The 134,353-nt window shown below is 44.0% G+C and overlaps 4 protein-coding genes across 5 annotated transcripts; 2 read left to right on the plus strand and 2 right to left on the minus strand.

Moving 5' to 3' along the window:
• Window positions 1-9,603: 9,603 nt before the first annotated feature.
• On the minus strand, window positions 9,604-50,449 carry LOC119647417 (E3 ubiquitin-protein ligase Su(dx)). Of its 2 annotated transcripts, none has more exons than XM_038048305.1 (10): window positions 50,219-50,449; window positions 34,582-34,757; window positions 24,835-24,977; window positions 23,891-24,774; window positions 23,521-23,752; window positions 17,846-18,007; window positions 17,668-17,791; window positions 16,893-17,610; window positions 11,150-11,348; window positions 9,604-11,057 (listed from the first exon to the last, which is right to left on the minus strand). In XM_038048305.1, exons 2-10 carry the CDS (start codon window positions 34,652-34,654, stop codon window positions 10,788-10,790), a joined length of 2,805 nt encoding a protein of 934 aa, XP_037904233.1. In that variant the 5' UTR covers window positions 34,655-34,757; window positions 50,219-50,449; the 3' UTR covers window positions 9,604-10,787. The 2 variants fall into 2 exon arrangements, with proteins under 2 accessions (XP_037904233.1, XP_037904243.1); XM_038048315.1 differs by having other exon boundaries at window positions 50,115-50,449.
• A 175-nt stretch (window positions 50,450-50,624) lies between these two features.
• LOC119647058 (condensin-2 complex subunit D3) lies at window positions 50,625-73,230 on the plus strand. Its single transcript, XM_038047814.1, has 10 exons — window positions 50,625-51,485; window positions 62,266-62,552; window positions 62,612-63,247; window positions 63,310-63,486; window positions 63,553-63,713; window positions 63,768-63,918; window positions 71,172-72,092; window positions 72,149-72,314; window positions 72,401-72,657; window positions 72,723-73,230. Exons 1-10 carry the CDS (start codon window positions 50,684-50,686, stop codon window positions 73,074-73,076), a joined length of 3,912 nt encoding a protein of 1,303 aa, XP_037903742.1. The 5' UTR covers window positions 50,625-50,683; the 3' UTR covers window positions 73,077-73,230.
• Window positions 73,231-80,024: 6,794 nt separating this feature from the next.
• LOC119657346 (ATP-dependent RNA helicase WM6) lies at window positions 80,025-89,837 on the minus strand. The gene is made up of 9 exons (XM_038064223.1): window positions 89,681-89,837; window positions 89,207-89,425; window positions 82,561-82,781; window positions 82,306-82,489; window positions 81,993-82,111; window positions 80,987-81,118; window positions 80,716-80,862; window positions 80,336-80,591; window positions 80,025-80,268 (listed from the first exon to the last, which is right to left on the minus strand). The coding sequence occupies exons 2-9, from the start codon at window positions 89,403-89,405 to the stop codon at window positions 80,255-80,257; spliced, it is 1,272 nt and encodes a 423-aa protein (XP_037920151.1). The 5' UTR covers window positions 89,406-89,425; window positions 89,681-89,837; the 3' UTR covers window positions 80,025-80,254.
• Window positions 89,838-97,377: 7,540 nt separating this feature from the next.
• Window positions 97,378-121,310, plus strand: LOC119654533 (manganese-transporting ATPase 13A1). Its single transcript, XM_038059980.1, has 9 exons — window positions 97,378-97,764; window positions 98,287-99,909; window positions 99,980-100,789; window positions 100,852-100,951; window positions 112,183-112,379; window positions 112,493-112,635; window positions 118,317-118,449; window positions 120,830-120,973; window positions 121,079-121,310. The coding sequence occupies exons 1-9, from the start codon at window positions 97,492-97,494 to the stop codon at window positions 121,196-121,198; spliced, it is 3,543 nt and encodes a 1,180-aa protein (XP_037915908.1). The 5' UTR covers window positions 97,378-97,491; the 3' UTR covers window positions 121,199-121,310.
• Window positions 121,311-134,353: the final 13,043 nt, after the last annotated feature.

Here is a 134,353-nt window from a genome sequence, read left to right on the forward strand (position 1 = left end):
TATGTACGCGGACATCCTTATTGTGCAGGTTGAGTGGATGTGGACAAGACGCCTACCCTTGGATAAAAATTTGCTATGGGAAGAATACTCAGAAATAGAACCAAATATAGAAGAGGAGAAAATGCAATTGTTTAAAGTGAAAGTATCCGGAAACCCAGTAGCGGCGGTTTTTGAAAGTGAACGAGTGGGCTCCCGGTCATGATAAACAGCAACCATAGTGCCCCAGTAGTAGAGAATTTGACTATTATAACATCGAATGCAACAAGATTTAGAAATGGAATGGATCTACATTGCATCCTTTTAGGAAGAGCTCCAAACTTAGCTAGTTGTTTTAGGTACACAGTACAAGAGTAAAAGGAAGGAAACTGGACAGCGTTTTTTCACTTAATAATAATAATCGTTGGCGCAACAATCCATGTTGGATCAGGGCCTTGAAGTGTGTTAGAGCACTTCATTCAAGACCGTAACGGTACACTAGGAGGCAATGTGGTCAGCATTGCGCTCGTTTTTTTCACTTGGGGGATGTAAAAGAAGAGGCGAAATATCCACCAAACATCCGCTCTTTGATAAGAACTATTAAATTGTTTCGTATTAACACGCTGGGAAAGAAACAACAAAGAACTAACGACAAAGTAGGCGAGAAATCGATCAGATTAAGCAGGAGCGGTGCTAGTGAGCCATCGTGATCCGAGAAACTACGAAAAAGAAAAAAAGCTTTTCGCTGAACAAATCTGAACCTTTGAAAATATCAGGGATAGTGGATAGTTTCTTGACTGCAACCTTAGTGTCAAAGATACCAACACTCGGCAGCCCGAAAAATATATAGCTGGGAGCAGCAGAAGATGAAAAGGGGAGGATGGCGCCCGGAAGCAACAATTGTTTCCAAGAAGGAAGATATGCCCATGCATATATCCTTTGAAATGTTAAGGTATATCCGGAACGAGGACTTGGGTGACATCGATCAAACATAGAAATGGGATCTAATGCTGGAATTGAATAGATCCAGTGAGAAGTTTGTGGATAGTTTTGTTTAGTGTTAGAAGAACAAGCTGAGCTAGAAAACAAGACATAACTATCGAATTGAAGGACCAAAAAAGTTGACTTCACGGGAAGCTATCTGCATTGCGTTCAAAGAGGAGCCGGATTTTATCCACACCCAGACCGTCGTGGTATCGCTTATAGATTACAGACAGTTGTTTCGATATTAATACGAACCCGTTGGACTCTGCGACGTGCTCGCGATTCTTGTTAAAAATGTTTACAATTGTTGTTAAGCATCAAATGGGCCTTTTCCAACGGTCCTAGGACGTCTCTTGATCTCTGAATTTGCTGAAGAGGAACTGCAGAGGATCCGCAGAGACATTGGAGATAAGAAACTCTTGAGATTGGATATGATTGGGAGATGATCCCCTTGAATGTTCTAACGAATAAGGTGGACTATATTAACCAGAGGAGAAGGTTGAATTCTTCAGAGATGGCTGCAGACTTCCAATGCAGGAGGCGAGGCTTTAGCCGTTTCCTGTCGACTTCAATAATCAGACCAATCTTGATAAGTAAATTCTCATTAGCGTGAATTACATGACCATACCATCGAAGAAAACCACTCGAAATTGTTCCACAATCCGTGCAACCTCCTGTGGATATCCTCATTTCAAATGTGGTCGAGGGGTATTAAGCGGGCAGCATCAGGCGAAACACTGTGTGTTGTTGGGGATGATCCCCTTGGATCTTCTAACAAACGAGGCATACAATATCTACTTGAGAAGATAGATGATGATTTCCGAAGAGCCACTAGGAAGAAACTGTTCAGCAAGAATAGCTGGACCCATACACTGATACTGTGTATTGGAAAATGAGTCGAGCGAACAAAGGAGGGATTACGGGACGCAATGGTTATAGAAAGTATTTGCATTTGGATTGCACGAGTCTCCCGACTGTCATGAATACACAACTAAACCCGAGAAACCGGAGTAGGTTCATGGAGGAGAGAAGAAGGTTGAGGAGAGCATTCTCCTCTATATATACAAATTGATCAACACTTTCAATGCTTTGTCCATTAATAGGGAGAGTGTGATTACCTGTCAGACTGAGAATTTTGGTGGTTTTCTTGGTGTTTATCTTCAATCAGGATTTCAGACGAATACATCCATGTTGTCTGTTATGTTGCAGGTAAGCGAAAAATTGAGGAGAAAAGATTGTCCTCCTAGGCTAACTATATAATAGAAAAATAAAGGCTCCTTATCAACTCGAGGAGAAGATCGATCTGCTAACAATGAGGAAACCACAGGCGGCTTGGAAAAGCATCCCTACTCATCATGGGCTCAATAAAAAATATACTGACTGTCTGCAGAGGTTAGAGAACTAATTGTAGAGAAACATAGAGTTCGCAAACTATAATGGGAAAATGGATGCCGCAATAACCGCAACTAACAGATGTTCTGGAGATGAAGCAACAAAAAATGATCTTCACAATCTCCTGAAGAACGTTATCATTGATACGACCACAAACATACTTGGCCCCAACCGGAAAAAAAAATCTAAATGGCTGGTTCGACGATGAATGCCGCATACCGGTAGTAGTAGAGAGAGTAATGTTGCATTCTCAAAAAACGCGGGCACGAGCGGAAACTTATCATGAACTCCGTTAAGTGGAGAAGCGACTTCACAGACGGAAAAAGGAAGCCTATGAGAAGCAAAAGATCCATGAACCAGGCGTGAAAGTTTTACCAAGTAGTCAGCAGGATGAAGCCTTATACAACTCGATGTTCATCTTGCCGAGACAAAGAGGAAAATCTAATTTCCGACAGAATGAGCATATTGAAGCGATCAACAATCAAACTGTCGACGAGTTGGACGCCCCGAAAACTGAAGACGACGGACAAATGCTGCTACCACAAAGCATTGGAAAAACATTCCCTGCAATTCGTCGGTTGAAAACTATAAATTTCCTGCTGTAATTAAATTTCCAGGAGCCGATGGAATTACAGCCGAATTGGTTGAATATGGAGGCAACTAACTACACCAAGCAGTTCATCAACCGATGCTTAAAGTGTGAGACAGCGAATCAATGCCAACAGAGCCTATTTCAGCTTATAAAAGCAGGTCAACTAATGTCTTCCTCGGAGACTTGGGTCCTTAGCAAGAAAAATTTCGGACTCTTGGCGGCGTTTGAGAGAAGAATCCTCTGAAGAATTTTTGACCCCCACATGAGGACGGACGATTCCGAAGTCTACATAACGACGAAATTTATGAGCGATACCATGGCTATCTGGTTGTGGATAAAATCCGGCTCAACAGGTTTTGGTGAGCGGGTGACCTAATCCGTATGGATGAGGATGATTCAGCCTGGAAAGGCTATAAAAACAATATCTATAGAAGAAAAAGAAGACGAGGCACACTCTGTCTGAAAGGGTAGCTAGGGTAGGTCAGGACGTCAGACAGCTTTTATATATATCAAATTGGTGGAATTCGGCGCAAAACCGAGGTGTCTGGAGTTCCTTACTAAGGCAGGTCTAGACCGGATATCGGTTGTTGCGCCGTTGATGATTAATGATGATCCTCTCAAGGTACACATCGGATCACACAGCCTGAAATCCAAGACGAACTGAATCGAAGTAAACAACGCACTAGCCACAATCAAAGAAAAAAGTCCAAGCACCACAACAAACCCGAAAAGCGCATCAGACGCAAGGCAGAGAGTATGCAGACTCTTCGTGGAAGAAGGAAAGATTTTCGTGCGAGATTTGAGGGAACCTGACCACTGCATATGAAGTAGAGGTCCGTTTGTCTTCTGCCCCGCATTGATTGCAGATAGCTGCACCTAACAATCCGATTTCCTCCAGGCAAATCTTGCGAGAGGGGGTGGAAAAGGAGGATTTTTCCCGCGCCCGAAGTTTTTTTGGGACCCCGGCATGGAAATTCTGATGAAAAAAAAAAAATAACAAGGGAGGCCAAACAATTTTCACTCCGGTCCCAGTTTTTCTCTGCATAATTTTGACCCCGAGTTGAGATTTGCTCTCTGCCTTCAAGTGATAGTTTCAAAAATTTACGAACCCTTCTTAACATGCATTTGGCAGCTTGAATCCCTATTGATTCGCCCTTTAGAATAGGTTTGACAATAGCAGACTAAAAGCCAACTCCATTCCCATCATTGCAGGTCACGGCTGAATTGGAGTTTCCTGACATTCACATGAGAAACTGTTCATTTAGTCGTTCGATTTTAAGTAGAATTCGGTGGCAGATACCAAACCGACGACTTTGGTGTGACGTTGCCATTTGGTGCTGAAAACGTGAATTGACTGCTGGAAGGAATTCGAATGAGGTATACCCGCCAGTTTTCCTGCAGATATTCTTCCAATCTGGGACTGAGATATACAGGGTGTGGCAGCATAACTTCCTTTTTTAAAATGCGCGCCACTCAGTTAGTTGATGTCATAGCGGAGCGCTAGTGGTCTCGTTCAAGAGGGGATACTGTAAAGTTTTGTCCCGACACGGTTCAGTCGCCATTATGCGTTGGAATAGTGAGGAGCGTGCCTTTGCCGTTGAGGTTTACTTTTCAAGCGGATGTTCGGTTATTGCAACACAGCGTGCATTTCAGAATCGCTTTAATTTAGCCCCGTTGGCTCCCGTCCCAGACCGCAAATCAATTGTTACATGGGTCACTACATTCAGACAAACTGCAAGTGCGACAAAAGGAAGAACTGGAGTCCCTCGGTCCGTTAGATCACCTGAGAACATTGAAGCAGTGAGAGCGTCAATGTTGCGATCGCCACGGCGTTCTGCGCGCAAACACGCATCTGCCCTTGGACTATCCGATCGTTCTGTGAGAAAAATTCTTCGTGATGATCTTCATGATGATTTTCATCCCTATAAGATGGCGATAGTGCAGGAACTTTCAGAACGTGACTTCAATTCTCGGATGAACGCGTGTGAGCTTCTTCTTGATGTCGTTCCCGAGGGTGCTATTGTTTTTTTTTAGCGATGAAGCCCATTTTCATTTGTGTGGGTCGGCTAACAAACAAAACATGCGCTATTGGGCTGACATCAACCCTCGAGAATTGCATCAAAAGCCTTTGTATTCACCCAAAGTCACAGTGTGGTGTGCAATTTCCTCAGCTGGAATTATTGGTCCCTGGTTTTTTGAGGAAAATGAGGTTACAGTGACAATGAATTCGGACCGGTATGTAAACATGCTACAGAATTTTTTTTCCCACGGCTAGAAAATTTGGATTTGGGGGACACTTGGTTCCAACAAGACGGTGCAACAGCACACACTTCAAGAGCATCGATGGCTATTTTGAGGGAACACTTTCCAGAGCGCCTTATCTCAATTAGAAGCGATTTGGAATGGCCGGCACGCTCTCCCGATCTGTCCCCTTGTGATTTTTTTCTATGGGGTTTTTTGAAATCCCGTGTTTATGTGAACCGTCCAAGATCCCTACAAGATTTGAAGACCAACATCCAAGAAGAAATTGCCAACATAACACCTGCTATGCTAACAAGAGTCATGATAAACGCCAGAAATCGGTTTGCGCAATGTATGGAGAATGGGGGACGCCACCTAACAGATTTGATCTTCAAAACAATGTAAATAAAAAATTTAGACATGTACCTACATTACAAAAAATAAATAAATATTTTCCGATGCATACAATAGTTTTTATTGAGTTTTGAAAAAAGGAACTTATGCTGCCGCACCCTGTACAAGGCGGGGTGATATGCTGCTCACCTTTCATGGATATTGAGGGACTATTTAAAGGACCGCGTCCTGTTCTATCATACCCGGCGAAAACAGCATAGAATGAGATTCACATTGATTGTGACTCAGAGATCTATTCTGGGTCCGGACCTTTGGAACACCTTATACGATAGTCTGCTATGACTCGATTTGCTTGGTGAATTGCAGCTGGTTGGATACGAGGATGTTGCGACACTGATTGCCCCACACACGGTCGAACAACGGCAGTGTACACTGGGAATTATAGTCAACAGGTGGTTGCCTGTACATGGATTCTCTCTACCTCTGAAGAAAATCGAAGTGATCGTCCTGACAAAGCAGAGTATTCCCACAATTCTCCCCATTCAGGTTGGTGAAACCATAATTTCGTCGAAATTGGCAGTAACGTATTCCGTCATCAAGATGGACACGAAGATGAGGTTCTTCGAGCACATTCCGAATGAGTTAATGGTCGGAGGCCTTTTATCCAGTAGGACAGTCCCGTCTCGGAGCCAGCAGTACTGGTGGTAGAAGGAGTTTTTTCGATCGCTCTTCATACTGCAGGGAGAAAGGAAGGGGGAAATAGGGAAGCCTTCGCTTGTGAAGAGAAAGCTTGCATTTTCAGCGCATGGCAGCAATCCTGGAAAAGAGGATCGAGGGGTGGATGGACCGTGTACGTCACCAAATACTTGCGACCTTGGTTCAGTTGAAAGCACGGTGACGCTGCCTATTACCTGTTCTAGCTGCACAGCGGGCACCGGTATTTCCAGTTCTATCTGCACACAATCGCTTTTTCTGCATGGATTTCGTGGATGATGCTTGCCACACCTTTTACATCCCCTATTGGCGGAAGGGTGCCAAGTGTCTCCGGACACATTAATTGAGGCCATGCTACAGGGCGAGGGCACAGTGAGCAGAGTAGCATGAAAAAGTGGCAGATAGATAGAAGGGAAGGCAGAGTACCTGAGTCTCCCTGAACCACGGGGTTTGTGCTTCTACACTGAATAGCCCTGACCTGAGACAATGTGTTAGTAAGTTCCGTGTTAGTGTCTTCGATGTTAAAAAAGGAAGTTATGCTGCCGCACCCTGAAGAATCCGGTGGCAGACACCAAACCGACGACTTTGATGTGATATTACCATTTGGTGCTGAAAACGTGGATTGACTGTTGAAACGAATTGGAATGGGGCATCACCGCCAGTTTTCCTGCAGATATTCTTCCATCTGGGCCTGGGATATGTTTATTTATTTATTTATTTAATGAGGACAATACACAGAAAGCAAATTTCTTATTACATATTGTCCTCAGAGGGAGGAGCAAGTAAATGGCATATTTTGCGCTTAAAGCTAGAGAGGGACATAGAGTCAAATGAACCAAGCTGTAGGGCATTGTACGACCGGCAAAACCTCGGGATCGGAGAGTGAAAGTAAATCTCGAGCTCGACGAAGGGCACATCAAAAATGTCCGCATTACGTGTGTCATGAGACGAGGCGATACGGAGAGTAATATCCGAGTTGGCGGAGCAGTCCATCAGACCATTGCAGAGTTTGAAAAGAGTACACATATCAAGGAAAATACGGCGTTGCTGTAGGCAGGGGAGATTGAGGGTGCAGAGTCGTGACGGATAATCAACCCGTGGAAGGTTCTTTTTGTAAAAGAGGGTCCGGGTGAATTTGCGTTGTACAGCTTCAAGAGCGCGGCCGTCACGGATGCGGTAGGGAGACCAGACTACAGAGCAGTATTCAAGGATGTTTTTGACAAGGGAATTGAAGAGTGTTAAGGAGGGCTGGATTGAGGTAAAGTCGGACGAGGAACGTAGGATAAAACCAGACATTTTGGAAGCTCTATTGATGATGTCAACGAAGTGGGAATTGAAACGAAGTTTATCGTCGAACATTACACCCAGGTCTTTGAAGGAGGTCAGTAGTGAAAGGGGTTGACCACTGAGAGAATAGGAAAAGGATGATGGGGAGGGTTTCAGGGAATAGCGCATTCAGTAGCACTTGTTGACATTCAGTGTTAGCTTGTTGACCGAACACCAACGGGCTAAATTATCAAGGTTGGATTGTAAGAGAGCACAGTCCAATGGAGAGGAAACAGAGGCAAACAATTTAAGGTCGTCTGCGTAAAGCAAATACGGACAGGTGAGGATGGTGGCGAGGTCATTGATAAAAAACAGGAAGAGTAGCGGGCCAAGTATAGAGCCTTGGGGAACACCAGAGGAAGGAGAGAAGGAACGAGATGAGTGACCATGAAAAGAAAGTTTGCAGGAACGGTATGAGAGATAGGAGGAAAGCCAGGAGATGACTGAGGGAGGGAACTCTAGCGAAGAAAGTTTAGAGAGGAGAATGTTATGGTCAACGGTGTCAAAGGCTTTGGAGAAATCAGTATAAACAGCATGTACCTCCTGTCGTGAATTCAAGCGTTTAGCAACAAAGTTGGTAAAGACCAGAAGATTTGAAGCCGTTGATCTATGTTTCACGAAACCATGCTGCTCTTTGACAATGAGGTGATCGAAGTGCGCGGTCAACCAGTCGTTGACGTATCTTTCTAGGATTTTGGAGCAAGAGGAGAGAAGGGAAATGGGGCGGTAGTTCACAGCAAGGGAAGGGTCTCCGCTCTTGAGGATAGGAATGATAAGGGCCTCTTTCCAGAGACGGGGAAAGTAGCATTCGTCTAGACTTTTGTTGTAGATTATACACAGGGGGAGGGAAATGTGTTTCCTACAGTTAAGGAGGAAGAGATTAGGAAGCCCATCGGGGCCAGGTCCGACATTGGGGTCAAGGTTACCAATGAGGAACTCAACCAAGGAAGGCGTAAGGAGAGGAATGGCTAGTGATTCGGAGGAGTCTGTGGTTATGAAAGGTGTAGAGGGTGGAGGGCTCGAGGGAGAGAACACTGAAGAGAAGTAGGTGCAGAGAAGGTCGCAGGATTGTTGTGAGGAGTTGGCAGTGGAGTCAGCGAAGCTGATAGAAGAAGGGACAGAATGAGTTGGATTACGAGAGTTGCGAGCGTGAGACCAAAAGAGTTTTAAGTTACCGCGGGCAAGGGCGGCTTCGACGCTCAATAGGTACCTTTTACGCGCCTTTCTGACCATTGACTTCACAGTAGATCGTATAGCTTTAAAGTGAGCAAGGTCGGCGTCATTTTTAGAAGCCCGAAACTTCTTCCTCAGTGTATGTTTCAAGCGCATGTTAATATGAAGTTCCGTTGTGAACCAAGTTGGGTAAGAACGTAGGCAGGGAGGGGAAGAAGGGACATAACAGGAGAGGAGATCGGAGAGGATATTGTAGAAGGTGTTAAGAGCTTGATCACACGATGAATTACTTAATATATGAACCCAGTTGAAAGACGCTAAAGCTGAATTCAGACCGTCAAAATTGGCTTTGCGGAAGTTGAACTTAGTGGGTTTACGCTTGGTTTTGGGTTTTGAACGAGGGAGCTCCGCTTCAAATTCAACCGCGGGATGGTGAGCGTCGGTTTTTACATACGGGGATGTGCCAGGAAATAAAGAGAGGTGGCGCTCGGGGAGGTTGGAAAGGAAGAGATCGAGAGTGCGGCCCAAGGAGTTTTTCGTGGTGTTGAAATTCAGGGCAGAGCAAGTATACATAAAGGAAGAAAGTGGGAGGGAAGAATGGAAGAGATTGTTGGAAGGAATTGGAAGACTAGGATGATTAGGCCAGTTGAGCATGGGGAAGTTGAAATCTCCACAAAGGAAGAAAGGGAGGGAAGGGAATCTGACGGTAAGGAGTTCAGACAAACTGTCAAACAATTCTTCATACAGGTGACCATTCTTTGAGTCCAATCTAAATCCTTTACTGCCCTACCGGTGAAGAATATTTTCTGCAATATCAAAGGGAAAACTCCCTAACAATAAAACTACTAATCCATATTATTTACCAATTTTTATTATCAGTTCATAAAATCTAAAACAACAATAAAATATATATTTTAGTTTTATATATTTACACGTCTAGTTCTTCTGTTTTATATTTAACATGCTTGTTGAACCGTTAAACCTTATCTATTTCTTTATTTTATCATTATATTATTTAATACAGTAATAACAACAGCCTAATATTATAAAAAACTGAATTTCAGTTAATGAAATTACATTAGAATTCCGTGAAATCAAGAGTTGTAAAGCGATTTGTGTCTTTTTTTGTTTATAAACTGAAACTGAAAATAGATCAAGTGTGCTATGGTCCCTTCTGAACTGTGCAAATAGTCTTTAGTCGAGAAAAAATCACGAATTAGTTCCCAAAAACCTTAACCCAGAAGAGTGAATTTCAACGCAATAAGTTTCTTATCTAGAAATTTTGAATGAATTTTCAAAGCACTTTCATATTTTCAGCGGTTAAATCTTAAAACTCGCACCAACAAAGTTGAAACTAAAGCTTTGTGAGGTTTTCACGATATGTATGAAATGAATGTTCGGAATCATAGCAAAATAAGTGAAACTCGTTGAGCTATGTTCGGGGGATGCTCGGAAAAGAAAGAACACACATCCAATGGAATATTTAGTAGAAGTGGACAGAAATTAGCGGTTATTAAAATATGGAGTTAATAAATAAAAGCCAGCATGTATTGTAGTATAAAATAATACAAAATTGCTTAAGATTTACAATAATCAGTGTTAGAAAAATATTGCTAGGTCTTTCCGCATCTTTTTTCGTTCCCTTTCTTTTAAAAATAAACTTTCATCTAATTTACAATTTACACGACAGTTTATTGAATTTCAGATTTGTTTCAATGATTTCTTTTGTCTTTAATTCATTTCATTTGACTTTTGCCTTTTTCTATAATAAAATTCTTGCATATGTATTCATAGTTTCATAAATATTTTTGCTTTGCTTTATTTACAATAATACAAATCACAAATGTGTCTACTATTACAGTAATTGTGTATAAATATAAAGTCATCTAATTATTGTGAAGACCATACGTAATTTCTGCGTAGAACATAAGAAAAAAAAAACACCCAAATTATATAGAACATTAAAAACAAAAACAAAAAAATCTCGGGGGAGGAAATAGTGTCTATTTTTGTTAATTTCTTAAGTTTGCGAAATTTATTCTTGACAAAAGCCTTCAGTCTCTTCGATTGCAAACGTTAATTTCTCGACGAGCTGATCGTAGCTCTTGTACGGTGGTAAGTCGAGACGATTGAAACATGTATGCGATCTGGGCAGCCACGTTTCCTTGCCTACTTTCTCAATACAGAACCTTTGGGGCCCATTCGATCCCATCAATTCAGCAAAACCGCCTACCGGAACACGACATGTTCCCGTGACGAATTGAAGCAGTCGAGCACGTTTCTCGTTATCTGTTTCGCGAACAAACTGGGAAGAGAGTTTATTGGAATTATTACTTGGCTCGCTAGAACTGCGATCACATCTCCATTGACTTAAAGACGAATCGAAACATCGCTTACCTGCCAGAACCAGACAACTTGTTTGCTATTACGATTATAATGCCTATAAATAGTATTTCGTTGCCAATCTTCCACATCCACATCTTGCATGCCGCACAGTATCAATTCCAACTCACGCTCGTCAAAATATTTCAACCATTCCAGAGGCACGACTTCATTAAAACCATCCAAGAAGGTTTTCGTCTGCTGCTCAATTCCTCTGTGCAATAAAAATTCCCCATGAAACAATGTACAGTCTGTTACATAAAAGCGTGGTCACTGTTACACATAGATAAAAAATCAGAGCGTCCTGTTTCTTTTTCTATGACATAGAGAGCACCTCAGTCCTTCATGCTGTAGAAACATGAAAAAGTATGTTTTTAAAGTTCTACCCATTTATTCAACAAGCACCGAGAAGGTCGAGAGAAAGAGTGTCTAAAAGAGTCAGATGGCGTCGAATTTATATCCTTGCCGATCCATATAGTGACGTTACTTTGTTGAGCACATCAGCTGTTGAAAGGCGTTGCCATGTTGGTGCAGTCATGTCATTACCATGTCGCTACACTCCTCCCTCCTTAGTAGTTTTGACGGTTAACGGCTGGAAAACTACGTATCGAATATTACTCGCCTCTCACTCGCTGGTTTCGCTCTTGGTTCTACATACGTTTTGGGAGCCAAACTTATTGGTCGTTGGGCTGCTTCCGTTGGATCAGATGTTACTTCGAAATAGGCAGGTTTTAGTCGCTCGACGCTGATATTTGTTGCTTTACCCTGAATTTCGATTTTAAAAACGTCGAAAAGTCTTTCTAACACCTTATATGGTCCTTCGTACGGCTTCTTCACTCGATCAATCCGCACGAACACGTGTGAGCATGTAGAAAGATCCTTGTGGACGAACACCTTCCTTCTATCATGTCGAGAGATTGGCGTTGCACGAACTTGCGTCATATGGTGACGAAAAAATTCGGATCGGGAGGCATTTCCTCGTCAAGAAAGAACTCTCCAGGAATGCGAATCGTTGTCCCATAGACTAGCTCAGCAGCTGTTGCGCCAATATCCTCCTTAACGCTTGTACGAAGACCGAGCAAAACCGTTGGCAAAACTTCAACCCATTCACGGTTGTTGTGGCACATAATAGCTGCTTTCATCGATCGGTGCCATCGCTCAATCAATCCGTTAGAAGCAGGATGGTATGCAGTGGTTCGAATCTTTTTGCAACCCACTAAGTGTGTCAGCGACTGGAAGATCAAGGATTCGAACCGGGATCCTTGGTCCGATGTTAATATAGTAGGTGCTCCAAATCGTGAAATCCAGTTGGTGTAGAATGCGTCTGCGATAGCATCTGCCGTAATTGATCGTATTGGAACCGCTTCAGGCCATCTCGTAAATCTATCGATCATAGTCAATACATACGAGTGACCTTGTGATTGCGTTAGCGGTCCGACAATATCGATATGTACGTGACTGAATCTCGTGTCCGGCATATCGATGGTTTTGCATGTCGTCCAATCTTACTTCGTTGGCACGCTAGACATGTTCGTGCCCACTCGAGAATGTCCTTGGACATACTAGGCCAGACATATTTTCGGCAAATCAGCTTCTTCGTGACGCGTCCGCTTGGATGAGATAGTCGGTGAGTAATCTCAAATATTCTCCTCCTGAGAAGTATTGGGATATACGGCCGTATTTGGGAAGTTGACACGTCGCAGTACAACATTGTATCCTTGTCGTCAACTCGCAACTTTTTCAAATCCAAGGTCGTTTCAGAATGCAGTAGATGTTGGAGTTCCTCATCGTTTCGTTGCGCTGTAGCTAATTCTTCGGTGGTTATGGCAACCGGCAATGTAACAGCACTAATTCGGGACGAGGCGTCTGCTGTAATGTTTTCCTCGCCAGTGACGTATATGATATTGGTCGAGAATTGGCCGATATAGTCCAGTTGCCTTAATTGCCGTGGACTAGCTTTATCGGCTTTCTGTTGGAAGGCAAACGTTATCGGCTTATGATCGGTTTTGATTAATAGCGGACGACCTTCGACCATGTAGCGAAAAAACTTGACTGCACTGTAGATTGCTTGGAGTTCTCGATCGTAAGTGCTGTTGTGTATCGGAGAACTTCTTCGAAAAGAACCCGAGCGGTTCCCAAACATCGTTGTTCCACTGTTCGAGAACTGCTCCCATAGCCGTGTCCGATGCGTCTGACTTGATAGCCAATGGTGCATTCTCAATGGGATGTCGTAGTAACGCAGCGGTGGCAATTTGCTGTTTGCACTTTTCAAATGAGACATCTGCTCGTGGATTCCATTCGATTTTGCGTTTATCCCGTTTCCTTGCACCCATGAGATACTCGTGGAGAGGTGCTTGAATTTCGGCTGCATTCTGCAACGATTTTCTATAAAAATTAACAGCTCCTAGAAATCGTCGCAGATCGGCAATTGTTGACGGTTTTCCGAAATTCAAAATGGTTTCCACTCGTCCTGGAAGGGGTTTGATGCCATTTTCGCTCACCAAATATCCTAAATATTCGACAGAAGATGTTCCGAAGCTGCATTTATCGACATTGATGGATAATCCGTATTCACGGAGTCGATTAAATATCATCAATAAGTGCTTCCGATGCTCCTCGTTCGATTTAGAAGCGATAAGAATGTCATCGATGTATGCATAGCAGAAGTCCAATCCGCGGAGTGCATGATCAATGTACCGCTGGAAAGTTTGTGCGGCATTACGTAGACCGAACGTCATTACTCTGAACTCAAAAAGCCTAAAAGGAGTAATGACAGCTGTTTTGGGAATGTCCTCGGGTGCTACAGGAATCTGGTGGTATGCTCTCGTCAGATCAATCGTGGAAAATACCTTGCATCCACTCAGTTTGTGCGCAAAGTCACTAATGTGAGCGATGGGGTACTTATCTGGGACGGTGATAGCGTTCAAACGCCGATAATCTCCACATGGTCTCCATTGTCCGTTTTTCTTCCGTACCAAGTGTAACGGGCTCGCCCATGGGCTACTCGATGGTTGGCAAACTCCTTGTTGTAGCATGTAGTCAAATTCGGCCTTTGCTTCGCGCAGTTTTTCGGGCGTTAATCGTCTGGGTCGGTCAAAAACAGGCGGTCCTTTAGTCAGGATATGGTGGTAGATATCATGAGCCATCACTTTCGCTCCGTCAGATGGAATTGTGATGTCGACAAAATCTCTCAGAATGTCAAGATAACTTTCGCTAGACTTCAGCGTTGTCATACCACAAGTTATGGTGTCGGTGAGCTTTGCGATGCAGGATAAGTTGGTCTTTTCGTCGATTATCTTCCTCCTGCGTAGGTCCACTAATAAGCCATAATGGTGCAGCAAATCGACACCGATTATTGGTTGTCGAACATCCGCTAAAACGAACCTCCAGGTAAACGGTCGTCGTAAGCCGAGGTCGAGCGTTATGATGCGATGTCCATATGTTTTGATCGGCGTATTGTTGGCGGCATAAAGCTGAAATTGCATTGGCGTGTGCTGATTTTTGTCTTTAGGCAAAACTGAAATATCAGCACCGGTATCCACCAGTAAATGCATGCCGCTTTTCCGATCGAGTACTAATAATCGGCTGGGTTTACTGTGAGAGGGGTCGTCCTCGACCGCCGAAATTCGGGACGACGAATTTAGTTTTCTGAAGTCGCGGAATTATTTTGCCACTTACATGGCGGTCGGCAATTACGCGCTTGTTTCCCAACCCGTTGATGAAAGAAGCAAAACCCTCGATTCCGTGAACCTGATCTTTGCCTTCTGGTGTTCCGTTGTTTGGATCGGGACCGGTTGCGTGTCGTGATTTCCAGTCGGTCAATTCGGCTCAATATTTGCTCCAAGACATCATTTTCCGTGGATGCCTTCTCAACGGTGGAAATGCAAGGCAGTTGTTGCATCTCGATCATTAAATCCGCCATTTTCGCCAATTTATCGACGCCTGCTTCGTTAGAAATCGCTAACACCATTCGAATATTTTCGGGCAATTGCTCAAGTAGCAACGATCTTAGCATGGCGTCAGTTACCTGCTCTCCGCCAGTGTTTCGCAAGTCCTGCAGGTAATGCGATGGTCTCTTTCCTTCCAAATTCTTCTCTTGGAAAAGTCATCGCAGCTTGGATTCGGCGGATTCTGCAAATGCTGTCAATATCCTCTCCTTCACGGCTTCGTACTTATTTGTTGCCGGAGGATTGCGTGCTATCGAGATTACATGCGGAAGGATTTCCGGCTCGGCAAATTGTATCACGTACTTAAATCTTGTTTCGTCCGACGTGATGTGATTAGTGTGGAACGCAGCCTCTACCTGCTCAAACCAAAATGCCGGGTCGGGTCGATAAAATGACGGAAATTTTTGTATGCGTGCCGCTTCCACGAATACGCCTGCTGGTCGATTAGCTATCGGCGGCAGGAAATCACTCTGAAGGGATGTTTTCGGCGTCTCTGGCGATTTGGATTCGGTGGCGATTTTGAAACTCGCGCTTGGTGTCGATTAAACGTATAGAAATTTAAGATCACTGCACTTTTTATTTTAACTCTAGTCGTCGGGGTCACCAATGTAGAAACATGAAAAAGTATGTTTTTAAAGTTCTACCCATTTATTCAACAAGCACCGAGAAGGTCGAGAGAAAGAGTGTCTAAAAGAGTCAGATGGCGTCGAATTAATATCCTTGCCGATCCATATAGTGACGTTACTTTGTTGAGCATATCAGCTGTTGAAAGGCGTTGCCATGTTGGTGCTGTCATGTCATTACCATGTCGCTACAATGCTTTTTGTAAAAAGTCAGCTCTCTGTCAAATTTAGTGTTCAATTGAGTGGTTTTTAGAAATGAGTGCTGTTTACGCCTCTCGCTTTGAGGCAATTTTTCTATGTTTGCATGAAAAAGAACCCAAATTAACACAAACTGCTGCTGCGAAATATATGGGAAAGTCGAAGCAGTTCGTTAGCAAGTGGATAAATCGCTATAAAAAGGTCGGTAACGTTGATGATTTTCCTGATCGCGGAAGTGCAAGCAGTCTCAAAAAAAAAGACGAAAAAAAGATTCTCGCATTGTTCTCGAAAGATCCAACTTTGACTTTACGTGGAGCTGCTGTGAAATTGAAAGCAAAAGGTGTTGACATATCTTACGGAACGATTCGCAGGCACTTGCTTGCCACTGAACTGAACTAACTGAACTGAAATATCGCAGTACTTTGGAAAAACCAATGTTGAGTGCAAAACACTTTGAAAAACGAGTGGAATGGACGAAGGAAAACTTGGACCGCAATTGAAGCAACGTAATTTTTTCTGATGATTCCTCCTTCTGGGCATTTCCGAGCATCAAACACGCCTGGACAACCTCCACCAGTAGGATGCTTCAACGGACTGTTAAACACCCCGTCAAGGTCCAAACGGAGTTGTCACCTTAGATTGGCCATCTCAGTCATCGGATGCAAATCCCATAGAAAATGTGTGGGCTCTGATGAAAATGCAGCTTCGCAGATGCAAGCCATGTAATTTACATCAACTTTCTCGACAAATTCGGAAAATTTGGAGGTCTTTTCCGGTAGAATATGCAGAAAAACTAGTGGAAAGTATGCCCCGACGGTGCCAGGCCATAATTGACAATGCAGGAGGATTGGACTTGCTACTGAGGTATTTGCATTGAGTATTGACGACCAAGTTATCAATGAATTTGTGAATTTTCGAAAAATCAATTGTTGTTATTATTTAACAGTGACCACGCTAGTATGTTTTTAAAAACCAACCAGCTTCCCTTACCTAGTCATTCTCCATTCTGTCATAAGAGTGATATACTCCTCCTTATTCTCTTCCGTAACACGTATCTTCTCACCGTTCTCCTTAAGTTCATGATGCAGAATTTGACCCAAAACCTCGAAATCAACAGTAAACCAAAGTTCCAATCCGCAATCATCGATGTTATTATCTCGAACCCAAATTAAAGAATTATAAAACTCTGGATCGATTGTTTCGATATCCTTTATCGTCAATTTTTTGTTAAGCATTCGCTTATAGAACGGCATCGTGAAGCCAGAGTAGATAAATCTACCGTGGTACAGTGCCATCGCGATAAATCGACCGATAAACTTGAAATACTGCAGATGGTCAGGGTTAACGTAGCTGGCCGGATTAATTTGTAAACTATAATTATTTTTGTTGGCGTACTCGAACAAGCAATACATGGGATTTAGGACTTCGTGTGATAGTAAAAAGAACCATTCGCGCGAAACACCACCATAGTCTAGACCTTCCTCACCGCGGAATATTATGTACAATCGACGACGTAATTCATACGCCGGTAGCCTCATGATTTGATGATACGATTCTTCGAACAACGTCTGGCGTGTTACAGTGATCTTAATATGCGATGGTAATGCGTTACTTTGGCATAAGTAACGGAACTGGCTAAGTTTCCATCGGAATGATCGCTCATAAGCGCGTGGAACACCGTATACACCCTTTACCCCTTTTGGAGCACCTGTCGCCAAAATATAAATTGATAAACATTATCAGTACTGAATTAATAGAAACTAACCTGGCCGAGGATCCTCAAATGTTGTTCGACGAGTATTGTGATCGACGAAGAAACGTTCACCGGTCGCAGTATATCGAATCTCCCACCCGGGCGGCAAAGGACCTTCATTTATTAAACTAACCTCCTGGAATGAACAGGCTATAGTTGATCCAGAGCGAGAATTGAAATCCTCATTTACCTGTCCTTGAGTTCTAGGATCTTCCCATTGAGTTGTTCGATTTTTGTGGTTCACGAAGTAGACACGATTGTCTGATTGGACCTTTTTCTCCCAGCCGTCAGGCAAGGGACCAAGGTTATCATCCTCTTCTTGAGTAAGAGCTGCAGCTGCCGCAGGATTTTGCTGGAAAGGGTAAAGAATTCAAATATGTGTTCAAAATAGTTTTTATTAGGTTGTTGCAAATGAAATGTCGGATTTTTCAATGAAGTGAAGTTAGTTATGATTTTAATGTTTAAAACTGCCGCAAGGTGACTCTGGTGGTATGGGATAATTGAGTATAAATAGTCGTTCGTTCGATCAAGGAGTCATTTCAGTTTCAATCGTCATTGAAGTTCCAAGTAAAACTCAAAGAAAAAAGCATGAAAGGGAGTCAAAAACGTCTACTTTTTCTATATGAATTTAAACTTGGTCACAACGCAGCGGAGGCAACCAGAAACATTTGCAGAGCATTTGGAGCTGACGCAGCAAACGAACGAACGACACAGCGGTGGTTCGAAAAATTCCGATCAGGCGACATGACCCTCCAAAGTGAACCTCGTGGACACCCAGGACCATCGATCGGCAACGACGAGTTGCGTTTGATAGTGGAATCTGATCCCCGATCATCGATTCGTGACATTGCAGAGAAAATAGGCGTACACTATTCGACAGTATCTCGGCACTTACAACAGCTTGGAAAGATGAAGAAGCTTGATAAGTGGGTTCCGCATGAACTCAACGAGCAAAACATGGCGCTGCGAATGGAAATATCCAGTTCTCTACTCAACCGCAACAGGAACAATCCCTTTTTGCGCAGAATAGTGACATGCGATGAAAAGTGGATATTGTACGACAACCGTCGCAGATCAGCGCAATGGCTAGATGCCGATCAGCCTCCACAACACATGCCAAAACCGAGCCTTCACCCGAAGAAGGTAATGGTAACTGTTTGGTGGTCTGCATCTGGAATTATTCATTATTCGTTTTTGGAGCGTGGTGAAACAATTAATGCAGAGAAATATTGTGCCCAACTTGATGAAATGCACGAGAAATTACGTGTTCAGCGGCCTAGATTGGTCAACAGAGATGGAGTGATACTGCTCCATGATAACGCCCGACCTCATGTTTCCAGAATGACGGTCCAAAAATTAAATGAATTACGATATGAGACTCTTCCTCATCCACCATATTCACCCGACCTCTCGCCAACCGACTACCACTTTTTTAAGCATTTCGATCACTTTTTGGCGGGGAAACAATTCAGCAATGAAGTAGCTGTCAAAAGTGCCTTTGAAGAATTTCTTAGCTCTAGAAACCCAGACTTTTACGAAACTGGAATAAATGCCCTCGTATCTCGTTGGGAGAAGTGCATTGAAGCTGCTGGTTCTTATTTTGACTAATAAAATTAATTTTCATAAAAGTTATAGTTTTTTGAAATTTTACTCAAATATCCGACATTTCATTTGCAACAACCTAATATTCACACAAAAGGTCTGCTCAGAAAAAAAAACGAACAACCCAGGTTAAACCTCAGCAACAATTGTCCTTCAATTGTGCCGCAATACTCCGTCCTTTCTGCAACTCTCTTTTCAATATTTATAGCGGATAGTCTTAAGTCTGCTCCCCTCTGACTTCAATGCTAGGGCACTTGAATGAAGCATTACAGATATCAGAGAGAAACGGATCCTGAAAATTGTGGCGAGAACGGGGTTCGTAATTTTAAGCACCGGATCTTCGACAACATTTCGACGCCCATGGTGCGAAAGAAGTATTTCCAATGTAACCTTCACGTGGGAATCATTGGTGTTGTCGGTGGAAGGATAGCGAGATCTGGAAGACTTCTCCGCGAATGGCCATGATTGCATCTTGGATTATCTGAGAGTACGCTCCCTGCATTATGGGACGCTGGAGGGCCGGAAGAGGATAGAGATGACATGGGGTGGTAGCGCAAGGGTTCATTCTAGGACAATATATTCGGAACGGTTCGTACAATAGTCTGCTAAGATTGGTCGGCTACACAGATGATGTTGCAGAACTTGTTGTGAAAGGTACTCTTGAGCAGAGGCACAACAAACTTTGCATATTGATGCGATAGGTAAGCGGAAGGATGACTGTTCATGGTTTACACCTTGCGCTAGAAAAAACTCAAGTGATCATATTGGCTAAAAAAGTATCCCGACCATGTGTCCTGTGTCGATTGGTGAGCTGATTTTACATCCCAAACTAATGACTAAGTATCGTGAACGCTCTGCACGAAGATTAGCTTTTCCGAGCAAACTAAAGCAGCAGCGGACAAGGGTATAGCCGTAGTGTCGGTCTAAAGTTGTTTAATGACAACCGTTAGGAATCTATCTAAGTCTTGCCAGCGGCTCGACAACGCTCGTACTGCTTTACGGCGCGGACATTGAAGTTAATACTGTTGGAGAAGAAGTATATCGTAAGAACCTTGCACAAGAACAGAAACCAGAAGCTTTGTGGGTGGCGTTTGTCTAACGCGTTGACTCAGAACCGGTTGCGATGATGATCAAGGAGTTATCACCATTACCCTCCTTGCTAATGAACGTAAATCCATCTAGAAGCACAAGAGAGACTCAAAAGTGGTGCCTGCTCATGAGGAATGACAAAATATACTCCTCGCAAAACGAGTCAAGAGACAGATGGACTAGATAGCTCATCGGCAAATTAGCATAGTGCGGCTCCATACTCCGTTTTTCAGTCAGCGCTGATCATATGTTTTTTCCTGTAGAAAGTGCGATGGGATTCACGAGCAATTCTATGTAGACACAAGGGAGCTACTTCCTAACAATATTGTCAAAGAGATGCAGGAGAGCGCTGATAAATGAGCCCTTGTTGTACACTACGTTCGGGTTTCTCTTCTTGTGCAGAAGACTAGGCTCGATCCGCGGAGGGACCGAATCACAGCCGATTCTTCGAACCATCGAACCACTCTTAGCCCAAATAAAAGAAGAGCCGTCTATGCTATGCCTTTCCTAATATCGAGTCTTCCGACATTAAGCCAGCAAAGCTCTATCCTAAAAACTGTTAAGATTGGCTAGAAGGCCACTGATGACTTAGCTGTTTAGTGTAGGAACTAAGACAGCCACTTTCCATATCCTCGAATCGAGTACTCGGTGCGAAGCAGAATGAAAGATTCACTCGCTCTCTACGCTGGCTCTGTTCGGGATAGTACTTTTCTACTGGTACGTGCCAAAGATGTCTGAATTTTTTGGTGTGGACTTTTCAACTCCGCCGTAGCCGGTCCCAAGCCCGGTTGTGAAAGGAGGAGGGATGGATAGCTTCAGTCTGAATGGCTGTACACCACAGCGCAGCGCCTCAGGGGGTAAGTGAGGAAAGTGCAGGAACTTGGCTCCCGTAATGGAAAGCACGGCGTCGAAACCGCTAGTCGCGGGGTGATTCGACGTCTAAGTGCCACGACAAGCAGGAAAATTACTCCGGGTACTGTAGCTGTTTTACCACAATCTGTGGTGACCTATTCAGCAGGTTCGCGTAGGCAACAGATGAAGTGGACTGAAGAAATGAACTTCTTCATAATCCGCTCCTACTACGAAATAACGGCGGGAGCGGGTACAACATCTTATCGCCCCCTGTTTCATCAGAGGTTCGCTGAGCCTTTCCCGCAATTTCCACACATGACCGTGCGGTGAGTCGCAGACCACTACCACTTTACTACTCGCAGCGACACAATCCCCGTCACCATCAGGGAACGTGTTCGACTTGAGGTCATTGCGGAAACTAGTGACCAAGTGTCGATGGGGGCAGAGGCGGCGGCAACAACAACACCACGGCGCACTGCAGGAAAGGATTTCAGTACCCGCCGAAGCACTCTTCTCCACCGTCCAACTGAGGTCTCCGCTGAGGTTTGTGACGAATTCCAAAGAGCGTATATAGAATTCTCAGAAGCGGCTCCTTTGCATAGACCAGCAACTCCGAAAATTCCATCTTAGACCAGTAACGAAATTGCATCTCGGCTGTGTGCTAATATTTCGCTACTGCAACTACAATCACTTATGTATTGTGGTACAGTAACGGCTGTCTGATTGCACGGTTGGAAGATCCGCTTTCGCGTTATTGGATTGAGTGACCGAAGAGATCCACCGTGGAAAATTCGTCTGGAACGTCAGCGAGACTCACTAAGGCAGGACATTGCTAGACTGATTCAAATCAGACTGGCACCGCCAGCAGACGGGTGAGAAATCAAGTGCAGAGGGTTTACAGGAACTATACCATCCCCAGTCAAACATCCGCAGTTGAAATTCTGGATACACTAAAGCAGAAACATTCTGTCATATGCAGTCGATTACGACGGAATAACGAAAGTCACTCCGGACGTAACCAGAACGCAACTTACGAGAGGAACCAGGGAGTTTTTTCAGATGAATCCCAACAGAGCGTCCAGCCAATACAGTTTTCGATGATGCAAGCAGAGAGGAGGAGGATAGCTATCCATTTTTTCATATAAAGCTGATGTACGGGCACATGGTCATGTTTCATCTTCCATCTGCCAATTTCATGCAGCAGCACGGAGAGACTATTGGTATGGGACAGTATCAACTTGATGTTAGTGTTGTTTGCCTCCTTTGCTGACTCCAGAATCGTTTGGCTAAAGTCCAAGACTCGATGAGAAAGCAAGAAGATCGCATGATGACAGAATACAACCATCCTCTCTTCAATTGCCGCATTTAAGAACCATATCCTTTTCCGGAATTTCAATTATCACCCCTCTTCTACTACTCTCTAGGAAATATCTTAGATTCCCAGGATTTAGGAGTAAGTGAAAGTAACAACCCTACAGAAATGAGTGGCATCCGCGCCGTTCACTTACGTTACAACCTCAGCATCGATTCAGGATATTCAATTTTTTGAAAGTCTAAGAGTGGAAGTGGCCTACTGGACTCCCAAGCCACCAAAGGAATTTTTACGTGGGCAATTCCACCGCTAGTCCCAACACCTTAGACGAAAAGATCACTGCAAGGAACAGGTTCGCGAGAGGCCGCTAAGGCCGGCGACTTTACTCCGTTTGAGCACATTGAAGACAAAAAGAGTTTCACTGTTTACCACGTCATTCACGAGAAGTGAAACTTTACTGGATTTTATACGATTGACAATCTTGGTGCACATCATCGTGAACGAAGAGCTTAGCGTTAATATTTCTCGCAGGACTACCGAACGGCTTACGGCTGCAAGATCTTCCTGATGCAGTTTATGATAGCGAAATCATTGTTATTCGCGGCAACTTTGGTTTCCTTTTTCAACTTATGATTAGAATTGCTTTTGTCACGGCATACATAGCGCTTCTCTTATGTTGTCACAGACGCGGAGCTTCGATGAATCACGCTCACCTCAGCTTGCAGTGATTCTCAGAGTTGTCAGTTCCTTATGTTTTTCGACCCCTGTCCACGTTTCTACAATCCGTCCGATCTTGTAACGTCCTTTTGAGTTGCGGTCAACAACTTCACTTGGGGTAGGAAAAGGCACTTCAATGCCCATCAATATTTCCGAGCGGTTTGTCGGGGAGTCTTAAATAAACTATATTTAGGATATTTGATGCTAACTTTTGAGAACTCAAAAGCCGTGGCCATTTTGACTATCTTAGATTAGCCATCCAAGTACTAACATGCAATATAACGAATAATTACCTGCTGATATAAGAATCGTTGATTGCCTTGCGCCACAACATGTGCACGTTGTCCTTGCCAATGTTGAAAATGCATAAGACGTTCACTATTAGGCCGTTGCCATGTTGTCGTTCGTGTATTGTGATCAACGTAGTAAACTCGACCGCGAGGATCTTTACGTATTTCCCAACCGGGGGGCAAAGGAGTCGGTTTCTCCCAATATGTGGAGCGAGTGTTGTGATCAACATAATATCTAGAAATTGAAAGAGAATAAACTATAAGCGATAGAAATGGTAAATTAAACGAGCAGCGAATCATACACGAATGTCCTTAATATTCAGTTCAGCGATTAAAGCTTACTAAAATTTATAGTATTACAATACAAACTCACCTTCTTCCATATTGATCGAAACGTATTTCCCATCCAGCTGGAAGTGGTTCATCATCAGATTGCGTTTGCATCTGTTGATCACTAGCACTTGAAACGGGCACTGGATTTCCAGCCCCATTAGGAACATTTACGGCACCGGAATGTGCTACCGGTGATGGAGACATTCCGTCTGGCAAAGCAGCAGCACCGGCAGCACCTTGGCTCATTTGATCCCCACTAGGACCAGGCGCGACATTTTGAATAATTCTTTGGTTCGTTCCATTCATATTTGGTATGGCGACTCGTTGATGTTGTATTTGTGATTGTTGCTGTTGCGATTCCCACGTATTACCACTGTTTCGCCGTATAGCTCCAGTTGAAGCTGAAATCGGATTGCCCGGATGCAATGCATTTTGACTCATCGCTCCGCCCGATGCGGATGGGGATCCGTTCATGTTGTAATTATTGATAGCTGCATTTATAGCGTTGGTGTTTGGCTGCGGAGAATTTGGAAGTTGCACTGGGTTGCTGCAAAGACGCATGCGGGCCCGAATTCCAGTACGTAAAATGCTACTCTGATTGCCTTGAATCACTGCCGGTGGACCACCATTCGTGCAATCAGATTGCATGTCACCCGATGCTGCTCCGTTTCCATTGGGGATCGGAACTTGTGACATGTCAACATTTAAGCCATTTAATATTGCAACTAATTCCCCATTTTGTATTGGCCATTGTCGAATTTTCTTATTGTTAAGTAAGTCCATACTTAATTCTAGATTTTCACAGCGGCCATTATAGTGACGGAGGATTTCGTTGAGGAAAATTGTCGCGCCACCAATAAAGGCATCTTTGTGAAAGCTTGAATGATCATATACTTTAAATTCAAGCACTGAATTTGGAGTGACCTGAGACAACAAAGAAAAGTCGTTGTATAAAGCATTGAAGGGAGTCACAAAATTACTTACCAATACTGTAAAATCTTCATTCCATTTTGGCAAGTGAGTGTGCTTTATTACATCTGTTTTACGATTGCTTCTATTGTCAACGGATAACTCGACGTAAGGATTCGGTTTTAGAAAGCCATTATTACAAAGCGAAGCATGTTCGACTGGAAAATTTAAAAAAGAAACAAATTGAGACATCAAAAAGTGGCGGTAATTGCTGGAAATGTAATCAAAGTGTTTGGTCCTAAATCAAAGCATTGACACAAAGTGCATACTCAGGAATGATGTATCGTCAGCGAATAGAGTAAAGAAATGTAAACAAAAAAATCTCGACAAAAAAACCATTGAGCTTTTTTTCAAAACAACTCGGCCCAGCTCAACGCAACCACAGCGCCTACGATCGTGAGCTACTTCCGTTTCTCCCTTGAGGGCAGACTGTTCACCGAGTTTACGGATCACAAGCCCCTTACTTTCGCGCCTAGACAAAAGCCCGAGCAAGCTTCCACTAGCCAACTTCGACACTTGAGTTATATCAGCCACTTGTGATATCCAACACGTGTCTGGAAAAGACAATGTTGTTGCAGACTCTTTCCCCCGAATTTCGGAGGTTACAGTCCCCGCTGCGGTCGAAATAACTCTGACTGACATTACGGCGCAATCATGCGAAGAGGCCCTCTGTCGTGAGTGGATTCCGCGGCTTGGTGTACCAGCCGTACTCATCACGAACCAAGGAATGCAATTCGAGTCTACTATTTTCACAGAATTAGGCAAGCTTCTTGGCTTCAAAAGGCATAGTACTACTGTATACCATCCACAGTCCACCTCGGGTCAACGCTATCAGCCAATGGAGAACTGCGTTATGAAATTGCTTCACGCATTAACGCAGCCTGGATGTAGTGGCGTTCCACAACTGATGTCCTTTGTGATCGACGTATCAACGAACGTCTCAAATCTAAAATTTATCGCAATGTCGTCCGTCCAGTCGCTCTCTATGGTTCTGAGTGTTGGCCGACCATAAAAGACAATGAACGGCGTCTTGCGGTAATGTAGACGAAGATGCTACGTTGGACTAGTGGCGTCACACGTTTAGATCACATCCGAAATGAGGATATCCGCGATCGTTATGGGGTTGCACCGATCGTGGAAAAGTTGCGAGAGAGGCGTCTTCGATGGTATGGTCACGCAGTTCGTGCAAACGAGAATTCACTTGCCAAGATTGGTCTGAACATCGAAGTCGAAGGTAAACGACCAAAAGGCAGACCTAAGCAACGGTGGCTTGATACGCTGGATGGGGATTTGAAAGACTCGAGATTGCACCCAGATGAGGCATTCGATAGAGCCAAATGGCGAAGCCGATCACGACGAGCCGACCCCGCTTGTGAACGGGACAAAGGCTGAAGAAAGAGAAGAAGAGTCCAGTGGTATGTTGGAACGTTGGCACTGGACGCTAAACGCCACCTTAATGGTTCGTGACGATCAGTCGTTGTCGCTAGTCCTTACCTTTCATCCTTCTTGGCCACCGCACAGCTCAGCGAGAGAAGTTCACGGCCAGCCCCGCGGAGAATCTGCGCCTCTCTGCTGGAATGCTGCGTCTGTTCAGAGACGCGGTTTCGAAGCTGCGACCGAGTCCACCTTTACGACAGGCGACAACGGAGGAACCACCATACGAGGACCCCTTTAAAGTTTTGGAGCGAGGCACTCGTTCAAGCTCGACGACCGGGGCGGGCTCAAGTGGGTCTCCTTACCGAGGCTGAAATTGTTCGACGAGTCCGAAAGTCGCTTAAAAAAAAAACGCCCGCGAAGCGTCAGATTCGCTCAGTGACCCCATTGGGGGGATCACGTGGTCGGTTTGCTCCACTGAATCCGAGCGGTTTCATCTGGAGTCGGAGTGACAAGAAGGCAAATCGGAGGCGTGAACCTGAATGCCCCCGCGAATTCGCCTCTCACGGCGCATTGAACGGCCGTGGAAACAGCCGACAGCCCAACAGGAGACCGAGGCGAAAAATGTCAAAATAACACACACTCTCGACTAGACCGCCGGCGCGGTGGGAGTCACATATCAAAACTAGCGTATAAGGATAAAAAAAAGGAAAATTGAAATTTTGTGAAGTGTTAACCAAAGAAAAGAATAGATGATATTATTGAAGTTTGATCTATTTTATTTATTAAAGAGAATATTCCCAAATGGTTCCTCTTTGCTTAATGAAAATACTTTGCTCAGCCGTAAAAATCTTTATTTTGTATCGAATCATCGTGGGGCATGCATAGCAAATGAATGCTTCATCTACTAAGGTTACATATGTACAACATCATTACCATTGCGTGCTACAGAACGTGTTAACCATTGTTTCCATTTTCTGGTCTAGCACTCCAGAACTCCCTAACAAGTCGATGCTCCTCCTTAATTGCTCTATGTCACATGTTTCTAGTACGAACTACGCCTTATTCATCATAATCAACGGCGCAACAAGCGGTATCCGGTCTAGGCCTGCCTTAATAAGGAACTCCAGACATCCCGGTTATTCATCCTGGGATAATGCATTCCTCTGCATGGCATAGCCTGCAAAGGAAATTGTCGCCCTTTTTCAATGTGTCTGGCCTATTTGCAGTTCTTCGTTAAAAATTGCTCTTGGCTGTAGCTCACCGATGGCATGACAGAGTAGGTGTTGGCGAAGGATTGGTGTTAAGATATGTGCGCTCCTAGATTTTGAACAAGGCAACGAATGCAGATTTAGAGCTATACAAATAAATAAACTCTTCGACGTCTCCGGCCTTGTCCTTGTTGCAGATAGAACAAACACTGTCCTTCCAGACAATAAGGAGCATTCTCATGGGAAGGTCATTAAGTCCGGCGGCGACAGTGGGCATATCGTGTGTATGCACTGAAATCCGAACTTTTTTCGATGAATATAATGCTTTATTTTAATTAATCAATGAATTTACATTTTATGAAAAATATTGTCCATCTCCTGCGATCACTTTTCCCTACCGCCTCGGAAAAAGACTTCGTCCTTTGAGGCCAAGAAAGAATCAAGCCAATTGTTGATACCTTACGCAGAAGTAAAGCGTGATCCAGTGAGTGGGTTTTGTATCGAACGAAATAAATGGTAGTCAGTTGGCCCCAAGTCTAATGAATACAACGGGTGAGGTAAAACTTCCCAGCCACTATTCTCCAGGTAATTTTTGACCGGTATGGTAATGTGTGGCTGAGCATTACCATGATGGACTCGTGCCTGGTTGCATATTCCGGGCGTTTTTCTGTCAATGCCCGCTTCAAACGAATCAGTTGTTGTCGATGCAGCTGCCCCGTAATGGTTTAACTGATTTCAGGAGCTCGTAGCGGATCCCATCAAATATAGAGCATTACCTTAGGGAACCATGTATATTCGGCTTTGCCATCGATTTTCCTAGTTGGCCGGACTTCACATACGATCCCATGCGCTTCGGATTATCATATTGCATCCATTTTTCGACGCCTGTAATAATTCGATGCAAAAACGACTTTCTTTTGTAGCGTTCAAGGTGCATTTCAGACATACATAATCGCCTTTCGACATCTTTTGGCTTCAGTTCGTGTGGAACCCAATTTTCTACCTTGTGTATGAACTCCCAACGCTTTCAATCGCCTGGAAATGGTTCCCTGTGTCATGCCTAGTTTTTTTGCGAGCTCATCTTGGATTCGGCACGAGTTTTCACTGAGGAGGGTCTTTAATTCTTCGTTTTTAAACTGGTTCTTTTACCCAGAGCGCTGCTTTTCCTTAATGCCGAATTCGTCACTTGCGAAGCGTTTAAACCACCCAAACCCCTGTGTTTTGGATAGCGCATTGTCGTCATAAACATCCTCCAGCAAACGATGACTTCGGCAAAAGTTTCCTTGGCAAAAACGTATCCCAACGATACTTCAAGAAAATGCTAATTTTTTTTAACAGTTGCGCGCACAATGTCAGCAAACTGTCGTTGTCATTTCGTTTCTCCATAATCTCCATCGCTAAGACGGACAATAAAAATTCGTCAACTGGGTTAAGATTCAGAGCCACTTTAATTTCCAGACTAATCAATCACGGCGTTGAATCATTTGCAAGTAGAATATAATAGTATAACATTATCGATATAAACTATTACCAACATTGTCAATACAATCAATCAATACAATGTAAATCAATTCTATCTATTAATCATGACCTGCTTCAATTATTCACTTTAATAAGAATGTTCTGACTCAGTGTAAATGGATCAGACGTAGTCGTAATCCTTTTAAATAGTGATATGATTTGTTGATTGAGTCAATTCCGATAGAATAAGTCAAGTTATTACTTGCACTGCACAGTGCGAATAGGTTCCGCCCTTGACGGTCGCCAGCGGGACTCAAACTATACCCGCCGAAAGACTGCCAAAAGCAGAGCCCCGTTTGGCCAGTCTGTCAGCCTACTCACTCACTCCCTTCTATATTCCTATGACCGGGAACCCAGAGTAGAGTGAACCTGAGCGTGCCGCCGACTGTTCAGCACGTTTCTGCACTGCCCCACCAACCTAGAGGATGTCGTCGCTGAGTACAAGGCTTTAGTGGCCGCTTGGCTGTCGGCCTGAATGGCTACGTTACGCTTGGGGCTCGGATTATGACCCAGCCATCGACAGGCTTCCAATATTCCCAGTACTTCCGCTTGGAACACTGGCGAAATGTGGTAGGCCATCTTTGTTCCGTCGGTGAAGAATACTGTGTCATAGCCTTGCAATACGGCACTGGTCTTCCATTCTGTCTTGGTTGGGAAGTCCACAGCAAAGTTTCTCCTGAAGTTCGAATTGCGTATGGCATAGTCAGATTTCCCGATGTACTTCGTCTAGAATGTTACTATGGTCGTATCCACTATCCAGCATCCGGGCTCACGTAGTCTCACGCACACTGCAGAGCCCCGATAGCATCTGGACGTCCGGTTTATTGAATCCCATTAAGCTTCGTTCTATTGTACTTTTTGCTCAAAGCCTACTATCATATAACAGAGCCGCACGTTAGGATCGGATGCACCACATCTGCATACAGTCAGAGAACTATCTTCGGTCTTATTTGCATAGAAGGAGACTGAGAAAATGAATCTCTTGATCATCCATTCTTACCACGTAATAACAACGGCAGGAGCAGGCACATTTTACCGCCCCCTTGTTACACCAGAGGTTCGTCGAGCGTTTCCAGCAATACGCGCACGTGACTATGGAGCGGGTTGCAGACTACTACCATTTTATTATTACCAGCGACACAATCCTAGCCGTCACCAAGAAGTGTGTTTCGACTTGAGGTCATTGCGGAAACTGAATAAGATCAGAGGCGGTGGGATTAAAAACACCACGTTGCAATGCAGGCAACAGTTTTTACAGTTCTCGCCGAGGCACACCCCTTCATCACCCGGTATCCCCAGGCTCTAAGCATCTTCAGCAACTCCGAGAATTCTATTTCAAATCAATGATGAGATTGCATCTCGACTGTGCGCTGATATGTCACTACTACAACTACAGTCAGTTGGGTATTGTTTTGCCTGTCAGGTTGAACAATCAGAAGATTCACTTTCGTGTCATAGGTTTGAGTGACTGAAGCGATTCACAATGAAAAATTCGTCTGGAACATCGGCTAGGCTGACTCGAATCAGTACTGGCCATGTCAACAGACGGATGAAGAATAAAATTCAGAAGGTTTACCGGAAGTACGCCATCCCTAGTGAGACCTATAGTTGAACTTCTGGACATATTAGAGCAGAAAATTTATAGCGAATGCAGTCGGTTGCAACGGAATTTGGTGTTTAAAATGCAACATACGCGAGAAACTAACGGAGTCTTTTCAGATCACTCAACGAACCCCAACAGAACGTCTAGACAGTGCATTCCGATAACGGAAACTAAAGAATATTGGGGTGGAATTTACCATAGCGGAAGGGTCAAGGCACACTTCGTGACCAACGACATTGTATCCGAAAAAATGAAGATAAGCGAGTGGAATCAAGGAATTGCAAAGAGCAACTCATTATCGACTCGGTAGTTGTAGGTCAGGCAACAAGAAAGCAAAGAGATTTCTTGGCTATATGAATTTACATTGCATACTTTTACATACAATTACATATCTGGTCAATCGATGTCCTACGTCTGTATCGTTTTGATCCCAGGCAAATAAAATGTTTGTGGACAATCACCGAAGGGCGGTATACCATTTTATACCACCAGGGGTGCCAATATCTTAGAGTCCTTCCGTATAGAAAAGGGCATTTTCCAAGAAGTACCCTTTTAGTCTTTTTTGTTTTTGTTTCATGGCTACTGCACGATGCAAATGGGAATGGTTTTGCAATTAAATATGGCTTTCATACTAAGTACGGGTTGACACACTTGATTTACTTAGATGACACCAAGTTGTGCTGATACTGATGACCCTCTTAGAAGCCTGTTGCGGATAGTAGAGCTATGGCGGAGATTGATGGATGATCTGCTGTCGGAACTCCTGCGATGAGTGAAGGTGGTGTTGAAATCGCATCTCCCCAGGAAAGATAAGAATAAGCACACTGAATCCCTTCACTAGTATACGCATTCGGAATATTGCCATGGACGAAGATCGATCTGAAAAACTTCCAGCGGCGGACTACTACGTCCAAACTTCGAATGCATCACCCAAATTCTGCCGTGGAGCGAATGAACTTGACAATGGCAACTCGACTCGCAATGCGCTTATTTCCACAGTAAAGAGCAAGGAAGTCCCTTGCATGCAATTTACGGCGACAACGTTGTAATCAAATGTATGTGTCAGGAGTAGGAAGGCTAAATGTGTTTGTAAAATACGAATTGTTATTGATATTGGAGCAGGAGGACAAATTAATTGTTGCTAAACTATCAGGGAGATCCAACATACACAAGATTAAAATAGAAAGAAGAATCTAATCCTTGGGTTATTTTATAAAATTCGATTCCTGGATTCCCCACGGGTTATACTCAGGAACAAAGAAAACCGTCTAAACAATTCCATTTCACACATGAATAGATAACAAACGGGAGGTTTTTCTTCTTCTTTGGTCACTGAAGGTGAGATGTGGTAAAAATGCAACGAAGGCGGCCAAACAAATTTGTGAAGTTTATGGGTCCGATATTCTAACGATACGCATAGCACAGCGTTGGTTCGATAGACTTCGTTCTGGTGTAGTGGATATCGAAGATACACCTCGTACTGGTAGGCCAATTGTCGTAGAAACCGATAAAATCGTCGCAATCATCCAAATAGACCGGCATGTGAGCATTCGCTCGATTGGCCAGGAACTGGGTAAGGACCATAAAACCGTTTGGAACCATTTGCAGAAGATTGGATTTCAAAAAAAGCTGGATGTTTGGGTGCCACACGATTTCACGGAAAAAAATCTCTTGGACCGAATCCACGCCTGTGATGCACTACTGAAATGGAACGAATTCGACCCATTTTTAAAGTGGATGATGACTGATGATGAAAAGTTATCGTGGTCGAAACCATCGTCAAGCCCGGATTGATGGCTAGGAAGGTTTTGCTGTGTGTTTGATGGGATTGGAAGGGAGTCATCCACTATGAGCTGCTCAACTATGGCCAGACCCCTCAATTCGGTCCTCTGCTGTCAGCAACTCGACCGTTTGAAGCAGGCGATTGACCAGAAGCGGCCAGAATTGGTCAATAGGAATGGTGTTCTGTTCCACCAGGACAATGCTACGGGAGCTCGAATAGGATGTCCTATCGCACCCACCGTATAGTTCGGACCTGGCACCAAGTGATTACCATCTCTTCCGATCCATGCAAAACGCCTTTGGTGCTATTAAATTCGCCTCAAAAGAGGCTTGCGAAAACTGGCTATCTGAGTTTTTTGCAAATAAGGAGGGAGGGTTTTATAAGAGGGGGAAAATGGAATTGCCTTCTAAATGGCAACAAGTTTGCGAACGAAACTGTGCATATTTGACTTAGATCGGATAATTCTAAGTAACAGTTCTTCAAACTCAGGAAATGTGAGGCTCGGTGGAGCTGTATACGAATACTCCGCGTTTTTTTGCCCGCACAAAGCCACTAGCCGCCTGACCCATGCTAAATTGTATGGCTTAACGACCGCACGCCCATATCGCCGCTCCACCAGTCGAATCTGTGACCCTTACACCACCGTCAAGATTTTTGTACGGTTCACTAATGATAGCAATCTCCATCGCGGATTCGTAAGTGGTCTGCGCAAGCAAATCTTATGCGACCCTGCAATGATTAAGGTTGATTTGTATTAACCTCATTTTTTCACTGCAGTTAACGCCTTCCTAAATTCTGGTCCGGATAGCTGAGTGGTTAGAGTACAAGGCTGTCGTACGGAAGGTCGCGGTTCAAATCTCGCTGGTGGCAGAGGGATTTGTATCGTGATTTGACGTCGGATACCAGTCGACTCAGCTGTGAATGAGTACCTGAGTCAAATCAGGGTAATAATCTCGGGCGAGCGCAATGCTGACCACATTGTCTCCTACAGTCTACTGTAGTGTACCGTTACGGTCTTGAATGAAGTGCTATAACACACTTCAAGGCCCTGATCCAATATGGATTGTTGTGCCAACGATTATTATTATTATTAATTCTAAGTATGTTAAATAAAGCGTTAAAATTCGATCACAAATACGACATTACTTTTTCCCCAACCTAATATTTATCATGAAAACACTCGGTCTTACACTTTTGAACTCACTCAGAGAAAAATTGCGAAGTTAGGCAGTCAGCAGTAAGTTCAACCCCCGTAATCCTCTGATCTTGTTCTATCCTATTTTGACGTGTTTCACTTTTTAGACAATCACTTGAGAAAAAGCGAATTACCGCAGAAATTTTTCAAGCACTATCAGAAATTTTGAACAAGTTAGAAACACAGCCTAGAACCACACATTATTCATGATGAAGTGATTACCGAAAACTTCGTCATCACGGATATCCTTTTCTAGAATTTCCCTTCATCGTGTTATCGGCTAACTGGCTAATGGATGAATCGACGAATTTATTTATAACTCGTCGTCATGTCGATTGTCCCACGAAACGTCATATTCTTACCCCATTAAAAATTGAAGTGAAATTATTTATTCAAAGTTTCCATTTCACATAGCATATGTACGGGGTTAAATTCTAAATTGGACTCCCAGTCACTTCTGATAAACAGAAACAATAGAAACGACATTGTTATCTATAAGACCTATCACTTATAGAACATTATGACGCGTACAGCTCAGATAAATATCGTTATCGGTTTCTCAAATAGGAGACAGTAAATTTTGCAAGAATATTCATAAGCTGATATAACGGGGAAAATATGATTCTAGACTTGATTGAATAACACATCTGGGGCCAAGTCAGTGATGTTTCGCGATAAAAGCGACTACAGATGTATTCCCAACTCATTGTTCATCTGTGCGAGAACATATTTATAGTTGCTACGTGGTTTTTAGGTAATTCCATCAGATACGATGCAATTAAAAGATTAAAATAAACTGGAAATGATGAACTTTCAATTATATCTGTTGAATTTGTTACTAATATTTAGCAATGAAAGCGTTTCCTTTCACCTTATGTGAAATATTATAAGCTTTTAACGCCCTGGGGATTTTGAAGATATCAGATTGTTAATCATCATCAAACTCTGGCACCGCATCCCAAAAAAGTCTACAAAAAACATTGTTATGAGTTGAGTGCATTTTTTGATGAGTATAAAAACGGAATAAATGGAATATATGTATAACTTCTTTATAATTTTATTTTTTTTAACTTACTTGTTACGCTCAGTTGATAATAACCCTGACCACTGCGCGTCCCGCCGCCGCCTCCACCACCGCCTTCAGCCATCGTTTTGGTTAGTCACACGAGAGATTTCCAAGTGACAGATAGGCGTTACAGCTTGGTCTATTTGTGAATTTCGTGTAGCATTTTATATTTATGTATTCGCAATCTGAAATTAAAAGTATAACAAGGTAAATTAAACAATGCATACAATAATATTTCAGGGCAATTATGGATTCGTCTTATTCTTTTCATTGGAAAAATTATATATATTTGGGTCATATTGGTGGCAATGCATGAATATCCATTAGAATTTGAGGACAGGAACATATTCTCCTGCTGGTAAGGGAAGGGAGAGAGTCGTTTTTTATTGACTAACAGTTTTTTTAAGAAACACAGAAACAGTATTTCAGGAACCAGTTGTCCCCCTCTTCAATGTGATCTCTTCTAAGAGACCAAAAAGGGGACAGTTGCTTCCCGAAATACTGTATTTTGTGTTTCTTAACAAAAAAACTTTAAGTCAAGAAAGGGACGACTCTCTACAACCTGTTCATGTTTTCATTATTGAATGATCAGTGGTAATACTATTATCCTGTCAAATTATAGCACGCTTGCTGTCAGTATTGAACATCTACTCTACTACCAAATGTAATGTTTCAGCTCCAAAACATAAGTTATCGTACATACTTTCTGCTAATCAAAAACAGTTGCACGTTCTTACTTTCATTAAGTTGCTACTAAATTTGTCAACGCGAAACGTGTGTATGATTATACTAAACCAAATTTTCCGTGCACGAGTATTAATTCATTTCCAAATAAACAGATGAAAATTAACATTGAATTATATAATTTGGTTACGGGAATGAAATAAATGCATAGTCGATTTCGTCCAATTAGAGGCACATATTTCAGATTGCGCTCCTATTTTAAGAATAAAATAACTGGCAAAGAAACGGCACTCTTCTTTGATAAGAAGGATGAAGGTGAAACTGACATTGCTAAAAATCTAAATACTCCTAAAGATTTGATTTTTTCCTTAAAAAGTGGGCAGCATATTTATCTCAATTAAGCAGCTTGTGCATCCGGATGGCTCAAGAGGTTAGAGCGCTGGCCTGTCGGAGCCGACGGTCGCGGTTCAAATCTCACTATTATCCGAGGGATTTGTTATCGTGACTGGATGTCGAATAACATTTAAGACAGGAGGGCCAACAAAAAAACATGTGAGATTCCATCCCTCATCAGTCCCCTTCTTGAATAAGATGAAGAATGTCGCATTTCCTTATATAATTAATAGTAGAAACTATAATTCCTCTGATATACGTAGCTGGTCAATCCCATATTATTTTTGGTTTAACCATATGGACCGAATGATGCTTCATTGAATTACAGTTTATGAAGTGTGTAGATTCTGCCTTGCTGTTTTCCCCTCACCTCTGCAACCAATGTCAAAGCTAATACCAGCTTCGAAAGTATCGAGATCTTTCATTAAATACCCCACATCGCTATTTTCGGTGAAAAAAAATTGCACCCACCTTAGGAGTAACCGTTTCTGTGGCAGACAGACAGAGAGACGGATGTTTGTTTCACACGGAACCTTAAACGCGGGAAAAAATTGAAGGGAAGGGAAGGGAGACTTGGAAAGAAGGAAAACAGGAGAAGATAGAAAAGAAGAGGAAATAGGGAGAGGAATGGAGAAGAAGATGAAAGGAAAGGAGAAGACAGAAGAAAAGAAGAGGAGAGGAGGAAAAAGGATGGGAAGAGAGAAGAGAAAAAGAGGAGAGGAGTTGAGTAAAGAAGAAGGGAGAGGGAAGAGAGGGGAAAATATAAAAGATGGGAAGGCGTAGGAAGGAGGAAAGAGAGAGAAGGGAGGGACGGAAAAGAGGAGAAAACGATAGAAGAAGAGGGGAGATGTAAAAATGATAAAAAGGATAAACCGGGAAGAGAAATTGATTAGATGAGAAAGGAGTGATTTGGAAACATTATAGGAAGTAAAATGATCAGAACACAATAAGGGAAAGGATGGGAAACTGAAGAGAGAGAGGAAGACATAGTGGAAAATATTGGGGTGAACCAAAAAATTTTTCCAATTTCTTATTAAAAATTTCAACAAAATTTTACAACAAACGAAAAAGAATTAAATTTCAAAGTAAAGACCATTTGAATTTATTGTTCGAAATCATCTATCAGTAACTTGTTCAATCCCACTGCAGTACCATTCCTTGTTTTTAGAGGCGAAAAACTCCCGGCATCCGTTTTCGACGTTATCTAGACTATTGAAGTTGCGGCCACGAAGAATGTCCGGAATGGAATAAAAAAGATGATAGTCAGATGGCGCAAGGTTCTAACTATAGGCAGGATGAAGTACAATGTCGTCGAAACTTTTTATTTTTTCTTGGGTTTGTCTGACAGTATGTGGTTTTGCGTTGTCTTGTGCCGAGCGCATCATACATTCTATCAAATCGGGCACAATAGAGGTCTGTGTCGATGGTTAAACCATTTGGAACCAGCTCGAAGTGAATTATACCTTCGAAATTCCACCAAACGCACAAAAGTGTCTTCCTTGAAAATCGATCGCGCTTTGCTAACGATTCCGCCATTTGCCCGGAATCTAACGATTGATTTTGTTTGACTGGATTGTCGAAATAGACCCACATTTCGTCACAAGTAACGATTCTGCGGATAAAACGATCGTCACGTGGATTTTGTAGCAATTTTCGTCGTTGAGCTTGGATTTTCGCCATTTCTTGAGGAACTTCTCGGCAACATCTAATGACTTTTCCAAGAGCGTGAAAATGTTACACGATTGAAGTTTGTGAAATGTCGACTCTAGCGGTCTACGAGCGCTGGTTAGGGGATTTGTTGCTATTTACGATGGCAATTTCCCCAAATTTTTTTCGCACCAATGCATCCACAAAAATTTATTGTACTTTTGGTGCGGTATGTGGCATAATGACATCATCGGCCCTTATTTTTTTCCCAATGAGGAAGGAGATACCATTTGCGTCAACGGGATGTACTACACATGTAACGTGATGTATGCAATATTACAAACGTTATATCACCTTAAAGTATGATATTACGTTAATATCACCGAGCGCAACCCAAACATTACAACATCACCTACCATTACCGCATCACCAAGCATCATCGCATTACTTCGCATCATCGCCTTACTTAGCATCATCGCATTACCTAGCATCATGGGATTCCCTAACATCATCCCATTACCAAGCAGCATCCCATTACCTAGCATCATCCCACTACCAAGTATCACCTATTACAAAACATTATCCCATTACCAAACATCATCTTATTGAAAAAGTGATGTTGTAATATAGCATCACCTAACATTAGCACTCTTCGTAGTATAAGTCGCGGCGGCAGCTATTGATGCCGACGACGAATATCGGGCTGGTTTTAGGCTGACTTTAGGTTGGTTTCGAGCTAATACAAGCGACCGAGGCTACTATCGAGTGTTGATATTGACTACCAGTTACGAATCTGTTTCCTCTGTTTTTATGCGTTTTCACTAACACCACATCACAGAACTGCATTTAGTTTCAGGAAATTTTAATCTAGATTCAACAATGGTTCTGTCGCTAAAATGGTAACGTCCTGCGGTCATTTATTAAGCGCTGATTTTAATCTCAAATCGCCTGTCAGGTTAAAAATAGTCTCCATGGCCAAGCCTGGGAAAGATCACTATTCAAATCGCTGCAATGTCCTGAAAGACTGGTTGTGGAACACAGTCACGAGAAGGCGATAACCAGCATGGAATGTTCTGTCAGTCTGCTCTTCACTCACTGATTTCAAAGATAAAGGATGTCACCCTAAAAGGCGAGTACACGATGAAGCTGTGTGATGCCGGTAAAAAGCATGGTGTCGATGAAACAATTGGATCTATCAGAGTGAAATTATGCGGTGTTTCCAACGATTAATTAATTGAAGTAATAAAAACTTATTGTTTCTTTTTCGTTGGTGTGGGTATTTATTCTTGCAAATACCGATATTTCGGGAACCACTTGTTCCCTTCATCAGTGCTAACAAGTTGCAGCTATTGTCAACAGCTATTTACAAGAACGGAGGCTTTGGTATGACACCGATGACGGACCCCAGGAGTACCTGAGTGAAATTATGCGGTGTTTCCAACGATTAATTATCTGAAATAATAAAAAATTTGTTGTTTCTTTTTCAGTGCTAACAAGTTAGGTAGAACTTGTTAGCACTAATGAAGGGAACAAGTGGTTCCCGAAATATCGGTATTTGCAAGAATAAATACCCACACTAACGAAAAAGAAACAACAAGTTTTTATTACTTCAATTAATTGGATCTATGCTATGCTAACGCAAAGATTGCTGTATGCTGAAGTGGGTATTGATCGCTACCTAACAACAGAAACGATGAAAGGCTAGCCCAAAGGGGGGTGTACTATCATCGCTTCTGTGAAGCGACTCACCGCTATGCGAACTGCAAAGTCTGCCAATATAAGCCCAAGCCTATGCTACTGTGCTAGTTGTTGGTCGAGATCTCAGAGCGATGTATAGAAATATAGAACGTGCCGTTGATTTGCTTGACATTGAACTCCCCAAGCCCATGTTACAGTGCTAGTTGTTAGTCGAGATCACGGATCGATGCATAGAAATATACAACGTGCTGTTGATTTGCTTGGCATTGACCTCCTATAATGAGAAAGCTGATATGCTCCAGAAGCAGTGGGTAGCATCACATCCACTAACGAAAATCCTGCGATATATACACGTTAGATGGGGGAATCGGGTACAATAGACCACTAGGGTCCGAGTGCTCAGGAATTTTGCCTTTTTCCTACCTTACAAACGCACATACGCTTGTGAGAAAATTCTTATCGTCTCGATATCATACACAATTTCATATTCTTTACATTTATGCGACTTTTAAGGATATGCTATTTTTAATCAATCAATTTCTCTGCAAAGGAGGCAGAAATTGAAGAAGAAGAAATTGTTAACAATTTGTTCTGTATTCCTATTCACTCCTTTGTGGAATCTGAGTTTTAAATGGAAATCCGCACAATCTTAGTTTTGGAAATGTGACTCATTTTCCTTATCATCACACTTAGTGCTGTATAGGTGAAAAACCTAAAGCTGCGAAACAACGCAAAGATGAATATAAAGGTCCATGACGAACCAGGATAAAGAGGTCAAGAGGTTGACCATCACACCGTTCCTTATCGCACTTTCATTTGAGTATGACGTGTTCAAAGAGTTATGACTTTCTCATTGCGCCTTAGTTACTCAACCATAATCAATCATTTCGTTACACCAAAACAATGGGTAAACAGTGTGAATTCCCCCCACGAAAATATTATATTTGTCGGAAAACTTGAGTTAAGCTATTGTTTAATTTCTTATCACACACCCAAAGATAACAATAATCATCGTTATGCGATCAACGCCTCCATGTATCGTTTCATATCCAACAAATCAATTTTTGCTTAACCAATAAAGATATCTTTATCGAAATTTCCTCTATTTTCCAAGCTAATTAACAAACTCTTATTCAGAATGTTTTTAAATGGAAAGTACAAATAAACCGATCAGTAATAAAATCATGTTTGAAAATAAATATTGTAAATTTAAACAGGCCATTCAGGTGTTATTAGCATCTATTTCAGGTTTAATTCATTAAGCAATACGGCAAGATTATAAATTTCAACAATTTTAGCGAATAACCTAATTTAAGAATCATGCACGAGTATTCTGAGCAGCGTTTTGAAGGTAGTACACAGAGTCTGAGGTGGAAATTCTTGTGTGCATTAGCAACAATACCAAACAACTGCCGCGAAATTGCCTTTGATGACGTCAGTTGCAGTTCTTATCTCCAGATTAAACTTTTTGCTATGTCACGAGCATGATAAAAAAATACGTAATCTAATTTCAGCACCGCAGAACATATATACACAAATAATATTTACTCGTTCTTTTTTATAGCCGCCGATGCCTGATGTGGAATTCATCCCTATCCGGCTACCTCAGCCTTGTCATTCATGTGACCAATTGACCCATAAAATACTAATGAAAGTTAATTAAACATCACATGTGGCGTTAAAATAATTAGATGCCATACTAAATCGTTATTATCATTATCCGATATATAGACGCTGCCGCCAGTATTTGATTAGAATTCAAATGAGAAATTAAACTCAACCTATTTGTACTGGATGGACAGGTAATCGGTTATTTGGAAGCTCTTTAAACAGATATCAATGAAATCGAATTTCCAACCCCGAATCCTGTTTGATTATAGAATACTATACTGCATTTGCCTTTGTTTTTATCTCCATAAAAGTAGGAGTTCTAATTATAATCAGAGCTGATATAGTTTTCGATAATTTATCACAAAACCGTACCAGTAACCACTTTTTAAAATTCTCTATTGCCCCAAATCCCTCCGTAAATAAAAGGAAAAAAATTCCCCAAGATAAAAACACGGAAATAAGAAGAACCAATGGTTCAATGTCATCCAAAAATTAGGTGCTCCAAAAACTGGTACACAAGGTACACAAATTCTCCGCAATCTTCACAAAGTAAACTCACTACGCACTTGCTAGTGTAATCTAACAGATGCAGTAGAAGAATCAGATAACTTGAAAACCGCTCTGTTGATGAGATATTATGCATATTCCGAAAGAAAAATACAAACAGGCGTGAATGCTGAAATTCGTTATCGATTCCAGATGTCATAGAAGAGGATACAAATGAAGATAATGAATTACTGAAAAGCAAATTTTGTATGCGTGATGTTCATATTTACACATTGGTGAGGAACTTTTCCATGCATTTGCTTTTTCCTCAAAAATATTGGATCAAGTATTTCAACTGTTGCTGTACGTCATTACTTGCACAGTACTAAATTTGGTGATAATGAAATTCAAATAGTCTTGATAACAATGAAATGAGAAATAATAGCATTGCTGGATGAAAAAGAATTTGGCCATCCATCACATCTGTAAGCACTGCCGACTTCGAGCAATCCCACCTGGCTGTGCCACAGAGGTTGAAGTGGCAATCAAACGAATGAAATCGGGCAAAGCAACAGGACCCAACAACATCATAGTCGAACTTTGTAAACCGAAGAGCTGGGACTCAACACTCTGGTTAAATGAATTCCTCAATCGTGCTATTAAGGAGAGTAGAACGTATTGCCAGGAAAGCAGAACCATTTCCATATAGAAAAAGGAAGGCAAGCCCCCGGTTGTTATCCCACAGCGTAAAGATTTTTGAACCCATCCTTGCAAGCCCCATTCACGACATTGTTCAAATAACCGTAAACCAAGCGGAGTTTGTCAAGAAATGCGGAAGCACCGACGCAACGCACGCCGCGTGATCACTCATGGAAAATATCGTGAAAAGCACTTACCTCTGAAAATTACATTTCTATATCTAGAGCAGGCGGGGTTTGATCATATGCCACAAAAACTCATCTGATATCCACTGAGGCAATATTTAGTCCCAGAGTGAAGATTGAAGTTCAAATGTTATCTCACATCTCCTTCGGCGCTCATCAAGGAAACGCCCTCTCGTCACTCTCCTTTGTTCAAGTCATGGGCTGTCACCCGATCTACTTGTCCACAAATGAAACAATAGTCTCATGCACCACGGTCTCCGACTGAGCGACAGTGAGATTCTGAGAATTAAGCGATTAAAACTTGGATGAAATTGCATTTCACAACTGGCGCTCTTTACAGTGTAGATCGTTCTGTGTTCCTCTATGCTTTTGAATGCTGGCCAGCCAACTAAGACAAGAAACACCGCTTCTAGGTAATGGAAGCGAAGATGTTGCTTCAGACCACTGACGTAACACGCTAGGATCTCTTCTGAATGGAGTACATTCTTGACCGATATATCGAGAGAAAATTTCGAAAGAAGTCTTCAGAACAATTAGTTCGATGATAATTGTGATCTAACAACGGAATGGAAGAATGCTGCATAGCTGGCAATGCAATAATCTTAAAGAACCGGGGTACGACCAGAGACTCACCACCAACTCCGTTGAGCGGAGAAGCGATTTTACAGACAGAATAAAAAAGTCTGGAATAACCAACAGGTCTTTGGACTGAAGAAAGACAGTGAGCAACCGAACCAAGGGCAGAAAATTTGCTAACAACTCAGCAAGATGAAGTCATATACACCTCGATGCCCATTCTGCCAAGACAAGGAGAGAAATCTGATTTCCGCCCTGTAGTGTCCGCAGCTTTGCTACATATGTAGTACTTCATTTGCCTTTTCCGGAGACAATCTTAAAAGGGAATGCATTTAATAATATGTAATTTTCTCCCCTTTTCTTCCATTTTAGCACCCCTTCACTTTCCCAATATACTTCCCCCAACTTCCGGGACCGGCTGATCGATAGACAGCGGAATAGCGGAATCGGGCAGATCGTTTTTGTTTTTTCGGGGAAGTAGATGGATGTTTTAGAAGCTGGGTTTTTGGTGGCGGAGGGAATTAAAAAGTGAAATAGTGATTGAACAGAAAAATAATAAGATGTTCGGGGAAACTTTCGGAGTTGATGGTGTAAACATTTTTTTCTTGGACGGGGAGATTAGTGGCGAGTGCTTCTGGGACGATTTTGCCTTTGTAAACAGAGGAAGCGAGAAAAATTGAAATTCCAATATAGAGGGGCACCCTTTCGATAAGAACGTGCAGAATGTGACAGGCTAGAAGGAGGTGTTCGGACAGGGTGCTAGCTGTTGTAGGCAGCGAAAATTGAGAATGCTCTCCTTTTCTTCATGGATGCTGTCATTCCACTGACATCGGTGACATTGGGATCATTTTACCAGGATCGCAGGACATGGCGGAAGCTTCAATGTTCGGGATGGAACCGAATCGGAGGAGTCCAGAGGGTGTTGAGCGGACGACGCAGTGTGATCAGTCGCAATCAGGTTTGTCACAAGTTGGAACTTCGGGGACGACCAACATCCTCGTGAAATTGTAGAGGATATTGATGAAATCATCCAAATGTGGCGTTCACTGCATCAAACACCTCAAATTCAGCACTTATGTCGATCGGTAGGGCTTATGCTGCCGACCGTTACTCTGTTCAGTCCCAGGACGTCCTGATAGCATTCTAACGTTTACGGTATTGCTTGGCTCTGCTGCCTAAACGATTGCTCTGGTTACATGAATCAATGCCCAGAGTTTAATTATATTTTGTTTATTTGTTCTACTGATTAATCTCACTTCAATTTTTTTTATTCGCAGGGAATTTGTTATGAACCAAATTGCAAAAATGGATTCAAAGCATTATCTTTCCCATACATAAAAGACGGGAATATCACACAGTCCATCAATGCTCAGACGATTCTTGATCGGTACCGTTGTGTTCTCTTCTCGATCTTGGATCTGGTTGTAGCTCCCGAAGATATTCCAAAAACAGCAATTTGTACACCTTTTGGACTTCTCCAGTTCACAAGAATGACTTTTAGTCTGTGCAATGCGGTGCAAACCTTCCAGAGATTTATCCACTCTGTACTACGAAACTTGGATTTCTGTATCGTCTATTTCGTTTCGTATCGTATTCCCAGGCAGGTCATTCACCTTATTCACGGATCAAAAACCCTTGATTTTTGCCTTACGACAAAAACCTGACAAAGCGTCCCGTTGTCAACTTCGGCATTTAGCCCATTCAACCAGTTCACATTGGACATTCAACATGTGTCCGGTAAAGACAACTTAGCCACTGACGCTTTGTCCTGGATCTCCGAGATCAATATCCCAGCCGCAGTCTATTTTTCGGCAATTGCTGTGGCCCAGAAGGATAACGCAGTTCTTCCACCAATCGGACTCCAAATACAAGTTCAAGTGGTTCCCTATCTTCGGCTTACGTTTTTCTATCCACTAAGAGATCTTTGATAAGGGACCTAGGTCATATATTCCGGCCGCTTTTCGTAAGAGAGTATTTCGCTCGGTGCACGATCTTGCGTATCCTGATCAGACAACGAATCGGTTAGTCTCCAGAAAGTATTTCTAGCCGTTCATGGATAAGGACATGAATGCATCATTATAGACCAGGGAATGCAATTTGAATCTCTTCTCGGAGCGGAAAGCTCTTGGGATTCAAACGTCAGCGTACAACTGCATACCATCCGCAGTACAATGGGATGCGTTGGCATCGGACGCTGAAGGCAGCCATTATGGCGCGTAACCGTCCTGATCGAAGAGTTTGCTGCCAGTCCTACTGAGCGGATGTAGGAAGAGAACGTTCCAACTCCCTGGCGACCTGGTTCTCGACAAGAGAGACGACCTTGGAGAGACCTGATTGTTGTGCCTACTACGGGACGCCGTTCCTAAAACTAAAGTCGTTTCCGCCATCTCATCACACGCAGCTAGCGGTCCACACCCTGGGGAACTTGAAGTGTGTATCCATGTTTTAATGACAACTGATGTACTCTGGATGCCGCTGTAGCCACCATATGAGGTCCCCTATCAGATCCTCGAGCGTGGGGAGCATTCGTTCAGCGTGGACGTCGATGGCAAGCCCAAGAGTATCTACTTGAAGGCTGAAACCTTTCTTCCAGAAAGCAGGCGGCACTGGAAGGAAGCGAGATCGCCGCGCTCGTTTCGACATCCGCCAGTCGACTGCAGCGGGGTAGCTTCGCCGCGAGTTCTCTCGCCGAAATCCCTAGGTTTCAGCTGGGGGCGAAGTGATACGGGTCGTACTAAAAGCGCACAACCTGCCCGTGTGAAGAAGGACATGCTGGTTCAATTGATATTTTTGAAAAAAAATTTCGTAAAACAATTGAGTTGTGTTCATTCGCGGAGTGGAAAGCTCCTCGGATAGGATTCTTTCAATTTAAGTTTTTTAAAAGAAAAATAAAGTGGTAAATAAATTAATTAAAAATAAAATCTTTTAACTAAAACGATATGTATTACTTCTCAGAACAGAAGTGAATTTGTTCGTGCAGCCTCTGCAGAGTTGCTACTTCCGCCAATTCGTAAATCCTAGAAATCTTATATTTTTCCTAGAGCGTGGAAGACGGTCAGATTCCGAAGAAGACGTGCCTGGCGTGGCCCAGCTCCACACATTCATAAATGTTCGCAATGAATGGAATAAGGATATGATCGTAAAGATTGTGAAAAACGGCTCTCGTCTTGAGTGTTATGTTACAACTGGTAAAATATTTACATGCTTCTTACTGTCGCGAAGATAATATATTGTAAATATTATCCTAGAAAGTACCCAGGAACACCTGCTTGATCGACAGAAAGCAAGCTAACTTCCCTTTATCGAGCATATTAACATCCTTCGAATCAATCTAAACGGAATGCTCTACTTAGGAAGGGCATCCTCAAGAATCTCAGGGCTATTATCAGAGCATCATATGAAGGCGCATAGGAATTTGAAGTCAAAAGCGGAGATAGTCAGAGTTGCATTATGTTATCAGTACTTTTCTTTTCATTCTCATCTCTTGGCTCCTACGTGGAAGTAACAAAATAGGCCATCGTTATTACTCAGAAGCTTGAAACTTTCATTGGGGAATTCTGGCCTAAGACAATAACAAATGAAGATTTTCATCAACCTATGAAGTAGATACCCATGTGTACCCCGTGTGATAATGAGAATATGAAAGTGGCAGTGGATAGGTCACACATTGAGGAAGGATGACAGCTCCATTGCGCGTTATGTCATGTGCTAGAACCTTATTTCCCAGGATGGTAGGCGACTCGACTGTCCCCGAAATACAGGGAAGGGTGCAAGCTTCTCCGGAAATCCAGAAACCGATATAGATAGAGCAAAGGTGTGGTTGGGGTGCTAAGCCCCATATAAAGTTTTATATTTGCAAGATTGTTTAAAATTCTCGAAGAAACTCCGCCATGCTATTAACATAGTATGCTGGTCCCAAGCTCAGGTAAAGGAGGGTTTGAGGCAACGTACTCTGTACTATCCTCAGTAAAACAAAAATAAAATGCTGAGATCAGGGAAAGAGATAAATAGAGTATAGTTGGAGTTATTCCACTATGCTAAATCCTACCTGATCTCTCTTGGTGACAGGTCCCGCGACAGGTCGACCAAGAAAATGCATACAATGTCGTTACAAACATGATGATCGGATTGAGTCACAAGCCTCGGAGAAATGCTAGGGCGTCCACCTCAGTCGACGCGGCAGGACGGGCCCCGGTCCTGTCGAGAAATGGGCAAGGGTTCTTGACGCATGGACGGCGTCAGAACGTAAGCAAGTTAGTCCGCACACAACGAACAAAACAAATACGTGTTTGCACGCTAAATGTTGGAACCCTAACTGGAAAGACGGAGGAACTCGCAAGAGCCCTTCGGAAAAGGTGCATTGACATCTGCGCTCTGCAAGAAACCCGATGGTCTGGTGCCAAAAGCTGCGACATTGACATGGCTACAAACTTCTCTATTTTGGTAACCCACACACTCAATATGGTGTTGGCATTGCCATCTCAGAAGGTTTCCGTGACGCCATTAAAGAAGTCGAACGATTTGATGATCGGCTGATGAAGCTAACCATTATATCAGCTCAACGATGAGACGGTGAGACACCTTCCCACATTTTATAGTGGGAACAATAAAACGCAAATCGATTATATTCTCATAAGACGGCAACATTTTACCACTGTCACTGATTGCAAAGTCGTTCCCTATGAGACCATCGCACCTCAACATCGGCCGTTGATTGCCGTCCTGCGAATTAAGCCACCGATAAAACAGCGTGAGGAACGCACTGGCCCGCCGCGCATTAAATGGTGGCGATTTGGTGAGAAGAAAGAAGAAACGGTCTCACTCATACGATTGCCAACCATTACGAATGTGGAAGAATCATGGAACCAAATGAAAGACACGATCCACAAAGCGGCCTCTGCAACCCTCGGGGTCACCAAGCCGGGTAAGCGGTACATCAACCGAGATACTTGGCTTTGGAATGATGATGTTGAAATGAAGGTCCATGAAAAGAAACGCCTCTACCACAAATTTCTCGACGATAAAACGCCTGCTAATTGGCAAATTTATAAGAATGCCAACCGGGAAGCAAAGAAAGCGGTCGCTGTCATCCGAGCGAACCATTTCAAAAATCTTTACGATAAACTGGACACTCGGGATGGCGAGAGAGATCTGTATCGACTTGCTAAAAGCCGTGATAAACGCACACAGGATATCGAACACTTCTGTTGTGTTAATGACAAGAACGGTACTTTGCTTACCAACCGTCGAGCCGCAACGGATAGATGGCGAGAATACTTCGAGCAGATTTCAACTGAAGAATTTCCTCATCCTCCACTTCCACAATCATTGCCGACATTTGGAGCAGTTCCACCAGTCAGCGCAACTGAAGTCGAGGAGGCAATAAAACAAATGAAATCGGGGAAAGCAACAGGACCTGACGCCATCGCATCTGAGCTCTGGAAAGCGAAGAGCTGGGACCCAACACTGTGGCTCAATGAATTCTTTAACAGGGTTATTCAGGAAGGAAGAACACCATCTGACTGGCAAGAAAGTACCACTGTTCCAATATGGAAAAAGAAAGGTAGCCCAGCAAAATGTTCAAATTACCGCCCGATCTTTTACTTTCCCATACCATGAAGATTTTTGAACGCATTCTTGACAACCGTATTCGCGAAATCGTTGAAATAACCGTGAATCAAGCCGGATTTGTCAAGAGCTGCGGAACTACTGACGCAATACACGCTGCGCGGTTACTCATGGAGAAACACCGTGAGAAGCATCGCCCTCTTTACATTCCCTTTCTGGATCTAGAGAAAGCGTTTGACCGTGTACCACACGAACTCATCTGGTATGCTTTACGACAATACTTCGTGCCAGAAGAACTCGTGCGCTGGATTCAATTGCTCTACCACGATCCGAAAAGTAAAGTTCGAAGTATGGCGGGTGTATCAAAACCGCTTCGTGTCTCTGTTGGAGTTCATCAAGGAAGTGCCCTCTCACCACTCCTCTTTGTCCTTGTTATGGACACCGTCACACGGGATATCCAACGTCCAGCGCCCTACACACTGCTTTATGCAGATGATGTTTTCCTAGCATCTGATAGCAAACATGATCTCGAGCAACTTGTTCAAAAATGGAATGATCGCCTCATGCAACACGGTCTCAGATTGAATTTAAACAAAACTGAATTTTTGACGACCGATCCCCATGAAACAGGCACAATCACTGTCAGCGGCAGTGATTTGCCCAGAACTGAGCGATTTAAATACCTCGGGTCAACGCTATCAGCCAATGGAGAGCTGCGTTATGAAATTGCTTCACGCATTAACACAACCTGGATGAAGTGGCGTTCCACAACTGGTGTCCTTTGTGATCGACGTATCAACGGACGTCTCAAATCTAAAATTTACCGCAATGTCGTCGCTCTCTATGGTTCTGAGTGTTGGCCGACTATAAAAGACAATGAACGGCGTCTTGCGGTAATGGAGACGAAGATGCTACGTTGGACTAGTGGCGTCACACGTTTAGATCACATCCGAAATGAGGATATCCGCGATCGTTATGGGGTTGCACCGATCGTGGAAAAGTTGCGAGAGAGGCGTCTTCGATGGTATGGTCACGCAATTCGTGCTAATGAGAATTCACTTGCAAAGATTGGTCTGAACATCGAAGTCGATGGTAAACGACCAAAAGGCAGACCTAAGCAACGGTGGCTTGATACGCTGGATGGGGATTTGAAAGCCTCGAGATTGCACCCAGATCAGGCATTCGATAGAGCTAAATGGCGAAGCCGATCACGACGAGCCGACCTCGCTTGTGAACGGGACAAAGGGTGAAGAAAAAGAAGAAGAATATTTTTAAGGAGCCTTCTCAGTGAATTTCGTCAATCTACATTCAATTATCCGCACTAGAAAGCAACGTAATCCACATAAACTTGGAAGCAATAATCTAGATACACTTGAAACAACGAAATTTATAAAGCGGTTCAAGTAGGATTGAAGGCATGTTTCCGGAACTTCACAAGTGCCTTGACATGTGTGCCATTGTTCAGATATGTAAACAATTAACTTCAAACAACGCATTCCAAAGCTGTTTTTAACTGGAAATTAGCAGCCCAAGTGAATTATGAATTGCAGATAAACTACACACATTACACAGCAATTTCTTCCACACTCCAAGTCCCGTCGATCCAGCTATCACCATCGACGACCCAAGTCCATTACACCTGCCCAGCCAAATCTAATCTAATCTAATCGCGTCTGTAAAGATATTAATCCTTTGGATTTTGGCTCGGGCGACTAATGGGACCACTAAGCCGAGTCATAAACAAATAAGCATTACTTCACCGTTTCTCATCCGAAATTGTGTGATAAACGATATCACGGGTGCCAGCACGGGACGAACACCTGAAACGCCCGTTGGAGTCCCACAACTCCACGACGGTACCGTGGGAGCTCCCAGCTGTGGCCTCGTCAACGAGTTTCGATAATTGATATTGGAAAATCAATCTAATTAGCGTATTATATCAACGTCACTCGGACGTAACGTGTATTTAACTATCCACCAACGTCAGGTTCTTACTGCGTTCCGGTTGGGCAGATCGGACGGGGACAGACAAGTTTTTCCAGCCAAATGACGAGAGACCGAGACAATGATTTTTGACAGTCCCGATGGAATCCACTTACGTCAAACATCAATGCACATTTCACTACGGCCTCCGGGACGTTTCACAATGATTTCAGCACTTCACTCGATTCGCACGGCTCAATTTGACCGAACAATACTCGAAACTACTTTAAAAACGCAAGGATACGACACTTTTGCAGATTTTCAACTCGGAAACACCTTACACGAACCGTAATGGCTTCATGACTTCGCATTCCCCCCATTCACACTAGACTGCGCAATTGTCGTTGTTACCATTTGACTTCCACTGCTGCCAACATCCGCACACCTGAAACCGGAGGCACTTGAAGTGCTTCTCGACCACCCGCTGATGCTCATTCAAAACAAATTTAGACCAAAGTCGGACCAATTCAAATTGGCAATTGTAGTAACTGTCATATGTGTCAAAACCGTATGTTTACCAACAGAAACGTGCGTCTCTCGTAGATTGGGTCGGCATTTTCGCGTACAATGAATTTCTGGCCATGGCACAAGTTTTGGAATTATTCGAGAATTTGTCGAAATTCTTTTCGAGACATTTGACGCGCGAGCAAGTGGACGAGTGCTTTGAGAACGCCCAGTCCAACCAGGAAAAAGGAAACGCGACTGGCGGAAGTGGTCCCCGCAATGATGCAACCAACGACAGTTCAAGTGATAGTGACGACGACGACGACTCCTCAAGCTCAGGATCCTCCAGTGACGACGCAGCAGATGGTGATATCAATTCCTTCGATGAAATACCCATCGTCAGGCAAGCCATGCAAAACTCCCAAGTCACTTCCATCTTGCTGGAGTTGTGTACAGCAATCCGCGAGCTGCGAGCGTCCAACAATGGTTACGATAACACCTACGATTGCTGGGACCGGGTCATCACGGTATCACCAAGAGATCAGTATTTAACGTTTATTTATACGCTTTTACGGCTCGCGCTGGCTGAACCTACCTCAAAGATTTATCGACAATTAACACTGGCCAGTGCGCGCGCTTATATTCTATCCTTGACGATTCCTGGATCGAAAGGTTTTCATATTTTTGATGATAAAATGATTGAGCAGGCGATCGAAGTGTTCCATTTAGTGGACATGGTAAAGGAGCAGAACGTATCCAGTCGAATATCTGCGTCGGAACTTACAGAGTTGTGGGTGAATTTGGCGAATTTTTGTGATGATCTAAAGATAATGTTTCGTTACGTTCACTTTGAGGATTATAAGGATATCAAGAATGCGATCATATGGGAGCTGAATAAGTTGTTGTATAATAATCACGTGCATGGATATGTGAACACATGTGAGTATGACTAAATCTTAAAATTAAGAAAGACAAGCATAAAATTTGTTTGTAAGCAATGGGAGCGGTTGAACATTATTTTTCTTCTATATCTATTCAACTGAGGATGGACGATTCCGTAGCTTACACAATGACGAAATCTATGAGCGATACCATGACCGTCCGGTTGTGGATAAAATCCGGCTCAATAGGTTACGGTGGGCGGGTCACTTAATCCGTATGGATGAAGATGATCCCACCCGGAAAGTCTATAAGGGCAATATCTATGGTAGGAAAAGAAGAAGCCAGACAGCTTTTAGGGATATCGAATTGGTGGACCTCGGCGCAAAACCGGGATGTCTGGAGTTCCTTATTAAGGCAGGCCTAGACCGGATACCGGTTGTTGCGCCGTTGATGATGATGATGATGATGATCTATTCAACTGAAGTGCATAGGAATCCTATGTAAATTTAATTTCCAATATAAAGAAATCTGGTGACGATATGGTTGATTCTTAAATGAAAGTCTGAATTCTGCACAAGTTGCTCCACCCATTTCAGTATCGCTTTCGACTAAAGTTGTGAAGCACAGCTCGTTGATTAAGCTTCTAAGATCCTCTGTTTCCTTTGAAGCACTTGACAATATATATATATACCCCTCCAAATATCTTCCCAATCTTTGGGGGTAACTATGAGATAGTGTAGCACTCGGGCTCTGTGGCAGGGTTGACTGCTTCCCCAATCCTCAGTGGAACTAATAGGGAATAATAATTTAATTAATTTTAAAAAGGCTCCAACTCCAACACCGTAGGTAGGGTAGGTAGGTAGGTATCAGTGGCCGCTCCGAGGAGCCCAATTAGCGCTTTGGTGCGCCGTTTTGATGCCACAAACTCCTAAGACCGTGACTGTTGTTATAGGAACAGGGAAGCGGAGTCCAGCTGGCTCGGATCTTCAGATCCAGCCCGTAGCATTCACGAAGGAAAGCAGCTTTCCGACCCTGTAACTAGAAATCACACTGAGGTCCCCAAAGAATGGTTTACCTAGTGTCCGCAGCCTGACTCGAGCCAGAGCCGGGCAATCGCAGAGAAAGTGCATGAGGGTTTCCCTTCCTTCTCCGCAGCTTCGGCAATGCGAGTTGTAGGGTAAGCCGAGCCTAGCGGCATGGTCCCCTATGGGCCAGTGCCCCGTGCAGACCGCCGTAATCTTGAATGCATTTGCACGCGTCTGGCACAGGAGCTCTCGTGAATGGGCTATGTTATAAGCGGGCCAAATTCTCCTTGATTTGGCACAGCTTGTAAGCCTTCGCCATCTCAGGCCCGCGGCTGCTAGGTAGTGCGAGTAGACTCGGCCCCCGACAGTCGCCAGCGGAACACCGACTGTGTTCCCCGAGGGACTGCCAAGAGCAGAGCCTTGCCTGGCCAATCCGTCAGCCCGCTCATTCCCTTCTATGTTCCTATGCCCGGGAACCCAGAGGAGAGTGATCTTGAGCGTGCCGCCCAGATGGTTGAGCGTGTCTCTGCACTGCCCCACCAACCGGGAAGATGTCGTCGTTGAGTACAAGGCCTTGATGGCCGCTTGGCTGTCGGTCAGAATGGCTATGTTACGCTTGGGGCTCGAATCACGCTCCAGCCATCGACAGACTTCCAATATCGCCAGTACTTCCGCCTGGAATACACTGGTGAAACCTGGGAGACCATACGACTTGGATTCACCGTGTGTATTCGAGAAAACCCCCGCGCCGACTCCATAGGCCATCTTTGATCCGTCCCCGTGCCGACTCCATAGGCCATCTTTGATCCGTCTGTAAAAAATGCCGTGTCATAGTCTTGCAACACGCCGCCGGTCTTCCACTTTGCCCTGGTTGGAAGGTCCACAGCAAAGTTTCTCGCCAACACGGTAGAGTCGCTCAACAACATCAGAGCGACTGTTCGCCCTTGGGTATCGTAAGGTTTGGACGAACCAACTAAACGAATTTATCGACCGCGCCTCTTACAATGTCACAGGTTTGGAACGGAATCCATCAGGGTACAGACCCCGACTCCATGACGCGATTTGCGGAACTAAGTCATGTTCCGAAGTAAACCGTCGTCAACCAGTACCAGGAGATTGTGAACAACAACCGAGCTGCCCTACCAACTAGGCAACAAATTTACTTGAACTCGGTGTGGAATCATCAACTTAGTGGCCTAGTCAAAGGAGAAACACAAGTACTCCTCCTGTCGACCCAATTTATAATAAAGTTGAGAAGAGAGATTGGCCGGATCACACAAGCACTTTTTGGAAATCCATCACCAAAAGTGCACAAATGCGTTGCCAACATCATTGGAAACTACCATCTGTCCAATGATATGCAGGTAGGTAATTGGAAGGCGCCAGCAGTTGATAAGATTCAGGCCTTGACTTCGTAGCACATTCGTGGTTACTACAGTGTTATGCTTGTACAAAATCAACCAGAATGCCGTTCTTCTCCTGAGAACAGTGGTGAAGAATTGCAACACAAAGTTATCGGTATCCTCACAAGCATCAGGAGAGGTACCAATCAGGCGTAGCATCTTCTCTAAGCCCTCGTGGTTTTGTTTGGCCTTGAATCCGTTATCCCACCTTTTGCATGAAAACAAATACGGGTTCCAAGTCAAGCATGGCATATTGTCGAAATGTACATTAAATCATTTAATGTACATTGACGACATCAAATTGTATGCCAAAGACGAGAACCAACTTCGCTCCTTGCTGGACATCACCATCCAGTTCAGCAGGGATATCGGCATGCAGTTGGGTTTGGAGAAATGTCGCATGAAAGCAATTGTTCGGGGAAAATCACATCGACAATAAAGGATACAGTCATAGTAACATCCGAATTGAGGGTATGGATTCGGACGACGACTACAAATACCTCGGCATATTGCAAGCAACAACACCTGCTACAACAATAATGAAAACTAAGTCGTTTGGGGAAATCGAACGGCGTCTGGAAAAATTGCGAGAGAGGCTTTTTCGATGGTATAGTCACGTGATACGCGCTAACGAATATTCACTGATAAGATTGGTCTGAACATTGAAGTCAATGGCTTTATACGCTGGATGGGGATTTAAAAGCCTCGCGATTGTATCAGATCAGGCCTAGAAGCAAATGGCGACACCGATCCCGACAAGCCGATCCCGGATCACTATAACACATCATCAGGGAAGAAGGAGGTACTTGATTTAAAAACATTGCACTACAATCACTCCCGTGAGTTTTTTTATGAGAAACAATCATCATCATCATCATCAACGGCGCAACAACCGGTATCCGGTCTAGGCCTGCCTTAATAAGGAACTCCAGACATCCCGGTTTTGCGCCGAGGTTCACCAATTCGATATCCCTAAAAGCTGTCTGGCGTCCTGACCCACGCCATCGCTCCATCTTAGGCAGGGTCTGCCTCGTCTTCTTTTTCTACCATAGATATTGCCCTTATAGACTTTCCGGGCTGGATTATCCTCATCCATACGGATTAAGTGACCCGCCCACCGTAACCTATTGAGCCGGATTTTATCCACAACCGGACGGTCATGGTATCACTCATAGATTTCGTCATTGTGTAGGCTACGGAATCGTCCATCCTCATGTAGGGGGCCAAAAATTCTTCGGAAGATTCTTCTCTCGAACGCGGCCGAGAGTTCGCAATTTTTCTTGCTAAGAACCCAAGTTTCCGAGGAATACATGAGGACTGGCAAGATCATTGTCTTGTAGAGTAAGAGCTTTGACCCTATGGTCTTTGTAAGCTGAAATGGGCTCTGTTGGCTGACAACAACCGTGCGCGGATTTCATCATCGTAGCTGTTATCGGTTGTGATTTTCGACCCTAGATAGGTGAAATTGTCAACGGTCTCAAAGTTGTATTCTCGTATCCTTATTCTTCGTGTTTGACCAGTGCGGTTTGATGTTGTTGGTTGATTCGTCTTCGGTGCTGACCATGCCACCATGTATTTTGTCTTGCCTTCATTGATGTGCAGCCCAAGATCTCGCGCCGCCTGCTCGATCTGGATGAAGGCAGTTTGTACATCTCGGGTGGTTTTTCCCATGATGTCGATATCGTCAGCATAGGCCAGTAGTTGGGTGGATTTGCAGAGGATCGTATCTCTTGCATTTACCTCAGCATCACGGATCACTTTCTCGAGGGCCAGGTTAAAGAGGACGCATGATAGCGCATCCCCTTGTCGTATACCGTTGTTGATGTCGAATGGTCTGGAGGGTGATCCTGCTGCTTTTATCTGGCCTCGCACATTGGTCAGGGTCAGCCTAGTCCGTCTTATTAATTTCGTCGGGATACCGAATTCTCTCATGGCCGTGTATAGTTTTACCCTGGCTATGCTATCATAGGCGGCTTTAAAGTCGATGAACAGATGGTGCAACTGTTGTCCATATGAGAGCATATGCTCCAGGAGAATTCCTGGAGGATGTGTTCTCGGCCCGGTTATTTGCGGTTGACCCCCTAGTGGAAGTTTCATGGTGGTTGTGGTTGTCCCTACATCGCGGGCAGAGGTCCTCGGAGCTCAAGCGTGGAGTTGCGCTGTACAACTCGGGTGCCGTACCCCTTAGTTGCGGCAGAGGTGTTAGATAGGCCTCGCATCCACTGGTATGAATGCTGAGCCTGCACTCAGTATAAACCAGAACCGCTGTGCTTGCATGGCATGATTGTGGTCCCAAAATCAATCCGTGTCCGAAGAGGACCATGGGATTATGCCTACACGGCAGGTACTCACGTTAAACCCCCAGAATTTTCATGCCATTTTTGCCTTTTGATTAACACGTTCACGGACATTCGCTCGTACACCGGGGAAGTCCTCCATTTGGTATTGTGTCACTCCAAAATCTCCCGATGGAACGACGCAAGCATGAGTTAGATGTATTTCCAGATATCCAGTTCGATGGCTCATCTGCAGGAACAACGCTTCCTAGGTATTCAAATTTTACTTTGCTCCCGATATACTGCCCATCAATACCAATAGGAAAAGTACGATGACCAGCTAGACTGTTTTTGTTGGTGTTTATCTTCAGTCCGATTCTGCTTGCCTTTTTCAACTACAGAGCCATTTGGCCAAGGCCCATGACTCGATGAGAAAGCAAGCAGATGTCATCAGTCTAGTCGAGGTGTTTGAGAAAAGATGACATCATCACTTCAACAGATCCACGTCCTCCAGTCAAAGCAACATAAGACCGTAACCGCAACCCTGACGGACTCTGGTCTGGACTCCTCGTGCCTCTGAGTTTTTACCTCGATGCAGTACGTGACATTTTCCGCCGTTACATCCGTCATACGTTACGAAGACTAATGCCCGAATTCAAATCTTGAACAAACATTTCCTTATTCCACTCACTGCGAAAGATTTCAGATTCCCACTAACTGACCGGAAGAATAACCTTCAATTGCAATTTTCCAACCGAAAGCATGCACAGTAGTAAGAAATATTTGTTTTCAAAATTCTGCCCTAAAGAGGGCTAACTTAGAATTTATATCTTAGATTCTTTGGAGTTGGTATGTAGTTTCCTCTTCATTTTCGAATACGGTAAGCATGAAATATTGCCTTCTAGAGGACCATTGTTGTAATAATTTATATGGTTGCCTTTCACCACTTGGTAGGGTGCAGCGCGTCAATTACACTTACGAGCCATCATTCACGGTAACCTAAAATGTCCTTCAGCCTCACCTTTGCCGGAGGAGCGTCACAGAAAGTATCGACAGATGGCAATCGCTCCATTTATATATAATCGCAAACACAACATGAGTGCGAATGATATTGAAGTGAAATCCCTTGTTAATTCAGACCTAAACCAGACCAAAGTAAATTTTTTGTTGAGGATGCTAGGAGTCCTGAGTCATCAACCGCATCAACCGGATGACAGACCGGATCACTTGAGAAGCAACTTACTTACTCTCTTGTGGTCCACGGACTCCTCTTTTTTGGGTGAACACCAAAGTTTATCAAAAAGTTGAGAGATTCAACTCATTAGATGCTGCCTCACTGCTCCTTGATCTTAGTGTTGAGATAACTGCATTTCCAGATTTTAGACAAGCCGAAAATGGATCTAGCACTGTTAATGCGTAGGGCAACATCCAATTTCGTACCACTGTCAGCAGAAATCACGCTTCCTAGATATACAAATTATTGACGCCTTTGATGCTCTGCGCATTAATGCAGATAGGGAGAATGGGATGACCCGCCAGACTGAGAATCTTGGTTTTGTTGGTGTTTATCTTCAGTCCAACTGTCCAAGTACAGTTGGACTGAAAATAAACACCAACAAAACCAACTGTCCACGTACAGTTGGACTGAAAATAAACACCAACAAAACCAAAATTGTACAACTGTACTGGACAGTTGGACCTGTCCAGGGTCAACCCTTTCAACGTCGATGTCAGCGCCTCTCTTGCTACACACATCCGGGAAACAACTCCTAAATCTTTTGATGATCGAGAAGCGGTCAATCTGATTGCTCGTATGGCGTCAGTTCGTTGAAAGCCAACTGACCTTATAACAGGCTCTGTGCTCGAACAATGTGCCACCAATGACGAGGTGGTGGAAGTTGCAGAAGTTGCGTTTAATTATAATAATCGTTGGCACAACAATCCATGTTGGATCAGGGCCTTGAAGTGTGTTAGAGCACTTCATTCAAGACCGTAACGGTACAATAGGAGGCAATGTGGTCAGCATTGCGCTCGCCCGACATTATTACCCTGATTTGACTCAGGTACTCATTCACAGCTGAGTCGACTGGTATCTGACGTCAAATCACGATACAAATTCCACTGCCACCAGTGAGATTTAAACCGCGACCTTCCGTACGACAGCCTTGCGCTCTAACCACTCAGCTATCCGGACATGCGTTTAATTGCTCGTTGAAATCATCCTTCTCCATTATATCGGAAATTTCCGTTGGTGTGTAGCATTGTACAATTGTGATGCTCCTTAACCTGGACCGAAATTGCAATTAAAAGCTAGTCAGAAACCGGCGCGCCTTGCAGTAGAAGTCAGAAGCAAACCGATACCGGATTCGCGTCTTCTACCACTTTTCTTTCCAGAGTGCAAAAGCACATTGGCGCAAGAGGGAGAGGAGTATTCTCCAGAGTCCCACCATCTTACTTCGCTTGGCCCCACAATGTCCAGCGTTTGAATTCCTAGTCAAGTTGGAAAGAGCGAGCATTCTGAGTATCCTTGCTACCGTTGTCGAGGTGCTTGCGCGCATTCCAGAAACCAATCACAGTCTGTTTTCGATAGTTAAAGGTTGTTGCCGTGAGGTCAGTCCCTATCCAAGGCGTTGTTGACGTTTCAATAGCAATAAAGTTCCAAACTCTCAAGTTGCCCACAAATTTCTATCCCTTTTAGTCGCTTCTTACGACAAGCAGGAAGGCTTTGAGGGTATTCTTAAGCCCCAACTCACAGGGCAAAGGCTTTAGGTTCTAATACCTTAGAACGGGTCAATATTCCGATTGGCAATTGTTTGACAAGATACGGAACAACTTAACCCATGATAGAAACGGCACGATATCTTTCAGTAACCGCGAACTACCCAGCACTAAACGATTTAAGTGCCTCGGATCGGTGTATTCGGCTAATACAAGCTATGCAGTGAAAATGCTTCGAATGGCAGTATCCATCTGGATGATCGCGTTCCGCAGCTGTCTTCTCCTTTTTCTTCAGCTTTTGTCCCGTTCACAATCGGGGTCGGCTCGTCGTAATCGGTTTCGCCATATTATTTTTTCAAATGCATGATCTGGATGCAATCTCGAGGCTTTTAAATCCCCATCCAGCGTATCAAGCGGTCGTTGTTTCGGCCGGCCTTTTGGTCGTTTACCATCGACTTCGATGTTCAAACCAATCTTGGCAAGTGAATTCTCGTTAGCGTGCATTACGTGATCATACCATCGAAGATGCCTCTCTCGTAGTTTTCCACGATCGGTGCAACCCCATATCGATCGCGGGTATCCACATTTCGGATGTGATTAAAATGTGTCAAACCACTAATCCAACGCAACATCTTCGTTTCCATTACCGCAAGATGCCGTTCATTGTCTTTTATAGTCGGCCAACACTCAGAATCACAGAGAGCGGCAGGACGGACGACATTGCGGTAAATTTTAGATTTGAGACGTTCATTGATACGTCGATCACAAGGAACACTAGTTGTGGAACCCGAGGTACTTAAATCGCTCAGTTCTGGGCAGGTCACTGCCACTGACAGTGATTGTGCCTGTTCCATGGGGATCGGTCGGCAGATTTTCAGTTTTTTTCATATTGAATCTGAGACTGTGTTGCATGAAACCATCATTCCATTTTTGGACAAGTTGCTCGAGATCATTTTTGCTATTAGATGCTACGAAAACATCATCTAGATAAAGCAGCGTATAGGGCGCTGGACGTTGGAAGTCCCGTGTGACGATGTCCATAACAAGAACAAAGAGGAGTGGTGAGATGAACACTAACAGAGACACGAAGCGGTTTTGATACATTCGCTTCACTTCGAATTTTACTTTTCGGATCGTGGTAGAACAATTGAACCCAGCGAACGAGTTTTTTCTGGCACGAAGTGTTGTCGTAAAGCATACCAGATGAGTTCGTATGGTACACGGTCGAACGCTTTCTCTAGATCCAGAGCTCAGATGCGATGTCATCAGGTCCTGTTGCTTTCCCCGATTTCATTCGTTTTATTGCTTCCTCGACTTGAGTTGCGCTAACTGGTGGAACTGCTCCAAATGTCGGCAATGATTGTGGAAGTGGAGGATGAGCAAATTCACCAGTTTAAAATCGGCTCGAAGTTTTCTCGCCATCTATCCGTCGCGGCTCGACGGTTGATAAGCAAAGTACCGTTCTTGTCAGTAACGCAACAGAAGTGTTCGATATCTTGTGTGCGATGATTTCGGGTTTTGGCAAGTCGATACAGATCTCTCTCGCCATCCCGAGTGTCCAGTTTATCGTAAAGATTTTTGTAATGTGTAATGAAATAACTAGATTGGACGATCAGGTCGATCATCCTAAGTGACCGACAACGACCTAGAGGGGCAGAGCTATCCCAGAAACCTAAAAAAAATGGCTACAAATCAACGTGTCTATTCCGATGCGTGGGTCCGCACCAGATTCCAAAATAGACATTAATACCACGTTGGGCGCCATTTGTAATGAAATAAGTAGATTGAAAGATCAGGTCGATCATCCCGCAGAACCTCCATCGTAAGGGACATCCTCAAAAATGATAAACTGGCCTGAGGATGTCGAGGAAGGGTAGGAACCTCACGGGCCGCGCCTCATTCAAAATCTGAGGCAGAAGAGGCAATAATTGGGACTGTGATCCGTCGTGGATCTTCCCTTCCTTGATCGCGGCACTCGGGTCCGGAGACTTACGGCTCCACGCGCGCGGTCGAGCCGTTTTTTTTTTATTTTCCAATTTTAGTTCGTGTTCAGGTTGCTATTCGATAGGCCGTCGCGAAGTCCCTATTAATGTCTATTTTGGAATTCGGTGCGGACCCACGCATCGGAATAGACACGTTGATTCGTAGTAATGAAGCGTGAGGGATCAAAGCGCTCAAAGGGCCCCTCCCCACATTCCCGAGCCTGGCTATCACAGAGGCGTGCAAGAACGTGCCGAGCGAGCACTTTGATGGAGCTTCAATCTTTGCGGGCGGACCTTCACGGTCAACTTAGTCATTTTTTTTTAGGTTTCTGGGATAGCTCTGCCCTCTAGGTCGTTGTCGGCCACTTAGGATGATCGACCTGATCTTTCAATCTACTTATTTCATTACACGCTTGAATGACAGCAATCTCTTTCTTTGCTTCCTGGTTGGCATTCTTATAAATTTGCCAATTGGCCAGCGTTTTATCGTCAAGAAACTTGTGGTAGAGTCGTTTCTTTTCATGGACCTTCATTTCAACATCATCATTCCAAACCCAAGTATCTCGGTTGAAGTACCGCTTACCTGGCTTATTGACCCCGAGATTTGTAAAGCCCGCTTTGTGGATTATGTCTTTAATTTCGTTCCACGATTTTTCCACATTTGTAATGGTTGCTAATTCCGCAAGTGAGATCATTTCTTCTTTCTTTTCACAAAACCGCCACCATTTAATGCCCGTTAGCCTAGTGCGTTCCTCACCCTGTTTTGTGGGCAGCTTAATTCGCAGGACGGCAATCAGCGGCGGATGTTCAGGTGCAATAGTCTCAGAGGGTACGGCTTTGCAATCAATGACTGCTCCACCCACAGGCCGCCTGCAATTGTTATATAGTCGTCAGTGGGTACGTTACAGATCTTTCCTTTGAAAAGTTGGCGGAGGGCACCTTTCTCGGCATCAGGTCGGCCTATCTGCAGTGCATACGCGGTGAAGAAGTGAATAGTGCTATCAGCTAATATAATGATGAGCTTCATCAGTCGGTCATCAAATCGTTCAACTTCTTTAACGGCATCACAGAAATCCTCTGCGATGGCAATGCCAACACCATATATAATGTGTGGCTTACCAAAGTATAGAAGTTTGTATCCATGTTTACCGTAGTTTGGCGCAGATATCAATGCGTCTTTCCTGAAGGGCTCTTGCGAGTTCCTCCGTCTTTTCGAGATTGCCAATATTTAACGTGCAGACACGTATTTGTGTTGTTCTGTTCGGACTAATTTACTTATGTCCTGACGCCGTCCATGCGTCAAGAACCACTGCCTACTTCTTGACAGGATCAGGGCTCGTCCTGCCGCATCGGCTGAGTTGAACTCTTATAGCTCCATAAAATATCAAATCTCTCAAGAGTCATCAATAACTCATTCGTAATTAATATTTCAGACGCAGCTACCTTGCACAGCAAATGTTTTGAAATTTACGAAGAGATCGCAAATGCTCACAACGGCGATCCAGAAGATACTTTAATGAAAATTATGAAAATCACTTGTTGCCTTCATGTATTCCCGCCAAAACCAAAACGACCAAAAATGTTCAGCGCTTCAATTGATTCATCCCAATTCAACGAACACATATCAGATTGGTTCGTGACGATAATCAACAAATCACCACGAATTGTAACAAAAATACTGAAACACTTCATTGAATATGTTGTAACCAATCAGTTGAAGGTAAGAATGATAGTAAGTCCGATGGGACGAAAATGATTAGAAGGTGGTGACATTTCCAGGGTGAAAAAGAGGAAAAATCGCGACTTCTAGACTACGCAGCAAAATATGATGCCGCACTCTACACGAAATGCAATGAATCTAATTTAGATTTTCTTCTACAAGCTTCCAATGCAGACGATCTACATATAAGAACGAACGCTATTGAAATTCTGACCCGAATCATATTGATTGAATCAAAAGTCAACTGGGAGGTGTTTCGTCATGAAATTTCAACGGTCCCACGTGAAGTTCACGCTATCAAAGAACTGTTCAACCGACTATTGGATGTGAATAACACAATTAAACTAAAAGCCATCAACGGATTGCAACAGGCAGTTACCAAAGGTACTCCGGATGCAATGAAAATCATGTCTGAGGGATTGAAGTTTGCTATTTTCGACGACACCGGCGTTATTCTTCCGGAGGAGCCGAGGATTCGATTTCGCGAAATTCGCTACGAACGTCCAAAGCCAGTGGATCCGAATTATACTTTCGATGGACATGAACTTCTCAAAGAAGAATTCGTTAAGCTTCCAAATATTTTGTATTTTTTATTTAAGAATAACGCTGCACATGTGCGAAGAGGAGCATTATTATTGCTTGAAACTGCTGTCCTGAAAAATCCTTTTGTTATATACAGAACAAAGTTTGTACAGGTTTGTGATATGTGTATGGCGAAAACCGTGTAAATTTCTTCAAATATTTCATGTTATTTTAGGAAGCTTCAAAACTAGGTGAAGATAGTTCTCTTGAAGTGCGCAAACAAGCTCTGCAGATGATAGATTCAATATTAAATCATTATCCCAATTGCTACCCAGTGATTTATGTATGGTCTCAAATAATTGTACCTTTATTCAAAGATCCTGATGCAAAGCTTGTTGATCAGGCTTGGGAGGTATTATCTGCTTTGCTTAAAGGAAAATAACTACTTAAGTGTGATCTTTCATTTAATACTTTGCAGTGCTTTCGAAAGCGAGTTTTCGATAACATTCGCGGTATCGACAGTTCAAATCAGGCTGAACATTTTATGCCGTGGGTAATTTTCCGTGTGCTGCTTTCGACACATCAGAGACATTTTTTGCAGTCGTGCATTTTAGAATCGATTAATAAGAAAATTTTAACGTAAGGTCTGCCGAGATTGGTTGGTGTTCTTATTTGCAGTTGTTTTTTTTTCAGTCATAAGGTGTTAACGCTCATTGAATCTCATACGTTAACTTCGAACTCGACGGAAGCATGGATTATGTTAAGTTTTATTGCTGGCAAGATGAAGTGCAAGGATGCTGACTCGCTCATATCATCATTTATTAAATCAACTTTAGAGCAATCGGTAAGTATTTTTATTTGTTTTGAATTTGTAATTCAATGAGGGTGTGGCTTAAGGGGCCAATCAGTCAGATTTCCACAAAAAACCCGACCTACTTGCTCTCGAAAACACAGGTTGGAAACACTCGAAGAGAAAATCAAAACATTGCCAACTTTATTTCGCGCAGATGAGGATCAAGCCGTATGAATTCAGGAGTCAGGATAAGATTTAATGATCGTTCGCATTATCTATTGTCAACCACGAGGACTGAGCTATCAAACGTTCCGAAAATTTGGCGACATTTTTTACCACTCAATTCCTCGAGTACTTAAATACAGTCCTACCGAAATACACATCAATCGTTCGATGTTCTGATAGCCAATTCGGTAAGGTGGGCCGGATTACCTTTGCACTTCAAGTTGTCTCCCATCATTAACAAAAATCTCGTGCCTTAAACGCTTTCGAATTTCCAAAGACATTCAGCGGCCTTGCATCGTATCAAGACAGTGCGAGTGACTACTTAAATGAGGAGTCCAAAAATGACATATTGCGTAGAACTGACTTTTATTTCTACATGTTATAGTCACCCGCGTCGGTACAAACTGGAATGCACCGAATCTTCCCTACACTCATGTCCAACTCATTTTTCTCGTGTTCAGGGTTACGATGCCCTTCTCTGATAAAGAGTTTCGATCAACCTTTGCTTAGTGGTAACCACTTCCTTGAGGATTGCTCGTTTGGTTAGCTTCCATATGCTCTCTATGGGGTTTATGTCGGGTGAATTCCCCGGCCAGCGTAAAACGATAATGATTTTTGTCAAAAAATGCTGTAACATTCTTGGCTTTATGCCCCGGTGCCGAATGGTGTATAGAAATGCATTCTTCATCATCACGAAGCCATTCTTTGAGCTGTGGCACCATCCGAGTCTTAACACTTGCTTATACTAATCGACCCCTCCACGATGTATAGGCGCCTCATGCGTTTGGTTGAAATTAAACCCCACATTGTGGGGGGGGGGGGGGTTTTTTGGGGTAGGGTAGGTGAATGCATTTACGCACACAGTGTTGGACTCCCGATTCGGTACGTCGTGGGACTACCAACTAAACACCTCCCCATCATCAGAGAGCTAGCCTGGAACCGTTTGTCACATTACTTCGGGCCAGCCCCCGAACTCTCCCGTCTTCAGGAGCCTTTAAATCAGAGAATTCCTTTCACCAACGGGAGGGGAGAGGAGGAAGGGAACTGTCAGTTCAGGGAGCCCCCTGCCATCCGGCTCCTCCACCGGTCAAGTTCTATCTTCTTAGCAACGAGAAGGGCCCGAACGTAATGGGTAACACGGTTCCACCTGTCAACAGTCCTCAGCATCTCTTCCACAATGTTGTCTGGAGAGAGATCCCCTGTGTTTAAATAGAGCTGCTGACGAACCCCATCCCACCTTCCACAAGAAAAAAAAGTATGGTGGGCATCGTCCACAACTCCATTGCAAAACACACAATCCGGAGAACGCGCCTTTCCAGTCTTGTGCAGGTAAGACTGAAAACTTCCATGCCCACTTAAAAATTGGGTAAGGAAATAGTCAGTCTCACCATGCTTCCGATTCAGCCACGCACCTAAGTTGCCGATGAGCCGCGCAGTCCATCTGCCTCTAGTTTCATTTTGCCAAGAGAGCTGCCACTCGTCTAGAGTGTGTTGCCGTTCTTCGCGAGCAACCACCTCCCTTGGTTCATCTCCCTTGCGCTTGTATATGGCCTGACGCTCCCTAGCAAGAAGGGCAACGGGAATAACTCCCGCGATGACCATCACGGCCGGTTCAGAGACTGTGCAGTAGGCAGACGCCACCCGTAAAGCTCCCCGTCTCTGTACTTGCGCGAGGCGTCTACGATATACCTCCTTGCTAAGAGCGCCAGCCCATACCTCTGCGCCGTAGAGCATGGCAGACTGCGTTGAGCTCATCAGGAGACGTCGCCTACTAGACGTAGGACCCCCAATGTTTGCCGTTAGCCTACTTAACGCCGAAACTCCAGCCGAAGCCTTGTTCGCTGCTGCTTGGATTTGCTCAGAAAAGCTCATCTTTGAGTCAAGAGTCAACCCGAGGTACTTTACCGCTGATTTTGACTCGATTATCGACTCGCCGAACGATATGGGACGCAGTGTCGGAATTCTTTTTTTAGTCAGGATGACTACTTCGGTTTTTTCCAGTGCAAAGTTGAAACCATGAGTAGTCATCCATCCGCTTACCCGTCGCATCAATATGCCGAGTCTGCTTTGCGCCTGTTCGACAGTGCCTCCAGCAACAAGCGCTGCGACATCATCTGCGTAGCCGACCAGGCGCGACTCTTCTGGCATGTCGAGTTTAAGCAGACTGTCATAGGTAGCGTTCCAGAGGTCCGGCCCTAGGATGGATCCCTGTGCTACCCCCGATGTGACCTCCATCCACCTTTGACCCTCTAGTGTTTCATAGAGCAGGGAGCGGTTCCTCAGATATTGTGACATTAACCGGGTATTAAATCCTCTTACAAGATTATCAGAATGAAATTGTTGAACTTCGATCTTGAACAGTCATACTCCGGCGTTATCTACACCTATTTCAAACCGTCTGTCCGTCTCTCTTCGGTTAATTCCTTCCGAACTGTCCGAATTGAAACATAGATTACCTTATCGTTTAGCATCATAGCCAGACGAGTTACATTTTCAATGCAAACGACATTTTCTGATCCATTTTTCTTCTGATCTAAATTACTACTAACGCTTCCAAGTGACATTTTTTGGTATCATCATGCCAAAGTTTGGACTTTCAACCAGGCCACGTAAGGGAAAGGGATGAGAAAATATGTAGGAGGAAGGGAAAATGTAACTCTTTAACGTTGTTCAAAAATTGCGGTGGTCGGTAGTCAATTATGGCGTTTCAAAGTGGTTATAAAGGCAGGATTTATGATTTCAGTTAGGAAGTAGTGTGTTAGCCAAGGGTTAAATAAGATTAAACTGGTTCTAAACAGTAGTTCCTTTTTTGACTAAAAAGTTTTTGGTAAGAATGACAAATATCGTATTTCCAGAACCAACCTCTTCTTAGCGGTTTTAACTTTGAAACCCATCCTCGGTAGGGGAAACGGGGGTGTGGATACAGGAACGAAAGGTCCTTTTTCTTCAACTCTGTTAAAAAAATTGCTGTCATCCCCGCTTAAGAAGTTATAGTGTTTCCTGTTTAAGAATATACTCAGAGTATTAATTGCTTGTCGTACAAGGCAACAAAAAGGGCTAGATAGGCTAGAAAACTGCAAATTTTGAAACTTTACTGCGCGCTCTTTGACTGACCGATATCACAAGAAGCGCTTTCTGGAAGCACTTTGACTGCAAGATTCCAGTCCAGCAAGAAGACTATACACAGGAGGAGCGACTTCAGCGACAAAGGGGCATGGAATTGCATTGAGTGCGCCTTTCGGGTAGTGACGTGGTTGGTAAGTTTTATTAGTGTGTCGATGTCGCCTAGATGGATTTATTGTGTGTGTTTCTTCATCTTATCCCAGCAGAAAACGGATGGATCCGAAAGATTGATCTTGGATGCATCTACTTATTTCCTCCTCACTGTGTTTGCTTCTATCAAGCTTCCCATAGAGGAATTTGAAGCATTATTCACTCAGTGATTCCATTAAGATCCAAAACCATTGATCGGAAATGAATCTTTTAGGAAACTCTGCCTTTGGTACCTGCTGGTATTGAGGAGCCATAAACAGCTGTGCAATGTCTGTTGTTATGACAGATGCTGCCACGTAGTAGCAGCAACTCCCAACCATGTGAGTGCACTAATCACATACATGGCCCTAAGGTCTACCCTTATGCGCTGAATTTTGCCCGCGAAACTCCCGTCGTGTCCGAAAGTGCGCAAGACTTTTCCGTCTCCCTAAAATTTCAGAAAATATGCTGGGAGTTGAATCTCCTGTGTATAGTCTTTTTGCGTTCCAGGTTAAGGAATATCATAATAAGATTTCCGATATACTTGGGAAAGAGGCCTTTTATGAGCTATTATACGCTGTTCAGAGAGGCTTCCTAGAAGTGACATTGTGATGGTAATGAGTGATCTGAACGCCCAGGTAGACTCTGACAAACCTTAACTAGGATATCTTTTGGAGGAGCACCATCTTGGCGACCGTAATAATGGCGGGGGGCTTATGGATTTCTGTAGCTTCCATCGCCTCGCCATTGGTGGGACACTTTTCGAGCACATTCCCATAAGGTCTGTTGGGTTTTAACTGACCCACACTCTACGTGGTTTAGAAGTTGTCTTTTGGATGTGTGTAACAAGAGAGGCGTTGACATCTTCCTCGAAAGGAATCATCTTCTAATGTTCGCTCACTTTCGCTTGCGATCCCCCCGTACTTAACATCGACCGCTTATATGATCCAGCGGTCGCTCAATGAGTATTTGGTCGCCGATCAAAATGCTCTTTTTTCGGGTATGTGAAAATAGCACTTTATCACGGTTGTTAACCGTATCATATCTGGTGAGGTTCCTATTGTGGATGAAACGTTGTAATCACTTTGGTTTGCCGGCCGTGATTTAGTAGGCGAATGCTCCAAAGGCCTAATTAGGGCGATCAGACCCGAATCTGCACGGGCACTCATCTGAAGTGGCAAATTGGTCACGAAACCTTACCAGGGGTATACTGGTACCATGGGAACCGGGAAAGCCCCTGGACTCACATACTTCGGGTGGACTCCTGTTGTATGTGAGGACAGCTCGGTTATTTGCGGTTGGCCCCCCTAGTGGGAGTTTCATGGTGGTTGTGGTTATGCTCAAGCGAGAAGAGATCTTCAAGCCTCGACGTAGTGTTGCGTATCAACACGGGTGCCGTACTCCATAGTTCGGTAGAGATTTAGGCAATTCCTGCATCCACCAGTATGAATGCTAAGCCATGCACTTGGTATAGACTGGTACCGTTGTTGCTTGTCTCAGCGGGGCTCTGATTGTGGTCACAAAATCAATCCGTGTCTTAAGAAGACCGTAGGATTAAGTCTCACGACAGGTGCCTACGTAAAACACCATGGGCTTCACTGTGGATGAAATGGCTAGTCACCGTGACATACGATACAAACTGTTCTTCCAAGCAGAATAGAAGTTAAATTAAATCGGTGAACTCAACCGGAGTAGAATCGCTGGTCTTGATGGTCTCCACGCAGAGTTATTTATCGCTGCACCTGGAGTTACTGTACATCTGCTACTTTCATGACAATTGGGGGGATATCTCTTCGCAAAGACAATAACTAAAATAATCCTGGAACGCATCAAAGAACATCTCGAAAGGCTGATCGACAGAGAGCAGGCTGGTCGTTGCGGACCCTGCAGGCATTAACCAAATTAACACTCTGTTAATCATTTTAGTAGTTTGGACCTTGGATTCATCTACTTTTCATCGGTTTCGGGAAGGCTTCGAACAGTGAGTGTATCCGGAGTGTTTTACGCAGAAAGGGCATTCATCAGAACGACATATGATTCCGCAAAATTTCAGAAGAGGTTCGTCAAAATTGCCTCTTGTCACCGATATTATCATATTTCTTCTTATTATTGATGACGTTCTTCATGCTGCCTTTTTCGAAAGACCGGGAGAGCTTTAATGGACCATGACATCTTTTCTTATACGATTCATGATGACATCTATTTGCTCTCTCACCGGGTCATAGACCTTGGCCAAATGGGTCCGGATTTAGAAGGAGAAGCAAGTAGATACGGAACGAAGATGAACACCAACAAAACCAAGCTTTGTAATCTGATTGGTCATCTTCTGCTCTGAATTAATGGAGTTATCTCAACAGCAAAGTCAAATTGAAACTCTTCTGTGCTAATGTTTTTTTCTGTATTGCTATATGGGACATAGAAAGTGACCTACACTGTTACTGAAAAGCTTAGACAAATGTCTGGGACATGCCATCCGGGTATGCTGGCCTGATATAATTTCGAACGAAGAACTTCGTCGGTGCACAGTTACCCCATCTGTTGATCAGAAGACAGAAGCAGTAATGAATGATGACACATTAAGCAAGGGCAATAACTTTATCGCTCCTATTAGGAAGTGCCGTCCCGACGTACTCGAGGAAGACAATCAGACCCGTGTTTCCTGTTTACCCCTCGGTGGAGGATTGGGCATCCACAAAGTTTCAGTTTTTAATGAGCCTATGATTCAGTTTTATTATCACCACACTTAAAGCTATGAAAGTGATAAACCTACATCAACGGGGGGACAGCACAAAGACAAATACAAACATCCACGGCGACCGGAATTCAAACTCGGGGCAATGAGATCGAGAGCCTGGCGCCCAATTATCTCTACCATGGTCCCACTCCACGAAAATTCTTGAAATGGAGGGTCGGAAAGCTCTGAATCTTTTCCATCTGGATCTCCCTAGTCCACTTCTGCACCCACTACCAATGGTATTCCTATTCCGTCTATATTAGAGCAACAAGTGAAAGGGGTTACTATTTCTGTTGCGCAACAGATTATTGTAAAGTTTTTAGACGCGACAAGGAGTGAAACTTACAGCAATTTTAATACTTTTATGTCAGCAATTCGGGATTGAAATTCTCTTCAAAACCCGCGTGAAGGACGCAATGTGATGGAAAATCCGAGTCGCGATCGGCGTCCTTGAACTTCCATCACATCCGTGCAGCCAGAGAGCTTTTTGAAGGAACATCGCTGCTTCGTCAGTAGATCTCAGTCACGTGAGCGTACATTCCGGCATCAGGGAGGAACTTGGATTTTCAAAGATCTCAGCACGATCATTCCTCAGCTTCTTTCTCCTGTTCCAAAAAACGCCCGTTTGACAGAGGTTATTGGACCGTTATGCTGAAGAATGAGAGGATTTTCTCAGTCGTAAAGTGGCTTGTGTGACATGGGTTCATGACTATATGCCTGAAATTGTGTGACTACGTTTAGTCCGTTGAAGGAAGCTCTTCGAGATCAAAAGTTCAATCTCAATGAAAAGTTGAACTCTTTATGCGCAATTGGTTAACAACAAAGCCTTCAACTTTTTATGACGACGGAATCAAGAAGTTTCCAAAATTTATTTTAGTACATGTTTTGTAAACGGGACAAAGACTAAGAAAAAGAAGAAATTAAATTTGACTGACCTTCGTACACATCCAAGTTCGAGTCTAAGTTGCGCTCTCTTTCAAGCACCTGTTATCGTCAATGAAGGTCTCAGATTGGGCAGAATGTATCCCTTGACACAGCCCTTTCTTTACTCAAGCATAATCGCCTACATCTTAAATAATCTATTTACTTTCAGTGGAACGCGGGACAAAATCTACAAATCATTCTTGAAGTTCTGACAATTTGGATCAATGAATTCAGTCACAGTGCTCTGAACATGGCATTTAGCTGCATCGTGAACCTCATGAAAAGTGGAACAATACCTCCGAGCATAATATCAAAAGCATTTAACTTTTGCATTGCAATCGCCACAAAATCAGAAGAGAATAAAAACTCTAACAGCAAACCATCATCAGCAACCAAGAGAAAAAGCAAAACACAAATAAAATGGATGAAAGATATCCACAGCACTGCTGAGAAGCATCTACTTGAAAACATCGATCGATTCCATGAAAATCGAGCGCTTATAATGTCCTACTTGTTCTCGTATTCAGAAGTGAATCTTGAACTGTACGTTCGCCCTGATCCGGCCATAGTGCGGCTGATTCATAAATATCTGGAGGAGTACATCGACACAAATGATACTGATCTCTATTCGGAGGATGTAACATTCCTGAATCAAATGATCATTTTGGCAGCGAGATTTTCAATCAGGGATACGGCGGTAGCGAATATAACGTGTCTTCTGTTCCGAATGATTTTGAAGAAAACCGATCGGCCCACAACCGTCAGTAACATAATTGTTTGCATAACAGACCTGTGTAAAAAACATACTCAAATCGTTGAGCTCGCATTGGCGGAAATCATATCGAAATTACGTTCACCCTATCTTGAAATCCGCCTGATAACCTTTAAAAACTTAGCTCAAATGGTGCTGCAAGATCTGGTGAAATTACGAGGAAATTTGCTTCTATCTTTGATGGCCGTCCTGTTGGACGGTGATCGAGAGCTCTCGAATCGCGCCACGGAGTTCTTTTTCACATATTTGGAGAGAAAGAACTCAATACTTTTTCAGACTTGTCTGTTAGAGTGTCCTTTTGTATACAATGGATATTTTGTAAGTATATGGCTTTTTTTACTCAGATGAAACTGACTCATGGCATCCGTTTTTAGGATTTTGAAGGCTTCGAAAGTTTTTCACCGGCTGAAATGCAAATTGAATCACCATTAAAAGGTGACGAGAACGCATCGCTGAGGCAATTGCTTTACAAAGCATTCATGTCAGAGCAGGAAGAGACTGTGCTTTTAATGTTCTTTGAGAATTTAAAATTGGTTCACTGTGAGTACATATTTTGATTTTCATTGATAGTTTTCTACCACTTTATCAAGGACGTGCGCAGAAAGTATATTAATGTCCAATTGCAGCAAAAATTGTAAAAGACCCGTCCATCAATAGCGTAGAAGGACATTCCATGATCAAGGACATGTTATTTATCCTGAAAGAGATTTGCTATCAAACCTTTCCTAAATCTTCCGCACAAGCATCCAGTGAAGAGCCCAACGACATGGATTGCGATGCACAAATGCCGACACAGGGAGCAGCGCCAACTGCAGCAGCGAATGAATCTCAATCAAAAGAAAACTCAAAAAAGAAAAAATCAGTTCCTACCATGAATCAAGCTGTAAGTTCCCTTCAATATTTATCTCGGTTATTTTCAATAAAAAAAAAAACAAATTCAATTTTCAGCTTTCTCTAATCGAAAAAATGATTTGTCTTATTCCAAAAATCGCCGAGCATGTCATGAAATGGGACTCGTCTTTCGAGCAACCAATTCAAGATCTTGCTATTGCGGTTTGTTGTCGATTTGAAAATCTCGCAGAATTCGCGCAACCTCAATCATTTTGGGCACCGCATAAGAAAAAGGCAAAAGCTACTTTGACGCCATCGAAAAAGAGAAAACCACCCCAAGTGGTGAGGGCGGACAGTGAGTCAGATATAGAGGAGGAAGATGATACACAAAAAAAACCACGTTCCAATGAATGTGTTCAGAAATCCAGTGATAAACCAATTTCATTATTGTTTAAACCACTTTTATTGTAAGTAAACATTTGTCATTTTAAGTGGAAAAACACTAGACTAACTGCTAGATTTTAAGGATATTGACCGTGAAGTATATACCGTAAAGTAAAAGAATGTAAGAATGCAACAGTTTTCATGCAACATTTAAACATTTCAATTGTAAATAAAGTCTCGAATTTTGATATGAAGATGAGCGCATTGTTAGTAATGTTCTTTCAATGCACATTTACGCCCAGTCAGAAACATGGAGGGGCCCCACATAATGAGAATTGAAAAAATATACGATTGGTCAAGAACTGGAGCATTACAAACCCGATACAGGTCGTGGGGTTCTTATACGGAGAATCGCAATTCTAGCACTCATGCTTACAATAGAGTCATTGCACTTAACCTGTCCCCTTTCAACAACAGCAAGCATTCATGACCAATCTTCCACCGTGGAGTTACTTAAAACTAACGCTTTCCATCACGTGCTACTAAGTTCGTCTGGTATTTGCCACGACAGAATCTAATGTTACAAGAACTCATCTGTTAGATTGAACTGCTCTACCTTGATCCGCTTTCAACAAGAGAGTGTCCTCTCGGCACTTTCTTTGCACTCATCATGAACGTATGTGCTTCGCATACTGGTCTATGTAGCATCTCAGAACAGAATTGATCTCCAGCAAGTTATCCAATTTTGAAATGATCATCTCCATGGTGAAAACAGAGTTGAGAAGGAGGGCCCCAATGAAAGTGGCACGATCACTGTCAATGATAGTGACTTATTCAGAACTAAACACTTTCAACACTTCGAATCGGTGCTTCTTCAGAATTGCCGTCTCTTATGGTTGAAGCATTAACAAACACGTGAAATCTAATGCCTGATTGAAGAAACAGTTTCGAATAATATTGTAATCGAATACGGTCACCTTCGTCGAGCTTGGGAAAGTGCACTTAAGCTACCTAAGATAACGGCACAACACGACACATGAAACTGTAAAAACTTCTACGCTGATGATGAAAAGGACGACGAGTTCAACAAGCTACTCGAGTTCGTCCTTGATGATAACTAGCCTATTCACGTTTCCAACTCCCTTATCGCACGAAGTCTGTATCCAATGAGATTAAGATAAACTGGTTCACTCTCCTGCCCCCCACCACCGCTTCCGTCGTAGCCATCAATGGTCATTAAGGCCGCAGTCTAGCATCACTCGAAAGTAGGCGGAGGACCAGTATTGAGGACTATCAAAGTCACAGTGCCGATGATGCGACAAATCGGTAATTCTAAGCTCAGAGAAGTCGCCTCGCCAAGATACGAAAGTGAACGTTACAAAGCCTCTTGCGTTTGTAATGTATGGCATTCATAGCATTCAATTTTTTGTGTGAAGCCTTCCATAGGAATTTCACCGTAGACAACGCAGACATGACTGGCATTGACGCTAGTTCTCAGCACTTCCAGGTCTTCTGAAGACTTGGGTTCACGGAAATTCATCGACGTTACGCGGGAACACTGCTTTTCGGCCGAGTTGCTTAACATTAAAGTAAACCATCAGAATCACACGTCCGGCCTTTAAGCCTTCAGGAGCCCTTGAAGAATCGCCGGCTCTTGTCCCACAGTGGCCAAAGAAAAGCTCAGGCGACTGTTGACCCAGATCCCAGCAGTGGTGAAGCAGCTGCACTTCGTCCCAAAGCCAATATAATGCTTGTATAAACCATAATCGCTGCCCTCTTAAGGTTGTCGAGGACCTGCTCCCAGAAGTCAGGTCATAGGCTTGAAGAAAATGGTCTATCAAATTCCCATCACAAGGGAGGATATTCGAAAAACCGCTGTCACGATGCCCTTGGGTATCTGCAAGTTCACAATGTCTTTCGTGGGACAACGTAACGCAGCATAATCTTTCCTGTGAACTATAACTACTTTCTTTGAGACCTCTTCTTTGCCAGAACCTACGTGATGAATTCATCATCGCTTCCAAGGAGTGCGATTAACATCTTCGTCGGCTCTTTGAAGTCCTTCGTGATGTCAAACGCCGAAATAACACCGAGAAGTGAAATACTCTGTTCTTATCGACGGTTTGTGGTCTTCGGCATACAGACCCTGATCCTTACTGGTCCATACACTCCTCCACATCTTCGCCATTACTTGGGACTTTCGGATTTCTATGATGATGATGCTTTCCATACGAAAAGTCTTCTGGTCAAAAAGAAACAAGTACAAATCACCTCGAACCCTAAAATAGGCGTTGCCTTTCGCTGCGATCATATCCCATCTCGGACTTGACGCCCGCTTAGCTCTGTTTCGACACTTTAACCTCTGCACAGCTCTCAAATAATAAGTTCCCCAGGGAGTGTCGGGTTCAATAGCATTCTTCTCCCATAAACTCTTCAACACAAAAAAATACAGTGCTTACAATTTCTAACCATCTACGCGGTAATAAAAAAACTTGCAAAGGATCTGCGAGTTCAGATCATTCACGATTCATAAAGATCATAAGCTCCTCGTTTTCGCAGCAGCCCAAGGCGATAATAAGGGCTCATCTTGGCAGCCGCGCAAGTTTGACGTCATTTAATACCAAGCGGGCTCTTGTAAAGTGACTCACTGGTGCAGTCCTCGGTGTTATCATCATCTTTATGTGTTCGATGTTTGTTTCAAAGTTGCCGCAGTAGCCAAGACCGCCATTCAGGAGCTTGAACACACCTTGGAAATCTCGAGCCTAGTTCTGCAAGAACTTATATCTATCGCTTCTTCATTTTCTGTGATATCTCAAAGGGAGTAATTAGACCCATCGATTCTACTACACACGACTTTCGAAGCCCTTACCCCTGAGTACCAAACAACCACACTTCGTGTCTTTCCGGGATTTAACTGGTCCGGAATGCGCAAGCATCTCAACCGATGGACACGCTGTTTCAAGGTTTCCTAACGTGTTAAGATCCACCAACGAAATTGTTTGGCTTTAGGAAACTCAATCAGAGGGACAGTTCCAGCGTGTAAATATCAACCTTATGAATCCTCCTTTTCAGTTGAAGATATGCCACCAGATGATCAGGAGGAAATCCTCTAGGGATCAATAAGCATTCACCGATGCTTGATTCTTCATTTACGAGACGCCTTTAACTGTTGCGACATACCAGGATGTCCACTTTGAATCCGTCCTCTTCTCCGAATTAGTCTCCAGGACCGACACTAAACCCTACCATCTGCAGTCAATCGGCATTGCAAATTCCCACTGCCTTTGGTTTTGCTCGGCTCACGTGCCAGCTTCAAGGGATATCCAACCGAGATCCTCTACAACACAACATTCAAGGTCCTCGCTGCATTTTTTTGCAGCCATCCAGACGCCTTCTCTTTCACCTTCATGGAGGGCTTTTGCCAACTTATATAGTCCATTAAGCTTGCGCAGTATCCAGGGATATTTCACAGAAAGTAGTGCACTCTTGAAGGACTCGTATAACGATATTCATTTATTCAAGAGCGTCGATTTCACCGAAAATCCTCATAGTCATCCGACGCAATGATGACTAATCATACTTCATAGGTAGAACGTAACTTCGTAACCGAATAGTCAACCCTTTATACAAGAGTTTTTACTTCATCCTCATCGCCGTTTCCGATTCAAGTTCAAAGTGAAAAAGTCAGCATCAACGATTATGGCTCCCATTTTCTGAGACAGTAATGGAATTTTACTAATTGATTACTTGCCTAAAGGAACTACAGTGAACGGTCAGTACTACACTAATTTACTGGCTCCGGTACGTGAGGCACTCGTAAAGAAGGAGCCTGGCAAGTTGACGCGGGGGGTCCGCTCAGTTTGCAAAAGCTGCCCTAAAAACTACTGGATTCACAGAACTTGACCACCCGGTCTTGGTTCCCAGCGATTTTTTTTCTTTCTTCGAGTTTAAAGGAGTTGCGAGGACGGGAATGGAACACCATTTTGAAGAGAAGTCTACTGAATATTTTCTCAGTGGCATAACGGCATTATATTCACGATGTGAAAGGCGTATTTCACTTTAGGGGAATTACATTGAAAAATAAAGAACGTAACATTATCCTTTTCTTTCATTAAATACCTTAGGCCGCGAACTTATCAGCCGGCCCTCGTACTTCGGCTTGGTACTGAGTTCCTTACTAAAAAATGTTATGTATAATGCGATAATCTTGCTGCACATCCTAGAAGAGTTTACGATGGCTTGCTCCTGATGACTTAACCATGCTATTATTGCAAAACGCTCGGAGAATGAAGAGATTTCTGCGACGGAATCAGCGAACTTGCTCTCTAGAAAGAGCCAGGTGGGCCCCGACAAATGAAAAATGAGAGACGATTAAAGTGGAAGTCTGTAGACATACACTCATCTCAAAAGTCGCTAATAATTGTGACCCTATCGACCGTCGAAAAAAGTTAAATTTTCAACCCCTGTTCCGAAGGGGATAAAGAGCTTATAGAATTGGAACCCACATAAAAGCTTGTGACAGCCCCTCGCCCATGAAAGTATGATTTTTTTTATTTCGATCGGAAAAGTTTAGCGATCTTCCCTCCTTAAAAAATGGTTGTGCTTCTAAGTGAGGCTATTTTCAGGTAAGAACGATAGGGTTTAATTTGAAACCCTCCTCTAGACGAGGTAAGTAATGCGTGAAAGGAAATACGAGCTCTTTCTCCAAAAGCTTGTTGAAAAATGGTTGCAATGACCCCCTTAAAAAGTAACGAGACTTCAGAGGATGCGGTGTTTTCATATCATAGTAAAGCTCGACTCATCAACCCCATCCCCGGAGGCAAGCCCCGTTTGTAGGCTCAATAAAAATTCGTAGCGGCCGCCTCTTAGAAAATTTTAATATAGGGGTGAACCAAAAGTTTTTTCCGATTTCTTATGTCCTTTTGTCTTATGGTTTTTTTATTAAACAAAGGAATCTGATATGCATGTGTCATATACTATTGTAAAGGCCTTAAACTGCTCCATCATAGTGGCAGTGACATAGAAAACTAATGAAAAAATCTGCAATTCGAGTCCTTTTACGTCATTACTGGAAGCAAGGCTCCAGTGCAGCGGCAGCAACTAAGAAGATTTGCGAAGTTGAAGGTGAGAACGTGGTCTCGGATCGTATTGCGCGAAACTGGTTCAAAAAATTCAGCAACGGCGACACTGACCTCGAAGCCAAACACGTTCAGGCCCACCTTCAACTGTGAAGCCATTGCAACAAATCCCTCAACCAGCCCTGGTAGATTGTCCGCTAGACTCGACATTCTACGAACTTCAATCGTGCTGCATTTTCACGCTCTTGGAAAAGTCAATAGGCGTTGCCGAGAAGTTCCTCACGAATTGACTGGAATCCAAGCTCAACGACGCGTCGAGACCTGCCAAAAATTGTTACGAATCTCATGTGACGATCGTTTTATCGAATCGTTACTTGTGACGAAAAGTGGGCCTATTTCAACAATCCAGACAAACAAAATCAATGGTTGGACCCCGGGCAAATGGCGGAACCGGTAGCAAAACGGGATCGATTTTCAAGCAAGACACTGTGTCGCGAATACCAGCGGACAGATGACGTCACCGGCGCTCTGCTCAGTTCAAAACTCGCTACAAGAGTGAAGAACAGAGTAGGTGACGAAAAACGTCAGAGAGAAAAAAAATAATAGTTGGTTGGCAGTCACGGAAAAAGAAAAGATTTTCGTGCAGAAAGAAAACAGTTACATACGGAAATCAGTATTATTTCTAATATCTCGGAGTTATAATAAGAGTAATTTCTTGAAATTGTGTATTGAACTTTGCAACATACGAAAAATATGTTAAAAACCTATTTCAAATAACAAAAGAATAAAAGGTTAAATACAAGCTCCTAAATTTGACTGAGAACTCTTATATTGGTGACCCCGAAGCGAACATCGCCGCATTAAAATACGTTTAGAACCAAACTGTCCCAGATTCCACCGAGGAACAAAGCGCAGAATAAATTCTCAAATGGAAAGTCTATCGAAGATGGAGGAAGAAGTGCAGCTTTAAGAGGAAACGGTGCCAGCAAGATCCCGTGAACATGCACCAAAGTGCGTGAGAAGCCACCGCAGCCTCCGCCCTCAAGACCAGCGTCATCGCCGCAGGATTCGAAGCTGCCACCCTCAAGACCAGCGTCATCGCCGCGGGATTCGAAGTCGCCGCCGTCAAGACTAGCGTCAACGCCGTAGCCGCCGCCACAGCCATCAACAACGGCGCGTTATTATTATTTATAATTTTATTAAAATTTTGTTGTTTTAAAAAAGTGGTAACAATAAAAACAAAATCGCCGCAAGAGACGGCGTCGAGGCGTTTGCATCGTCATCTTTTCACTGGCTCTCCGCTCTTTTAGCGAGTTTTTTGCTTTAGGGTGCGTCGTTGGTGTCGTTTTATTTATTTCGCTCGTACGTGCATTTGTGGGTTCGGCCTGCCGTGTCGACTAGATCAGTTTCACCGCGTCTTCGCTTTAACACTCGCGTCGAAAAGAAGTTTTCTTTTTATTAGTCAAGATGTCGATCGACAACAAAGACGCGACAGGCCCATCGGACCCGCAAGTGTGTGTGCTTGGTGGAATTCACTTCGAGCTGGTTTCAAATGGGCGCATTCTCCTGCGGCAAGACAATGCAAAACCACATATCGCCAGACAAATTCAAGAGAAAATAAAAAGTCTCAACGCCATTGAATTTCTGCCGCATCCAGCCTATTGTGCAGACCTTGCGCCATTTGATTATCACCTTTTTCGTTACATGACGCCACTTTCTTCTTGGCCGCAAATTTAACAATCTAAATGACGTCGAAAAGGGATGCCGGGAGTTTTTAGCCTTTAAACACATTGAATGGTACCGCAGTGGGATTGAACAACTTCCAGGCTCAAAAAGACAAGTATCACACAATTCACAGTAAAACACACTTTTTTTTTAACTTATCTAGAAAATATATTTCATTAAACGAAATATTGTCTCATGATATTCGGCAGGTTTTATAATAAAATATCTTCTATTTCATTACATTAGTGGCGTTTTATTTTATGTACTTTCCAAGTCAGAAAACAGGAGCAAATCTACTCAGCAATTACAATAGAAGAATTAATCATATAAAAAGGAATCGAAGGTAAAATCAGGTGTGAATGCACACGAATTCTTAAACCGTAAAAGTAGTGATTTTATAACTAAAGTCTAAACATAAATCCTAGAACTATCATTCAGCCCCAAGTTCCATACGGAGAGCGTTTATCGTCCCTCAACTGAAAAATTGAAAAGAATAAAATTATTAGCATCGGATCAAAGTCGCTCCAATCGCGGTGAACTTACTGTAGGACGACAAATCAATCTCATCTGGAAGTTCTGTAATGTTTACGTCGAATCGATCCTGAACCTCATTCAGAATCTTGGCGTCTGTTTCATCCGAGACGAAGGTGATTGCCAGACCTTTGGTACCGAATCGTCCCGCGCGTGCCACTCGATGCAAGTATGTGTCAGAATCCTCGGGCATGTCGTAGTTAAACACAATGTTGACTCGTTCGATATCCATACCACGTCCGAAAAGATTTGTCGCCACCAGAATACGCTGTAAATCGTGAATATGAGTATTTAGTGGGTTTCAAAGCCTAGGAACTTCCGTGAGGAAATTATGCAATAAATTCGAGACTAAATTTGAGCAAATCGTATCGCGGTCAATGTGGGCTGCTTACCTTTTGGAAATCCTTGAATTGCTGATAGCGGGATAGACGTTCCTCCTGGCTCATGCCCCGGTGGATGCCAATCGCTGGGAAGTTCTGTTCGGTTAACAATTGAGCGAGGGCCATGCAGCGTTGAACTGATTTCACGAAGATTACCACCTGCAATTGAACACATCCGGATGCATTAGACGAATGACTACATTGCAATCTATTCCCGTGAATATCGACTACCACGAAAATTTCGTTGCCTCTATGCACATCCTACGTAACGAATAGTCTTTACCTGGTTGAATTCCAGCACATCAAGCAATTCAAACAATTTCTTATTCTTTTCGTTTTCCTTCAACTTGACGTAGTGTTGCTGGAGACCATGCAATGTCAACTTTGCCTCGTCGTCAACATAAACTTCCATAGGCTGTTGAGGGAATAGATATGAAGGTTTTATTCAACTGCTGAAAATATTCTAAGAACATTAGCGATTTCAAGGTTTGGTAGATTAATTTCACTGAATAGACTGTTCTGCAACTGCCGGTTTCACTATCTCCGCTTTATAACATAGACAACTGTTGTTATGGGGGGGCCCTTGTAGTATCTCGACGACTCTAAGTCGCACCCTGGGTTAACCCTTCTCTTCCACTTCTTCTTAAAAACTACGATTTACTTTTATATACATACGGATCGGCGTCCAGTCCATACTGCCATCTCAGTTGTTGCAAACACAAACGCATCACCAATCCCCGACCAATACAGACAGTTTCAACGATGAGTGGTGTGAATGGGACCAAAGACAATCTAACGTCCAAGAATCATCGTCATCGCCATTTCAACAACTTCCAACTGTGGAAACTGGAGATTGAAGGCATAGAAAACAGCTTAATCTCTGCCTGTCGTCCCCGCGATCCATATTTATCGACACAACAGGCAGCCAAGATGAATGACTTGCTCTACATATGCAGGTTGATTCGACTTGAATGACGGCCAACGAATTATTCGATATGCACGGAAAATCAACCCCCATAGCGTATTATCCCCGCGATTTTATTAAAAAATGGTATTATACGTTTCGATGTCCTTCTGGAGAACTTTGCGAACGGTTTATAGTTTTGATATTTTAGTGGTTTATATGAATGACGATAGCGAAAGTGACGACCCCATAACAAACGTTTAAATGAAGTTTTAAGTTGGATACGGCGCCCGGATAATGGTTGCGAAATTAGTGGCAGAAGTGACAGCGGATTTTTGTATTTAACGAGTAGAGTAGGATTAATTAAGTCGTTGTTGATAATTACATCTTGCATAAATTTCTTGCAGACCGGGCGAATCTCTTTGCTTAGTGTGGCCGAGAACATCATGACTTGTTTTCCGTGTGGTGTGTTACGGAAAATTTCCTGGACATCGCGGCGCATATCTGGAAAGCAGAAGAGGATATTTTCATGAACTAACAATTCTACCAAAGAAATGTCGGTTTAAGGACTTTCGTTTTGTAATCAGCAATGATAATTCTACATAATTGATTGAATCATTCTGTTGTCCCTATCAACAGCTTCATCATATTGAAATTCTATTCACAACAATGGTGCATGCTCAAAAAAACCCACTTACCTAATTGCTCCAACATTTTGTCGCACTCGTCAAGAATAAAATGTTTCAAGTGTTTGAGATTCAGCTTTTTGTTACGTATCAAGGCCAAAATACGTCCTGGAGTTCCGACCACAATATGCGGAGTCATCGACTTCAATGTTTCTTCATCTTTTTGAATAGGTAACCCCCCAAAGAACACCCCAACCTGTAAGTGCACAAAAGAAAACTCGGTAAGAATCACACCTCGATCCCGATCAGGAGCCATTTATTACGTACCTTTATCGATGGCATATATTTCGAAAAGCGTTCGTATTCTTTGCTTATTTGAAACGCAAGCTCCCGAGTGTGACACATGACGAGAACATAGACATGATTTTCGGTTGGCTCCAACTGTTGTAGTGTCGCCAAAACGAAAACGGCTGTCTTACCCATACCGGACTTTGCTTGACATAGAATATCCATGCCGAGCACAGCTTGTGGAATGCATTCGTGCTGGACTGTAAATAGACAAAACGGAGAAGTTTGTTATAAAACGCACATTTTCATTGGTTTGAATAGTTCGAAATGGGAAATAATCAGTTTGAAATAAAGATAGATCGCTCATCATATTCGGCTGTCCCTATCTGTAATTTTCATCATTGTAAATGTCTGAATTTGGTTGAAATTTTGATGGAATGTCATGGGGTATACATCGTACTCATTATGTTGTTCGGCCGCTGCGGCATCTGTCGTTTCCTTAACAAATAATTTGTATTTGGAGATTTCACACTCTTACACCTCTCCCAGGGGAGGGTGCCGCCCCCACGTACTTGAAGAGAGCGATCATATCCGACTTGAAATTCAAGGTGCGCCTGATTTTTTGTACTAAATTATAGATTCTGACCAAGGATCATAGGAACTCGTCCTTATTCAAAAAGTAGGAACATTCCTGCAGGAAATCTCTAATGAGATTCTGACTCTATTTGAAAATCAATGTACTCCTGACTTCCGGACACCAAAACAAATCAGATCGAATCTCAAGAGTTGAAGTATCAAATGGGGAATAAATACTTTCTCATTATATAAATCTTCTGACCCAGACGATATGATACCAGCTATGCTGCAGAAGCGCCATGCTCGATGTATGAACGAACGTCTCAAATCTAAAATTTACCGCAATGTCTTCCGTCCTGTTGCTCTCTATGGTTCTGAGTGTTGGCCGACTATAAAAGACAATGAACGGAGTCTTGCGATAATGGAGACGAAGATGTTGCGTTGGACTTGTGGCGTGACACGGTTTGATCACATCATCCGAAATGAGGATATCCGCGATCGTTATGGGGTTGCACCGATCGTGGAAAAATTGCGAGAGAGGCGTCTTCGATGGTATGATCACGCAATTCGTGCTAACAAGAATTCACTTGCCAAGATTGGTCTGAACATCGAAGTCAATGGTAAACGACTAAAAGGCAGGCCGAAACAGCGGTGACTTGATACGTTGGATGGGGATTTAAAAGCCTTGAGATTGCACCCAGGTCAGGCATTCGATAGTTAAATGGCGAAATCGATCATGACGAGCCGACCCCGCTTGTGGACGGGACAAAGGCTGAAGAAAAAGAAGATACTACAGAAGCGCCAGGCAAGAATTTTTTCGTGGCTGGTGGAAATTTGTTACACTTAGGCAAGTATCACTCACCTGGAGACTGCTACAGATATTTTTTTATACGGGAGACTGATAGACGTGACCATAAGTTGAATCTTATTTTCTTTGTGTTAAAAGCGTACTTACACAAGGACGATTCAGGATTTTGCGCAGTTGCCAAAGTTCTGGCCAACAAAGGTAACGCAAGCAACTTTCAAAATGGGGGGTCTGGCTCAATCATAGACCTGACCTTTGTGAAGGGTGCCCATGATGAAAACAACAAAACCAAAGCCGAGGACACCAGACTGGTCCACAAAAGCATTGGTTGAGCATACCACCATAGAAGCGCCTCTGAACCAACTCTCTCAGGTGAAATGGCGAACTGAGGATCTCCTTTTTTCCCTCCAAAATACTAATTTGAAGAAACTTCAACGCTAGAGCTCTTGAACGGACTTGGCTCAACCAGGCTCCCGCTGAACGCAGACATTAGCGACAGCTGTCAGATCGGAATTCACTGTCCCAAACATCGGCAGGCCCCCCTAAATATTGGTACCATTCCGACATGAAGCCCTGATAGTGAGAAAAACTATTCCCACCGTGGCAAACATCTGCCAGATAGAACCTCAAAAAGTAGATCTAAAACAGTCAAACGTGAATAGAACAGCCATCACTAAATATTTAGTGGACTCAGCGATAAACCTTACAATGGCAGCTGAAACTTCGTCACGAGAAGTCACTTAATGAACCAGTGGACAACTTAAACCGTTTCTTTATGAAGAGATTGCTCCACACTTTAGCTTAGCTTTTACAATGTCCTTTCGCACATTGTAAGATGTGATGACCCTTAACTTAGCAGAATGCAAAGACGAAACTTTTTCAAATTAAATAGGTAGAAAGCACATTACTAGCAGGAGGCAGCGACTTTAAGAGGCACGCATGAAGTCTCAGGGATAAGTTGGTCTGTCAAAAACTAGAAACTAGACACTACGATGGAGAAAATAGTATAGACACGTCCAACTTCGCCAATAATGACAATCAGCGAAATATCCGCCCGTCCTTGATTCTTCCATAAAGGAGGCGAAAACACAGGGATTCGAACATTGGCCAATATAAGCCGAACTTCAGTTTCGATATGTTTACATTTTTCGCTGTTTTTAAAATGTTGCGAACTCATGCTGGTAACCAACTTGAAATCGTTGTCCGGCCACTGTTCTCTCAGTATATAAGACACAGCGGAGATCTGGTTAAGGAGCTCACCAAACCAACACTGATTTAAGAGCGATTGATGTGGTTGAAGTAGTCCAATCAGCTGAGGTACACAGCCGCTACTACCACTGTATGTAAAGAACGCCTTCAATTCTACGAAGTGGACCAACATGCTGGATATTTTGGAAAACGTTTTCCACGTTTATGATTTCATCCTTGGCTTATTGAAGGATTAATAAAGGAGCCGCGTTCGCTATGAAAACCCCGAAAGGCAACTGAGGAAGATTATCATATCGGGAACGGCTCAAATATCTAACAATCTATTATATTCCTCTGTTTGAGCCTTTACCCAGCTCGGTAGTGACCTCGATTCAACTAGATTGAGTTCGCTACTTTTCTTGCTCATAACCTTGGTAAGATAGAAGGCCAGAAGCTCTCAAATCAACATCTACTTTTGAGATGATCTTTTGGTCGTTTTCTATTGATTTCGATGCTCAGATTAGTCTTAACAAATTTGTTTTTCGCCAGCAAAGAGCGTCTGACCATACTAAAGGAAGCACTTCTCTAGTAATTTTGTCAAGGTGGGCACAACACTTTATCGACCGTTGATGGACTAATTCCACCCTACAGCCACGTCTCATAACTGCGAGGTGATGTTCTTTTCCTTTGATAGTGTACCAACACTCAGACCCACAGAAGGCGACACAGGGTAAGAGACTATAGTAGATTTTGAATTTGAAACATTCGCTGATGCTTCAATGCCAGAAAATGCCAGTTCATCCAAGTTGGAGCGATGTGTGAAGCGATTTCATAGTCCAGGTTCAACCATTGGCTAGCAATAATGATCGGAGATAATTAAATCGCCCAGTTATCGACATGCGACAGACAAAAATAGTTTGTTTCATTAGGGTCGGTTCAATATGTGCCTTAACGAAGACTACATCCACATTGAACATCAGTTAATTATAATATTTTCGTCCCATGTAGGATGCCACACGGTGAAAAAACAGCAAACCCCCCCAGCCGAGAAGGACATCAAACTGGCCCACAAAAGCATTGGTTGAGCAAACCTTCATAGTAGCGTCCCTGAACCAACTCACTAAGTCAGGCGACCTCACTGAAAGAGCTCTTCATGTGACGCTATGCATCGCCAAGGCATGCGACACGTCAATACAAAGAAGATGCACATTCCCCAGCAGAAGACCTGACTTTTAGTGGAACGGCAAACTGACCAGCCTTTGACTAGCTTGCTATTCATCCAGACGAATGAGCCCCATGAGCAGGAGAGGGAAAAGCGAAGCTAGAGTCTAGCCTCTTTTATAAAACTGATCAGGACTACCCAGAGGGACCTATCATCTGCCGTGGGGAGGTCAAGTAGGGAGTTGTAATGGTTAATCCACACAAGATTCGATCTATGCCTAGAGAACTTATTACATTGAAACATAATGTGATCATTCGTCTCGTCCACACCACAACTATCACAGATCGACGAAGGAGCCACGACGGTCTTCACGGGAAGGGCTTTACAAAAGGAAAAATTAGAGACTATCCTGTTTAGGGTCTCGACGTCACCCATGTTGAAGAGTATGTCCTAAAACCAGGGCTGACGGAGATGTTAAGCAAGATACGAGAGAAAAGACGTCAGAAAAGGCATGAGGGGGAATCGGGGTGTCGGCCGACACCATCCTCCACTTTGTTGTAAAAATTTTCGCTATGTTCAAGAACCCACACTTCTTCCAGACGCGCTTTTCTCATTTCATTGTAGGCCCAGGCAGCCAGATAAGTGACTGGGGTTTTGCTAATGAAGGGTTTAATGGCTTGAAGGGAATCAGTGGTAATTAAAATTTGCTTTAGTTCGGTCATCCCTGACAGTTTCGATTGCTTGGACAATGACTAGTAGCTCAGCCGAGACAATAGAGGTTGCGGCTGTCCTGAGCATAGTGCAGAATTATTGTACCTTTGAGAAGGTGCTGAATGGGATGGGCGTCACGTCTGCCCATGTGTTCTCTAGGATTGAGTGAAATTTGTCCCTGGTGAGAGCATAAAAGGAGGGATTGTACACTTTGGTATTGAGAATCTTTCTGGCTGCTAGTAAGGTCTTTCCATCAGAGGGGAGAAGTTCACCTGCTATGACAAAGGCATGTTTTGAAGAGGGCCTCATGAGGCCAAGACAGCACCTCAGGGAGGCAGAAATGAGAGATTCAATTTTCTTTTCAAGGTATTTGGGAGCGAATACTGAGGAGGCATAGACAAGGATTGGTCTGAAAATCCCTATATAAAGAACTTCTCTTGGGTGGAGTCCCCAGCTCCCGTGGCAAATTTTACGACCCTTGTCGTCTTCTTGGCCTTGTCCGAAATGTATGCAATGTTCACCATTACTGTGAGAGAGGCAGTGATGATTTCTCCCAGGAATTGACTTTTTATGCTTAAAATGGACGTTATTAATATTGAACATGAATGCATCGAGCCGGGAGCAATCAAAAGCAATCTTGCATGACTGCTCTAGGTTGACAGGAAGTTACACTGATTTGTGAAGAGATCCACGTGTAGTCGAAGGGTGTTTTCTGCGTCTTCCCGGGAGTCTTCTGCAGCATTTCATGTGAAGTGAGAGCGTATAAACGTTGAAGATTACTGGACTAAGGACAAATCCTTGGAGAATGCCATTGCTTCAGGACATGATGGCCCTGCATGATATTCCATATCAATAGGATATTAGGGGGAAGATTCATGTCAGCCATGATTCCTATGTCCTGGATTTAACCAAAAATCATATAACGCTTCCAGAAGAACTTCTCGTGCCAATTAGTTCAGCCACTGGACATAGGTGTAGATAATCCCATCCGTGCCTGGCGCAGAGCGCTTTTTCTTTCTGCCAAGAACCTTCTTGAACCATTGCTGAGAAAAAGTGTTGAAGGGGATTGCTTGAGCTAAAGGGAAGGATACGGGGCATTGTCATAGCGTCTTTTATAAGATTCAGAAACTGAAGGCACTTGGTGTCATCCCAAGCATTGAAATCTTCCTTTGAATTCTGAATCTGATTCCAGAAATCTTTAAGCGATTTGCAGTCTGGGATTTTCACCAACATGTTATGCCAGGATTTCCTCTTGGCTTCTCTTACCACTCGGAACAAATTATTTCTTGCTTCGATAAAGGTTTTGAAGTTTTCCCGATTCGTTCCTGGGCTAGACAACAAGCCCGGAAAAGAAATTACGGGTCTGCAGACCACGTGTCTCTGAACTGACCCTCCGACTCTGTGTGGGGTTGGGTCTTGGTAGCTTGTGGTTTGATCAGATAGATCCGTCCCTGATGGATCTACGTTCTTTTTCGTCAAGTTTACTTTTCGATTCCACGTTGATGAAATCTGCGAAGAGATTCACTCCAACCTCGTCCATCTGCATATTCTGTGAAGTCCTCCTCGGGGGGTTGCCACCAGCAGGGACGCTTTCTGCATCTCCCATGTTGCCGGATCGAAGGAGAGCCGCCTCATAGACTCTCCTGGCTGAAAACTGCAAGCGTTGCCGCAGAGTACAATTTGAAAAAAGGGAAGAATAGGGAAAATACAAAGCGATAAAGGGTCCCGTACCCAGGATCGACAGCAGACAGAGAGCACAAAACAAAAATTCATAAAGCCTTACAGGCAGAACTTTAAAACTTCATAAAAAATCCCGTCAGCCTTAGGACCTACACAGTGGAATTCTCGCCAAAAACAGCTCAACTTTTCATGAGTTTCACCATATAGCAATTTTTCTTCAATATTCGAACTTTTTGTTTGTAATTAGGAACCATATCACGAAAGTTGTAAACAAACTTTCACCATGCACTGTGTGGTGATTCATAGAATTACGCCACGTTGCAAACCATCGGAGTAAGCATCAATCATGCAAAGAAGAAAGACTTCTATTCCCAATCAGAGCGATTATTCTCTATCTTATCAATTCCTTAAAGTTTTCCATAGATCGGCGCGACAATTTCCCAAACGCACACCGCGCGCACACGCCGACTAGGTTATGACAAAATGCCGGCAGCGCCCACATGACACTCGATTTCCACCAAAATTTCAATCACAAAAACTTTCCCTGTACTCGCTCCACTTACCTTCTGAAGGATGCTCAAAGCCGCAATCAACAATAGCTCGCAGAATTTCAGGTTTCAATAAGAAATCCCGAAAACCGGAACTGTGAATCGACACATATGTGCCTTTTACGTCCTTCTTGGGCGCTTCCGGCGCCTCGGTCACTTGCTGCTCGGTTTGCTCTTCATCTTCGTAATCCAAAAGATCATCATTATCCGCCATTGTATATTTGATTTTATTCTCTGCAGATTGGAAAAACATGAATTCAGTAAGTTAGGCGGCAAACTCCGGCATCCATGGCTTGGCTTTCGAATCAACGCCGCCAATTCGGACGCCATACTTTCACGAGAATGTGTGAACAGAAAACGCACAAAAATCACTCGAAACGCGTCAAAATCACGTGAAAACCTTGTTAATTGGAATGCGACACGATCACTTGAATAAACGGAGTGGTTTTTACGCTATTTTTTTACAAAAAATAAGAGAACTCTACTCACATAAACTGGTTAAATTGTCAGAGCGATGTGTTCAGCACCTCAAATACGTCTGGAGGGAAGTCGCCCGTGAGCCAACGAGCGGCAAACGGGAATTTTCCATTGGAATCATACTGGAATGCACAATCCTTATAGGATATCAGTCATTGATTCCATATGAATTGGATGATTGTTTGGCCGTTATTACTTTCTGGATTTATTTCTTACTAAGAGTAGGAGATTTTTGAATAATCACGTTGAGGTGTGCTGCTCCGTTGCTTTAAGATTGTTTCCCGCAAAGAAAGGGTGATGATAATGAAACTGAAGCACGTAACGTTCTTTTCGTGTTTATCCTTTAAGATAAACACGAAAAGAACGTTACGAAAAGAGACTGTGGTTGCACTAGACTTTACAATCGTATATGGGTTGGGGGAACTGGTGGACCTCGACGCAAAACCGGGTTATTTGTAGTTCCTCATTAAGACAGGCCTAGACCAGATACCGGTTGTTGCGCCGTTGATGATGATGAAATTGGTTTGGGGGCTAGGTGCGGGAAAATGGCTGCAAAATGGAGGAACCAAAGGAATGAACGAGAGACATAAATCAACACATACATTTGATTTTTAAAATAAAAAATATTTCTTATATAAAAACATACACACTAAAGACTACCTACATTCGGACAAGGGAAATGAAAAAAGATTTGAATTTATTCGGCCGTTATTCTTGTGACCTTTCAGATAACTAATACCGAAAAAGATCGTCAATCGACTCGAAGAAAGACTCTTTCATTTTGTTTCAACGTCCAACCCTGCATCCTTGTACTAATTATCACACTGGGTAAGAATACCTTTTTAAATATTCATTTGGAATCAATTTTGGGGAAATGGGACAGCATCCCTGGAACAAAGAAAGATTATAATTTGCATAAATATGATGGTCATAGAGTTCACAGAGTACAGCAGTCTCAAGGAAGGGAGATGGGACGGGAGGAAGGGAATTGTTAGTTCAGGGAATCCCTTGCCATCCGGTCCCTCCACCGGTCCAGTTCAATATTTTCGCAATAAGAAGACTTTGAACATAATGCGCAACACGAATCTAGCTACTAGCGCTCCTTAGCATCTCTCTGACAATGTTATCTGGAGAGAGCTGCCCTGTCTCTGCATAAAGCTGCTGACGAAAGCCGTCCTATCTTTCATAAGAGACAAAGGTGTATTTAATGGAGTCGCCACTCCATTGCAGAACACGTAACCAGGGGATCGCGCCTTCCTAATGGCGTGCAGATAAGACTGATAACCTCCATTCTCACTTAAAAGTTGGGTAAGGAAGTAATCAATCTCACTGTGTATTCGGTTAAGCCACGGATCAAAATTACCTCTTGGCCCATTTTACCAAAAGAGTTTCCACTCGGTAATTGTGTATTGACGTTTTTCACGGGCAACTACCTCTCTTAAGTTTTCGGTGGTAGACAATCTTACGCTCTTTATCAAGGAGGGCAACGAAAATCACTCTCACGATCACCACCACAGAGAGTGCGATAAGCAGACGCCACTCGCGTAGCCTCTGCAGTTGAGCTAGGCGCTTACGATGTACATCCTTGTTAAGGGCATCAACCCATACCTCCGCCCCACAGAGCAGAACGGACAACTTTGCTCTCATAAGAGGACGTCTCCTAGCAGATACTGGGCCCTCAAAATTCGCCTTTAGACGACTGAGGGAAGAGACTCCGGCTGCAGCTTTGTCCGCTGCTGATTTGATTTGCTCAAAGAAGCTCATTTTCGAGTCGAGCGCTAAACACAGGTATTTAACCGCTGGTTTTGACTCGCCGGTCGATATGGGACGCATTAATATCCCAAGTCTGCTTTACGCCTGTTTAACAGTGCCTTTGGCGTCGTTTGCATAACCGACCAGGCGCGAATCTTCGGGCATATCGCGCCTCAGCAGACTATCGTAGCATTCTAGAGGTTTGGCCCCAGGCTGGATCCTTGTGCTACTCTCGATGTGATTTCCATCCTCCTGTAGCTCTCTAGCGTCTCATAGAGCAGGGACCAGTTTTTCAGATAATTCCTCAATATCCGCAAGAGATAGCTTGGAGCGTGGAATGAGTTTTCTAATGTGTCTAGCATATCTGTTCATCTTACAGAATTGAGGGCATTTCTGACATCAGGTGTTCTGAAGAGCACTATCTGTCGAGATCAGCGGTTGTGTGCCTCGGCCCATAAACTGCACCTACGACCTCCATAGCGACCTCCAAAACGGGCTGATAGAATTGGAGGAACTACTGGAATGCATCTTCTTCTACACGCGAACGTGGATTGCAGCGGAAGACGAAAACAGCCGCGCTTCCGGCTAAGAACACTAGTAGCGCCAAATGGACCGCAGATAGCCCATTGCATAGCGGAAAGAGGGCGACGTGCTTGAAGGAGGCTTTACCAGTTTCCGGGGTCCAAAAAAACAAGGCGAAGTAGGATAAAAGGAAGCAACTGACTACGCCACCGAGGAAGCGAAGAAGGACTAGACCGTCGGCTCTAGTCATTAAGCCGACGGAAGGCAAGACATTTGCGGAAGTTCTTACTGAAATCCGCCACAGGATGAAATCCGAAGATAACGGAGCAGCGGTGGCTTCCATACGGAAAAAGAAGGTTGGCGGAGTCCTCGTCGAACTGGCCCCGAAAACGACTAGCGAGAGTACGTTCTGTGAAGCGGTCAAGAGGTTACTGGGGGATAAGGCTCTTGTTCCTAGCCTCGACCCTGTGTGCTCTCTAGAAATCCAAGATCTTGAATGCCTCACAGAAAGTGTCGAAATCCTCAATCAATATGCGAGGAAACCCCTCAGCAGCGGGAAAATCAAAATTGGATGGGTACTATGCAGCGTACGAATGCGGATAGTCCCCATCAAGTGTTATAGGTGTCTGGACTATGGACACACGTCCGCATTTTGTAAGGGACCGGACAGGAGGACAGCATGCCGGAGAAGCGGTCAGGTAGGCAAACAAGCGATGACCTGTAATGAAAGCGAAAGTTGCGTTCTCTGCAAGCGCGTATGGTAAGAGAGTCGCATACACGAGTACAAGGGCTCACCAGTTGGTAGCGCAGTTCGCAGCGGAGGTAAAGGCTGATCTAGTGCTAATCAGAGAACAATACCGAATTCGTATTTTTGCTCAAGGCCGAGGGAATGGCTTTGCCTGGATTTGTTGTTTAAGTAACGTTTTCTAACGCCGAATGAGACGCTGCCGGACTTTCGGCACCGGCTTGATGACGTCATTTCGGGCACGGAGGGGCAAATCCTGGTTGGCGGTGACTTTAATGCTAGGGCCCTTGAATGGGCAGCCTCAGTCAGACTCCAAAGGGAAACGGATTCGATGACGAAATGAGGATATCCGCGATCGTTATGGGGTTGCACCGATCGTGGAAAAGTTGCGAGAGAGGCGTCGTCGATGGTATGGTCACGCAATTCATGCAAACGAGAATTCACTTGCCAAGATTGGTCTGAATATCGAAGTCGATGGTAAACGACCAAAAGGCAGACCTAAGCAACGGTGGCTTGATACGCTGGATGGGGATTTGAAAGCCTCGAGATTGTTCCCAGATCAGGCATTCGATAGAGCCAAATGGCGAAGCCGATCACGACGAGCCGACCCCGCTTGTGAACGGGACAAAGGCTGAAGAAAAAGAAGAAGAAGGAAGGGAAGGGGAGTTTGTGTAAAAAATTCGGCCCGCTCGACAAAATATCGCACCCAAGAGCAAGCACACCCTTCCTTTTCCTCCCCTACTTATTCGACTGGCTTCTATGTAAGAGACCCATTGAAACTCTTGGGCAAAAACCAATAGAATAATTCCTGCATTTAGATTTTGGAAGGATACTAGAAAGGTATCCTTAATCTTTGTAGTTTGAATGGTGATTCAACTGTTGTGTTTGATTTTTAAGGTTTTGTGTGAAATGAAATCTTATTAAGATCGATTCAATGTCTGCCTGTCAGTTTCTCCGTCTGTCTGTCTGACAAATGGTCATACCCAATTTACTCCGAAACGTCTCAACCTATTATCCCGAAATTTGATGAGAACATGTGGTCTATGAATCCGTTTACATACATATATCAAGTGGCGTCACTTTCTATTGAGTTTGAGGAGGGGCTTTCATACTTGCGGAAGAGGAGTGCAATATTTTTTTCACAGAATATGGCCGTATGGAATATCACAAACATTCATGATTGTAGCCGGGATTCGAATGCCCCAACCATCTCGGCCATCGCCAGTTGAACTCCAAAACGGACACTTCCTCTTTTGGCTTGCGCCGGTGTCCTCTTTGCTACTTTGACTGAAAAATGATCTGAAGGGTGCTAATTTGGTCGGCACGGGAGGTTCCAAAGAGTAAGCTAGCCGACTAAGCTTTCGCGGTGTTGTCTGATACGGAGGAGCTTCGCTTGAATGCATTGATGGCAAAGACAATTTTACTTCTGTTTCGAGAATCACGTCCAAAACATTCGCGCCCGGTAAGATATCACACTCGCTCCCCGAGGTGTTGAGACTGAATCGGTTAAGATGTTACGGTCGTATCATCCTCGTGAATGGTAATTCGCCAGCTAAAGTAAGCCATAATGTCGAAGCCAATGGAAAATGATCTAAAGATTGCTTCAAGCAATGATGACTTGGCGTGTTACACAATGATCTAAAAATTTCTTGACTTACAGGATGGTCGCTGTAATATATGGTGTAGTAGCTCTTCTCCAGAAAACCATTCATTGCGAGGTTCCTTTTGTGGCTTCGTAACAAGTTGTTTTCCATGTAAGGTTGTCATCATCATCATCAACGGCGCAACAACCGGTATCCGGTCTAGGCCTGCCTTAATAAGGAACTCCAGACATCCCGGTTTTGCGCCGAGGTCCACCAATTCGATATCCCTAAAAGCTGTCTGGCGTCCTGACCTACGCCATCGCTCCATATCAAGCACGCGCACTCAAGCACCGCGAATTTATCACGACTTACGATATCGTCGCCTCCTCGGCGGCCATGTCTTTCCACGACTTGCACGCTAGGCCGGCTCCACAAGTTCACACTATCAGCGCCTTCTCATCTCCATAGACACCTCGTGACTTTTCGGGGGACAAATACAGGAAAATTATCGCAATAATTGAGTTAGTAGGCATGGCATTGAGGTTAAGAAATGCAGCTTAAACACTGCAGTGGACTTTGAACCACCACTCCAGAAAGCTGGACTTCACCAACGGCTATGAGCGACATCAATGTTACCCGATGGACTTCTGTCGCTCCAACTGGCAGCGAAACTCCAGATCAACCGAGACAAATGTCGAATCGGTCAGTATGAGGTGGTATTTGCTGGCTACCACATCAGCAAGAACACCCACCATAGCCCAAAATCGAGGCATTCACGGATTTTCTACTCGCAGCCAAGACGTTTTTTAGCGTTATTAATTATTATGCTCGCTGCGTCCGGAACGTTGCTGAGCTCCAGGATCCGCTAACTGAGCCACTCCAGGGTTATACGAGCAAAAACTCCAAAACCTGAACAATCGAGATTGACTTTACGTTTGAGCGTTGTAAGCAGATCATCGTCTCTGCTGCTGTCATCCACCCAAAGGATAGTTTTGCGCACCGACGCTTTCAACAGGGCTATCGATGCGGCCTTAGTCCAACAAGACGTAGACGGTACATTAGGCTTCTTCTCCAGCAAACTGTCGGGGGCTGAACAGCAGTATTTCACTTACGACCGCGATTTCTTCGCCATTTTCGCTGCCACCAATATTTTTCAACGGATCCTGGAGGGTTGTCAGTTTGTAATATACACCGATTATCGTCCGTTCACTTTTATGCTGGCGCAACTATTCGACAAGGCCTCACCACGTCACGCCAGGCAGCTCGAATTCATCAGCAAGCGTTCTTTTCGTCAAGTCTCCGCAAGAACGTCTAGCGCTGGGTCCAGCAATATGTGTCAGCTCTTAACGGTACACCACTACAACAGAGCTAGAATTCAGTAATTTCCACGTGGATTTTATCAAGTTTCCTCTTTTCGAATACTACGAGTGTTTAAAGGAGTCGCCTGATCCCTCCAACTCCTCATCCTGCCTACTTTCTGTCAGGCTCGTCGGGGAGCAGCTCTCTCTTGCCTAAATACTAGCACTTACCTTCTCTTCCAGACAGTATGGCATCAACCAACCTCACACACAGGAGCAATACCGTTCATTACATTTTTCTTTCACGCTGATTTATTTAGCATTTGTTAAAACTTCTTACATTATACTTATTGAACTAAATTCTGCACTGCGTTAAGTCGCGCCCGGCCGTACAAAATATGATTGACTGAATGGAGTTAATTGATCATTTCACCTATTCCGCCAGCAATTCCGCGTACTCGGAAGTCAGTGCGTGAACATTTCTTGACCATGGTCTGCCTGAACATTATCTAACTTGGATTACTGCACATTTGGTTGCATAAACGATTACATAACAAAAATACATGCTAACCTCGTGTCCTTATGCGCATTTACGCGACCATCGTTTATCTTAATATGGTTTGATTTACTTTGACATTGCAGGCATGACTAAATTACCGTTCTCCTTGGGCTGCGCACCACTTTCAAAGGAAATCTACAAGCCTCTCCGGCTAAAATGGCTTTCGGCTCATTGCTCTGCATTCCGGGCAAGTTTATCGGCAACATCGTGATCCTCAAGTAGAGAGTCATATTTTTACTCCCTTCGTCGGATATGAAGACCATTGAGAATGGGGGGATAGCTGTGGTGCCCCCAACGCTCCCACGGCCTGCTCAACGTTTTTAGCTTACGCTGTGTTGGTCCTGCGCGGGATTTTTGGTTGCAAATCAATTCAACCACGCTCCGCGAACTCCGAGAACTTTGATTTCCTTGAAATTTAGTTTGTCTGATTGCCAGCAAATAAATAATATTAAACAAAAGTACTAATTTCGGCATCATTCTTCTTTTTCTTCAGCCTTTGTCCCGTTCACAAGCGGGGTCGGCTCGTCGTCATCGGCTTCGCCATTTGGCTCTATCGAATGCCTGATCTGGGTGCAATCTCGAGGCTTTCAAATCCCCATCCAGCGTATCAAGCCACCGTTGCTTAGGTCTGCCTTTTGGTTGTTTACCATCGACTTCGATATTCAGACCAATCTTGGCAAGTGAATTCTCGTTTGCACGAATTGCGTGACCATACCATCGAAGACACCTCTCTCGCAACTTTTCCACGATCGGTGAAACCCCATAACGATCGCGGATATCCTCATTTCGGATGTGATCTAAACGTGTGACGCCACTAGTCCAACGTAGCATCTTCGTCTTCATTACCGCAAGACGCCGTTCATTGTCTTTTATGGTCGGCAAACACTCAGAACCATAGAGAGCGACAGGACGGACGACAATGCGGTAAATTTTAGTACTAATTTCTGTTTCATTATAATAAGCCAAACTTGAACCAAAAATAAAATAATTTTTAAGTCAGAGCAGAAACCTGTTGGAATTAGAGAAGTTGAGCTTCAATTAATTGTTCGACTCGCCTTTATTTTTTGATATTTTTTAAGATAAAAGCTTAAACACCGAAACTTTAATAATATTTTCAAATTTCGCATGGAACTCCAAGTGCATTTCCAATCATTCCATGATGGCTAACTTCTCAGACTCAGTAAAATTCCAAAATAAACATAAACCCCATCTCACACGGGTGATTTTTTTCTCTTGCAGCGTACACGTCACTTGACAATGTCACGATGATTTACTTAACCAATTTGACAGTTTTCGTACACCATCCACTTTCCGCTGTCATTCGGGATTAGGGTGATTTTTCGAGCGTTTTGTTTTTACAAAAAATGGAAGTGCGGCGTGCGGGTGACGCGAGTTTAGATGAATTAGTTCAATATGTAACGCTTCACGTACAAAATCCGATAATCCTGACGGGGGTAGTGCTCCCGTTCGGCATTTTGTACGCGATTGCATTCTATTTGTGGTTCGTCGTGTACGGAGTCGTCGAGCACTATGAGGCCGGGATAATTTGCCTGGCCGCAATCATTTTCGTGCACATTCTTACGTCGCTCTTTTGCTTCTGGAGTGTCCACGTGTTAACTTTTCTAAATTGTCACAAGGTGAGTGAATGGAACAGAAAGTGTCGCGTGACTGAGGGCTGGACGCAAGCTGGCAGAACAGCTTTACATCCGTCTGTGCAAGGAGCCCTGTCTTAACCGAAAATAGATGGGTAGTTACCGCTAATTAGCATCCAAATGGGTCTACGTCGACAGAATGACGGTTAGGCGTTCTGATGAGCTACAGATTTCCCCAAGCGACCAATTGACTCTCACGATTCCAGAGGGATTCTCTTTGCTTCGGTGGTTAAAGACCAGATTAGGGGTACCGAGCATATGGTATGCCTTTGACTCGTGCTTTCGCGGTTTATCCATTTCTATTTCATTGACAGTGAGGTCATACAGGTGTCGGAACACAAAGCTGGGGGATTCCCCTGTCAATCACTATGACCCTGCTATTTCGCTCAACCATTGCGTAGGGGATTGCGCCTGTGCAGCTACCTCACGCCAAAGAAATTAGCTCATCTATCTTAAGCTCTCCTACTCAGCGCAGCGAATGCCACTCACTATTCATTTTCGTTTCAGGTAAAAACGCCACGGAATGGCGTCTACGCAAAAGTCGTTCCTACGGCCAACAATGGTTCATCCAGGCTCGTTAAAATTGAGCAAACATACATGGACGAGAAGGACAAGGGTAGCGTAACCTACTGGTTCATGTTCCAGAAGTCCAAGTACATCTGGGACCCGGACAAGGCTACGTTCAGAGCTCTCGAATTCCCAGTACACCAGCCCCTGTACACTTACGCAAAATCTAAAGGAATTGAGGATGAAAACCAACTCGCTTTGGCGGAAAAAACTTACGGAAGGAATCAGATGGAAATGGTCGTGCCCGAGTTCTATCAACTCTTCATCGAACGCGCCACGGCTCCGTTTTTCGTTTTTCAGATCTTCTCCGTGGGACTGTGGTGCCTTGACGAGTACTGGTACTACTCCCTGTTCACGCTGTGCATGTTGATAGTGTTCGAGTGTACCCTGGTGCAGCAGCAGCTGAGGAATATGTCGGAGATCCGCAAGATGGGCAACAAACCCTACCTGTTGAACGTCCTGCGGAACAACAAATGGCGGCCGATAATCTCGGATCAACTGGTACCAGGCGATTTGGTGTCAGTTGTGCGATCTCAGAATGAAAACACAGTTCCCTGCGATATTCTCCTGCTTCGAGGTTCATGCATTGTCGACGAGAGCATGTTGACCGGCGAGTCGGTGCCACAGATGAAAGAGTCCTTGGAGACGCTTGATGATCTGCAGGCAGAGTTAGACGTTGACAGTGACGGGAAGCTCTTCACACTTTTCGGTGGAACGAAGGTAGTTCAGCATACACCCCCCACGAAGGACGGAATCCGGGCTCCTGATGGCGGGTGTGTGGGGTATGTCCTGCGAAACGGTTTCAACACTTCGCAAGGCAAACTTCTCCGAACGATTCTTTTCGGCGTGAAGCGTGTCACGGAGAATAATTTGGAAACTTTTGCATTTATACTGTTCCTGCTTGTGTTCGCCATTGCTGCGGCAATTTACGTCTGGATTCGCGGCACTGAAGATCCTGATCGAAGTCGATACAAGTTATTCCTTGAGTGCACGTTGATCCTGACGTCAATCATTCCACCCGATCTACCTATTGAGCTTTCATTGGCCGTGAATACATCACTTTTGCAGCTATCCAGGTTGTTTGTCTATTGCACGGAACCGTTCAGGATTCCGTTCGCTGGAAAGGTTGAAATTTGCTGCTTCGATAAGACTGGTACGCTTACGAGCGATAATTTGATGGTCGAAGGAGTGGCTGGGATGAACAATAGTTCCGCAGTGTTGCCCATAGCCCAGGCTCCCGATTCTACTATACAAGTGTTGGCCACTTGTCATTCCTTGGCACAACTAGATGATGGGCTGGTGGGCGATCCATTGGAAAAAGCCATTTTGACCGCCGTCGATTGGAATTTGACGAAACAAGACAGCGTTATACCAAAACGTGGAAAGCTAAAACCACTGAAAATCTACCACCGTTTCTACTTTTCGTCTGCTTTGAAGAGAATGTCAGTGTTGGCGGGATACATGCAACAGTTCACGAACGATATTTGCTATGTTGGCGCCGTGAAAGGAGCACCTGAGGTGATCATGAATATGCTTAAAAACGTTCCAGAACATTATGAAAAGGTGAGTGTTCGGATTAGCTGGAGATTTTCAAGAAAATTCAATAATCTAATACCCCTTTCTCCTCTTCCAGACTTACCTAGAATACGCCCGACGTGGAGCTCGAGTCTTAGCTCTCGGCATCAAAACCTTTGGTAAAATGGACCCAAAACAAGTGCGCGAAATCAAACGTGAAGAAGTGGAGACAGATTTGGAGTTCGCGGGCTTTGTAATCATTTCATGCCCGCTAAAACCTGACTCAAAGAGCATAGTCAAAGAGCTGATCCACGCTTCCAACAAATTAATGATGATAACAGGCGACAACCCGTTGACTGCCTGTCATGTTGCGCGTGAATTGCGTTTCACGAAAAAAGCAATCCTCATTCTCACGGATGACGAAACGGAATGGGTGTGGCAATCAGTAGACGGCGGTGTAATCAGGCCAATGACTGATCCTTTGAAGAAAATCATCAGTGAATATGATCTCTGCATAACAGGCGAAGGTTTGGATTATCTAAGGTACGACAGGCATGATTATCTCGTACAAATACTGCCGTACGTGACCGTTTGTGCGAGATTTGCTCCCAAGCAGAAAGAGTATGTTGTCACAACGCTAAAAAATCTGGGCTTCTGTACATTAATGTGTGGTGACGGCACGAACGACGTGGGAGCTTTGAAGCACGCTCATGTGGGTGTCTCGATATTAAGCAATGCCCCGTTGAAGAAGACGAAAACAAAAGATTCACAAAATCCGGCAGATAATGCGACAAATGATGTAGTTGCACCGTCACGCGGTATTCGGAATCAGATGAATCACGAGGAAAGGCGCAATCTGACTCCTCGTGAACGTGCAATTTTGAGGCAGCGAGAGGCCTTGAGTGCGACTCAGGAGTCGTTGCAAAAGGTGAGAAATAGAGTGAGTGTCATTTTGGGACCTGTTTGATTATCTTTCTTTCTGTACTGCAGGCGTTGAAGGATCTCGATGAGGAACAAGTACAAGTTGTAAAGTTAGGCGATGCCAGTATAGCTGCACCGTTTACTAGTAAAACATCATCGATAATGTGTGGTGAGTTAGGTTTGATTTTTGTATGTTTGCTACAGTGGCATCAAAATAGAAACGGAGTAGGTTGGCTCGAATTTCAATGGCTGCAGAGAAATTTGTATGGTAGGCTGCAGTCAAATGTCAGTCGATAGGACTTTAAACGCTTCGAGGTGTAAATTCAAATTGAACTGTATTGCTGTTGAGCCTCGTGCTGATTCCAGTTAACCCGTTGGGGAGTTCCGTCCCCACGTACTCGAGGAGGGTGATCAGACCCGAGTCTGCAAGGAACTCATCTGAAGTGGCTCTGCCACGAAGCCTCACCGGAGGTTATCTGGTACCATGGCAACCGGGATGGCGCTCTGAGAGCATATGCTCCAGGAGAAATCCTGGAGGATGTGCTCTCGGCCCGGTTATTTGCGGTTGGCCCCCTAGTGGGAGTTTCATGGTGGTTGTGGTTATGCCTACATCGCGGGCAGAGCTCCTCGGAGCTCAAGCGTGGAGTTGCGCTGTACAACTCGGGTGCCGTACCCCTTAGTTGCGGCAGAGGTGTTAGATAGGCCTCACATCCACTGGTATGAATGCTGAGCCTGCACTCAGTATAAACTAGGACCGCTGTGCTTGCATGGTGGGGCTCTGATTGTGGTCCCAAAATCAATCCGTGTCCGAAGAGGACCATGGGATTAAGCCTCCACGGCAGGTACTCACGTTAAACCCCCAGGACTTTCGTGTATTGCCATTGAAAAATAAAAGGCAAAGACGGTTTCGTACCAAAGCAGAGGCAACTCGTCGGACGCTGCTTCACCTCTGCCTTGAGACCAGCGTGATCGAAGGGGTACTCAGATGTAAAATGCTCGCTTTATATTCGTAGAACATGATATGACTCCGAATTATATTGAGCGTAAATCCGTCAATATTTGGGCCAAAGCTTGGCCAGAATTGAAAAGAAGAACAGGCAGTAAGTTGCTCCCCATTTTGTACGGTCCGACATCAACTGCATGCGGACTTAGGATCGTTCATTCCTCAAAGAAAAGGATTACATTTTTGATCACAGGTAGACGTAAGAGAGACTGGGGTCGAAAGTTTACTACGATCCTTGTTCGTTTTAAAGCCTTTTCTCTATCATGGGCTTCCAAGACCATATGTGACAAAAGAAGTATGAATGAAAGGCCATGCGGGTCGGACGGGAAAGCGCAAGGCCACTATAGTGGCTCAAAAGGCTGATTTTGATATGGGGTAAGTCTGATTTGCTAATCCTAGAGATACGTGGCGAATAGACCTGTCGGGTCTAAAGTGTCATTTTACAACTTTATATATCTGTCGAAAGCACCACTTCCAAATATAAGTGATTTTGTACTCGCTTCATATATTTTTAATCGCTTCAAAATGTCAGTTTACGAGCAAAATTCTCGTCATTTGCGGGAAATTCTACTTTACGCGTTCAATTCAAAGAAATCTGGGGCTGATGCTCATCGATTGCTCTTGGATACGCATGGCAATGCAGCTATTAGTGAAAGAACGTGTCGTGAATGGTTTCAATGCTTCAAGAACGGTGCTTTGAACGTTAAAGACCGACATGGCGACATGGGAAAAGGTGTTTGAAGATGACGAGTTGACGACCTTATTCGATGAAGACACCTATCAAATCCAAGAAGAGTTGGCGAAATCATTGCATGTTACTCAGCCAGGTATTTTCAAACGCCTTAAAGCCCTGGGAATGGTTCAGAAGCGAGAAAATTAGGTGCCTTACGAGTTGAGGCCGAGGGACGTTCAACGGCGTTTGTTTGCTTGTGAACAGCTGCTAGAAACTCAACGACGGAAGGGAGTTCTGCACCGTGTCGTGACTGGAGATGGAAAATGGATTCACTATCACTATTTACACTATTCCATATCAACAGCAAATATTTCAAGGTTATGCTTTGTATTTGATGGGACCAGCTCGGTGTAGTTTACTACCAGCTGCTCAAACCAAGTGGAACCATTACCATTTGAGGCGGGAACTGAACGAAACACCTCTTCATTTCGAGGAAAGGATCGATAAAGTGATTTTGCTGCATGACAATGCTCGCCCCTGTGTGGCGCGATCGGTGAAAACGTACCTAGAAATGCTGAAATGGGAAGGCTTCCCCACCCGTCGTACTCTCCTGACATTGCTCCATCCACCTTTTCCGATCAACGCCGCATGACTTGGTCGATCAGCATTTCGGTTCTTACGATGAAGTGAAAAATTGGATTGATTCGCCTCAAAGGATTATGAGTCCTTTCGACGCGGGATTCGTTTGCTGCCGGATAAATGAGAAAAAGTAGTGATCAGCGATGCACAATACTCTCAATCATAAATGTACGGACAATTTTTGAAAATAACGCTTTAAATTTTGACAAAAAAAAAGCAGCGGAAGCAAAGTTATACGCCTAATATAAACAGTTAAAAGGAGCTCCAATGAAGAACTCCCTATTCCCGTTCATCAATGAAATTTTCGGAACCAACCCGGAAACGAAGTTAGGTTCGGCGGATCGAATACCAAGGTTTTGGAACCGGTATGTGGACCATATCCGCGCTATCATAAAGAAAAACGATGTGGAAAAACGGTTGACTTCCTCAATAAACACTGCCCCCTAGTATCGAGTTTTCCCTCCCTCGAGATGAAAAACCAAGGTCAACTATCTTTCTTGGACCTGCTTGTTGAGGAAGAAACAAACGAAACTAGACCTCACAATCTAAAGGAAACCGATGCACACCAACCGAGTTATCCCCAGGATCTCGAAACACGCTCATCAGCACAAAGCCGCCTCCTTCAAGAACATAATTCACCGGATGTTAACTGTTTCCATTTCCTCGGAGGGAGTAATGAAAGAGACGAAACATATTTTTGAGTTCGCCAGATTGAACGGATACACCGACCACACCGACGATTTGATTTGACTTGTTACTCGTTCCTCGAGAATGCAATCGTCATCATGTACAAAGGGTAATACGACAAAGCAGTCATGGACAAGTTAAACAACGGAAACTTCCATGAATTGAGGAAAGATCGTCTACCTGAGTCGAGTGTAAGTAAAAGAAAGTGGCTCTTAGAAAACTCGGTTTCTACTTCAGTCACTATTAACTGTGGAAAAATATTTGAGCCCAATAAAACACGGATGTGCGACGCGTACTCCGTTACAGGGTTCGCCAAATTTTTTCCTTGTAAAAATTCTTTTATACGTCGCAAAATTTGCGGGAGGCAGCCTTTGGTTACCCTTCTCATCACCAGCGGTTTCGTTTTTATCGCGGACCCATCCTCCAATTGGAGAGTAACCAAAAGTATCGCCGAAACTTTTCAGACTGATATTCTTCCCACACCAGAAACTTCGATGCTTGTTTTTTTTTCTCTTTTAAACGAAGCTTTTGAACTAAATCCTCAGTTATATAATTGCTCTGGCTTCCTTGATCGGTGAGAGATTGCACCGGAACTCCCGGGGCATCTTTTGCCGCAGGCGTTGGCCGTTAGAAAACATGTACTGGAGCTCGTCAACTCTGACGAATTTTTTGCATTATAACTGACGCTACTTGTGGGTGAATGATTCTCCATACGAAGTTTTATCGGATTCAGAATAATAATACGCTGTTCCTTAAAAATATCGCACTTGAAATATTTGCACTTTCTTCAAAATTCTCCTTTCTTGAACTTTTGGCACAGTAAATACACAAAGAATGGTGCCGAAGCAACTTTTTCTTCCCGAGACTATCTTGGACATCCAGAGGCAATATGACTTCCCATAGAGATAAAACAATTTAAATTTGACGATTTCTCTCCACTTGAGCTAGCGAGAAGTGTTACTTCTTTATGCACCTTTTTCTTGCTTCTAGGGTCGTTGTATTGCCGCAATCACATCACTTCCCAACCGGGAGACATTACCACATATCTGTTCTCGAGAAACTGGCCTCATCAATTGTGATGGGATTTTTTGGATTTCGCAAAGCCGTGCAAACTCTCTACGGGTCAAAACATTCATCTTTTGCGTTAACATAAAAGGAATGAATGGCACCCGATCGGCAGCGTTACATCCTGCTTTGAGAAGGTTCTGGCCGTCCCTAAGCTTCTGGTATCTTTCTGCGAGATTTGAGGGAAATCAACAAGTGTCTGGATCTCCTTCTTTATCAGGGCTCGTCGATTTCTGTATCGTCGATCCAACAAGTCTCATGCTTGAGCATAAGTCTCCCCATAGACCCCGCTTTGCGTCGCCCCTCAACTTATTTTGGAGTATCATCAGACGCTCCACACTACCAATATCGGAGCCGTTATAAACCGAGTTGAATAGACTTCTGAACGAGTGATAGTGACTAATACCTCCTCGAAAAACGTAGGGATTTCTGAACTAGAGACTGGCTCTCGGGCGATAACACCGACTCCAGGAAGGCAGATGTACTTTCGCGCAGTGAATCATTCGACTTCCATTTATTTAAAAGCTCATCGTCACTGCCTCAATAAACTACGTGTCTTGTGCATTACCGCCGTCCCAGCTAACGCCGCCAGGTCAGTTGTCTATTATTGTTTCGATGACAGCTGCAAGGCCAGATGCTTATTATTTATGCCACATACAAGTGGAGCAATATTAAATGTAGGCTGGTCTTCAAGGCCATTGCTGTTGCTGGTCTGAGCAAAATCGAAGCGGTTGCAAAATCGAAAATTGGAAAATCGTCTAAATACTTCCTATTTGCATTAACGGCCAGAACTTCGAGGGTGGTGTTGGTAGCATTATTTCTGTCGATGCTGTCAGCCGGCATATTAACCGTGCTAGATTCGTCTGCGCTGTTTTATTTGAAATTTGAAAATGAAATTACTTCAATACCAACGTCAAGCTGAGGTTCCATGCCACTGTTCTCTCAGTTTGACAACATATGAAAAGGGACCACCAGTTACTCAAAAGCTCTAAGCCTTAACACCGCCGTGTTGTCGGTGCACTCTGGCTTGAGAAAATTTCGAATGATGACCTGAGTTTGCGTACGGAAATTACCGGTGGATGTCTAATCAACACATGGTGGAAGTGGCAGTGGATAGGTCATACTTTAAGAAAAAGCGACGAATGTGTGGCGCGGCAGGATCTGCAGCATTCGAAATTTATTTCTAGATGGCGCGGAACTCTCCACTCAAACATTTTAGAACGCGCCAAGGGAGTGGAGAATTAGCGGTGAGAAAGTGCCGTTGGTTGGGACAGTAAGGACCGCATGGAAATAAGCCGGTCTCTTCTGTTTCCAACCGCGGCGGTGAATACACCGTGAAAAAGTAAAAGTATATTTATTACATTGTGATAAGTAAAGTAACAAAGAAGAAAATCCGATTTGTACCGATTAAAAATAAGCATCTGAACGCGATTGACTACAACAACAACTGTTAAAATAAATTTAAATTGGCAAACATACTCAGCAGTGACTTTTCAATTTTTTGCATTGAATTTGTGAAGATAATAATCGTTTCAACAAAGTGGTGACCCCGTCTAGGAAAACGCACCAGCGCCGCCGCCGAGGAGAACCCCAAGGCCATCAAGTCTGGTGATTCCGCCATCGTCATCCTCGTCCCAACCAAACCTTTGTGCGTCGAATCGTTCGAGAAGTTCCCTCCATTGGGTCGTTTCGCTGTTCGTGATATGAGACAGATCGTCGCTGTCAGTGTAATCCAGGCTGTAAACTTCAAGGACGCCAGCCGTGGCAAGGTGACCAAGACTGACGAAAAGGCCACCAAGGGCAGGAAATAACTGCGATTCATCAACATCTTTCTACGCACAATACAACTGTTTGGATTGCCATTTGTTTGACTCGGACGTGGTTTTGCCTTTGTGCGGTTTTATTAAGTTGGAAAATTTGTGAATACGGAAGCATACAAAATCCCATCGAAGTACTACGAAAACATCTGTGCTACGAGCCGACGACGTAAACAACGTCGCATCGCAAACCTTCCGCACTCTACGACGGGCACAGGCAGGCACTTCGCATAAACTTTCTTCGTTTCAATTTTCGTCGAAGGCGCATAAATCTCCGTCCGTCTACGGGTCCAGTCGGCTCGGCTTGAAAGTAGCACACGCAAGGACAACTAATTATATCCGATAAAAAAAAATATAATTGCTTCCCTCGCAAGGAGTTTCGCAGGAAAGGAGACGGCCATCAACTTCATTCCAATAACGTTAGCAACTGGCAATCAATCTGTCCAAATTTAATTGTTGTCATTAGTTTCGCAATATTCACACTAATTGTTAATTATATTATTAAGAGTGTAAATCGTGATTATAGTTAAAATAAAAGTTATACCAGCTGCAGGAGACGGCGTTGAAGTGTTTCTCATCGCGGGTTCTCCGTTTTCTGGATGGTGATTTCGGTCTGCGCTGGAGAGCGTCCGCTTCGGTCGTCATTTCTGTGTTCGTGCGTACATTTGTGGGTGCGGCCTGCCGTGTCGGAGCAAAATTCACCGCGTTTCATTATAAACTCACCGCGTGTTCATTGCAAACTCGTACTTTTCGTTACTCAAGATGTCGTTCGACAGCAAGGACGCGGCAGGCCCATCGGATCCGCAAGTGACCGCCCTCGCCGTTCGCGTTCCTCCGTTTTGGCGGCGGAACCCGGAGCTGTGGTTCGTGCATTTGGAAGCGCAGTTCCAAATGTCCGGCATCACATCGGACGCGACCCGCTTCAACTACGCGGTGGTCGGCCTGGACGAAGAGTCTATTCTTCTGGTGTCCGACGTAGTGAAGTCGGCATCGTACACACAGCTCAAGAGCGAGTTGATCAGGCGCCTGTCGGCAAGCGAGTCGGCAAAATTAGACCACTTGCTGGCGGGTTTAACGTTGGGTGATCGAACTCCCAGCCAATTGCTTCGTGAAATGAGGCAATTGGGTGGGAGCAAGATTGGCGATGACCTGATCAAGTCGCTCTGGCTGCGACGGCTCCCGGAGGGCACCCAGGCGATCCTAGCCTGCGTCTCCGGTTCCTTGGAGGAACTGGCAGCGACAGCCGACTAGGTGCAGGAGGTGTATGTACGCCCAACCATAGCGGCCGTTCAACCACAGTCGGATGAGGTGAGCGACTTAAGGCGCGAGATAGCTGCTTTAATAGCCAGCGTGGCCGAGATGCGGGCGACGTTGGACGCTCAGCGTTCGAGTGCCAGATCGCGAGCTCGCTCACGGTCGCCACACGAAAAGGGCGTTCGGGTAGCAGGTCGTCAAGACAGCCTGCGGGCAAAGGTATTTGCTGGTACCATCTGAGATTCGGAGATAAAGCGACAAGATGTACGCTACCTTGTAAATTCGCGTCTACCGCAAAAAACTAGGTCCGCGGGGGGTCTTGGCGACGGCCACCCAGAGCGTAGCGCCACGTCGCCTAACTATTTTCGACCCCCTCAGCAGGCGCAACTACCTCGTCGACACGGGTGCGGAGGTTTCGGTTCTTCCCGTACCCCGGCATCATAAACTCTATCCACAACCCCTCAAACTGGCGGCAGCAAATTCCTCCCGCATCAATACATACGGGTACATGCAAGTGGACGTGAGTCTTGGCTTGCGTAGGACGTTTTCGTGGCGTTTCATCCTAGCGGATGTCAGCTTCCCCATATTAGGCGCAGACTTCTTGTGTCACTATGGATTGCTGGTGGACTTGCAAAATAAGTCCCTTATAGACCCCATAACCAACCTTAATTCGTCGGGCCAAATGGTATTTCACGCTGACAATAACCTTTCCGTTCTTTTGGAAGACATCACCGACTCTTGTGTTCGGACACTCCTCCAAAAGTTCAGCCAGATTACTACCGAGTGTAGTCTCTCGAAACCAGTGAAGCACAATGTGCAGCACCACATTAATACTACTGGTTCCCCGATTTTCTCGAAGGTGCGTCCTCTACCACCCCAGAAACTGGCTATTGCGCGGAAAGAATTTGAACAACTTGTTCAACAGGGTATCTGCAGGCCCTCAAACAGCTGTTGGTCTTCCCCATTGCATATGGTCCCTAAGCCAAATGGCGAATGGCGTCCCTGTGGGGATTACAGAAGGCTAAACGCGCAGACTGTTCCTGACCGATATCCAATTCCACTCATCCACGACTTTGCGCATCACCTTGCGAATTGCCGCATCTTTTCGACCTTGGACTTAGCCAAGGCATACCACCAAATCCCAGTAGCTCCTGAAGACATTCCAAAGACGGCAATATGCAGACCCTTTGGACTCTTCGAGTTCACCCGAATGACTTTCGGATTGTGCAATGCGGCGCAGACCTTTCAAAGGTTCATTCACTCAGTCCTGCGAAACCTCGATTTCTGTTTCGTCTATTTGGATGATGTTTTGGTCGCTTCTTCCACTGAGTCTGAGCACTTAGCCCATCTCGAGTGCATTTTTCAACGTCTCCTTGAGGCCGGTTCAGTCCTAAACGTTGAGAAATGCAAATTCCTTCAACAACAGGTGAGATTCCTCGGCCACTTCATTTCCTCTGAAGGAATACAGCCCGACCCAGACAAGGTGCAAGCAATTACAAGCTTCCCGCGTCCGAAAACAGTGAGGGAGTTGAGGAGGTTCTTGGGCATGCTAAACTTCTACCGTCGTTTCCTGCCCAAGGCCGCCCATCACCAGTCCGTTTTGAATGCGTACTTGTCTGGCCCCAAAACAAAAGACACACGAGAGATTGTGTGGTCTGAAGAGGCTGTCCGCGCGTTCGATAAATCCCGACAGCAACTGGCTGATGCTACACTCTTGGCATTTCCTCTGCAAGATGCACCCCTAGCCGTTTTTGTTGATGCCTCTGACATCGCAGTAGGTGCTGCCCTTCACCAAAAGGTGGATCAAGTTTGGCAGCCGTTGAGCTTCTTCTCGAAACAGTTGAATCCCGCTCAACGGAACTACAGTACCTACGATCGCGAACTGCTCGCCGCGTACTTGAGCATCAAATACTTCCGTTTCTCCCTAGAAGGCAGGCCGTTCACAGTGTTCACGAACCATAAGCCTCTCACGTATGCTTTGAAACAAAAGCCCGACAAAGCGTCCCCTCGTCAGCTTCGACACCTGAGCTTCATAAGCCAGTTTACGTCAGACATCCAGCACGTGTCCGGCAAGGACAACATAGTTGCTGACGCTTTGTCTCGTGTCTCCGAGGTTAACATTCCCGCCTCACTCGATTTCTCGACTATTACCAAGGCGCAGGAGGATGACGCAGCACTTCAGAGCTTCAAATCCAACCCCAAATACAAATTTCGGGAGTTGCCCATCTTCGGCTCAAACCTCTCGCTCTGCTGCGAAGATTCGGAAAAGGGACCTCGGCCATACATTCCGGCCACATTTCGCAAGGAAGTGTTCCACGCAGTTCACGACTTGGCGCATCCCGGCATCAGGACAACAAACCGGTTAGTCACCGGAAAATACTTCTGGCCCTCCATGAACAAGGATATCAATTCCTGGGCCAGAGAGTGCATCGCATGCCAAAAGTGTAAAGTCTCCAGGCATGTAAGGAAAGAAGTGGGCTCATTCCCCCGCACTACCAAGCGTTTCCACACGATACACCTCGACATAATAGGGCCTTTGCGAGACTCGCACGGTAACAAGTATTGCCTCACAATCATCGACAGGTTCACGCGGTGGCCTGAGGCAATACCTCTGAAAGACATTACGGCGCAATCTTGTGCCGAAGCCCTCTGCCGACAGTGGATACCTCGCTTTGGCGTCCCTGCAGTGGTCATCACTGACCAGGGAATGCAATTTGAATCCACCCTTTTCTCGGAGTTAGGCAAACTCCTGGGTTTTAAACGCCAGCGGACTACGGCATACCACCTGCAATCCAATGGGATGCTAGAACGTTGGCACCGGACGCTGAAAGCCGCCATTATGGCACGCGACGATCCGTCCTGGACTCAAGTCTTGCCTCTCGTCCTACTCGGCCTACGTACAACCCGCCGAGAGGAATTTGCTGCCAGCCCCACGGAGCTGGTTTACGGGGAGAAGCCAAGACTCTCAAGCGATCCGGTCTTCGACAAGAGATCGGGTCTCACGGAGTCGGGGTTGGTGCGTCTGCTGAGGGACAATCTCCGACGCATCAAAGCGCCACCACCCACTCGACACTCGCCCACACCTGCCTGTTCGCCCAAGGAACTGGACCCATGCACGCACGTTCTGGTCAGGACGGATGCCGTCCGGAAGCCACTGCAGCCTCCATATGAGGGCCCGTACCGCGTTCTCGAGAGGGGAGAACATTTCTTCCACCTCGAGATCGGTGGACACAAAAAGGCGGTCTCTTTGTCCAGACTGAAACCCGTGTGCGCTCCGAAGCAGCGTCGTGTCCGTTTTGTGGATTAACGGGGAACGGAGTTCCGGGATCCGTCGCCGAAACCCCCTAGGTTTCGTCTGGGGGCGGAGTGATGTGGCGCGGCAGGATCTGCAGCATTCGAAATTTATTTCGAATGTTGCGGATGCGGACGGGTAGATGGCGCGGAACTCTCCACTCAAACATTTTAGAACGCGCCAAGGGAGTGGAGAATTAGCGGTGAGAAAGTGCCGTTGGTTGGGACAGTAAGGACCGCATGGAAATAAGCCGGTCTCTTCTGTTTCCAACCGCGGCGGTGAACACACCGTGAAAAAGTAAAAGTATATTTATTACATTGTGATAAGTAAAGTAACAAAGAAGAAAATCCGATTTGTACCGATTAAAAATAAGCATCTGAACGCGATTGACTACAACAACAACTGTTAAAATACATTTAAATTGGCAAACATAGTCAGCAGTGACTTTTCAATTTTTTGCATTGAATTTGTGAAGATAATAATCGTTTCAACAAATGCATTGCTGGCTATACTATGCAATGGAATCCACCGTTTCAAAGTGGCCGACGAGTGGGGCGTCCTAGAAATGGGGGGGGGGGGGGCGGAATGTAGGCTTCTCGGGAATATTCGGGGGAGAGCTGAAGCACATTTCGTTGAACCCAGAGCGGTGTGGTGTACGCGTTATGTTTCTTTTAGGAGATATTGGTCACCACGTTAAGTGTCAGAATGATAGCCATGCCGAAAACTATGGTTCATTGCAGAGAGTGCTGCTGATGATTACCTTTGGGGCTGATTATATGAAATGATAGTAAGCTGGTATTTACTTAACAATATTCTAAAAAAAATCAAAATAAAGTATATTAGTTTTTGCCCTTTGTTTAGATGAAAAATGCTTGCTAATGAGCATATATAACTCAGTGGCAAAAATATGAATATTTCTAGTATTTGTCTCCAGTACCTTACTCAATTTGAACTTTCTTTTTCCTTCCAGTTTGTCATATAATTAAACAGGGCCGATGTACTTTAGTGACCACGTTACAAATGTTAAAAATATTAGGTTTACACGCTTTAATATCTGCTTATTGTCAATCAGTTTTATATGTTGACGGCGTACGGTTGAGTGATACACAAGCGACTTTGAATGGATTACTCATTGCTGCCTGCTTTTTATTCATTACTAGGTCAAAGGTAAGTAAATACGTCTACTTTGGTGATGAAATGAATCGTTATTTTGAGAATCAATTTTGGCTAACGACATCATGTAGTACGAGTCATCTAATGTCTGGTTCCTTCATTTTCAGCCACTGAAAACACTTTCCAAAGAAGCGCCACTACCTAACATTTTCAATATGTACACGTTGTCCACAATCCTAGCTCAGTTTGCGGTTCACTTTGCTGCACTTATCTATTTGGTACAGGAGGCGAATGAAAGGAGTCCCCCAAGGTAAGTTGGCATGAGGAGTTGATTTTAAATTTTATTAATACTAAAACAGGATTAAAAGGGGGTACGGTCGGTACGATGGAAAAAAGACACTTTTCAATTTGTTTGTGTCCTGAGACGTCCCCAAAAAAAGTCGTTTTGCGGTGATTTTAAACTGCAGCCGTTACCGACTTTTTAAACGTGAAGTGTTGGAAAATCGCTTTAAAGTTTTTCACATGAGGAAAATGCTTTTTTGGGATTTTTTTTTAATATTTACTTACACAGAATCATCGATACCAGGCCCGTACAGCAAACAGCTATCATTCAAGATGTCCAGAGTATCTTTTTGCTCTTGTCTTTGGCGAATTCGACCTTCTTTGCTCTCGTTTGCAGCTTGCTCGTCCGTTCGACTTACGCGTATTCTGTCTACTGCACGTGCCCATTCATGACAACTTGGTACACTTTTAAAACTCATCTCTTGCATGATCGTGAGCAGAGCCAAATAAATTTAAAGGTGCACCCTGCCATATTAGTTGTTGTTGATTGAGCCATTCATTGCTGTTTTGCGTAAACCTGTCGAGGCATCGCTGCAGAAGGTCCTCTTTGCTCAAATCCTCTTAAATGGGTTTCGAGTCGAATAATCGTGCGTTATTCCTTTTTCTGTCTTCTGCTATTTTTTTCGGTATTTCTCACGAACAGACGACACAACACTGTGACAATCTAGCTAAAAACTTAGACGAAAATTTGCCAACTTACATACACAACTGCCGCGTCGTTTTAGACTGGTTAAAATTTCATATCTCCGTTAGTTTTGCCCCAATCGCTTTAAAACTTTGTCACATTCTTGAGATGTTGTGAATTCATAAAAAAATGGGAAACATATCTCAAGGACGTAATTCCTCCTTAATAGATTTTTGTTAGTCATTTTAATAACAGTCTTAGGATTAAAAACTTGCTGGAAGCGTTCGTTCGCTCTTAAATTTTTTATTGATGTTACACGAATGCTCTATTTCGGGAATCAGTTATTCCCTTCATCAGTACACTTTCCTAGTTGGCTCCCGAAATACATTGTGTGTTTTTGTGTTTGGATGTGATGCTACCCGCTGCAGTTGGAGCACATCAGCACCAAAAATCTGATGTCTGATGGGTCCATAGGCGAGGCACTCACATATAAGAATTACAGGATGGAAATATATCATCTTGGAGAATTCCTATTCTGGGCATTAAGGTTTCGCCACCTGTCATTATGGGAAGGTTGTTCCCAGTTTTTGATAGCAGAATCAGTCAATGCTACTGATACCCCAATTGTTGATTCCGGTACGGGCATGGGGGAAATTGAATCCTCTTTGGCTAAAGCATCCGAGACTTCATTTCCCTTTAAACCATAATGACCGGGTTTCCAGAGTAATTCTATCGTATTGAATCTACAATCAGAGTTCAATCGGTTTCTACATTCCTGAACGATTTTTAAAGTGATCAAAGTACTACTCAGCGTTCTCAACGCAGTTTGACTATCGCTACAGATTGCGATGCGCCTACTCTTGAACCGCTCGTCAATTATCAATGACTCTTCCAACGCTCTGTGCCCTCCACGTCCATTGTTTCCCCATAGATCTAATCGAATTAGTCTATGAACTGCTTTTATTGCAGTGTTCTGAATAAACAAATCCAAGTGCTGCAAATTGAGTAATGCATTCATAGTGGCGCCGAATGTCGTGCTCATGGCACCGGTGATACCCAGACACACAGTTCTTTGCAGTATGGCGAGTTTACAGCGGAAACTCTTTTGCTCCACCTTACCACCTTAATCCACCACACTGCGGATGCATAAGCGAACATCGGCCTTATGATAGCGACATATATCCACATTAGTACCTGGGGCCCAAATCTATATGTCGAGGCAAAGGTCTGCCTATACAGCCCATAAGCTCTGAGAATTCGTTTCATCTTTATCTCTACATGTTTGTTCCAAAAAAGCTTCTTGTCTAGAGTAACTCCCAGATATTTCACTTCTTCGGAGATTTGAAGGATTGTACCCCCCATCTCTGGACCATGTCCGAGGTATCAATTGCCAATCAAATCAACGGCGTGTTGTGTATTTCTACACACCATTCCGAGATCTCGACCAACAACCAGCACAGCCACGTCATCCGCATAAGTTTGAACATATATTGGCAGATTTTGCAGTTTGCATAGTAGTGAGTCGGTCAGCATACTCCACACAAGTGGCGATAACACACCTACTTGTGGGCATCCTTTCGTCACTTCCGTCGTTGGGTAGCGGTCAACTTCCACTTCAGCACACCGCAAATCTCTACGTTAGCATAGCGTAGATCCACTTTATTAAAGTTTCATCAACACCATGCTCTCTAGCGGTATCCCAGAGCTTATGGAAGGGCGCAGAGTCAAAAGCCCCTTCAATGTCCAAGAACACCCCATCGCGTACTCGTCTTTCAGAAACGCGTCCTCTGTCTTTGAAATCAAATGAATGAAGAGCAGACTCACAGGACTTTCCAGGTTGGTAAGCATGTTGGTTTTCATTTAGTGGGTGCGATCTTAGCGCCTTCTCGCGAATGTAACGCTCAACCTGTTTCTGCAGATATTTCAGTGAAAATGATGTTAAGCTGATTTGCTTGAAGTTGTTTGGATTTGAATAGTCATCTTTCCCAGGCTTAAATATGAAGACTACCTTCACCTTCTGTCAAAAGGAAGACACGTGGCCTAGAGCAAGACATCCTCGAAAAATGTTTCTTAGAAGCTGCTCTAAGTGCTCTATACCCTCCTTTAGCATCGCTGGGTAGATGTCATCCATGCCAGGCGCTTTGAAGTGTTCAAATGATAGTATAGCAGCTCAAGCAACATCATTGGTAACAACCGCTCTCTAATTCCCTTTGCAATACCTTCGTGTTCAAGGGTTTGCAGAAACCGCTAATTCTTTTCTTGCCAGTTGGGAGACCTGCTCTCCCGGGTGGTGTACTTCCAAGAGAGTCTATGAATTCGATTCTGAAGTTTGTGAAAGTACCATCCGGTTTTCTAAGAAAGTCCAACCTGTCTGACTCATCCTTATTAAGGACTCTGCACAGCCTGGAAGGCTCCCTTTCACCTTCCAGTTCCTCACAGTATGATCTAAAAGTGTCATTTTTCTAACGTTTTACGATCCTCTTATCTTCACGCTGTGAGCTCCGGAAGTTAAACCAGTCTTAATTTGTATTGCTTTTGCAAGCACGAAGAAGAAGAAGAAGTAGTTTGGTTGATTTCCTAAGTCTATGCAGTTTTCGGTTCCACCATGGAACCGTTTTACCACGTTGGTCTCGGGAAATACGACAAGCGTGTTCAAAGCACTCCAAAAGTTTGCGATTTAGTTTCTATTATAATTGATCTTCTATCGCAAAAGGAGACTTTAGTCGCCTAGGAAGCTCAACTTTGCCGCCAAGAAGTTAATTGAACTTTATCCAATCCGTTTTCTTAGGATTCCGTCTTTGTATTACAGGCCGTTTGCCTGCAATAGTCAGACTACATTCTAAGTAATGGTGATCTGAGGGTGAGACTTCATCTAGCACTCGCCAGCTTCTAATCAACTCTAACAGCTTTGAAGTGCAGATTGTTAGGTCAATGACATCACTTCATCTTGGCCCCAAGAACGTAGGATCGCACCTTACGTTGTGGTCATCAGACTAGCTGAAGTGATAAAATCAAAATAAAGGCGAGAGAGAGAACTCGTGTGGCTCCCAAACATCCAGCTTTTTTTGGAATCCAATCTTCTACAAATGGTTCCAAACGGTTTTATGGTCTATACCCAGTTCCTGGCCAATCGAGCGAATGCTCACATATCGGTCTACTTGGATGATTTCGACGATTTTATCAGTTTCTACGTCGATTGGCCTACCAGTATGGGGTGTATCTTCAACATTCACTACACCACAACGAAATCGATCGAACCAACACTGTGCTGTGCGAATCGTTACAGTATCGGACCCATAAACTTCACACATTTTTTTTTGGCCGCCTTGGTTGCATTTTTACCTCTCAGGTAGTAAAAACGTAAAATATGACGAATTTCTTCCTTGGTGGACTCCATCTTTGACGCGCTATAACTTGAGACTGAAACATAAGATCATAAAACTGTCAAAGAGACACCTGTAGTCAGATTGGCGTCTTCAAATCGGCGTATAGTATGACCCGATGCGATAAGTACAACACAAGATATGTTTAAGTGTCGCCATCTATTGACAAAATACGACATTACTTTTTCCCCAACCTAAGCCGTAAATGATGGCATTATCATACGTCCGCGCTCCCCACGTGTGATTGTGGGGCGCTGAGCACTTCTTACCAACCATGGCTTTCAGCTCGTCCTTAAGGTGGGGAATGGAAGAGAAAGCACAGAATACGAGAGGCTAGAGGACTTTGATCGCCTGCAGTTTCGTGGCAAACTTCTCGTCGGTGCCACATTCTGGAGCCAAAGCTGAATCCGCCCTTGATTCCAGCGTACGGATCTCATTCATGAAGCTTGAGTTATCGAAGTTAAGGGCTGCATTGCTGTTGGATTCGGAATCTATAGGCGAAATTCTATGAGACAAAACAATCCAAATGAAACTGAAGAAAGGGCTTACCATCTGTATCCTGGCTTATGGTTTGCTGGTAAGATCAATAAGTTGCTCTAAATCGAACTTCAAGCTTTGCAGCGAGTCGATTTCCTGAGTATCCGTAGCAACGCGAAGGGCCTCCTCGACTTGCTTCAGTTTTTTATGGAAAAAGTTTTATTAAAATTGGAAAATATGCTCGTTTGACACCCATTTATGAACCTGTGATTTAAACTGTTCTATGGATTCCTCCATGTCGGCTACGTTTTCCGTCTAATCAAATTTGTAGTTTCGTGACGGAAGCAGCTGAAGGTGAGGGCAAGCTGGCAAGGCTGGCAAAGTTACAGGACTGTCCTTATATGTCCTGTAACTTTGTCAGCCTTGCCAGCTTGTCCTCACCTTCCGCCGAAAGTTCCGCTTTGTTGTGTCCGATTTCTCTGGATATCGTCCACTTAGCGGTTTAGTAACGTCCATGTCCCCATTCCCAAGATACTTCGCCTTCTTTCGCAGTGCCTTCCGTTGTCGTCGGCTGGGAGCACTCTCAGGTTTACGGTGTCCGGGCTGCATGCATCGGTTTCTACATGCCGGCATTGGACCACTTGCGTCTACATCACCATCTTCCCTTTCTTCCGTTTTTCCTGGTATAGGCGGAGGAAAAGGTTCTGACAAGCAAGTCTTTTTCCTTTGCGACTAAAGTTTCTTTCTGCCGAGCTTTCTTCTCCCATATTTTGAAAGAGTTAGGCAACAGTGTCACCGACAGGCCAGTCGTAGTCAGGTTTCCAGTTCCTCTCATTAAGGGAGTTACTGTATTATCTTTTCTGGCTGACCGCTCCGTAGACACGGGATTTAGGTTTTCCACTGAAGTGGAGCGCCTGTCTTCGACATATTTCTCCGTGGTGGACCCGAATTTGGTCCGAGGAGGAGTCCGAAATACAGTACTCGTGTAATATTAATAAAAAAGTGTTAGTCAAAGATGGAAAGTCCTCCATTTTTGATCCAATTATTAAATATTGACTAACAATTCTTCTCCAAATTACAACTATTTTTAAGGTGTTGTTGTCTCCCAGGATTCTGGGATTTACAACTCAGATGTTTGTATAATGTTTATCAACTTACTTACAGGGAAGGCAAGGTGAAATTGAACATTGATCGTCAGCCTGGCGAGAAGGATGATTTTCAACCAAACATTATTAATAGTACCGTGTTCATAATTTGTTTAGCACTGCAAGTTTCTACATTCGCTGTTAATTATAAGGTAAGTGTAAATCGTCAAACTGTTCCTTTGCAAACTATCTAGACTAATATAGGGTACAGAACCTATTAAGGGACATCCTCAAAAAGACAAACTGGCCTGAGGATGTCAAGGAAGGGTGGCTGCCTCAGGGGCCGCGCCTCATTCAAGATCTGAGGTGGAAGAGACAATAATCGGGACTGTGATCTGTCGTGGATCCTCCCCTCCTTGATCGCGACACTCGGGTCCGGAGACTTACGGCTCCACTCGCGCGGTCGAGCCGTTTTTTAAGGTTTTGTGTGAACACAAAACATGAACATGTGCGGTGGGTCTGTCTGTCCGTCTGTCTTTTTTTTTTTTTTTTTTTTTTTTTTTGTTGAGGGGGTGGAAATCTTCAAAAAGACACTGGTCTGGACACACCAGCGTGTGGGATTTTTACCCACTAAAACCACCCCCGACTCCCTCCCTGCTCCGCGGAACCACCATAACCACCTTTCTTCTATACGCGGCGCACGTGACCGCGTTTTTCTCCTCTCCTCTGCTTTTCGCAGTTTATTTTGGATAGATGCGATCATGGAGTTTACCGCATCCCAATTCTCTTGATGTGCTAGCATTTTCGGCACTAGATTTTCTGGTACCAGCACCTTCCCTAGAGTCTCCTCTAGATTCCTCCTTTCTTCCACAAATCTCGGACAGTGGAAGAATACATGCTGTGGGTCCTCTGAGACTCCATTGCAATTTGGACAATCGGGTGAGGTCTCCAATTTAAACCTGTGAAGGTATTGGAGATAGCCTCCGTGACCCGTGAGAAACTGGGTGAGATTATAATTAATCTCACCGTGTCGTCTCTCCAACCACTCCTTGATGGCTGGAATGAGCCTGTGCGTCCACCGGCCCTTCCCCGAGCGTTCCCACCGCTGTTGCCATCTATTTATTGATCTCTCCTTTTCAGTCTTCTTCGTCCGCGATGAGGAAGAGGTTGGCCTTGCATTGTATATGTTCGCCATCTCATCTGCCAAGATGTCAATCGGCATCACTCCAGAGATGACGAATGCTGCATCATCTGAGACAGTCCTGAAGGCAGAGTATACCCTCAGGGCTGTCCTTCTGTAGACTGAACTCAGTTTGGTGGCGTTCCCTGACATCCACAACGTCTCCCTCCAAACTGGGGTTGCATAGAGCATGATCGAGGTCACCACCCTGGCTATACGCAACCTAGAGGTATGTCGTGGCTCTCCTGTCCGTCTGTCTGTCTGTCTGTCCGTCACACGCATTTTTCTCGGAGACGGTTATAGTGATTGACACCAAATTTGGTAGAAAGGTGGGAACTGTGAACGCTCACGCATACAGTGAATTACATCCTTTTACCGCGAATTCAAGGGGGTCCCCATACATGCAAAAGGGGGGGTGTAAAATTTTTTTTCATCAAATATAGTCATGTGGGGTATCAAATTAAAGGTCTCGATTAGTACTTTTCAAAGCCGATCTTAGTTTTGACATCACGTGAGGACGTGCGCTGATATGTCGATCACAAAGAACACCAGTTGGGGAATACCACTTCATCCAGGTTGCATGAATGCGTGAAACAATTTCAGTTCTCCATTGGCTGATAGCATTGACTCGAGATATTTAAATCACTGAGTTCTGGCAATGGCAGTAACCTGCCCTTCGAGATATTTAAATCGCTCAGTTCTGGCAATGGTAGTAACCTGCCCAGAACTGAGCGATTTCAATATCTCGGGTCAATGCTATAAGCCAATGGAGAATTACGTTATGCTCCTCAAATAGGGAAACACAAAACCTTTTATACCTGAAACGTGAAGCTTCCGGTTTCCCGACTTGTTTTATTTTTCAATTTTAGCTCGCGTTCTGGTCGTTATTCAATAGGCCGTCGCGAATTCCCTTGTATTGTCTATTTTGGAATCCGGTGCAGACCCACGCATCGGAATAGGCACGTTGATTTATAGTAGTAGTAATGAAGCGTGAGGGATCAAAGCGCTCAAAGGACCCCCCCCCTCACATTCCCGAGCCTGGCTAGCACAGAGGCGTGCAAGAACGTGTCGACCGAGCACTTTGATGGAGCTTCAATCTTTCCGGGCAGACCTTCACGGTCAACTTCGCCAGTTTTTTTTTAGGTTTCTGGGATAGCTCTGCCCTCTAGGTCATTGTCGGCCATTTAGGATGATCGCTCTGAACATCCTAACCAATTAAGTTCATTACAAATGTACAGGATTGGAAATTTGCTTCTTATCAAATTACGTATCCTTTGCGCAATTTATGGGAGATAGTCCTTTGAGCATGTTTGATTATGTACAATAAAAGATATTTGAATTTTTAGTAATCTTATTCCCCTTCTTTAGCGAAATTTGAAGATTTATTGATTATTCATCTTTCTATTATCTAGGGCCATCCATTCATGGAAAGTCTGCGTGAAAATCGTCTCCTTTTGTATTCAATCCTGGCATCAGCATCAGTAGCTGTCCTTTTGGCACTTGGAATTTCATCAGATCTTTTAACGACATTTGAAATTATACAATTTCCTAGTGATGTAAGTACAATCTATTTTCTTGTTTAGTCACGGTGAACTTATTTTCACTGCAATTTTCCACCTGATTAACATTCTCATCGGGATTTTCTCTCTTCCACTTAACAGTTCCGTAAAATTCTGATTTTTGTACTGCTGATTGATACAGTCCTAGCATATCTAGTCGATAGAACTTGTGCATTCCTGTTTGGCGATATAAGAAAGCGATCGACCGTTGCAAATTATTGATGGATGGATTGATTTAGACTTCTTTGGTTAAGAAGGCTATTTTGGGAAGATACATAATTTTAAATTATATGAAAAGAAATTTAGATATTTAATGAAAGGGAAAAACTGAAAATAAAAAAAAAAACTATATTTAAATGAACAGCGCAGTGTTTTCATTTTTCAATTTAGATTTTTAGCTTTTGGTTCTGCGTCAATTATGCATATTTTGGTGGCAGTTAGGACAATGGACGTATATAAGAGTTGGCTGGGATCCAGTATTATTGCAAATATGTAAATCTAAATATTCTTTTGTAATGTTAAAATCCTCGGTTGTGAGTTTTAATATTCATCAAAAAAAAATTCCATTAACTGAGTGGTTTGCCGTATTGAACAAAGCAATCTTCTGTTAACCACATTTTATACTGTTTACAAAGATTTATAGAATAGTTTCGTAACAACGAACAGTTGTTTTAAACTAGTTTTATTATTATTTGCGTCAATATATTGGTTGACACGTGCTGCAGTGTATGTGGAATCTAGTTCTGTGAAAAGAAACACTTGTGAATTAAGAATTATAGGTAAGGATTTATAGGTTCTTATGCAACGATAGAGCGCAGTTTTATGTATAATTATGTGGTTGGGTTGGATTCTCTGACGTTATACTTGCAGTTTATACTTATTGAATTTGAATTCGATTATATAACTGTGGTTAGATTTCCGTTGCTTTCAGTATTCATCAGAATTCTCTGCTTTTCATCAATTTGAGCATAACAAAGCAGGGTATGTTCTCTGTACGGGCATTTAGGACAATTCGTTTCAGTTAATATGTATGGATCCCACTAAAAGGCGTAGCCAACAAAGCAATTATCGCCCCTCCTTAATGTGTGGCCTATCCACTGCCACTTCTTTTCTTTTTCTTCAGCCTTTGTCCCGTTCACAAGCGAGGTCGGTTCGTCGTGATCGGTTACGCCATTTACGTCTTTCGATCACAGTGTGTACGAGTGCTAAGTTTGTCCGCCGACCAAGTTCTTCGTTTGAGATAATGTCAAGCCAGCGTAGTCCAATGACGCAGACAGGTGTTGACGAAGGTTTGGAGCTTTTGAGTAGCATTGGGGGTCACTCTCCACATAGCACATAGCAATACAAGAAACAGCACCATCGGGGAGCAGTCCCAAATTGATTTTGGTGTTGACATAACTGAATTTTCAGATTTTAGACAATGCAGCGAAAGCGAATCTAGCCCTAGCAACGTAGAAACCAAACTTCCTAAATATACAAATTTAATTTGTGGTGAACGAATATGGACCGATATACACTTGAACATCGTTGGGAAGCCGGCTTGTGGATTGAAAACCACGAACCCGTGTACGTCCGGCACTCTCATTAGAAAATATCGCTGCCGTTGCTGAAAGTATGCGTCAAAGTTTTCGAACTTCTATTTGATATCGTTCGCAAAAATTGTGACTATACATCGCATTCTGCACAAAGATCTTGGATTAACATCGTACATAGTTCAATTAGTGCAACTGTTCAAGGCAACTGATCTGGCGGCACGCTGGAATTTTGTTGTATGGGCACAAGCTCGTTTGGACGAGTACCTCCATTTCTACCGAAAAAAAAACCATTTTAATTTTGGTGGCTATGTCAATAAGCACGTCATATTTAGAGCTAAGAACAACGAAACGTAACTATCGAGAAATCGATGCATCCGCAACGTGTGACTGTTTTGTGGTCTGGTGGCATTATTGGCTCATTTTTTTCGAAAATCACGAAGGACCCGACATCACTGCCAATGTGTTTGCTAACTGACCATGTTGACTATCTCTTCCCAGAAACCGATGAATAAGACTGGGATGGCATGTGGTTCCAGCAAGATGATGCGACGTGTCACATAAGCTGCGAAATAATCGCTTTTCCTCATGAACAGTTCCAAAATTGCGTAATCGGCCGTTTTGTTTATGTGACTTGGCTACCGTGAAGCTGCGATTTAACTCCGCTGGGTTATTTTTTTGCGGGGAAGCGTGAAAGGCTATGTAGATGCTCCACCAACGATTGAGCATTTGAAGACCAATATTTTTACAGTCATTAGGGGTGAGATAATGGCGCATACTTTGGAAAATGTACTGAAAAATCGGATCAACGGAATCGGCTATGTCAAGTTCAGCCGTGGCCTGCATATAAATGTAATTGTATTCCAGCATTAAACGGAAGGATAGTACTTTTAAATAAAAAAATCCGTTTGTAAAAAAACTCTGCGATTTCATTTTAACCATCAACTTAAAAATTAACCCCTTATTGGATCGCCCTGTAGCTATTCGTTTCTCCGGAACATCCTTCTTGCGTAGAGCATGCCAGATACACTCTTTGTTCACGCTATTGAAAGTTCTCTCGAAATCGACCAACAGCAGATGAAGCGAAGTTCTAATTCCGCATACTGTTCAAAGCGAGCTGTAGTGTGTTGATGTGGTGAATGCAGGAGGATCCAAAAAGAAAACCAGCCTGCTCTCTATCTAGCAAGCTTTCGAGCTGTTCTCTAATGCGTTTCAGGATTATTGTAGTTATTTTCTTTCCGACGGCAGGGAGGACACAGATCTACTTCCAATTGCGACACTTAAAACGGCTGCCCTTCTTTAGGATCGTCACGATCATCCTTTTCTTATACTCTCTGGGAAAGATCTCCGATTTCCAGGATTTCCTTATGAATAGAATTAGCAGATCTGCAAATTGCAGGTGCAGCGATAAATAATTCTACACGGAGATCGTCAAGCTCAGCGGCTCCGTTTGAACGTATTGTATGGTCGAAATGATTTCTCTTCTACTTGGAGCAATAGTCAGTATCCGCATGTTACCGTGGCCATTTCAAAAAAATTTTCCACCAATGACAAGGCGATCGAAGCTGCAGAAATACATAAACTTTCCACCATTATCGTTACTGTCGCGAAGACCATGTTTGCCCATGATATATCCGAGCAAGGTGTTGTCAAAGTCCACTTTTATATTGTTGCCGAGGAGCGTGCACACATTTCAGAAACCAATCTTTGTCCGTTTTCGACAATTAAAGGTCGTAACTGTGAGTTCAGTCCCTGTTCGAGGTGTCGTTGATGTTTCGGTAGCAGTGAGGTTTCAAAATTTGTACGTTACTAGCCCACAAAGTCATTCCTCGTTTAGTAGCCACTCACGACAATCAAGGAAGACTTTGAGTGTATTCATAACCCGCTATTCACAGGGTTTATGATTACCATGATCACTGTAAATTTCACTACAAAGTCATCTTCGGTTGACGATCCTAGAAACGCTTTATTTGTCATGTCGTTAACAAACTCCAGATGGATTGCCTTTGTCACCCTGCAAACAAACAGGGTAGTACCGTTGCCCCACGGCTCTCCGATATTCCTGCTTTCAAAGGATCTACATAGTCTACGAGACAATATATAAAGGCGTTCACAGGGTTTATTACAATAGTAGGTAAATATTACCTCAATTAACTCCGCCATGCTATTAACATAGTATGCTGGTCCCAAGCCCAGGTAAAGGAGGAGGGTTTGAGGCAACGTACTTTGTACTATCCTCAGTAAAACAAAAATAAAATGCTGAGATCAGGGAAAGAGATAAATAGAGTATAGTTGGAGTTATTCTACTATGCTAAATCCTACCTGATCTCTCTTGGTGACAGGCCCCGCGACAGGTCGACCAAGAAAATGCATAAAATGTCGTTACAAACATGATGATCGGATTAAGTCACAGGCCTCGGAGAAATGCTAGGGCGTCCACCTCAGTTGACGCGGCAGAACGGGCCCCGGTCCTGTCGAGAAATGGGCAAGGGTCCTTGACGCATGGACGGCGTCAGGACGTAAGCAAGTTAGTCCGCACACAACGAACAAAACAAATACGAGTCTGCACGCTAAATGTTGGTACCCTAACTGGAAAGACGGAGGAACTCGCAAGAGCCCTTCGGAAAAGGTGCATTGACATCTGCGCTCTGCAAGAAACCCGATGGTCTGGTGCCAAAAGCTGCGACATTGAATGCGAACGCGGTAAAAATGGCTATAAACTTCTCTATTTTGGTAACCCACACACTCAATATGGTGTCGGCATTGCCATCTCAGAGGGTTTCCGTGATGCCATTAAAGAAGTCGAACGATTTGATGATTGGCTGATGAAGCTCACGATTATATCAGCTGATCGCACTATTCACTTTTTCACCGCGTATGCACCACAGACAGGTCGACCTGATGTCGAGAAAGATGCCTTCTGGCAACTTCTCCATGAAAAGACTTGTCACGTGTCTGCTGACGACTATATTATTATTGCCGGCGACCTTAATTGTCATGCGGGTGAAATGGCAGACGGTAACAGGTGCCATGGGGGAAAGCGGTTCGGAGCGCGCAATGAGGGTGGCGAGCGTATAATCGATTTCGCGGAGACCTATGATCTTGTACTTATGAATACATGGTTCATCAAACGACTGTCTCGTCTTCCTACATTTTATAGTGGCAACAGTAAAACGCAAATCGATTAGATTCTCATAAGACGCCGACATTTTACCATTGTCACTGATTGCAAAGTCGTTCCCTATGAGGCCATCGCACTTCAACATCGGGCGGTGATTGCCGTCCTGCGAATTAATCCACCGATAAAACAGCGTGAGGAACGCACTGGCTCGCGACGCATCAAATGGTGGCGATTTGGTGAGAAGAAAGAAGAAACGATCTCACTCATGCGATTGCCGACCATTACGAATGTGGAAGAATCGTGCAACCAAATGAAAGACACGATCTACAAAGCGGCCTCTGCAACCCTCGGGGTCACCAAGCCAGGTAAGTGATACATCAACCGAGATACTTGGCTTTGGAATGATGATGTTGAAATGAAGGTCTGTGAAAAGAAACGCCTCTACGACAAATTTCTCGAAGATAAAACGCCTGCTAATTGGCAAATTTATAAGAATGCCAACCGGGAAGCAAAGAAAGCAGTCGCTGCCACCCGAGCAAACCATTACAAAAATCTTTACGATAAACTGAACACTCGGGATGGCGAGAGAGATCTGTATCGACTTGCTAAAAGCCGTGATGAACGCACACAGGATATCGAACACTTCTGTTGTGTTAATAACAAGAACGGTACTTTGCTTACCAACCGTCGAGCCGCAACGGATAGATGGCGAGAATACTTCGAGCAGATTTCAACTGAAGAATTTGCTTGCACTTCCACAATCATTGCCGACATTTGGAGCAGTTCCACCAGTCAGCGCAACTGAAGTCGAGGAGGCAATAAAACAAATGAAATCGGGGAAAGCAACAGGACCAGACGACATCGCATCTGAGCTCTGGAAAGCGAAGAGCTGGGACCCAACCCTGTGGCTCAGTGAATTCTTTAACCGGGTTATTCAGGAAGGAAGAACACCATCTGACTGGCAAGAAAGTACCACTGTTCCAATATGGAAAAAGAAAGGTAGTCCAGCAGAATGTTCCAATTACCGTCCGATCCGATTACTTTCCTATACTATGAAGATTTTTGAACGTATTCGCGAGGATGTCCGCGATCATTATGGGGTTGCACTGATCGTGGAAAAGTTGCGAGAGAGGTGTCTTCGATGGTATGGTCACGCAATTCGTGATAACAAGAATTCAATTGCCAAGATTGGTCTGAACATCGAGGTCGATGTAAAACGACCAAAAGGCAGGCCTAAACAACGGTGGCTTGATACGCTGGATGGGGATTTAAAAGCCTCGAGGTTGCACCTAGATCAGGCATTTGATAGAGCCAAATGGCGAAACCGATCACGATGAGCCGACCCCGCTAGTGAACGGGACAAAGGCTGAAGAAAAAGAAGATGGCTGCCATTCATTCCTTGCTAGGATATAGTGCGTTAACCTCACCTAAGCACCATCGTTTTACTGCAATGCGATTCAACTCCTCTAGGACTTAGCGAGGTGCCCGCACTTCTTTACTGTTCTGCGCCAAGTGCTCTCGACCCACTCATCGGCAATCTTGGGAGGATGGATCCCACTGCAGGGCGTAGCCAGCAAAGCAATTGTCGCCCCTCTCATTCATCGACCATCTTTGAAGAGTGGATCCCACTACAAAGTATATCAAGTAATGCGATTATCGCCCCTCCTTATTGTGTGACCTATTCACTGCCACTTTCGCCTTTCGATAACAATATGTACGAGTGCCGACCAAATTCTTCGTTTGAGATAGTGTCAAGCCAGTGGACTCCGATAGTATGACACAGACAGGTGCTGGCGAAGGTTTGGAGCTTTCGGGTAGCATTGTGGGTCACTCTCCATGTGCTGCCCTCATATAGCAGAAACCATGTTTCCTAAATATACAAATCCAATCTGTGGTGAACGAATATGGATCGATATACACTTGAACATCGTTGGGAAGCGTTGGCTTTTTAGTGGACCGGAAACCACAAACCCGTATACGTCCCGCACTCTCATTAGAAAATATCGCTGCTGTTGCTGAAAGTATGCGTGTAAAGTCTTCGAACTTCAAATCGATATCGTTCGCAACCATTGTAAATTCCGTACATCACTATGCATCGAATTTTGCAGAAAGATCTCGGATTAACATCGTACAAATTTGAATTAGTGCAACAGTTCAAGGCAACTGAACTTGCGGCACGCTGGAGTTTTGCTGTATGAACACAAAATCGCTTGGACGAGGACCTCCATTTCTACTGAAAAATCATTTCCAGTTTGGTGGCTACATCAAAAAGCAAAATTGCCGTAAATGTCAGGCGATGACGGCTTTACGATTTCTTACCAGGGCAGAGGCAAATCGTCAGACGCTGCCTCACCTCTGCCCTGGAAGCAGCGTGACCGAAGCGGCTCGCAGATGGTAAAGTTTGGGTGCTAATCCCTAAACGAGGGGTCCGTGGACCAAAAAACAGGGAGTAAGTTGCTCCCCATTTGGTCCGGGCTGGCATTAAGTTGATGCAGACTTGGGGCCCCACAATTCTCAAAAAAAAAACAAAATTGCCGTATTTGAGGCCCAGAACAGCCAAATGAAATGATCGAGAAACCAATGCATCCGCAACGTGTGACTGTTTGGTGTGGTTTGTGGTCTGGTGGCATTATTGGCTAACTTTTTTTCGAAGATAATTAAGAACGCACCGTCGTGGTCTATGGTGTACGCTAACGGAGCATGCTGACTGAATATTTCTTCCGGAAAAATGATAAAGAAGACTTCGATGGCATGTGGTTCCAGAAAGATGATGCTACGTGTCACAGGAGCCGTGAAACAATCGCTCTTCTTCACGAACAGTTCGGAGAGCGCGTAATCAGCCGTTTTGGAGATGTGAATTAGCCACCGCGAAGCTGCTTTAGTGGAGAAACGTGAAAGACAGATGCTATACAGGTGCCCCAGCGAATATTGAGCACACTTTGGGAACATTCGTGCAGTCATTGGTGAGATAATGTCTCATATTTTGGAAAATGTGCTGAAAAATCGGGTCGACAGAATCGGCTACGTCAAGCTGTAATGATATCATTGGTTATAGGAGATCAGGTCGATCATCCTGAGTGGCCGATAACGACCTAGAGGGCAGAGCTATCCCAAAAATCTAAACAAATGGGCTGAATTGACCGTGAAGGTCCGCCCAGATTGAAGCTCCATTAAAGTGCTCGGTCGACACGTTCTTGCATGCCTGTGCTAGCCAGGCTCGGGAATGTGGGGAGGTCTTATTCGTTTCGAGAATGAAGGGGGTCCTAAGTCCGCATCAACTTAATGCAGGACCGGACCAACTGGGGAGCAACTTACTCCCTCTTTTCTGGTCCACGGACCCCTCGCTTGGGGCTTGCACCCAAACTTTTAAAAAAGTCAAGCGACGACGGCTTTACGGTTTCTTACCAGGGCAGAGGCAAATCGTCACGGTGAATTTAGCCAATTTGTTTAGATTTTTGGGATAGCTCTGCCCTCTAGGTCATTACAAATGGCGCCCAACGTGGGGCCCAGCATTTCCTGGATTCAAGCCTAATTTATTATTTGCAGGTTTCCTGAATCAAGTGGAAGATAGCCTATTCCGGCTCACAACTTCGTTTGGTGGTGTCGGATAGAGAATATTTTTCCCGGGAAGCAAGTGTTCCTAAGCCTCAATTTCCTTTCCCACCTTGTAACGTAGAGTTTCCTGTCCTATCCTTGGTAGTATACCATAAGAGCTAGTCGTTTGTTATGTTTGTCTTGAGATTTAACGTCTCGTAGGTGATTGCCTTCCAGAAGCCTCTGGATCTACGGGCCTTTGCGGCTATAAGCTGGAAGGTATTGCCGTCCGAGCTTCTGAGGAGTGTCCTTCCCTACCTTTATGTGAAACGGCTATCTCTTCGTTCCAGAATTTGAGGAAAATTAAATATTCTTTCTTCTTCGTAGGGATGAAGTGACGGGTGAGATGAATCCTTGATGGAATACGGAGGTAGTCGGCTATATGTTGTCCCGTTCCGTCCTCAATGATTCATCTTCACTTTGTTCTCTGACTCCAGACGAGGAAGATTGAATTCTCGCGATCCCTTTTTGCTTGTTCTTTTTATTTAATATTCTGAGACGGGGAGCAACTCGATTGTTGTCTCTTCATGAAAAAAAACACTGTGTGTGGGAGTTTTCTGCACACAGATGGAAAAAAATTTATGAGGTTGGGATGGCTTTTTGGTCATCCGAAAGTTCTACGGGAATTGAACAGGAGTTGAACATTTAGAGAGAGAGGAGATTTGGGTTTCTTGTGGAGGAGTTGAAGCGGTGCGTAAGGAGGAGTTTTTGGGTTTTCTGGTGGAGCGTGGAAGTGGAGCGAAAAAAGTGACAGCTGGAGGAAAAATAAGTGAAGCGGTGCGTAAGGAGGAGTTTTTTCTTTTGGGGAACGTTGAAGAAGTGCAGAAGAAAATGAGAGAAAAAAGAGTTGGCGAAGCGTCACAGACGACAGAGTGAAGAAAAAGAAAAAAAGTGACAGTTGGAGGAAAAATAAGTGAAGATTTTTCGGAGGAAAATAGAGGAACCCGACCCAGAAAACTGAAGCCGCATCGTGTTAAACCATAATTCGAGTGTATTTTAAAGGAATTATTCTGAATAAATTCAGGCAGAAGAAAGTCGAGTGCTTTGCTTTGTGTGACGTGATTGGTTGTGATTTTCAAACGTTGTGGAAACAGATTTTGAACAGCTAAGAAACGTGCGGATTCTAGCATAATATATTGATCGTTTCTGTAAGAATTTAAGCAATACGCCTGCTGGATGCCAAGTGGTTCATATTTTGTCCAAGAACGAATCATCAAGTTAGCGTAACATAAGTTGATAAGGATGAATTAATTTTTTTATATAATTGTTATTTTTTATAAATTTTTTTTTAGAATTCGAGCTCGGAGTGACGACCTGGGTGAGTCATTGTTTTTATTTTCTTTTCCTTCTTTGAATTTTACCTATTGTTTATTTTTATTTTCATTTTCTTTGTTATAATAATTGTTATGGAATTTGCCGGAACGATGAATAATGATGCGTAAATAATCTAACCGTAGTTTGAGGACTTCCTCCCTTTCGTATCCTCTATACTCCCGCGAAATTTCTATAAGGGACATCCTCAAAATGAATACTGGCCTGAGGATGTCGAGGAAGGGTGGGAACCTCAGAGGCCGTGCCTCATACAAGATCTGAGGCGGAAGAGACAATAATTGAGACGGTGATCCGTCGTGGATCTTCCCCTCCTTGATCGCGGCACTCGGGTGCGGAGACTTACGGTTCCACGCGCGCGGTCGAGCCGTTTTTTTTTCTAATTTCCAATTTTAGTTCGCGTTCTGTTTATCATTCGATAGGCCGTCGCGAAATCCTAATTAACGTCTATTGTAGAATCCGGTGCGGACCCACGCATCGGAATAGACACGTTGTTTTGAGTAATGAAGCGTGAGGGATAAAAGCGCTCAAAGGATAATATCTTTAAATAAAAAAACCTCGTTTGGAAAAAGAACTCCGCGTTTTGATTTTAACCATCAACTTATAAATTAACCCCTTATTGGATCGCCCTGTATCTATTTGTTTCTTCATAGAGCATGCCAGATACACTCCCTGTTCACGCCAGCGACAACTTTCTCGAAATCGACCAACAGCAGATGAAGCGAACATCTAAACTCCGCACATTGTTCCAAAGTGTTCTATAGTGTATTGATGTGGCCAATATATGAGAATACAGGATACAGGAGGATCTAAAACGGGAACCGGTCTGCTTTCTGTCGATCAGGCATTTGAGCTATTTTTAATGCCTTTCAGGATTATTATAGTTATTATTTTCGCGACGAAAGTGAGCACGTAGATACCCCTCCAATTGCCACATTCAAAATGGTTGCTATTTGAAATCCTTGCGATCATGCCCTTCTTCCACACTCTCGGAAAGGACTTGAATCCCCAAGATTTCCGTATGAGTGGGAGCAGCAGATCTGTAGAGACAGTATGTGTAGCGATGAATAATTTTACGGGAGATCGTCGAACCCTGCGGCTTTACTCCATTTCAGTACATTGGTGACCGAGATGACTTCTCTTCTGCTTGAAGGAACAGTTCATTTTACGGTGACTAGTCATTTCATCCACAAGAGGAGGAACTCCACTAAATCTGATACGGTTAAGAACCATAGTGAAATGTTTTTTCCACCTCTTCAGCTGCACGCCGTCGTGAATGAGAATTTGTTCATATTTGTCCTTCATAGGACCAACGAAAGATTTGCGACCACATACAAACTTTTTCATGATGCAATATACAATTCTGAAATGATTACGTTCTACGGCATTTTCCGCTTCCTTGACCTTTCCCTTTTGTCACAGCGCACACTACATTGAACTTCGTGGAATTTCCAAAGGTACCAGATTGCATCACGCCATCACTCGCAGTGATCAATAGAACCTTCAATCCCTTCTATCCATCGATTCGCTTCTATGATTCGGGATGTGGCGGACAACCTGCGTAGTATTGGAGAAAAGAGCAACATGGATGTCAGGTTATCAATATTTTCAGGCGGGTTATTCAGAGTATCTGCCGTCCGATCAGCAAGATATCCCTCCCACAGTAAAGCGACAGTCAGATCATACAAGTGGTCGATATTGAACTTAAGGGGATTGGAGGTCTCCAGTCCTCGAGAGATGGCAGACACAAAATACGAGGGAATGTAAGTTATCATAAACACATCCAGAAGACAATTTCTAACTTTACTGCTGCCCCTAAAGTCGTCAATGTGTTTACTCGCACGGTGACGGCCAGTTGATATCCAACTGACCTTATAGCGGGTTCTATGCTCGAACATTGTGCCACCAATGACAAAGTGATGGAAGCTACAGAAATACACAAACCTACCACCATTATCGTTATGGTTGCCAAGACCGTATTTTCCAATCATTTGACCGAGCAAGGCGTTGTCAGAGCCAATCTTCGCGTTCAGATTACTCATCACGATCACAATGTCCCCTTTTGGGAAGCCTCCCCTGAACTGTATGTAATAGCTCATAGAAGGGATCCTTCTCCACTACATCGGATGTCTCCGTTGATGCCCCCTAATCTGGGTCGGAAACTGGCTGGTGCAGGAGCGTGCCTTTCGGTAGCCGTCAGAACCAAAGCGACACGGAATTCACGTTTCCTATTAGTTAACTTTCCAGAATACAAAAACACATTGCGACAAATGGAAGAGGAGTACTCTCCAAAAATCCACCATCTTACTTTGATCAAGCCCAGAATATCCACCTCATATCGTTGGGATTCTTGATCGAATTGGAGAAAGCGAGCATTCTAGGAATATATTTATGCGCCCATCCAACCCTTACTAGTTTTTATTAATAGTGGCTGCATAGATGGTTCTTTACCGTGCTTCGTTGGTTTGCACTCGGGGGAAAGGCAACATAAGTTGTACCCCAACGGAAACAGGAAAACGCCCCAAAGAACAGCAGGGTAATTCTTCTCTTTTGCTGTCAATTCAGGCAGGTTACGATTTGGCAAAAAATGGTAGATAACTCCTCGAAGTTGCTGCGAGCCTGCTTAAGGTTTTATAGGCTTGACTCCGGTGATCGTCGATTGTTAGCAGTCTCGGTAAATTGTTACCCTTGCACGTTGGTGCCCAAGTGAATCATGTTAGTTGCCTGTAGCGGTGTTACAGGATTTACAGAGGTGGAAGTCACTGTTGTCGTTGTAGTTCATGTAGAGGCCATTGTGAATGATACCCGTGGTAACGGGGTGTTAGAAAATACTCTCTGTAAGTATTCGGCTGCTAATATTATTTGCTTTGCGGTTGGTAATGCATTTCCTCCATCAGGGCCAGGGACATTACCAAGTCCAAGTGAACCTTTGCAACATCGAACACTTTTGCAGATGGGGTATTTTTCGATGGTTGGAATCAGCCCGTATGAGAGTATCATGACATTCACGGGGGGATTTAGGCGTAATACCTGTCGCTGATAATATTATGGGAACTACAACAACATTCATGAGACGCCAATATTTTCTGAGTTTCTGGGCCAGTGGTTCATAGTTCATCTTCTCCTCCTCGTATTTCCGTCCAATGTTGCTATTATGAAGGATACCAGCATCAAAAATATATGTGGGTCCTAATACATGCCGGAAGTAGAACTTTCGGCTACTGCCTGGGGTTCATATCCGCAAGTCGGGTATATTTCCGTGATCAAGATAAGCTGGTGTGCAAGGTTCTGATGTTCGTGTATCGCCTCAGCGCCATAACAATGCAGTTAAAAATGAGATGGTCTAACGTCTCCATGACGGAACTCCACATTCTGCATTGGTCATTCTTCGTCCGTCTGGTTTTTCATTATGAGTTTTCTATAAGCACGAGTGGCGATCACGCTGTCCTTGATAGCGCACTGAAACCTTTCCGTCTTAGCAAAGAGTTCCGCTGCACATAGTCATCTGCTTGAAAAATGGAGATCGGCAAACGGTTGCCAGAGACAATGCACATGTTATCGTGTATCACTTTCGACTTTTATTAATCGATTCGCTCCTGGTTTGATTTCACCTCACTCAGCGCATAACGAATCAATTTGGCGGTGATGTTATACGCAACGTCAACCATGCTTCTTCCTCCGATGTTACAAGGCAGGTTCATTCTCTCTATGGCAACATTTGGATGATCCATTCGAAATTTTGACTTCGAATCCGTATCCACGGTTGGACGTATTCCAGATCGGTCTTGATCTACGGCCATT

Source organism: Hermetia illucens, chromosome 1 (assembly GCF_905115235.1).
Source record: "Hermetia illucens chromosome 1, iHerIll2.2.curated.20191125, whole genome shotgun sequence".
Taxonomy (NCBI): Eukaryota; Metazoa; Arthropoda; class Insecta; order Diptera; family Stratiomyidae; genus Hermetia; species Hermetia illucens.

Coding starts and splice junctions, on each gene's coding strand:
- LOC119647417 (XM_038048305.1), bottom strand. CDS start 34,654: ATGGCTGAAGGCGGTGGTGGAGGCGGCGGCGGGACGCGCAGTGGTCAG. Junction 18,008..23,520: donor AACGATTCTTATATCAGCAG/GTAATTATTCGT, acceptor TACCCTTTCCAG/CAAAATCCTGCGGCAGCTGC. Junction 11,349..16,892: donor ACAGAATGGAGAATGACTAG/GTAAGGGAAGCT, acceptor TTTATTGCACAG/AGGAATTGAGCAGCAGACGA.
- LOC119647058 (XM_038047814.1), top strand. CDS start 50,684: ATGGCACAAGTTTTGGAATTATTCGAGAATTTGTCGAAATTCTTTTCG. Junction 63,714..63,767: donor ATTAATAAGAAAATTTTAAC/GTAAGGTCTGCC, acceptor TTTTTTTTTCAG/TCATAAGGTGTTAACGCTCA. Junction 63,919..71,171: donor AATCAACTTTAGAGCAATCG/GTAAGTATTTTT, acceptor ATTTACTTTCAG/TGGAACGCGGGACAAAATCT.
- LOC119657346 (XM_038064223.1), bottom strand. CDS start 89,405: ATGGCGGATAATGATGATCTTTTGGATTACGAAGATGAAGAGCAAACC. Junction 82,490..82,560: donor AATATATGCCATCGATAAAG/GTACGTAATAAA, acceptor GTGCACTTACAG/GTTGGGGTGTTCTTTGGGGG. Junction 81,119..81,992: donor GCAAGAAATTTATGCAAGAT/GTAATTATCAAC, acceptor TTCCCTCAACAG/CCTATGGAAGTTTATGTTGA.
- LOC119654533 (XM_038059980.1), top strand. CDS start 97,492: ATGGAAGTGCGGCGTGCGGGTGACGCGAGTTTAGATGAATTAGTTCAA. Junction 99,910..99,979: donor TTCCAGAACATTATGAAAAG/GTGAGTGTTCGG, acceptor CTCCTCTTCCAG/ACTTACCTAGAATACGCCCG. Junction 112,636..118,316: donor AATGAAAGGAGTCCCCCAAG/GTAAGTTGGCAT, acceptor ACTTACTTACAG/GGAAGGCAAGGTGAAATTGA.